Source organism: Saccopteryx bilineata, chromosome 1 (genome assembly GCF_036850765.1).
Source record: "Saccopteryx bilineata isolate mSacBil1 chromosome 1, mSacBil1_pri_phased_curated, whole genome shotgun sequence".
Taxonomy (NCBI): domain Eukaryota; kingdom Metazoa; phylum Chordata; class Mammalia; order Chiroptera; family Emballonuridae; genus Saccopteryx; species Saccopteryx bilineata.
This window is the reverse complement of record NC_089490.1, coordinates 394,422,682-394,566,860: the sequence shown is the minus strand read 5'-3', so window position 1 is coordinate 394,566,860 and position 144,179 is coordinate 394,422,682. Positions and strand designations below refer to the sequence as shown.

At 40.6% G+C, this 144,179-nt stretch overlaps 4 protein-coding genes, 1 non-coding gene and 1 pseudogene across 5 annotated transcripts; 1 reads left to right on the top strand and 5 right to left on the bottom strand.

Moving 5' to 3' along the window:
- Nucleotides 1-40,596: 40,596 nt before the first annotated feature.
- Nucleotides 40,597-72,143, bottom strand: MS4A13 (membrane spanning 4-domains A13). Its single transcript, XM_066252850.1, has 6 exons — nt 72,090-72,143; nt 70,420-70,560; nt 66,908-66,964; nt 65,414-65,533; nt 61,076-61,171; nt 40,597-40,845 (listed from the first exon to the last, which is right to left on the bottom strand). The coding sequence occupies exons 1-6, from the start codon at nt 72,141-72,143 to the stop codon at nt 40,597-40,599; spliced, it is 717 nt and encodes a 238-aa protein (XP_066108947.1).
- Nucleotides 72,144-82,457: 10,314 nt separating this feature from the next.
- On the bottom strand, nt 82,458-96,765 carry MS4A1 (membrane spanning 4-domains A1). The gene is made up of 7 exons (XM_066254010.1): nt 96,632-96,765; nt 90,592-90,766; nt 89,589-89,708; nt 88,440-88,496; nt 86,256-86,492; nt 84,778-84,879; nt 82,458-83,864 (listed from the first exon to the last, which is right to left on the bottom strand). The coding sequence occupies exons 2-7, from the start codon at nt 90,748-90,750 to the stop codon at nt 83,637-83,639; spliced, it is 903 nt and encodes a 300-aa protein (XP_066110107.1). The 5' UTR covers nt 90,751-90,766; nt 96,632-96,765; the 3' UTR covers nt 82,458-83,636.
- A 5,227-nt stretch (nt 96,766-101,992) lies between these two features.
- Nucleotides 101,993-116,643, bottom strand: LOC136319722 (membrane-spanning 4-domains subfamily A member 5-like). The gene is made up of 5 exons (XM_066252849.1): nt 116,503-116,643; nt 107,129-107,257; nt 104,837-104,893; nt 103,670-103,822; nt 101,993-102,103 (listed from the first exon to the last, which is right to left on the bottom strand). Exons 1-5 carry the CDS (start codon nt 116,641-116,643, stop codon nt 101,993-101,995), a joined length of 591 nt encoding a protein of 196 aa, XP_066108946.1.
- A 1,277-nt stretch (nt 116,644-117,920) lies between these two features.
- MS4A14 (membrane spanning 4-domains A14) lies at nt 117,921-131,632 on the bottom strand. Its single transcript, XM_066252848.1, has 6 exons — nt 131,495-131,632; nt 130,637-130,765; nt 126,053-126,103; nt 123,155-123,304; nt 120,182-120,280; nt 117,921-119,648 (listed from the first exon to the last, which is right to left on the bottom strand). Exons 1-6 carry the CDS (start codon nt 131,630-131,632, stop codon nt 117,921-117,923), a joined length of 2,295 nt encoding a protein of 764 aa, XP_066108945.1.
- LOC136327536 (nucleoporin NDC1 pseudogene) lies at nt 127,274-130,566 on the bottom strand (annotated as a pseudogene).
- Nucleotides 131,633-132,772: 1,140 nt separating the features above from the next.
- TRNAA-GGC (transfer RNA alanine (anticodon GGC)) lies at nt 132,773-132,848 on the top strand. The gene has a single exon. It is a non-coding gene; the product is annotated as a tRNA-Ala (tRNA).
- Nucleotides 132,849-144,179: the final 11,331 nt, after the last annotated feature.

Genomic DNA, 144,179 nt, shown 5'->3' with positions numbered 1-144,179 from the left:
CCCTCTCCTTCCTCTCTCTCTCTCTCTTCCCCTCCTGCAGCCAAGGCTCCATTGGAGCAAAAGATGGCCCGGGCGCTGGGGATGGCTCCTTGGCCTCTGCCCCAGGCGCTACAGTGGCTCTGGTCGCGACAGAGCGACGCCCCGGATGGGCAGAGCAGCGCCCCCTGGTGGGCGTGCCGGGTGGATCCCGGTCAGTCGCAGGCGGGAGTCTGTCTGACTGCCTCCCCGTTTCCAGCTTCAGAAAAATACAAAAAAAAAAAAAAAAAAGAAGTTTGGTTGCCTTTTCCATAGCTTTCCCAGTACAACATACATCATTCACCATAGTTTTTGCATTTATATCTACAATTTTGATTCAATTATTATTAAACTTGGTACTTACGTGTGACCAGACATAGTCACTTTGTTTTGACTTATAAGTTAAACATGCAGCGCTTAATACAAGTACACCAACTGCAGATAAGCAGGAAGTTATGACATTCATAACAATAGCAGCAACAGACTGAAATGGACATACAAAAAAGAAAAACAGGTTACGAGCAGCATAAGTAGATTTTAGCAATGCAGTCTGTTGTATTGGCTACATGCAAATTGAAATTGTTTTATTTTCCCCAGGATCTTACTGTGATTGATATCAGGGCGCTGCTTCAGCTTTATCTAAAAGCCAGTAAGGTGAAAAAGATCTTTTTATGTAAGGTATATATTTATTTAACAAATAGTTCCACAGTGTCTACAATATGCTAAACATTGTGTTAGGGATTAAACTCAATTTACTGGTTATTAGATCATTTCTCCATCTAATATGGGAGAAAATAATGACAAATTTAATTCAATAATATTTAATGACTATCACGTGGATAAGCGTCAAGTATAGGCTTTGTCAGTGTCATTTCTACTTCAGTAATGCTACCTTACTACTTAAAATTTTTCCATAGTGTCCAACTTCCAACTTCTACTATGAAATGAAGAGGAGAGAGGTTTTCCCTGTCTTCAATCTCTAAGAGCCAAGGCTAGGGCATGGTCAGGGAAGGAAGTCAATCCTTCTTCTAAGGGTTGTAAACCCTGTCCAAGTAACAAAGATAAACAGAAGAGGGAAATTTATTCCTAGAAGAGGAAGCTGGGATGTTGCACATGGGGGCAGTGGGGACCTTGGGTGTGAGGCGGAAGCTATGATGCTTGGCGATGGTCACCCCTGGCTAGATTCTCCTTGCTAAAAGGCACTTACTGGACCTCTTTGCTTTCTGTTTCTGGCTCTCTGGAATTTCCTCAAATCCTATTTATCTTCTAAGCCTGGGCCTCCCCCTCCTGTAGATGGTACGAGCCTGCCATCTTCCAAAGAGGTCCCAGATAGATCCAGATTCAGTTCATAGTGGTGAGAAAAGCGATAAAGTGCATTATGCCAGAGGGAACAGTGTCTACAAACCTCAGCAGCATGGGAAGGCAGGTCTTCAGAAAAACACCTGGCATTTGGCGGGGCTGAAATGTGAAGCGCTGCAGCGCAGTTGGATAGAATGCGGCCAGAGAAGTGGGCAGGGGGTAGATTAGAAGACTCTAGCATCTGTGCTAAGGATTTCAGTTTTATCTTCATGAACACGTAGTGCTATGCTGTTGGGAGCGTCAGCTAGAAGGGCTCTTAGTACAGAGCCAGGCTGCGGTGTGCTCCATAGAGTACACACTTACAGTGCTTCTGCACACGTCGACCTGGGTGTGCTGAAGGCAGTTCTCTTTTCAAACCTTGTTTTGTCTTACCCCCTTCCCTAACAGAGCACTGATATTCTAAGCTTATCCTACCTCCATTTCCTCTCTTCCCCTGCTTTGACTCCCACATCCGAGTTTTGTTACATAAACCCTGTTACACAGCCTGAAATGATGTATTCCATCAAAACCCTCCCATCTGACACCTAAAAATCTATTCCTCACTCTGTATCCTTAACCCTATTCACAAAAGATGCCGTGTAGTGCATCCTTCCAAGGACATTTAAATGACATTTGGGTAAGTTTTTTTTGCCACAAAGTGAGCTCAGAAGCAATACTTTCTTCTGCTCAGTTCATGGCAGGTAAGTTTTTTGTCTTTGGCCTTGCTCCGAACATTTCGCCGTACCTTAGAGAGTGTGGGTTTCCTCTGTGTTGCTACACTGACGAATCCTGAGGTGATGAACTGTGGACAGAAACACACATTTGTAAACACCCATTCCTGTTGATGAGCCCCCAAATGAGTACTTTTCTTAATGCCAGTGGCATTCTTGAGACTTGAAGGGTCTGTGAATTCTCTCTGAAGAAAATGGTTTCAACGTTTTCAGTGCTGTGGTGTGACCACTGGTAGGCTCCCGAAGACATGGAGTCACCATTTCTCTCTTATGGAGATGAACAGGTCAAGTCTTTAGCCATTAATGAGACCTTTGTGTTGGGTGATAGGGCTTAAGGATCTCACCGTGATTTTTATGAGGAACAAGCTATAGATACTTCACTTGGTCTGATTGTCATTAATTAAGCGCATGACCTACATTATTAGAAAGTAATCCCTAGTGGCTAGTGGACTGGCTCCTACTTGCAATAACTTTTCTCCCGATCTTTTGTAGAAAACTAAATATTTCACCAATAGAAGCCAGTTTCAGAAAGCATGTGAGCTGCACGTTGCGGGTTGACTTCTGCCAACACCACGTCCTAGGTGCCATCGTCACCTGCTGGCACCGGTTGAAAGAATTGTTGTTTCTGGTATGTCAAGAATTTAATTGTTTTCCCCACCAATGGATCTTACATCTTCAATCTGCCTCCAGCACTAATAAGAGGTGACTTGTTGGAAGGGCACTGGGGAATCTTTCGGTCCAGAAAGACGAGATACTGTCACAGAAGCATGTTTAGCCCATGTTTTAGAATTCTCTGACATTTTATTCCTGGGTCAACTCTGTATAAGTTACTTTCATCCTCTAAGTCTTGGTTCCCCTGTTTTTCAAATAGGGCTCAATAATAGCTATCTCACAGGGTGCGGCAATTACAGAAAATGGCCCTGAGGCGCTTCGGGGAGGCACCTGCTACACAATAGATACAGTCGGAATAACTACTGTCTGTGGCTAGTTCCAGCTGTAAGCTTCTCTTCTCCACCTTGCACTGAGGCTCTTTCCTAAAAGCCTTGGAATGGCTGATTCACTGTATTCTTTAAGCTTAAAGCATTTCTCTTCACAACATCTAGCCCTTTCCAGAAAGTTCCTGGTGTAGATAAATGCTCTCTTTGTGCTACATACAGGAAAGCATCTGAGGAATTGTCTCTCATCCAGAGCATTGATTCCCAGGCCTTTCGCGGTGAAGTTACTGTTAAGTGTATGTCTCAGGGGCCTTTTCACAAAGTAGAGGGACAAGGTTACATTCAAAGGTTTTCTTCTTGAAAGCCTTGTTTTTTGGTTGAGAAGTGCAAAAGGGTGGGTAAAGAGTTAATACAAACGCTTTCTCTTCTAAGGGGAAATCTGGCCTTTGCTCCACTTTCTAGCTCTGTTCAGTTGGAAACATGATACACTTGGAATATCCACTGTGTTCATAGGCCATATTGCTTAGGAATAAAATGACCTCGATGGGAAAACTGTTTCTAGACTGGTTGTAACCATGAGCCAAAAATAACCTGTGGGAAGCCACTGCTTCCACAAGTGTAGTGGCTTGTCATTGGGGATGTCCCTCAGAAGGCCCTTGGCAACTATGCTTACGGAATTATTATGACATCCTTGCTTGATACCTTCACTTCAGAAACCTGTGTAACTTCCCTAAATTCCTCTAGGCCCCACCATGCTGCTTCTTTTCTCCTGCCTTATGTGACCTCCCTGAAAACCACCGTGACAACCTCAGACATCAGGCCGAGGCCCCTGGAGCCCCACTCTGCCAAAGGAAAGCCTTGTAGTTACCCAAATAGCCACTCCTTTTATTATTCTTCAAGCATCCCCCTTCGATGAAGTCTTTCCTACATGCGCACCCCATCTTCGTAAGGAGCTTATCAAAACACTCAATTTTCCTAAGTACACATCCCCCCACCCCGTTTTGTGAAAGCTATTTCCACTGTAACATGAGCTACCTAAGGGGCAGAGATTGGGTCTTCAGCCTTTGTTTGAGCCTTTCGGTAATTCACTTGACACATTAGGAAAAGAAGATTAAATGAATTGAAATCAAGAATAACACAATTTACTCACAAATGGTGGTGTACAAAACGCGTAAATGTATATCACAGCTACAGGCATAACACCGGTATCTTGTGTTTTCAACTCTTGGAAAAACAAACAAAAACAGAGATAGCCCAGTGCGAAGTGAATCAGGGCAAGAATTACTTGCACGGCCTGCGAGAAGAGAAGACCATTGTTACCACTCAGAGTCAAGTCTATCACAGACAACTGAAAGGTCATGGGGACGTCCAGCTCCCGCTGGTGTTTCCGAAGCAGGGATGAAAGAATACCCTGTTGGGGAAGACCCCACGTGGATAAAGGGCCCACAATAGGATGGCAGGGTCTCCACGTTGACAGGAAGCATTTGTTTCTGTTTCAGAGCAATCTTCAGAGATCATTAATGTTTAATTTTCTAGCTGGGTCTAGTTAAGGAAAAGGGAGGCCTCCTTGTGTGTTCGGCTCAGGGAGCGCACACAGCTGAAAAACAGAGCTGCTGGCTCTGGGGCTTTGGACGCACATCTCCTTCCTGTGCTTGTTTCTGAGGCTAACTCCTGCTGGCACACTCAGTTCTTGTTTTCTCCTCCAACCCAACGAGGTACTTCTGCGCCGTGCCTCCTTAGCTTGCCCTCTCTTGTCTGCGACATGGACTTTGCTCTGCCCATTCCCATGCCCTATGCTGACTTGCGTAAACAGCCTGACCACAGCCCTAGGCTTTGTTAAAAATGCATGAGGGACCCTGGCCTGTTGGCTCAGTGGTAGAGCGTCAGCCTGGCGTGCAGGAGTCCCGGGTTCGATTCCCGGCCAGGGCACACAGGAGAAGCACCCATCTGCTTCTCCACCCTTCCCCCTCTCCTTCCTCTCTGTCTCTCTCTTCCCCTCCCACAGCCGAGGCTCCATTGGAGCAAAGTTGGCCCAAGCGCTGAGGATGGCTCTGTGGCCTCTGCCTCAGGCGCTAGAATGGCTCTGGTTGCAACAGAGCGATGCCCCAGATGGGCAGAGCATCGCCCCCTGGTGGGCATGCCGGGTGGATCCCTGTTGGGCATATGCGGGAGTCTGTCTGACTGCCTCCCCATTTCCAACTTCAGAAAAATACGAAAAAAAAAAATGCATGAGGGAAGGCTCTCTAATAACTCCTGACTTTCTTTAGTTTTCATGTAAAGTGTTCTCAGGGGCCATGCATGGAGCTGGGACTTCTCCAGATGGAGAGAAGCCACATAAACGCACACAATGACAAGGGTGACAGAAACCACTGAAGCAGGCAGAGAAGGTCAGTCTTTTGGTCTAACCAGGCCTTCAAGTGATTGGATGAGGCCCACCCACATTATGAAGGGTGAGCCTTATTCATGGTCCAATCCTTTAAATGTAAATCTCATCAGAAAACACCCAGAATAATGTGACCAAATATCTGGGCACCCCCTTGCACAGGTAAGTTGACACATAACAATTAACCATCACAGAAAGTCAAGAAGAGCTTACTGGGTGGTGATGCGCCTCTCCCTTGAAGATTACCTGGACCTTGATGCAACACAAAACTGTGCATTTGTTGGTGACTTCTGCCTCAGTCTGACACATGGCGGGGAGGGGAGATGGCAATTTGGGATGGAATCAAATGGACTTGTCTCCTGCTGTCACACTATTCAGTTTCACCTTCTTTCTACATCATGAATCCACTGCCTTACTCTGAACTCAGTGAAAGACCCAGGTGAGTTTAGTAGGAGAAACTAACAGAAGATCCTCAACCCTTCATCTTCTTTGAGGTGGTGGATCTTACCGGGTAGGTCAGTGGGTGGCCAGGGACAGGCCTATACCTTCTCATACCAAATGACATCACTGCTCTGCAGGCCAGATAAGAAAATAAGAAGCAAACAATCCAGACCAGCAGATGGGGTAGAGAAACCACCAGCCTCCTGGCTCAGCTATTATGAGGCTTTGCTGCAGGAAGCAGTGCCCTGCATTCTGGCAGGGGGCCAGGTAGCTACCAACCGGCTGAGAAAATCGCAGACTTGATATGTTGGAAATTTTCTTAATACAGCTTTAATCTTTCTGGCTTAGATGAAAACGTGAGTCAAGGCTCCACAAATATTGGTGGCTAATACAAAAGAGGGTAACATTTTAAGATAAGCAAGCCTTGGCTGGTTGGCCTGGTGTGTGGATGTCCTGGGTTTGATTCCCACACAGGAGAAGTGCACATATGCTTCTGCACCCTTTCCCCTCTCACTTCTTTCTCTCTCTTCCTCTCCTGCAGCCATGGTTTAATTGGAGCAAGTTGGTCCCAGGCACTGAGGATGGCTCCATTGCCTCCACCTCAGGCTCTAAAAGTTTGGTTGCTGAGCAACAAAGCAAGGGCTCCAGATAGGCAGAGCACTGCCCCTTACTGAGCTTTCCAGGTAGATCCTGGTCGTGACACATGTGGCAGTCTGTCTCTGCTTCCCCCCCCCCCCTCACTGAATTAAAAAAAAGAAAGATTAAGGAGAAGTAAGAGGTAGAACATTGATGCAGAATATGACATCCTTGAGCTAAATATAGAGGAGCATGTTGAGAACAATGTTATCAAATGGCCACTGGCCACAGAACCCCAGTAACTACGGCTCCTTCTGGTCCTGAGCCTATTGCCTGACCACCTCATTTATGATCTACAAGCTTGTTTCAAACTGTCTACAAACAAAGGCAGAAAATGGACCTTCCATGCGTAAGCTATCTCAGACAGTATTTGTTAGAACCCTAGGCAGGCTGTAAAGATGTTGAACTATTCAGTTATGACTTATGGATTTATAATTTGTGTCCAACTTGCTGTAGTTTGACAGCATCCCCTCAGAACAGTTTCATCCACGTTCTTCTCTTTGGGGAGTTCACTGTATGTGATCTCTTCCCTTTTATATTAGGAAGATGTAATACCCATCATTTATTGACCCAGGTAGTACTTAGTCCTTACCCCCAGTGCTCTGGCCTCATCTCTTAGGGTGTATCTTCCTCTTGGCATTTTAATTAAGATATTATACACATACTTTGGAGAATGAAAAGATTCCTTTTCTGTAAAGAAATGTAGAGAAAAGCAATACTAATTATGTCTGAGATAAGGCACTTAATATTACAGCCTCTTGTTTTCCCTTATTTTCCTTGAGAAGCTTTTGCATTCACCTGTTGATGTTACTCTCTGCTATATAGCTAATAACTCCTTGTCAAAACCCAAGCGCTACTCCTCAGAGTTTAGGCTTCCATCATGGTCTTTAAATGAGACTGATTAGATAAATTTTGGTATAGGAGCTGCACCCCCACTATTTTCCCCTTTTCTAGGAATTAACCTGCTCCTCTAGATCTCCAGGGTCACCCAGGCCTGGGTTCTTGGTTGCCATGTTTGGTCTTTACAAGAATGTCTCTCAATCTAACCATAGTTCACTGGAGGAGGCATGGGCATCTGGACTAACTGAACCAATCACAGCTTCCTTCCCAGGAGGTTGTATTTAGCCCTAAGACAACATAGTCCCAATCTGGGCTCTTTTCTTTAAAAAGAAGTAAGAGCACTGTCACATTCTACCTTTTGGAAAGAAGAGTGGAGGAACACCCAGAGTAAAGAGATGTAAGAATAGTACCCTCTAAAATGCCTGATGGTTCTCAATTTCTTGATTCTACTTGTGTTTTAAGCCTTGTCTGTGAGACACACTGGCATCTTTAAAACAAATTCCCATTTATTTGGTTAAAACTCATGAAAGAAGAAGTACATGAAGTGAGGATTTTCATACTGCTCCAGAATAATGATTGAGTCTCAAAGCCTGGGACAAAAGACAATGTTTTGTATCTTAAGTTCATAATATTACTAGAGGTTGTGGCTAGTAGCCTTCTCCAAGGGCTTATTAGTAGGTGATGGTTCAGGGAAGTAGGTATGATCAATATGTTCCCAATTACTCTTTCCCCTTTGCCTGTTAGAGAGTTATACACCTTCACATGTTGCCTTGTGATTTGCAGGGCCCCTCCTCCGCTCCATGGAAGAATTACTTCTCTGCTCTGCTGGTATTGAGTTGGGCCTGTGACCTGCTTTGGCTGATACAGTGTGAGGACATGATATATGCCATGTCTGAGCCCAAACCTCATCAGGTATTATAAGTTTCTATCAGCTTTCTTGCTCATTTCCCTCTGTGGCGAGAATATCACTTCCCAGGATATTGTTTTACTCTACGTCAGTATGAATCCCAGAATAAAGACACATGGAGCAGACCACAGCCTACTTGAAGCATTAAACAAAGACTACCATAAAAAAAAGAAAATCTTGCCATTTGTGATATGTATGAAACTGGAGGGCATTAAGCTAAGTGAAATAAGCCAGGAGAGAAAGACAAATACTATCTGGTATCACTTATATGTGAAACATTAAAATAAAAAGTCAAACTCATAGAAACGTGTAAAAATAGTGGTTGCCAGAGGCTTTGTGGGTAGGAGAAATGGAGAAACGGTGCTCAAAAGGTAAATACTATTAGTTATAAGATGAATATGTTTTTAGATCTAATGTACAGCATGGTGATGTAGTTAATAAGACTGTAATATATACTTGAAATCTACTAAGATCTTAAGTGTTCTTAGAATATATAACTATATGTGGTAATAGATGTATTAACTAAGTTGAGTGTGTTAATTATTCACAAATTACATGAATATAAAATCATCATATTGTACATTGTAAACATATTATAATTTTATTTATCAGTTATATCTCAATAATGCTGGGAAAAGTTTTTTACCTTTATGAAGGCCAATTTATCTATTTTTTTGTTGTCAATGTCATTGCTTATGCTTTTGGCATCATATTTAAGAAACTTATGCCTAATTCAAGGTCATGAAGATTTCTTTTTTCCTTATTTTATTTTAGGTATTTTATATTTTTAGCTTTTGTGTTTTTAGGTTTTTGATCCATATGGTGTGGATCAATAAGTTGAAATTAACTCTTTTGCATATGAATATTCAGTTTCCCCAGCACTATTTGCTGAAAAGACTGCTCCATTAAATGATCTTCCCACACATCTAAACTAACTATAGATGCCTTGACATTATTCATAAATGCTCAATTTTATTCTGTTGATTTATATATCTTTCTTTATGTCAGTACTACACTTTTTTTTTCATTCACTGAGAGGAGGAGAGACAGAGAGACAGACTCTTGCATGTGCCCTGACCAGTATCTACCCATCAAGCCCACTAGGGAGCAATGCTCTGCCCATCTGGGGCATTGCTATATTGCTTAGCAACTGAGCTCTTCTTAGTGCCTGAGGCAAAGGCCAAGGAGCCATCCTCAGTGCCTGGGTTCAACTCACTCCAATCAAGCCATGGCTGCAGGAGAGGAAGAGAGAGAGAGAGAGAGAGAAGCGAGAGGTGGAAGGCTAGAGAAGCAGATGGGTGCTTCTCCTGTATGCCCTGAATGGAAATCAAAGGCAGGACATTCACATGCCAGGCCTACACTCTACCACTCAACCAACTGGTCAGGGCCAGTACTATACTATTTTGATAGCTTTATAATAGACTTTAAAATTTGGAACTATGAGTCTCTCACTTTGTAGTGTTTTGGTTAAATAGGGTTCCTTGACATCCATATGAATTTTAGGAGAAGCTTGTCAATTTCTGTAAGAAACACAAGTTGGGATTTTGCTAGAGTTTACATCGAATCTGTAGACCAGTCTGGGAGTATTGCATCTTAACCATAATAAATCTTCCAAGTCATTCAACACAAGAAATCTTTCAAATTTATTTAAGTCTTTTTAAATTTCTTTAAACAATGTTTTGTTATTTTAAGTGTACAAATCTTGAACCTCATTTTTAATTTATTTCTAAGTATTTTATTCTTTGGATTGTTATGTAAATGGAATTGTTTTCTTAATGTTGTTTTTGGATTGTTCATTACCAGTGTATACAAATACAACTGATTTTTGTGCATTTATCTTATAGCTAGAGAATTTTTAAACTTCTTATCTTTTTGTATGTGAATTCTTTAGGATTTGCTCTTCAAATCCTAAAGAGCACTGAGGATGGCTCCTTGGCCTTCACCTCAGGCACTAAGAAGAGCTCAGTTGCTGAGCAACATAGCAATACCCCAGATGAGCTCCCTAGTGGGCTTGACAGGTAAATCCTGGTCAGGTAGATATAAGATCATGCCATATACTAATAGAGATAGTTTTACTTCTTACTTTCTATGTTGGATACATTTTATTTATTTTTATTGCCTACTTTTTCTGTGTAGCATTCCAGTACAATGTTAAATTGAAGTGAAGAGAAGAAAGTGAACATCTTGTCATGTTTCTGATCTTAGAAGAAAAGTTTTCAGTCTTTCACCATTAAATATAATGTCAGCTGTGGTTTGCCATAAATATCATTTATCAGGTTGAAGAAGTCCTTTTATTTTCTTTCTTCTATTTTTTTAAAGTAACTTAATTTTAAATGTTTATTTTTTATTGCTTTTAGAGAGCAGGAGATTAAGAGAGAGAGAGAGAGAGAGAGAGAGAGAGAGAGAGAGAGAGAGAAATATCAATCTGTTGCTGTATGTGTCCTGATGGGGGGATTGAACCAGCAACTTCTGTGCTTCAGGAGGATTCGCTAACCAGCCAAGCTATCTGGCCAGGGTGAGGAAGTCTTCTCCTAGTTCTGGTTTGTTGAGTATTTTTATCATGTAAGGAGTAAAGGATTTTTCCAAATTCATTTTCTGTATCATTGAAATGATTGTGTGTTTTCCCCCTTTGTTCTCTTACTATGGTATATTACATAGACTCTTTTCGTATAGGCCGCCACTGGCATTTCTGGGATTGGTCATGGTAATATAATCCTTTTAGGGCATTCCTAGATTTGCTTTACTACCTCAGCACTGGGATGGTTCTGAGTTAAGTGAGACAAAGGTGAGTCTTTTGAGCAGGTCCTCCAGGAAACCACCAGAGAGGTCTCAGAAATTCTTTGAGAAAAGATTTGTTCAGCTCCCTATGGCACTTGGTACCTGCACTGGGAGTGCAGACTATATTCTTCAAGGCCCTTGATGAGCTGGGGAGTGGGCAATGATACAATTCCACACAATGTTCTTACCAAGTTGTGTTTTGATTAAGCATTCCCTTCTTGCAAGTTCCATTTAATTTCTAGTGTTGGGAGACAGTTGATTCTGACAGTTTTTGCCAGTGTTCCCTCCTCTGCCATTTTCACTAATGTTACATCTATGTCTTTTAAATTAGTCTCACTGCCCTTAGTCTCATATCCAGAAATGAACCTAGGGGGTTCCCACATGCTCACTCTGTATCAGCTTTCCTCTAATCTCTGTGACCTCTCCATCTGCTGGACTGGGCTTCTGCCCTGTTTCCAGAGAAAGTAGGCAATTCCACTGCTGTTTGGCAGTGGAATTAAAATGGTGCTCGATGGGTAAACTTAGATATGCTCACTGCTTCCTTCCAGCCTCCTTCCCTTTAACCTTCTTTCCTCAAAGTCAACCCAACCTGACCAACTCAACTCAACCAATCAACCAGCCAACACATGCAGATGCCAGAAACGAAACCTATGCTATCCTGAAGGGCAGGTACAAAGCTGGAATGGGAAACAGAGCTAAGAAATCAGCAGCTGAGTTGACATGGGATTCATTTTTTGCTTGGATTATTGCAAAGGTCTCTAGTTTGGTCTTCTTTCCTTCAAAATTTCATTGCTCCTTTTCTTGCCCCTTTAGCCCATGCCATACACATCAGTCACAGCAATCTGTCAAGTCTGATCACATGACTTAGGAGACTTCCCACTCACTGTCTTCAGATAGTGCCCAAACATACGATAGCTTTTCATGATGTGCCCTCTTGTTTCTTCTCCAGCCCAACTTCTCAGAGGACCCTCTGGCCATTTCTGATTAGTTCAGTTCCACTAATGGGCCAGATATAAATATTTTTGTATGTTTGTGTCATACTTATCTTTTTATTATAGACTTTAAACACTGCATATGGCACAGTTTTGGAGCCCAATAATTGTTGAATAACTGTAAAAATGCAAACGAATTTCTGTGTGTTCCTGTGGCCTACAAACACCAGAACTGGCTTTCATTTCATGGTATTTTAGGTGATAAGTCTGAATATATGGGCTCATGCCATTCATGACATTAATATTAAAGAGAAAAAAATTAGAATAGTGTTTGGTATGTACAAGGTGAGCAACACATGTCGCCAGGGTTGTGTTATCATTACTGCCATCTTCAAGATCAAGCTGAAACTCCAGGCAACACCATCAAATTTGAATGGTACCTCTGGAGTGGACTGGCTGAATCTAAGTTACGTGAATTTACGAAATCCCCTTTAGGAACCCTGGAGACGCACCACGAGGTGATAAACGGTGATCATATGAAACAGCTGAAACCCAGACTCGAGAGGATCTCAAACAGAGATCTGAAACATCAGGATGACAAGAGAAAAGGAACAGTGTTCTCAAATGGGAACCCTAATAGAGCAGATGCTTGAGGACGGCAGGCCTTGGTTTGCCATAGTGTTGCGACTCACAAGGTCACCTGCCAGGCAGGTGGGTGTTGACTTACTGAAAACGATGGAAGGTGCCCCCAGGTGAGGCTTGTTGGCCACTTAGTCTTCTGAATGGTGCTGAAATGCGTAGGACAAGCATGGATCTTCTTAACTATTGATACCAGTGAAACATTTCTAGAGATGAAAGAATCCAGGATGACCGAGTCCCAAGACACCAGGGCCTGGCAACTTAGGACCTCAGGGTAACCAAATCTGTGTCTCGGTGGCAACCCAGCCTAGGCTCCCTACCCTAGAGTCATGCCCAGAGCACAGGGCCAGAGGGGCGTGATCCTGCAGGGGGCACGGTCAGTTCAGGGCCTCCCAACCAGAGGAGTCTGGCGGGATCTGCTTCCTCGGTCGTGCTCTTCATCCCGCCTCGCGAGGTGAACAACGAAGCGGTTGCGGACCAGAGCGCAGCTGCGTGGGACGCTGCGCGTGCAGACCCGCGCGGGCCGGTGCGGCACGGTGGAACCTTCGCAGCTCCACTGAGCCTGCAAGCTCCCAGGATAAGAGTGGGGTAGTGGGCTGACAGTGGGCGGCATTTCTATACCACCCTTCCCCGGACTGTGTCAGCATCCTACTCTGTCCTTGGACCTGGTACTCCCCGGGGCAAGAGGCCGTGCTTGACGTTGCCTGCTGGCTGATAATTCTGCAGACACCTTTTTGAAGAAGCGCCATCACGGAGGCTCCCTGCCACCGAGAATGTTCTACATGCTGTAGTGGGCGCAACACCGGGGAAGAATAATTAGCTTCTTTGGTCTTCAGTTACTCAACAGAGTGGAGATAACACCTGCTCAGGTACCTCATAGGCTCATGCTACAGAACTTTGAATACCGAAGTTATTGTGTAATCAATCTACCAGTGTAATTATTATTTCATTTTATTCTGCTTAAGTAAAAACCACGAGTCAGATACTGAATTCTCCCAAACAGTGATTTTCATTTAGGCAGAGATTTTGTCCGATTCCTTGACCTCTGTGTCTACCTGCCTCCCTCATTCATCCCTTACACTCTAACCCTTGGCAATGACCTGTGTGACCAGTGTATACCGCTGTGCCTGGCACATGGTAAGAGGGAATGAATGAATGAGTGAATGCACGAATGAACTTCAGAGCCTTTCTTTGGTCTTGCCTGGGATGCCAATACTGAAAGATGTTCACTTTCTCTTTCTTCATTTGGACAGCATTTGGTGGTGTCTTCTAAATGCATCTTATGCACAGGTCTTTTTGCTTTGGGACCTCTTTTGTAGGAAGAAAGTGTTGGGTGCTCTGTGGGTCATAGCTGTGGTTCCAGCCCCTGGAGTTTTCCTGAGTGAAATAATTCTGTAACTTAAGACAACCAGATCTAAACTGAGAAAACTTTCCACTCAACATCCTCATATAGAAAGCATAAACCAGAGCCATCCATTTTAATGTTTATTTACAGAATGAGAAGAAACAAACATTGAGATGAAGTTTTCTAAAATATGTTTCTAGAAAGCCACTTGAAAAAAAATGGTGATATTCTTCCTTCATTTATCCTTAAACTTTTTCATTCTGGACTGAGAGCCCGATGGTTCTGTTCTTTGGTATGTAAGAAAAGGACGCTCTGGTATCATGGACCTGAGATAAGTGGGGTGTTGGTAAACTGATTATTAATACACTTTAAAAAGTGCCCTTATTCTAAGTCATTGAATTTTTTTACTAAATGACTTTCCAAGTTCTTCCCAATTAAGTATCTATTCTGACATGGTAGGTGACTTGGTGACAGAGCATGCAGGGACTCAGAGAAAGGACACAGTCATGTTAAAAGAAACACTACTCATCCCAGCATTTTCATTTTCAGTTTATTCTTGAATGAGGATATTAATTCTTACTCGGACTCTGAGTCTCTAAACCAGTTCTTGAGTTATCTCATCTCTGGGCAGATAAATCTTCTCTAAAAAGCTGATAAGAGGGGACTGTGTATGTGAGACCCCACGGTTTTTGGTGGTGATTTTGGAAGAGAAGTTAATGGGAATTCCCTCCTCCCTTCTCCTTAACCCACACATCTCCGGAATCAACACATATTTTTTTAGTGTTTTTCTTTTTCTTTTTTCCACTTAGGTTAGAAACTAACAACCATCCTTAGTAAACACTAAAAGCCTTGACTAAATATACATAAATGTTTAGTTTCTTAGACAAACTAACCAAATTTAAACTGTTAAGAATTAATGCTAGGCCCTGGCCGGTCGGCTCAGCAGTGCTGGCATGTGGGTGTCCCGGGTTTGATTCCCGGCCAGGGCACACAGGAGAAGCACCCATCTCCTTCTCCACCCTTCCCCCTCTCCTTCCTCTCTATCTCTCTCTTTCCCTCCCGCAGCCAAGGCTTCATTGGACCAAAGTTGGCCTGGGCACTGAGGATAGCTTCATGGCCTCTACCTCAGGCACTAGAATCTGGTTGCAACAGAGCAACGCCACAGATGGGCAGAGCATCGCCCCCTAGTGGGCATACCAGGTGGATCCCGGTGGGGCGCATGCACAAATCTGTTTCTCTGCCTCCCACTTCTCACTTCAGAAAATAAAAAATATATATATATATATGTACACAGAGACACACACATATATTATGTATATCTGAAACTGAATCCATCATCTCACACACAAAATAATTCTCTTGTTGTATTTTTCTACTTAAGAACACCATCATCACCCAAATGCCTTGGCCGGGGAGCTGAGAAGCACTTTCAAATGAAAAAAAAATCTGGCAATCCTTTTGATATTAACTAAATACATTTAAGTTAGGTTCTCGTTTTCTCCATCTCTTTCTCCACTTCTTACAATTAAAGTTTAGACAGGCAACATTTATAGCATGAGAGCCTCATATTATAACATGGCATTCATTGGCATTCATTTCTATAGTAATTTAATCCCAATCTAGTTTCTTTATGTGTGTGTGAGACAAACACACACACATAAAGAGAGAGAGAGAGAGAGAGAGAGAGAGAGACAGATAAGGACAGACAGACAGGAAGGGAGAGAGATGAGAAGCATCAATTCTTCGTTGCAGCACCTTAGTTGTTCATTGATTGCTTTCTCATATGTGGCTCGACCCGGGGGGGGGGGAGCTATAACAGTCTAAGTAACCCCTTGCTCAAGCAAGCAACCTTGGGTTCAAGCTGGTGCACTGTGCTCAAACCAGATGAGCCCGTGCTCAAGCTGGCGACCTTGGGGTTTCAAACCTGGGTCCTCTTCATCTCAGTCTGACACTCTATCCACTGCGCCACCACGTGGTCAGGGCCAATCTAGTTTCTTGACCCCCATTTTTCACCACTCACTTTCAGAAAAACTGGTCCAGCATCATTAATTTACTTACCATTCTGTATTTAGTTTACCATATTAATCTGCAGATTGCTTTGCTTAAATAATCTTTATTTTGAATAAATCTGATAAAATTAAGACTACAGAGGGAATTACCAGAAAAATGTTTTCTTTTAGGTTTTCTACTTTCTTTTGATACTCAGAGACTGCATCTTCTTTTGTACTGCAAAAGACCTTTTCTTTTAAAAATGTGCATGCTAGCCCTGGCCAGTTGGCTCAGCGGTAGAGCATTGGCCTGGCGTGTGGGGGACCTGGGTTTGATTCCCGGCCAGGGCACACAGGAGAAGTGCCCATTTGCTTCTCCACCCCCCACCCCCCCTTCCTCTCTGTCTCTCTCTTCCCCTCCCGCAGCCAAGGCTCCATTGGAGCAAAGATGGCCCGGGCGCTGGGGATGGCTCCTTGGCCTTTGCCCCAGGCACTAGAGTGGCTCTGGTCATGGCAGAGCGACGCCTCGGAGGGGCAGAGCATCACCCCCTGGTGAGCAGAGCATCGCCTCTGGTGGGCGTGCCCGGTGGATCCCGGTCGGGCGCATGCAGGAGTCTGTCTGTCTCTCCCCGTTTCCAGCTTCAGAAAAAAAAAAATGTGCATGCTAGAATTCATTCCAGAGAAACTAAGGTATTGGAAGCCTGATATCTGGATCACTGATTGCCTTTCAGTAAACTTGCTGTTAGTTTTTTCTCTCCATTGCTAGTTTTTGAGATCCTAAAAAACACAATTTTTGGAAGTTTTCCCATCTTTTGGTGTTGTATAATTTCTATCATCTTATATTCCACACAATGACACGTTTGCTAGGAGTAGAACCCAATTGTCTTTGGGTTTTAAATGCTTGGATTTATCCATATCCTTTCTGCCTCACCTCATAGCTTGGACCTAAACTTTCCTTGGACTTCCTCTATTCTTCATGTAAGAAGAGCAAAATGTATTTGGACATTTTGCTCTTATTTCCATTCTCTTATCGAAGGAACCGTGTGACTTCATTGTAGTCATTTGTACTTTATTATGAATGAGTTTCAATGGTTATTTCTAACAGATGCTTGAGGTGGAGAAACATATTAACAGGGTATCAATGGCTTCATTCAGGTATGCATGAAGTCCTAGAACCAGGAATATCTGAGAACAGAATCTGTCAGCATCTCCTTCCTCCTTTTCTCTCAATTCTCCTTTCTCTTTTTCTACTCTAAGATTCCCAGGCCCTAGACTTTCTTATCCTTTCTTGTTATTTCCTAAGTCTCCCTATGTATCTGCTCTGGGATGTATGGTTAAATCACTCTCTCTGGGATGTATGGTTAAATTCTAATAGTTAGAATTTCATGCTAACTCTGTGCTCCTTCTAAGCTGTTCTCGTGGTTTGCATTGATTCTTAAGGCTGGGTCTGTTGTAAGGGTATAGGTTGGAGAGGGCAGATGTACTTTTCACCAAAATTCTGTGCTTCAGTGATGTTGAGGTCAACTGAAGATAAAGTTCCTTTAGTCATGAAGTAGTAAGTGTAGAGGAAGGGAAAATAGCTTTGTTGAAAATGACTTTTACCATCTTTCCCAATTTTTCACTTACACCAAAATCATGGTTTCTAAAAACACTAAATGTCCTATGCTTTGATATTCAACTTGATCTCTTAAATTTTGAGAATTAAAGGTATGAGACTTCAGCATTCCCATATTCTTGTGCCTTTAACAATCTCCCCAGTTTATTGTTTTTAGGGGACTATCTGTTGAATTAAAAGACCTGATTCAGGAAATCATATGCAGAGGCGGGTTGAACTGTAGGCGCACTGGGCACGTGCCCTGGGCCCTGACATCTGAAGGGCCCCACAAAACCCCAACCTTATACTATACATATACTACGCTGTATAGGCCCGCACAGCTGCGGCCAGGGCCTCAACTGACCTTCATCTGCCTCTGATCATATGCCTTCCATCTATTCTCTTATGGAGTATAAACATAAAAATATCCTGTAATAAAAAACATCTTTGTCTAGGGCAAATTACTTACCTTTAATTGTATAGAAACCCATATAGCGCACAATAGTTAGTGCAGAGGGTTTTCAGCTACCTAGGATCACAGCTTAGAGAAGACATGATTTACACTTAATTCTTATCAAAGTCTTAGTTCTCCACAGGGTTCACTATAGAACCCAGTGTCTTCTGGTTCACCAGGGGAGAAACAAGATACTCACCACATCTTCATTATCTTTCATGTCTTGCTTTTTGTCCCCAGTGGATCACTAAACATGAGACAATCAACTCCAAGGTGATGAATAGGAAGAAATACAGTGAAAGAAGTTTACTACTTCTCTGTTTCCAAAAAGAAAAAACACATTCCTTAGAAATCTTTATATGTTAACACTAAAAATAAAGGTATAGAAAAATTGCAGGAAAAGAAAATGAAAAATAGAAAAGAAAAACTACTTAGTATATTCCCCACCCCCAACAACTATGGTTATTTATATTATTTTGTTGATCATAATGCTAACTGATAATTATTGAGGATCTTTATAAACGGATAAATTTCTGACTAATGGATAATGAATGTCATTGATGTGTTTGTTTTTGTGGATAAGTCCAGCAAATTTTCTTTGAGGCCAATGAACCTCTGGAAAAGATGGAATTGGAACACTCTTGAGGTTCAGTTTTATAGAACTCACTTAATAGAGAGATGTCCACCTGTTGTTGGGAAAGGGCCCAGAAAGGAACTCACTGTGAAAGAAGAGGAAATTTGGGTTTGTGACGTAGGCTCAGCACAAGGGCTTATGTGTCTTGGGGGGTAAGCAGTTTCCTCCTGGGATTGCCCCATTAGACTCATATCCTTGCAGGATACTTGGGTTGGGAACAAGACTGCAGAATCTGTAATATTGAAAACCCTAGCCTGAAGGACCCAAAGCACTTTTGTGACAAGGACACCATGAGTTATCTGGATCAGTTGTCATATTGATATCATTTTAGTAACTGAAATCATGACAGTGGAAATGATGGGCATGTTGGCGAGCTGCTGAGATGTTCCAGGGTTCTATCAACTAGAGAGATTTGGAGTCAGTATTGAACCTTTGATTCCCAAATTTTCTGAATAATTTTACAGGGCCAACAAGGAAGGGACCTCAAGAGAAAGCTTGAATTTCTTGGTAATATAAACACTGGTGGTTCAGGAGATGAATTGGATAAATGAAAGAGTTAAGATTATAATTATACACCAATCCAGTAAAAGAAGGCATTCTTATTATGCAAATATACTTTTAAGTAATATCTGGGGGTTTATATTTAAGATTTCACTTAAAGGTACCTTTCAGGGTATGTGTCATAAAATAGTAGCATCCACTATAGTAAAATATGGTTCTTTGATGTGCCATTTACTTGCTTCATTAGGTTTCAATTTTGTGTAGCAAAATAATTTGAATTTTGGACCACCCTCAATTAGAATAAACATTCTGCAAGTGAAGAGCCCTGTGACTATTTCTTTCCTTGAAGATCATCAAAACTTGCTATAATAAACTTGGTCTTTTAAGTCCTAAGAGAACTGGCCTCAGACAAGCAGGTACCTGGAAACAACAGAGCTATCATAAAATATCTTGGTTACCGGGGGGGGGGGGTCAGAATTGAATCTAATGCTAACTCATTCAATATACACCTATTAATATTGATGATACACTTCATTTGGTTACTTGAGGTTTTTGGTGATCTTAGCTTTAGGAATGTAACTTGCAGTTTGAACTACATTTGTAGGAGGTACAGATGCCAAACACTAAACTAATAATGAAGGTCACTACCATATCTTGCATGATACTTAAATACTTTGATCATTCACCAAAGAATTTAAAATGTAATTCTAAATTTGTGATGATATTCTCCTAGAAATCTGGTACTTACGTGTGGCCAAAGAGTACTAGTTGAAATCAAATCGAATAGGAGAAACTCAACAAATAGAAAAAACAGGCCAATCACTGAAACGCAGGCACTCAGGATGTTCACTGCTATAGTACAGAACAACTGGAAGAGACAAAAGGAGTCACCTGGTCACTGAAAGTTATCCATATGCATCACTGGCAAGAATATTCAAATAGAAGATTTATATAAAATTCATTCATTTTTTCTTTTTCTTTTTTTTGTATTTTTCTGAAGTTAGAAGCGGGGAGGTAGTCAGACAGACTCCTGCTTGCGCCTGACCAGAATCCACCCAGCATGCCCACCAGGGGGCAATGCTCTGCCCATCTGGGGCATTGCTCCTTTGCAGCAGGAGCCATTCTAGTGCCTGAGGCAGAGGCCATGCAGCCGTCTTCAGTGCCCGGGCCAACTTTGCTCCAGTGGAGCCTTGGCTGTGGGAGGGGAAGAGAAAGATAGAGAGAAAGGAGAAGGGGAAGAGTGGAGAAGCAGATGGGTGCTTCTCCTGTGTGCTCTGACTGGGAATTGAACCTGGGACTTCCACACGCCGGACTGATGCTCTACCGCTGAGCCAACCAGCCAGCAGCCAAATTCTGTTCTTTTCAGAATTGTAAGGTCATGACTGTCAGAACTGCAGGTTTGTTGAGATCCCAGCAGGACTGAACAATTTTGGAGAAAATAAAACGTGTAGCACACGTTAGCTGTCTTTAGTCCTTCACTGGAAGATTATTGCATGTTTATTCTGTACCATGCAAGCTATGCTCCATGCTAATAGATAAAAAAGCAGAAAGGAAATGGTTTTTAGCACTCAAGGGGCTTTTAGACTATTGAACAAACAAATGTAAATAGAGTGTTAAAAATGTTAAAGAATATGTAGGCAAATTCATAGTGCCATACAAGGTCAGATAGCCAGAGAGCTAATATTCCAGATGTTTGCTATGGTTCATTTTAGAATGCAAGGAGAGGGCTCTAGGAATTTTGCTGGGAAGGTGCTATCTAGATAGATATTTAGGATTTTACCTTGAAGATAGCAGAGATTTACTTTGCTGGAGGTGCCTACTCTATTTTCAGGTCACACCCTTGTCAGGCTATGTACTCCAGACCATGCATATACTCCAGACCATGTGTGTGTATATATATATATATATATATATATATATATATATATATATATATATATATATATATATAATATCGCTGCATAATTACACTTTGTCCATATGTGAGATCAGGGAGGTAATAAACCATATGATGTTGCTATTGGAAAATCCTTCTCTTATACCTCCTTGTCTTCATTTGCATAGGTAAAATTCTTTCTATCTTATAGGAATTAGATAGTAAATGTGAAAAATTCAACTACTGGATTTCAACTATCTCACTGGGTACATTGTATGTTCATATAAATTGCTATTCATTGTTGTACAGTAACCTTTATTCTTTGGGGACAAATCTCCCTTAAAGAAAGATAATCACATTAAAATAAAATGTTACATAAGCACGCAACATTATTATTTAATAATGCAATGCAGTCTTTAAAATGATGGATTTTCAGTTATATGAACAAATGATTAATCCATAATACATTTTTACTTGGAAGAAGAACCACCTTTGTTGAGGAAAGACATTGATAAGGCCACTTGCAGTAGGAGTTTTTTTACTGGCAAAGGCTTGTCTGGTAAGACAAACAGAGTACTTGTTCCGGTGCCTCGTCTAGGTTGGGGTGTGTTGGAGTGCAGCGCAAGCGAGTAAAGGTGTGGAGGGAACGCAACACTCATCAGCAGGTGAGCAGGAATGTGATATGGCTCAACCACTTTGCAAAACAAGTTGGTGGGTTCCCCCCCAAATTAAACATACACATACCACGTGATTCAGGTATATACCCAAGAAAAATGAAAGCACATGTCCATATAAAAACTTATAGAATCTCAGAGTAGCTTTTTTTGGTAAGAGTTCAAAACTGAAAACAGTGCTAATTCCATCAACAACTGACTTGAAAAACAAAATGTGGCAATCCGAAATAAAGAGGAATTAATTATTGCTATACATGGATGAATCTCAAAATAATCCTGCTGCAACAGGATTAAGAACCCTGAAGCCAGACAAGAAAGAGTACATACTGTGTGATTCCATTTCTATAAAACTCTAGAAAATGTTTGATTACATTTATATGAAATTCTAAAAAATGCAAACTAATCAACAGTGACCAAAAGTAGATGAGTGGTTGCCTGGACACAAGGAACTGCAGGAAGGGACCCGTGGGAGGGCACAAGGTTATTGAGAGTGACGATTATTTCGCTACTGGTGATAGTTATGTTTACTTGAAATCTGTGGAGTTTATTGTTTAATGCATATCAATTATACCTTAATAAGGCCATTAAAAAAATGAAAGAGGCCCTGGCCAGTTGGCTCAGCAGTAGAGCGTCGGCCTGGCGTGCGGGGGACCTGGGCTCGATTCCCGGCCAGGGCACACAGGAGAGGCGCCCATTTGCTTCTCCACCCCCACCCCCTTCTTCCTCTCTGTCTCTCTCTTCCCCTCCCGCAGCCAAGGCTCCATTGGAGCAAAGATGGCCCGGGCACTGGGGATGGCTCCTTGGCCTCTGCCCCGGGCGCTGGAGTGGCTCTGGTCGCAGCAGAGCGATGCCCCGGAGGGGCAGAGCATCACCCCCTGGTGGGCAGAGCGTCGCCCCCTGGTGGGCATGCCGGGTGGATCCCGGTCGGGCGCATGCGGGAGTCTGTCTGCCTGTCTCTCCCCGTTTCCAGCTTCAGAAAGAGAGAAAAAAAAAAAAAAAAAAAAAAAAAAGAAAGAAAGAAAGAAAGAAAGAAAGAAAGAAAGAAAGAAAGAAAGAAAGAAAGAAAGAAAGAAAGAAAGAAAGAAAGAAAGAAAGAAAGAAAGAAAGAAAGAAAGAAAGAAAGAAAGAAAACCGTGAAGGGCACTATGTGGAAGCCAGAGATGGTGGTAAGAAAAAGCGTTAGGCATGAAATAAGCTACTCCCTGTGATCCTGCCATCTACAAAAAAGTGTTGTTTTTTTAGTAATGTTTAAAAATAGAGAATGTATAAATATTTTTTAAAAACACTTGTACTTTTATTGCATTCACAGAAAAGTATTAACCATTGATCTTTATTAAAAGTTCTAGGCTTTCCCTTTTTTCTAAAAAAACTAAAACATTTTAGATAAATGTTTCCTAACGTTTAGTCCAATTTCAGAATAAATATATTAATTCACACACTAATATTGTCAGCTTTCTGTCTCCTCTTCCCCCTCAAACTCTAGTAATTCTGATATTGTTCTTTTGTGGTTTCCCATTGATCATGTTGGTTTAGTTTGCTTTTTTTAATTCTTTTTTTTTCTTTGTGCTCCTTTGATTTGGGTATTTCAAAATGCCTGGCCTCTAGCTCACTAACTCACTAGTTCTACCTTCTGTTTCAATCTCCTTCTGTTTGTCACAGTTTTCATTTCATTCAGTGAATTCTTCAGCTCCAGATTTTCTTTTTGGTTCTCTTTCTATTTCTTTGCTAAACTTTTAATTTTGCTCAGGTATTATTTTCCTGATTTTATTGAGTTGTCTTTCTGTGTTTTCTTCTAGCTCATTGAATTTCCTCAAAGCTTTCAACTATCTTGAATTCTTCATCAGGTGAAAATCACAGAATCCCATGCCTTTTGGTTAGATTACTGAATAGCTTTTGTGATCTTTTAATGATATCTTATTTCCTTGATTCTTCATGTTCCTTGAAGTTTTGTGTTGCTGTTTCCATATTTAAAAAAAGCAGTCACTCCCTCTGATCTTTGCTAGTTGTTTTCAGGTAGGAGACCCATTTTTGGGGCATAAATTTTATTTATTTTTAATTTTATTTAGAAAATTAACTTTAACAGTGAGATATTGATCAATAAGAGTACATAGGTTTCAGGTGAACATTTCTATAGCATTTGAACTGTTATGTTTTGTACCCATCACTCAAGTCAAATCATTTTTTGTCACTTTACATTTGTCCATCTTTACACCCTTCCTTCCACCCCCTCCCCCATGGGAGACCTTCTTCATTTGTCTTGCTGGGCTTTCTCCTACCTTGTATGGATGCACCTGTTCCATGCTTCCTGCTCCTTCTTGTGGCAGAATTCTTTAACTTGTATGTCTCCTCTTGATCTTGCAACTCACCAGGTTGACTGCTGGAAACTTCTTTTTTGTTTTCCCAAAGGTGAGGCTGTATCTCAAATTCATGGTTTCTCCCTTGCCATAGACCTTGACCTGTTTTCTGTTGCCATTCCCTGTCTACTGGAGCTCAATCTCTCATCACCATTGGGCACATAAAGAGTGTACCTCAGAGTGGGGGAGGCGTGGATTTGCATTTCAGGTGTTGGGATATCTATGGGCCAGATTAGGGAATCTTTCGGTGAAGTTTGGTTAATATCCAGTGTTCTGAAATCATAAATTTTAGTGGGTTTTTTTTGGCATTTTCCTTTTTTGTGGAGGATGAGCCCATGGAGTTGCTCACTCTGCCGTTCCAGAAGTCAATCTCTTAGCATTAACATTCAAAATTACTCTAACTACTTATCCTTCCATTTCACTACCTGTCAACATAAAACTCAACACTCTCTGAAAGAAGTCGACATGACCCAGACTCTACAATATCTCATATCCACTGTCCACTATATAATCAAAAGTTTCTAGACATGTGAAGAGGGAAGAAATGAAGGTAATAACAGATCCTAGGTCATTTCAAAATATTCAAATTTACATGTATAACCAACATTTAATTTGCATTAAATTATTTATTATATGGGAATTTAATTTCATGATTAACTTCATACTTCCTGAATGATTTTTATGACTAATGAAACATAACAAAGACTTTGTGGATTGAAGTGGCTCCCTTTCTTTTTTTTTATAAAAATGCAGTAGAAACTTAAATTTACCCTCTGGCCTGACTAGGCAGTGGCATAGTGGATAGAGTGTTAAACTGAGACGCAGAGGACCCAGGTTCAAAACCCTGAGGTCACCGTGTGAGCATGGGCTCACCAGCTTGAGCACAGGGTCACTGGCTTGAGCGTGGGATCATAGACATGACCCCATGGTTGCTCGATTGAATGCAAAGGTCACTGGCTTGAAGCCCAAAGTCACTGGCTTGAAGCCCAAAGTCACTGGCTTGAGCAAGGGATCACTCTCTCTGCTGTAGTCCCCTAGTCAGGGCACATATGAGAAAGCAATCAATGAATAACTAAGGTGCCTCAACAAAGAATTAATGCTTCTCATCTCTTTCCCTTCCTGCCTGTCTGTTTCTATTTGTCCCTCTCTCTGTCTCTGTCACACACACACAAAAAATTACCCTCTGAAAATCTGGGTGTCTAGTGACTCATAGACAAAGCTACCTCTTTACTTCTTTTGGCAAATGAAATTGTTATCTCTAGAGTTACTGCCAAATTCTGACTTACCAATGACCTTGTACGTATCTTCTCTAACAATACTGTAAAGATTCCTGAGAGGACAAACTAGAAATAAAAATTATATTCATTAATACCCATTCATTATGTTTACAGAAATACTTAACGAATAAGAGAATTCTGCAATGCTGTAACATATAAAGAATATCATCTTAATGCTTTAAGGGGATCATTGAGAAAATCATGTAGAAAATAATTCAATGGTTCTCTATTACAGAGATGGGAAAATGCATGAAATCTCTGGTCACTAATGTAACACATATATTGGACATGAAATCTGTGGGCACCTTGGGGTGACTTTGTGGAACAAAACTGGTGTCAAATTTTAATTAGTTTTTGTCAATCGTAATTTATTTATTCCATATGTGAATTATAAGAAAATAGAGCCAGTTAATAAATTTACCAACTAGACAATGTTATATTTTGGTGATTTTACATGTGAATACTTTTAATACAATGTTAAAATGTTTTATTAGTAAAAACCATCATTCTGAAAATATTTAAGCTGCATTTTTCATATTTAAATATGAGAATCACATAATGACTTTCATGAATAGCTTGTTCTGAGACCTTCCATCATTTTTTAAAACTTGAAAGATGGCAGTTATAGTGTATCACTAACTTATTTTTTCACTGATGAAACTTTTATGCATTCATGGACTTCCCACAACATTAAAAAAATTAACTGTTCAGTTAGTAGTAGAGAGAAGGAATGTTCTTTCTTTAAAGAAATGAAGCCACTAACATGTCAACATTAATACTTAAGTCAGATTACTTAATTACCATATTTTGTCATGTATAAGGTGCTTCCATGTATAAGATGCACCTTAATTTTGGAGCCCAAAATTTGAAAAAAAAGTATTACATAATGTTATTGAACTCAAGTTTTATTCATCATAAAATTCATACAACTCTTCATCACTGTCAAAACTCCCATCCATTAGCTTGTCCTTATCTGTGTCTGATAATGAATCACTGTCTTCAACAGCGAGCGCAAAAACAAGCGCGAAAAAGCAGGAAGTGCAAGTAAAAATATCTACAACCACTGTATAAGACGCACCCAGGTTTTAGACCCCAAATTCTTTGAAAAATGGTGCGTCATATACATGGGGAAATACGGTATGTTCACAAAACACTGTAATAGCTCCAATTTCACTTAAAAGCCAAAGTTCCTAGAATGACTAATAAAAGCCTGTGTTATCTGCCCCTCTCCTTTTATTTTCTGACCTCTTTTCTGCTGCTCCTGCTCTTTTCCCTCTGCTTCAGCAATCCTGGCCATGCTCTTCTAGGATCTCTGCAGGCCTACCGCACAGTGAGGACTTCTTTCTCGCTGCTTCCTCACCTATCCGGTCTTTCTCCACAGTGGGCCCAAACTCCACCTTTGTCAAGTCCTTGCTCAAATGTTACTATGGTAGTTTGAATTACTGGTCACAGTTCTTTACTTCCAGATAATATTATACCTCCATACTCTTGCCACAGTCCCATGGTGGCTGGACTATGTTTCTCTGCCCCTAAACTTAGAGCCAGATAACTTTCTTTGCTTTGGCTGGGATGGTAGCAGACATGAGCCAAACCAAAGCTTGAAATGTTCTTCAGTGGCCTCTTGTGTTGCTGCTTTTTATTGTGAGAAGACCATGCCTGCAGTAGCCTCTAGTCAAAGGAGGATATGGAACAGACCTAGACCTGACCCGTAGCTTAAAGCCAAGCCTGGCTAGTCTCAGCCTAGATCAGCTGACTCTCTACTAACTTACAGACATGTAAGTAAGAAATAAATGTAGTGGCCTACCTTCACCATCAAATTTAAAATAATAACCCATATTACTTTCCCAGAAAGTCCACACCCCCTTACCCTACTACATTTTTTCTTTTTTACTTCTATAGCCTTATCATCTTCTAACATACTGCCCTCTGATATAATAAACTTCCCCAGAACTGAGGGCTTTGTTTCATTTGCTGATATATCTCAGATTCCTAGAACAAGCACCTGACACATAGAAAGTACCCAGTAAGTATTGGTTGAATAATCAAATTTCAAACTTATTATTATCATCATTATCATGAAAAGAGTCTCAGATTTTGTGGGGACAATGGCACGTCACCCATCATACTTTCAAACACAGTAAAATTTAATTTAGGAACCTCTGTTAAATGCTACCAAATTATTTTGGGGACGATGGAACTGAAATATTTCATTTTTCTTCTCCTACACAAGTTCCATATACCCACTACTTCCTTCGCCTTGGTGTTGCTTCATCTCGTGGGCCCCGCTTACACAAGAAATGCCCAAGGGGAAGACGAACAGTCACCAACCATTTGCTGTTTTTCCAAAATGCTCCTTGGGCCTCTTGCATTTTCGGTCACCCAGAGACATGTATTATGAAAGAATATTACTGATGAGAACCTAGGTGTAGTTATCAACTTAAGAATGAGTTCCTTGAGAACAGGGAGTGTGCATGTTTAGTGTTCTATCCCTGGCACACTGCCTGGCTCACACATAGGCATTAAATGTAGTGAGTGAATTAATGAGACACAAGCAAGGAGTCGATTATTTACTCACAAATGGAGCTGACCATAATGTGTATCCTACTTGTGGTAGCATAGGAAGATAAGATTTTCCAAATGCAGGATTTTGTGTGAGGAACAAATACGTCCAGATCAGTCCCAGACAGCTACAGATCAGACCAGTCATCGTTTGGATGACCTGGGAGGAAAGAACACTATTAATTATTTACTACTATTCCAGCACAACCATCGAAAAGAACACACATCAAGAAAAAGCCAACATAGAGAAGGACGGTAATAGCCTAACATTACTCAAGGATTCTCAACCTTTGACTCAGATGAGAAGAGCTTATCATTTCACAACAGTTTGCAGAAACACTGACTATTTATACATCCAATTAAATTGCACTAGGAGCCTGTTTGTCTACTTGACTCAGGAGGTCATATGCCATTAACTTTGGAGCCCTGAAAGAATTGACATCCCTCAGTACTATGTGGTTAACAACCACTCACCGGCGGAGGATTGCAGATGATTTCTGATCACAGAAGCTAGGTCAGCCAGGAGAGTTTCTGAGCCAAAGGAAGAGAAAAATTCTGAGTTTGCTATGTAGACCCCTCTAGCATCTCACTGCAGGGTCTTTTCGTTGGTTTTCAGATAGGTGTTTTAAGGCATGTATCCTTCTGCTATAGCTGAGTGAGCCACCCTCCCTGGTCCCCACAACCCCCAAGTACAGGTTAAGTCTGAAAAAAACCGAAGGAGTTTTATCGAAGTTTGCAACCTAGCATCTCTTGCCTTACCTCAACTCATATTTCCATGATGCCTGGGACAATGTCAATCCTTTTTCTCATAGAGCCTCTTAAACAGGGTAACTTTGACTTGAAGTTTGCAATAAGCTTGGTATGGGATTATGAGGAGAGCCAAGGATAACTGGTGTACCTCTCTCACTCGGAGAGTCCTTTGACCTCTAGGCAATACAAAACTCTTCACTTAGTGGCACTTCTGACAGGCTGTGGCAGAGGGAGGAGGCAAGGGGACACTGCAGTGGTGTCGATTTCTGTTCCTTGCTGGTCCTAGGATACACTGACTTTCTCAGAGGTCTGAGTTTAGTGAAGACTCTGCACCCTGAACCTGGATTCTCCCAATGGTTACATCTTCCGCAACCATAGTACAATATCAGAATGAGGAAGGTGACCTTGGTATGATGTGTGCTTAGAGTTCTGTGCCATTTTTTCATGTGTGTGTATTTGTGAACCCATCACTGTAACCAGGACACAGAACTATTCCATCACCACAAAGATATTCTCTGTGCTATACTTTTATAGTCACTCTCCCCTCAATGTCCTTGTCCCCTAACAGTCACTAATGTGTTTTTCATTGCTATATTTTCATCATCTTTAGGCTTTTCTATAAACTGAAGAATTCAGCATAGAGCTCTGGAGATTGGTTTTTTATTTAGCTAATGACCTTGAGATCCATCTACGTTGTTGCATGTATCGATGCAGTTCATTCTCTTTTATTTACGGAAAGTATTCCATGTTATAGATGACCATAGTTTACCTATTCATCTATTGCGGGACATTTTGATAGTTTTCAGGTAGTTTTAGATAGTTCTGGGGGATATTATAAATAAAGTTGCTATGAACATTCATGTATAAGTCATGCAGATACCAGCTTTCAGTGCTCCGGGGTAGATCCTAGGAGTACACTTGCTGGGTTCAATAGTAAGCATATGTTTAGTATTTAAATAAACTGTTAAACTAGTGACTGTTACCACTTTTTATATTTATACTAGTAATGTAAGAGAGATCCAGTTTCTTTGCATCATTGCCAGCACTTAGTGTTGTCACTTTTTCTTATTTTAGTTGTTCCAACACATGTGTAGTGATGATCTCCTTGTGATCTTAGCTTGATTTCTCTAATAGCTAATCATGTTGAACATCTTTACATATACTGGCATATTTGTCATCTGTGTATCTTCTTCAGGAAAATGGCTCTTCATGTCTTTTGTCCATGTTAAATTGGATTACTTGGCTTTTTTATTTTGAGAATTTAAAAAATATATTGTAGATATAAATCCTTGGTCAGATATGTGGTTTGTATTTTCTCCCACTCGGTAGTTTGTCACTCCATCTTCTTACCAGGGTCTTCCACAGAAAAAAGTTTTAAATTTTGATGAAGGCTAATATATTGATTTCTTTTTCCTATATGGATCATGGTTTTGGTCTAAGAGTCCTTCAGTGAGTCCTAAGTACCAAAGATTTTCTCTTATGCTTCTTTCTAAAAGTTGTTATATATACTTTTACGTTATATTGAAATCTATAATGCACTTTAAATTAATTTTTGTATAAGGTGGCACAGTTCATTTGAAGTTCTCCTATTTTTGTTTTGTCTACAGCTACCCAATTGTTCCAGCAATATTTATTGAGAAGACTTCCTTCTTCCACAGAATTACTTTTAACAAAAAACCAGTCAGCTTTACTTGTGTGGATGTATTTCTGGATTGCACGTTCTGTTCTATTGATCCATGTATCTGTTACATGCCAATATGACAGTCTTGATTACTGTAGCTATGTATAGTCAGGTAGCATGATTCCTCCTACTTAATTTTTTTCAAAAATTTATTCTAGTTCTTTTGCTTTTTCATACAAAGTTTAGAATAGGCTTGTGAGAGTAAGAGCAATAGCTGTGTCCCTTGATTCCCTATCTTTTTTTTTTTTGATTCCCTATCTTTATGCCGCTGAGTATCTCAGCAGGGCTTCCCGGTCTGGCATATCAAGCAACAGGCCCTCCTGGTTGAGCATTTAAATGTATTAAAGCCTGGGGCAGTACTTGAGTCTACCTAGACAAGGGGTTTTACTTATTAGTAAAATAATTTGTTGCTTTCATGTTCCATTTCTCCTTTTTATTAACCCGGTTTCTTGTGGGTGATAGAGGAGATGGCACTTCCATTAAATGTCATGTTCTTTTGCCCAGTCTTGTATACCATGACCTTTGAAATGTGACCTCAATCATTATCTGTTTGATGAGGGTATCTGTATATAGTACACACTTTCATTAAACCCGAATGGCAGTGACCTGGTTTGTGCGGTGCCAAAGGAAAGCTTGAGTTAGGCCCGATGCTGTGTCCAAAACACCAGGCCATATTTAGAGCCTTCATTTGCAGGGAGGGGGGTCAGCATAATCAATGTGCTAATCCCTTATCAGTTGGGGACTCCAGTGGATAACCTTAGATTCCTTTGAAATTTGTCTTGGATGTTGTTTAGAATATACATGACATGTTGTTATTGCATTAACCAAGTCATTGCAGTTCAAGTCCAGTAACATTGGTAATATGTCATTTCTTCTGGGTACTGTAGTGGCAATTTTTTCTGTCTGGGTTGATGTCAAGAAGATAGCACCATTATGATCATTGCCCACAAACTCTAAGGTCTATACCTTCTCCTAAATACAGTTTCTACACTCTGACCATCTCTTAGGGACTGTGTCATTATCAGTGTAGCTTTAAATAATGTATAGATGTCAAAAAAGGATTTTGTACCTATTTACAGTCTCAGAGTATATTTTCTAGGAGTATTACTAGGTTGTAGTGGTTTGGGGTTATTTAAATATAGCCAATAGACTCATAATTTCTGCTTTGGCTAACTTTAGCCTGATACGCAGTTAGTATGTTCTGACTGCTAGTAAAAAGTGCAGATATCCATAACCATTTCATGATACTTTCATTAACCTTCTTTCATTTGGAGAATTCATAATAGAGGTGGTTAAAGTCTCCTCCTTTTTATATTTAAAAATCGCAACACTACAGTCATTGATTCATGCAAGTAGCATTTAGTTCTTACCCCCAAAATTCTTGTTTCCTTTTTTATCCTTAGAAGCGCTGCTGGCATTTTCCCACTAGAATGCAATAAGAAAATGAGAAGATAAATGTGTTTCTTTCCTGCAGAGAATATGGAGACAGATTAATATTAATTATTTTCCAGGGTAAGATACTTACAATTGAGAGGGAAATTTAATCCTAGAGCTGCAGTATTTCACTGGTTTTAGTCCCCTAAGAGATGTTTTTCATCAAACTATCAATATCACTATCTTGAAAAAATCCTATAACTATTTTTCAAATAGTTATGTTCATTTGCCAAACTTAAATTGGGCGGTATTAAATAGTATACAGTATGTGCCCCATCCATCAATCCCACTAGAAATTACCCTGTCCCACTTTCGCAAAGTCAGGAAAATTGGACTTTGGCTTGCTATACTCATTCTCTTACTCTGTGTTATTTTCTTCCAAGTTAAAGTCTGGTACAGGCGAGCCTGACTGTCAGGGCCCAAACCACATGCCCACATCAGCTGCACAGGAAGCTGAAAAATAAAGTGCTATATATTCTCCTTAAAGAAGTTGATGATAGATAGATAAGACAAATGAAACTCACAGATAGCTATTATTAAAATTGAGGATAAGCCTGACCAGGCGGTGGCACAGTGGATAGAGCATCGAACTAGGATGTGGAAGGACCCAGGTTCAAGACCCTGAGGTTGCCAGCTTGAGCATGGGCTCATCTGGTTTGAGCAAAAACTCACTAGCTTGAACCCAAGGTCGCTGGCTCGAGAAGAGGTCACTCAGTCTGCTGAAGGCCCACGGTTAAGGCACATATGAGAAAGCAATCAATGAATTAAGGTGTTGCAACGAAAAACTAATGATTTATGCTTCCCATCTCTCTCCATTCCTGTCTGTCTGTCCCTATCTATCCCTCTCTCTGACTCTCTCTCTCTGTCCCTGTAAAAAAAATTGTGGATAACCTTTGGGATTTTGGTATAATTCATATCAGTCCTCCTAGATGCTATGTTTAACATCCATGAGAATTTTTCCTTTAACTTAGCTAATGGGACAAAGGTAAGCATCTAACTTAAGCTGGGTCCATAATACACTCTGAGGTTGTTTGGGCTCGTCTCTTGAAAAGATCTAAAACCCTGAGAGTGGCGGGATTACCATGATTGCCACAGTTTACCCTAATGGACAGAATTGTAAGGAACTGAGTTTGAGAGTGAAGGGGGTAGATAGTAACACCTAAGAAAAGCAGAGATGAGGCTCACCCCTGCCCATGGTGTCGAGGCTTGCAGCCCCACCTGCAGTGGCAGGGCAAAAGCTGAGGATTATAGACCCGGCATGTGAACACAGCCCCTCCTGTGGTGGAGAGGCAGAAACCACAGTGACAGCCACAGCCGGCGGGCCCAGGCAATGCCCATACCCGAATGCGTGAGGCAGCGGCGGAGGGGGTGGCGGGCCTGCAGACAGACCCCACATAAGAGAACACAGAGTCCAGTGGCCACAACCTTCTTATACACAGACAAAATGGGAAGGCAGAGAAATACAACCCAATTGAATCAAGAGAAATCCCCAGAAAAGGACTTGAATGAGTCAATATAACCAAATTGCCAGATGCAGAGTTTAAAATAATGATTGTTAGGATGCTCAAAGATCTTAGAACAATAGATGATCATAACAACAATTAAATAAAGAAATAGCAAGTATAAAAAAGGACATTGAAATAATAAAAAAGAATTAGTCAGAAATGACAAATACAATGTCAGAAATGAAGACCACAATGGAAGGAATTAAAAGCAGGATGAATGAAGCTGAGGATCAAATCAGCGAGTTAGAGGACAATATAAACAAATGCACAGAAGCAAGGCAGCAAAAAGAGACTTAAAAAATCTGAGGAAACTCTAAGAGAGCTCTGTGACAATATTAAGAGAAATAATATCTGCATCACAGGGGTTTCTGAAGAAGAAGAGAAAGAACAAGGGATAGAGACTTTGTTCAATCAAATCATAGCTGAAAACTTCCCTAAATTGATGCAGGAAAAAGTCACACAAGTTCAAGAAACACAGAGAATTCCATTAAAGAGAAAACCAAAGAAATCTACACCAAGGCACATCATAATTAAAATACCAAAGCTAAGTAAGTGATAAAGAGAAAATATTAAAAGCTGCTAGAAAAAAAAAGCTATCACCTACAAAGGAGCCCCCATAAGAATGACATCTGACTTCTCAACAGAAACACTTGAGGCCAAAAGGGAATGGCAAGAAATATTCAAAGTAATGCAGAACAAGAGCCTACAACCAAGATTACTTTATCCAGAAAAGCTATCATTTAAAATTGAAGGAGAAATAAAAAGCTTCCCAGACAAAAAAAAACACAACAACCCCCCCCCCAAAAAAACAAAAAACAACAAAACAAACCTCAAGGAATTCATTACAACCAAACAATGCTACAAGAAATGTTGGGCCTATAGTAAACAGATCAAAGTGGAAAAAGAATATAGCAAAAGAGGCATACAGTTTTAAAGAATAAAATGGCAATAAACAATTACATATCAATAATAACCTTAAATGTAAATAAATTAAATGATCTAATCAAAAGACATAGGGTAGCTGTGTGGATAAGAAAACAGGACCCATACATATTCTGTCTACAAGAGACACACCTTAAAACAAAAGATGCACATAAACTGAAGGTAAAAGGATGGAAAAAAATATTTCATACAAATGGAAATGAAAAAAAAAACTGGGGTAGTAATACTTATATCAGACAAAATGGACTTTAAAACAAAGGCTATAGTTAGAGATAAAGAAGGTCACTACATAATGTTAAAGGGAGCAATCCAAAAGGAAGATATAACCACTATAAACATCTACACACCTAACATAGGAGCACCAAAATATATAAAGCAGACTTTGATGGATATAAAGGGCAAGATCAACAGCAATACTATAATAGTAGGGAATTTCAATACCCCACTAACATCACTAGATAGATCCTCAAGAAAGAAAATTAACAAAGAAACAGCAGACTTAAAGGACACACTAGATTAACTCGATTTAGTAGATATCTTCAGAACCTTTCACCCTAAAGCAGCAGATTATACATTCTTTTCAAATGCTCATGGTACATTCTCTAGGATAGACCACATGTTAGGGCACAAAAGCGGTCTCAACAAATTTAAGAAGATTGAAATCATATCGAGTACTTTCTCTGATCACAATGGCATGAAACTAGAAATCAACCACAACAGAAAAACTCAAAAATACTCAAACACTTGGAAACTAAATAGCATGTTATTAAATAACGAATGAGTTAACAATGAGATCAAAGAAGAAATAAAAAAATTCCTAGAAATGAATGATAATGAGCATACAACAACTCAAAATTTATGGGACACAGCAAAAGCAATACTGAGAAGGAAGTTCATAGCATTACAGGCATACCTTAAGAAGTTAGAAAAAGCTCAAATAAACAACTTAACCCTGAATCTAAAAGAACTAGAGAAAGAACAGCAAGTAAAGCCCAGAGGTAGTAGAAGGAAGAAAATAATAAAGATCAGAGCAGAAATAAATGACATAGAGGCTAAAGAAACAATACAGAGGATCAATGAAACAAGAAGCTGGTTCTTTGAAAAGATAAACAAGATCGATGAACCTTTAACCAGACTCACCAAGAAAAAAAGAGAGAGGACTCAAATAAATAAAATTAGAAATGAGAGTGGGAAATAACAACTGATACAACAGAAATACAAAGGATTATAAGAAAATAAATACTATGAAGAACTGTATGCCAAAAAATTAGATAACCTAGATGAAATGGAAAAATTCCTTGAAACATATAATCTTTTAAAAATCAATCTGGAAGAATCAGAAAACCTAAACAGACCAATTACAACAAATGAGATCTAAACAGTTATCAAAAAACTCCCAACAAACAAAAGCCCTGGGCCAGATGGATTCACAAGTGAATTCTACCAAATATTCTACCAAGAAGAACTAACTCCTACCTTTCTTAAGTTATTTCAAAAAATTCAAGAGGAAGGAAGACTTCCAAGCTCCTTTTATGAGGCGAGCATAATTCTGATTCCAAAACCAGGCAAAGACAACACACACACACAAAATTATAGGCCAACATCCTTGATGAATCTAGATGCTAAAATTCTCAACAAAATATTAGCCAACCAGATGTAGTAATATATCAAAAAAATCATACACCATGATCAAGTGGGATTTATTCTGGGAAGGCAAGGCTGGTACAATATTTGCAAATCAATCAATGTGATTCATCACATAAACAAAAGGAAGGAGAAAAACCACATGATAATTTCAATAGATACAGAAAAAGCATTTGATAAAATCCAGCACCCATTCATGATCAAGACTCTCAGAAAAGTGGGAATACAGGGAACATACCTCAACATGATAAAGGCCATCTATGACAAACCCACAGTCAACATCATACTCAATGGGCAAAAATTAAAAGCAATCCCCTTAAGATCAGGAACAAGGCAGGAGTGCCCCCTTTCACCACTTTAATTCAACACAGCCCTGAATGTCCTAGACACAGCAATCAGACAAGAAGAAGAAATAAAAGGCATCCAAATTGGAAAAGAAGTAAGACTATCATTATTTGCAGGTGATATGATATTGTATATAGAAAACCCTAAAGTCTCAGTCAAAAAACTACTGGACCTTCCTGACCAGGCAGTGGCACAGTGGATAGAGCGTTGGACTGGGATGCAGAGGACCCAGGTTTGAGACCCGAGGTTGCCAGTTTAAGTGCAGGCTCATCTGGTTTGAGCAAAGCTCACCAGCTTGGACCCAAGGTTGCTGGCTCAAGCAAGGGGTTATTTGGTCTGCTGTAGCCCCCCTGTCAAGGCACATATGAGAAAGCAATCAATGAACAACTAAGGTGTTGTAACGAAAAACTAATGATTGATGCTTCTCATCTCTCTTTGTTCCTGTCTGTCTGTCCCTATCTCTCTCTCTCTCTGACTCTGTCTCTTTAAAAAACAAACAAAAAACTACTGGACCTGATATATGAGTTCAGCAAGGTGGCAGGATATAAAATACTCATAAATCAGAGGCATTTTTATACACCAACAATGAACTGTCAGAAAGAGAAATTAAGGAAACTATCCCCTTCATTATTGCAACCAAAATATAAAGTACCTAGGAGTAAATTTAACCTAGAAGATTAAAGACTTGTACTCGGAAAATTATAAAACATTGATAAAAGAAATCAAGGAAGATACAAACAAATGGAAGCATATACCATGCTCATAGTTAGGAAGAATAAACATCATTAAAATGTCTATATTACCCAAAGCAATTTATAAATTCAATGCAATACTAGTTAAAATACCAATGACATACTTCAAAGATATAGAACACATATTCCAGAAATTTAAATGGAACCAAAAAAGAACAAGAATAGCCTCAGCAATCTTACAAAGGAAAAATAAAGTGGGAGGTATCACACTTCCAGATATCAAGTTATATTAAAAGCCCATTGTACTCAAAACAGCCTGGTACTGGCATAAGAACAGGCATATAGATCAATGGAACAGAACTGAGAACCCAGAAATAAACTCATACCTTTATGGACAACTGATATGTGACAAAGGAGGTAAGAACATACAATGGAGTAAAGACAGCCTCTTCAACAAATGGTGTTGGGAAAATTGGACAGCTACCTGCAAAAAAATGAAACTAGACCACCAACTTACACCATTCACAAAAATAAACTCAAAATGGATAAAAGATTTAAATGTAAGCTGTGAAACCATAAGCATCTTAGAAGAAAACATAGGCAGTAAGCTCTCCAACATCTCTCACAGCAATATATTTTCTGATTTATCTCCACAGGCAAGTGAAATAAAAGACAGGATAAACAAATGGGACTATATCAAACTAAAAAGCTTCTGCACAGCTAAAGACAATAAGAACAGAATAAAAAGACAAACTACACAATGGGAGAACATATTCAACAATATGGCTGATAAGGGGTTAATAACCCAAATTTATAAAGAACTTGTAAAACTCAACACCAGGAAGATAAACAATCCAATCAAAAATTAGGCGAAAGAAATGAATAGGCACTTCTCTAAAGAGGACATAAAGATAGCCAATAGGCATATGAAAAAATGCTCTACATCACTAATCATTAGAGAAATGCAAATTAAAACCACAATGAGATATCAACTCACACCAGACAGAATGGCGCTCATCAACAAAAAAACACAGAATAAGTGCTGGCGAGGATGTGGAGAAAAGGGGACTCTCCTGCTGCTGGTGGGAATGCAGACTGGTGCAGCCACTGTGGAAAACAGTATGGAGATTCCTCAAAAAATTAAAAATCGAACTGCCTTTTGAACCAGCTATCCCACTTTTAAAAATATACCCCAATAACACCATAGCACTGTTTCAAAAGGAGAAATGTAACCCCATGTTTATGGCAGCATTGTTCACAATAGTGAAGATCTGGAAACAGCCCAGTGTCTGTCAGTGGACGAGTGGATTAAAAAGCTGTGGTATGTCACAGGGAGCAGGAGTCCAGGAAAGTTCCCCACAGGAAAAGTCCGCATGGCACTGGAATTGTTGTCACCATTCTATACTTTGCAGCTCATGTCCAAGTCCCAATGACCTCTGCTTCTAGCTGGCAATGATTCAGGTAGACTGGAAAAAGCCATCTGCAGCATGCGTGGATATGGAGCTTCTGTTCTCCTCTGCCTGGAGAGTTGAGACCAGGTTGCTTTTCCCTGGAGCTCTGTGACTGTGGCATAGTAAAGAGAACCTTGGGCTACACTAAGCTGGGGGGCAAAGGTAAATTCATAATACAAGTTGGCAAAAGGAGGAAAGAGAGCTCTAAATTAGGAGTAGGTCCCAGCCTGAAATATGAGTGGGGCATTGAGGCAGGAGGGATAAAGGAAACACCATATATTAAGCAAAGCAGCAGAAAATAGGACTATCAACACCCACAACAGAGATCTTTGAGGGAAGAATAAAAAACCTGACTATTCAGGCAAAACATAGTTAAGTGGCCCTTGTGCAAACGAAATCAGTTTACCTGCTTCTCGGAAGAAACACCCCAGGCTCGTCCACAGTGTCGTAGATGGGGCTGACGGCCCTGGGCACCTTCAGCCCCCAGTGGCAAACCCCAGCTTTCTGGGCAAGGTTAGGTCATAGGTGGCTGGAGCAGGGCTGGAAGAGACTGAACCCTCCCTTAGAGGAGCAAGGGGGAAGCCCACCTTCCAGTGTCCCTGTTTCCTCACAGCAGAGGCGTGTAAGCCTGGCTGTGACAGCTCCTAACAGACTGAACTGTGGTTGGGTTTCATTTTTCAGGGATTGGGCATGGTGATGGGGCCAACTTGGACTTGGTGAACATGTTAAGGACACTACTCTTTTATGGATTCTTGTTGTATTGGCCAAGAGTTTGCTTAAAGGCTTTTAATCACTGTAAAAAAAAAATAGAGGACTGGATGAAGAAGATGGGGCACATATACACCATGGTATACTATTCAGCTAGGAGAAATGATGACATCGGATCACTTACAGTGGAATGGTGGAGTCTTGGGAGCATTGTGTGGGGTGAAATAAGCGCATCAGAAAAAAACAGGAACTGCAGGATTCCATACATTGGTGGGACATAAAAGCGAGACTAAGAGGCATGGACAGGAGTGTGGTGGTTACGGGGGGTGGGGGGAGGGAAGGAGGGAGAGGGGGAGGGGGAGGGGTACAGAGAGAACTGGATGGAGGGTGGCGGAGGACGATCTCTCTTCGGGTGATGGGTATGCAACAGAACTAAATGACAAGATAACCTGGAAATGTTTTTCTTTGAATGTATGTACCCTGATTTATTGATGTCACCCCATTAAAATAAAAATTTATTAAAAAAAAAAAAGCTGTGGTACCTATATACGATGGAATACTATTGGGCCATGAAAAAGGAAATCTTAACTTTTGTGACAACATGGTGGATATGGAAACTATTATGTTAAGTGTAATAAGCCAGGCAGAAAAAGAAAAATATTATATGACCTCATTCATTTGGAGAATCCAATGAACAATGTGAACCGAGGGACAGAATTTAGACAGAGGAGAGATTAAAGGGACCAGAGGAAAAGAGGACAGAGGGAAAGGGGATGATAGGATGGATAAAGCTGAAGGGAAGGGGGGAGGGTGCTATGGGAAGGGGGACAAGGGACATGTTGAGGGGAATATGGGGGAGGGGGGATGCATTTGGGGCAACACTAGAATCTATGTAAACACAATACATTAAAATCAATTAAAAAAAAAAAAGAAAAACAGGGATGAGAAGGAACAGAACTTTCTGAGTTCTTAGTGGTTTTCAATTTTTTAGTTCCCGGTTTTGGAAACCTGGCTGATTTCTTGCCTTTCCATTATGTAAATGTATCTGTTCATATGTGATAATAATGTATTTTTCTTTTGGTGAAACTCCCTCCCTCCCTCTTTCCCCTCCTCCCTTCCTCCCTCTCTCGCCCTCTCTCTCTCTCCCTCCCTCCCCTCTCCTTCTCACAGGGAATCTCCAATGTCTGGTGGGTCTTCTTATTTATAGCTGTATCTGAAGTCTGAGATCTTATCTTCAGACTCTCCACTTATAAACTTTCCTTCTTTTTACATAAACCAAGAACTCTTACGCCTGGGTTGCCCCTGGGACGGCCTACTGATGCTTGACATTCAGAAACTGTAGCGAGATCCAGTGGAAAGAGTCAAACTTGAGTTTATGTCCTTACCGGTTACCATGTGAGCTGGCTCATATCCTTTGTTCTTTCGAAAGCTGTGTCCTCAGCAATAAAAAAACAAACAAAAACCCGTAGGAGGGTATTGGGGGACGTGTAAAAGAAACTGGTTCAAAATTGAAACTCAAAACAAGAGCTCTACGTTCTACGTTGGGAACGCCCAGCCCACAATGCGACCCCTACCGACCATGGATCTATCTCTACGTTCACGTGATCACAGGACTACAGGGATCTAATCCAGCAGGTGACGCCCCTACTTCCGGACCCTTCTGCTGCAGGGGGTCCTGGCAGCAGCACTTGGACCTCATCCCTGCTCTCACCGCCCCTACGCCTCCGGACGACGCTGCAGCTGTAGCCGATAGTGCGACTGGGTGGGGGGAGGGTTCGGACGCTGCGTGAAGGGCCCCACGTGAAGGGCCCCGCGTGGACACCTCTGCAGTTGGGACCTCGAAGCTCTACTGGGTCTCCAGGCTCCCAGGACAAAGACAGGGAGTAAGAGAGCTGACACAGACGAGGGTAGAAAAATATATATATAATCTTTATTGAATAACTCTGCACCCGGTTTTCTTGGGCTAATACCTGATGTTTCCACCCCCTAACACTAAAACGTCAGATTTTTGAAGACATTAAAATATCTCGCAAAATTTTTTAATTTTTAAATTTAATTTAATTTAATTTTTTTTTTTTTTGTATACAGCAAAGTATAAAATATAATGCCCACAGATTTTGATATCCTTACTCCTGTGCTTGGAGATGACATCCCAAATGTCTTTGGTCTCAGGGAATATATATTGAGTAAAACAGATCTGAGACAGAAAATCATACCTCTTACCTCTATTTTCTTAGGCTATAGAAAACAAACTTTCTAATTTATACACAGTTTTGTGTACGAGTTTTTTTTTAAACACTCAGTTATTAGCCAAACAAGCAAACAAACAAACATAAAAAGAATACACTTACCCCAGAATTTTTCAGCTTCCCAGGAAAACTGTTTAGGGGGAACATTTTCAACTTTCTAACTCTGTCAATATACTAGCGTTTCATAGTAGATTTATGTCCTGATTTACCAGAGCGAAATAAAATGCTGACTCTAACAGTACCAGATGATTAAAATGTTGCCTTTAATGACCAGTGAGATTCTGTGCTCCAAGATGCTGAATAGGAATAAATTATTTTTCCACAGCCTGAAAATTTATAATACTGCACATATATTTTAAGTATATACAATAATGTGAAGTTACAGGAAGTTTATAAAAGAAAGCACCCATAATAACATGACAAAATTATGAATTATTAATAGGTACTATATATTATGTGATTTAAACTTAAAAATAGGTGTTTAATGTATCAGAACTGAAACTATTTTCAGCACAGTGGAACTGTGTACCATTTCTTGGTGTAAGTGGATGTAAAACGTAATTTTGGTGTGTAATAATCTTTTTTGGATTCTTCTCTGCCCACATATGTGGCTACCCAAATTTAAGGAGATTGGTGTCTAATGTACAAAGGGAAAAATGTGAAAGAACTTTTTTTGGTGGGGAGCATGGTGGGGGCTTGACAAAAGATGCTTTACATAGTACTGTTGGAATATAGAGGTGGTTGTTGAAATAAGGGGAGAGAATTTGTATAGAAGGAAAGAGGCCGAAATGGTCCCACATTCCCTTTGAGTTATGGTTACTAGAACCTTCCTGACACACTGACATGATCCCAAATTAGGTGTGCTGTCAAGAAATGTTTCAACTTTCTTTCTGAGATTTTTCATTGCTGGTGTATAGACACATAACTTATTTTTGTATGTGTTGGTCATGAACCTCACAAATTTGCTGAGTTCACTTAATAGCTTTAGTAGCTTTCCGTTGGCTTCCTTCATATTTTCTGTTTAGAAGATCATGTTATCTGTGAACAAAGACAGTTTTTCCATTTTATATGCAATTTGAATGGCTTTTTTTTATTTCTCTTGTTTAATAGCTCAGCTAAAACTTCCAGCACAATGTGGAATAACAGAGGTAGAAGAGGGCATCCTTGCTTTAATCTTAGGGGAAAAGTTTTTAGTCTTTCACCATTGAGTATGATGTTGCCTGGTTTTTCATAACTACCCATTATCATGTTAAATATTTTTTTCTATTCTTAGTTTTCTGAAAGTCTTTCTCCTTCCATTTCATTGAGGAATAATTGATGAATATAACTGAATATATTTAAAGTGTACAACGTGAAGATTTAACACACATACAATTTGTGGTATAAGTACCAAGATCGAGACAATTAACACATCCATCACTGCATAATTAACTTTGTGTGTGTGGTGAGAATGCTTAAGATTTACTCTCGGCAACTTTAAAGTATGCAACACCATTTTACTAACTCAGCCACCAAGCTATACGTTAGAGCCTCAGATCTTATTCTTATAACTGAAATAATATACTTTGACCTACATCTTCCCATTTCCTCTTCCCCTCAGTTCTTGGCTATCATCATTCTATCCTCTGTTTCTATGAAATCAACTTGAAAAACAATTCCACTTATAAGTGAGAACAGATAATATTTGTATTTATCTGTTTGGCTTATTTCATTTATCATAATGTCCTCCAGGTTTATGTAGGTTGTCACAAATAGAAGGATTTCTTTTTTTAAAAAAAATAGATGAATAATATTCCACTATATATATTTACATATCACATTTTCTTTATTTGTGAAATGACATTTAGGTTGTTTCCATATCTTGGCTATTGTGAATAATGTTGCAATAAGCACGGGTGTGCAAATATCTCTTCGAGGTCCTGATTACACTTCTTTTGGGTAAGTACCCCAGAGTGGGATTACTGGATCATATAGTACAGTGGTTCTCAACCTGTTTGGTCGTTCGACCCCCACTGGGGTCGCGACCCGCAGGTTGAGAACGGCTGATATAGTAGTTCATTTTATTTTAAGTTTTTTAAAAACCACATTATTTTTCATAATGGCTATATCAATTTACATTTTCACTAACCATGTATGAGTCCTTTTTCTCAACCTCCTCACCAACTTTGTCATCACTTGTCTTTTTAAAAAACATATTATTCATTCTAAGAGGTGTGAGGTGATAGCTATTATAATTATAATTTTGATTTTCCCTGATAATTAGTTATGTTGAGCATCATTTCATACACCTGTTGGACAGTTGAATGTCTTCTTTGGAAAAATGTCTATTCAGGTCCTTTGACCATTTTAAAATCAGCTTGTTTGTCTTTCTTCTATTGAGTTAAATGAGTTCTTTACATACTCGGGATACTAACCCCTATCAGATTCAGAGGGTCCTTGGGTTATGATATAGTTTCATTCCTATGACAGTGAAATAACCCGAATTTTGGTGTAAGTTGAAACACACTCTAGCCTAAGTCACTTACCTATCCTAACACAGTTGTAAAATCATAGTCTAGAACATAAAAACACAAACACACCACATTACTGCGTATTCTCCCACTGCGCAGAAGCAAACTAGTTCACCCACATAGTCCATAAGTATGACGCTAACAGGGTAAGCCGAGACACTTATGTCTCCCAACCCCACATATGTAGATATTTTTAACAGCCTAACACACCTCTACTTTAATGTCACTGTTATCTCAAGCTCAACTTATTCATAACAGAATTATTTTATTCAATCCTGCTTGTCTTCTACATTTTCTATCTATGCAGGTGTCACCCAAACCAGAAACAGGGGAGTTATTTTAGATATTTTTTATCTCCATACCTTATGTTTAATCAGCCAACAAGTTTTATTCCCTCCCTTTTCCCAACAGAAGGGTCATTCTCTTTTCTGTGCTATTTCAGTTTTTATACTTCGGCTGATATATGTATCACACTGCAGAGTCTTCATTTCTTACCTGTTTTCTCCCCTAAAATAAAAAGTTTTTGCAGTAAGGTACCTTATTAAGCTTTGCTACTCCACAGTTTAATAGATTCATTGGCACACCGTAGACCTTGTGTAGAACTGATAGACATGAGCTAAGAACTGAAATTATGAGGTGCGTGAAATTTTATTATATTAAGATAACAATTGATGAAGTGTCTTGAGAAACAAGGCAGAAAACAAATGAAAAATAGAAGCATATTTTAAAGAGAGCTACATGTACCCACTGGCTTGATTGATGTTGCTAAGCAAGGCTTTGTAAAGTTCTCCACATTAGAAGAGAGGGTGAGTCTGCATTCAGAACTTACCCTTGGAAAATTATCATTGTGGAAAAACAGCCTGTCTGCTTTGAAAAGCAATTGAACAGATGACCCAAGCAATGATTAAAAACAAAACAAAACAAAACAAAAAAACCCAAAAAACAAGAAGCAAGGGGAATGAAAGGGAAGAAAGACAGTAGAGACTTTCAGGTCAGAAAGAAACTTTAATGAGAGAAATCAAAGGACAATGAATGGACTGTAAGTTGGATGTCTTTTTATTCTTTCTTTGTTCAGGTAGAAGCTAGTTCAGGTAGAAGAACTGAGCCTATAATGTACTCTTCACTTGTGGGGGCATAAATTATTGAAATTTTTCCTGAGACTTATGCAATCTCCTGCTCTCAAGTATTGAGGGCCTGCACTTTGGGGACAGTCATGGATCTTCTATGGTGTCTTACACAGGCTTGCCTAGCGAGAACTGACAGCTCTTCAGAGTACTGAGAAAGGAAGTTCTTCCTTGTAATCATATCATATTTAAGTAACAAAAAGCTTCCCATTGGGGCCTACACAAATATGTGCAGAGAAATTTCTTGAATACTGCAAAGAAAAAAACCCCCAGTTTGTTTTGTATTTTCATTTGCACAAAATCTGTGGGCTTTGTAGTAACTTTGTTAAACAGATATCATCAGGTCTGGGCAGCAGGAAAAAGCTCACATTTCCAAAGTTTTTATAATTTGCTCTGAATTTCCTCTGAAACAGTTGAAATGTCTTCACTACTACCACGACTCTGAAAAAAAATTAATCTCTTATAAATCATGTTTCTTAAAATTATACCTGCAATAAATACTAAATTTTTAAAAAATACAGTACAAGCAATCTGATATTTATAGAAGAAAATGTCAAAACTGCCCTCTTTCTGTCTGACCTCTAACACAACCCATTCTCATAATTCCTGTTGGGCTACTTGGAACTTTTGGTTTACTTCCATACTTTAATAATAAAAAGTATTCATGGTCTTCCTGAACATGAACAGTTGCCAATATTCCAAAAGTCACCTTGTCATGACATTTCCCAATTATTAGCTATTCCTTCTCTCCAAAACTAACTGTCATTTTGACTCTTAAATGATTATTCCTTTCTTTTCTTTCTAGTTTTTACCAACTCCCTTGGATTCTTCCCTGAAAATTATAGTGTAGTTTTGCCTGGTTTCAAACTTCATATGCATGGAATCATAAAGTATGCATTCTTTTGAGTTTGCCTTCTTATACTCAACATTATATATATGAGATTCATTTATGTTGTTAAATGTTGAATGTTGGTGTAGTTCATTTTAATTATTATGTAGAATTTTAGTAACGTAATAAACCTCAATATATTCACCATTATTCCATTTGCATTTTTCCACTTTGGGGCCATTTTGTGTAATGCTGATATTATATATATATTTACTGGAAGAATATCTTGGTGATATGTACACACATTTCTGTTGGGTGTATACTAAGGACTGAAATTATTGATAAGGTATGCATGTCTTAACTTTTAGTAAATAATGCAAAAATGTTTTCAAAATGGTTGCAAAAATTAGTATTCCAACTAGGAGTGTATGAGAGATTTCTTTTATCCAGTCATTACCATCACTTAGAATTTTATTTTGAAATTTAGTCATTCCGTTAGGTGCTTAGTATTTCATTGTAATTTTATTTTCATATTATTATTTAAATGATTATTTATTTTAATAACTTATATTTGTTTTCTTGATATCTCATATTATTTTATGTTCTTCCTTTAACTGTTTTTTAAAAATTACTTTCTGGGTACCATCTTAATTTTTTGTTGATTTTTATTATAATTTTTTAAAAGTTTTCTTAGTTATTGGTCTAGGGATTCAATATACATCTTAGTTTACTAGAATTTGCTTCAGATGAATGCTAATTTAATTTCAGTAAAATATGGAAACTTTGTTCTCATATAGCTCTATTCCTTTTCCCTTCCTTTGTGCTATTATTTTCCTTTGTGCTATATATTATTGTCCTGTGTATTATACCTACATATATTATATACACAACACATTGTTATGGTTATTGCTTTTGTAATATTATCTCTTAAAATTTCATAGAAGGAGAAAAAATTATGTCTATAGAATAGGATGGCAAACTATGGCATCTGGATGGACCAATTTGGGCCACCACTTGTTTGATGAGAGTTTTATTGGAACAACGACATATCCATCCATTCGTTTATGTATCATCTATGGCTGCTTTCATGCTACAAGGGAGAGTTGAGTATTTGTGATAGATAGAATTAAGGTTGATAATAACATGACTTTAAAATAAAGAGATTAAGATTATCTGGGTGAGCCCAGTATAATTTATGCAACTGTCATTGAAATGAATTAAGGAAAGAAAGCACAAAAGATACACTTACACTATTTTTATAGCCATCTACATAATTACCTTTACTGATGCTCTTTATTTCTTCATGTGTATTGTGTTCCATCTGATATCACTTCCTTTCATATTAAAGAACTTGCTTTAGTGATTCTTATAAATCATTTCTACTAGCAACAGTATCTGTCTTTTTCATCCATATTTATCTTTAACCTTCATTTTTGTATTCACAGTTACCAGAGAAAGCCGCCCTGTTTAGGTTAGTGAGGAAGGCGGAGCATTTCTTACTCCCTATTTCCTTCGGGGTTTGGTTATATATTTAGCCAATTTTTCACTCGACCATACCTTTGAGTGTATTGCGAAGCATCTGGAGGCTCCAAGGATAGGTTTTTCTGTTTCTGGTTGAAGATCTTGTTGAGCTTTGGGGGAGATTTATCGGTATCGCTTCCTACCCTGCCATTACTCTGACGTCATCTCCTAACCTTCATTTTTGAAAGGTAGTTTTAAAGCATATAAAATTCATGCTTGACTGTTTGTTCCTCCAGCACTACCTTTAGGGCTTCATTCTTTCTGACGAAAAATCAGCTGTTAAACTTATTGTGGTTACATTGTACATGAAGAGTCATTTTTTTCTTGTTTTCAAGATTTTTTCTCTCATTTTTTTTTTATCAGTTTGGCTTTGAGCTGTTGAAGAGTGAATCTCTTTGTGCTTATTGTAACTGGAGATTACTGAGTTTCTTAGAGAGTACTACTTTTAATTAAATTTGGGAAATTTTGGGGAGAGACAAGATGGTGCTGGAGTAGGCGGACGTACCAACACCCACCTCCCAGAACCAAAATGGATTTTAAACTAATTTTAAGAACTATCATCTGGAAAAACCAACTTTGGACTAAACTAAGAGGACTGTTCAACCAAGGAACACTGAAGAAGCCACACCAAGACTGGTAGGAAAAGCGGAAACACAGAGAGGGCTGCCCAGCTCCCCGAAGTGAATGGCAGCCAGGAGACACTTGCGTGGCGGGGAGTTTAGCAGAGAGGGGAGGGTCCTGAGCCCCAGGCACAAAGCCCCAGCCTGAAGCCACAGAGCCCAGAAGAGGCGTATGGACAGTATTTAGCTGGAAACAAGTCAGGATACTGTTTGTGAGAAAGAGACTGATTTCTCAGACCCAGGATTCTTCTTAAAGGGACCGCGCAGAACACCTCTCTCACAACCACACACCTGGGGCTCCAGGGGACTGGGAGAGAGGAGAGGACCGGAGTGGCAGGAAGAGAGTGTAATCTAGGAGGCACAGGGAGAAACATTTTGGGAGACAGCCACCCTAACCCCTGGGTCGAGTCACTCCCCAAATCTGAAGTGAACATTTTCCCTGGAAACAGCAATACCAGCAAAGGGAAGCAGGAGAGCAGCCAAACAAGCTCCCCACGTGGCACTGAGAGCAGAGTTGCTTAGAAGGAGGGAGCTTTCGGGGCGACAGTAGTGAGTGTTAGGGTCTGAGCTGCAGCGCCCGCACCCTACACAGCCGAGGGCTTGCTGGAGGGCGGGCGGCAGTGGGATGCAGAGGGGCGGTTCTGTTGGCAGGGGCGGAAGCCTGCTGGCCACCACTCGGCTCATGTGTGAGCTCAGTCTTGCCCGGCTCAGGAGGAGTAGGCATGCAAAAGCAGTCAAGCCCAGTTGCCAGCAGCCTTTAATCCAGCCCGCGGGAGAAGGGAGGGAATCCCTGAAGGGGTGGAGACCAGCCCTTGAGCAAGGGCGCAGGAGCACAGCCCTGCCCCGCCCGTGGAACCGAAGCTTGTGGCTTGACTTGGGAGCTGGCTCCTCCCGTGAGGGTGGAGCCAAAAGCCCAGAACAGGCGGAGTTCTGCTACTGAGCTGAGCATGGGCACACCAGTCCTGCTGGCCAGTAGAGCCAAGGCTAGCAGCCATTCCACGAGCAGGCTCCTCCTGCAAGGGCAGGGCGAAAGTCTGGAAACAGGCAGAGACCCGCAGCTGAGCAAAGGTGCTCGCCAGTGCCCTTAGGACCGAGCATAACGCCACGCACGGGGGTGGGGCGACAGCCAAGGCCACCAAGGCTTGTACACCTGAGCATGTGAGCACAGCCGCTCCCATGAAAAAGAGGTGGAAACCACAGCAACAGCCCCAGTGGGCAGGCACCAGCAACGCCCAAACCCAAAAGCCCTAGGCAGCAACAGAAGAGGGGGTGGTGGGCCTGCAGACAGACCATACCTAGGGAACAGAGGCCATACCCAGTGGACTCCAGGGGCTAAAACCTTCCTTTACACAGAGAAAATGCAGAGGCAGAGAAATGCAACACAAATGAACCAAGAGAAATCCCCAGAAAAGGACCTAAATGAATCAGATATAACCAAATGCAGAGTTTAAAATAATGATTGTTAGGATGCTCAAAGATATTAGAACAACAATAGATGGTCATTACAAAAACCTAAATAAAGAGATAACAAATATAAAAAAGGACATTGAAATAATAAAAAAGAATCAGTCAGAAATGACAAATACAATATCTGAAATAAAGAACACAATGGAAGGAATTAAAAGCAGGATGGATGAAGCGGATAATCGAATCAGCAAGTTAGAGGACACGATAAATAAAGGCACGGAAGCAGAACAGAAAAAAGAAAAGAGACTCAAAAAGTCTGAGGAAACTCTTAGAGAGCTCTGTGACAACATGAAGAGAAATAACATCCGCATCATAGGGGTTCTTGAAGAAGAAGAGAAAGAACAAGGGATAGAGACTTTGTTCAAGCATATCATAGCTGAAAACTTCCCTCAATTAAGGCAGGAAAACATCTCACATGTTCAGGAAGCACAGAAAACTCCATTAAGGAGAAACCCAAAGAAATCAACACCAAGACACATCATAATTAAAATACCAAAGCTAAGTAAGTGATAAAGAGAAAATATTAAAAGCTGCTAGAGAAAAAAAGACTATCACCTACAAAGGAGCCCCCATAAGGATGACATCCGACTTCTCAACAGAAACACTTGAGGCCAGAAGGGAATGGCAAGAAATATTCAAAGTAATGCAGAACAAGAGCCTACAACCAAGACTGCTTTATCCAGCAAGGCTATAGTTTAAAATTGAAGGGGAAATAAAAAGCTTTACAGACAAAAAAAAACCCCTCAAGAAATTCACTAAAACCAAACCAAGGCTGCAAGAAATGCTAAGGGACCTGTTGTAAACAGATCAAAGGAGAAAAAGAATATAGCAAAAGAAGAATACAGTTTTAAAGAATAAAATGGCAATAAACAATTACATATCAATAATAACCTTAAATGTAAATGGATTAAATGATCCGATCAAAAGACATAGGATAGCTGTGTGGATAAGAAAACAGGACCCATACATATGCTGTCTACAAGAGACACACCTTAAATCAAAAGATGCACATAGACTAAAGATAAAAGGGTGGAAAAAATATTTCATACAAATGGAAATGAAAAAAAAGCTGGGGTAACAATACTTACATCAGACAAAATGGACTTTAAAACAAAGACTATAGTTAGAGATAAAGAAGGTCACTACATAATGATAAAGGGAGCAATCCAACAGGAAGATATAACCGTTATAAATATCTACACACCTAATATAGGAGCACCTAAATATATAAAGCAGACTTTGATGGATTTAAAGGGCAAGATCAACAGCAATACTATAATAGTAGGGGATTTTTAATACTCCATTAACATCATTAGATAGATCCTCAAGAAAGAAAATTAACAAAGAAACAGCAGACTTAAAGGACATATTAGATCAACTTGATTTAATAGATATCTTCAGAACCTTTCACCCTAAAACAGCAGAATATACATTCTTTTCAAGCGCTCATGGTACATTCTCTAGGATAGACCACATGTTAGGGCACAAAAGCGGTCTCAACAAATTTAAGAAGATTGAAATCATATCGAGCACTTTCTCTGATCACAATGGCATTAAACTAGAAATCAACCACAACAGAAAAACTGAAAAATACTCAAATACTTGGAAACTAAATAGCATGTTATTAAATAATGAATGGGCAAACAATGAGATCAAAGAAGAAATTAAAAAATTCTTAGAAACAAGCGATAATGAGCATACATCAACTCAAAATTTATGGGACACAAGCAAAAGCACTCCTGAGAGGGAAGTTTATAGCATTACAGGCATACCTCAAGAAGCTAGAAAAAGCTCAAATAAACACTTGACCCTACATCGAAAAAGAACTAGAAAAAGAACAGCAAGTAAAGCCCAGAGGTAGTAGAAGGAAGGAAATAATAAAGATCAGAGCAGAAATAAATGACATAGAGGCTAAAGAAACAATACAGAGGATCAATGAAACCAGGAGCTGGTTCTTTGAAAAGGTAAACAAGATTGATGAACCTTTAACCAGACTCACCAAGAAAAAAAGAGAGAGGACTCAAATAAATAAAATTAGAAATGAGAGTGAAGAAATAACACCTGAGACAACAGAAATACAACATATTGTAAGAAAATACTATGAAGAACTGTATGCCAAAAAACTAGACAACCTAGATGAAATGGACAAATTCCTTGAAATATACAATCTTCCAAAAATTAATCTGGAAGAATCAGAAAACCTAAACAGACCAATTACAACAAATGAGAGCTAAACAGTTATCAAAAAACTCCCAACAAACAAAAGCCCTGGGCCGGATGGATGCACAAGTGAATTCTACCAAATATTCAAAGAAGAACTAACTCCTATCCTTCTCAAACTATTTCAAAAAATTCAAGAGGAAGGAAGACTTCCAAGCTCCTTTTATGAGGCGAGCATAATTCTGATTCCCAAACCAGGCAAAGACAACACTAAGAAAGACAATTATAGGCCAATATCTCTGATGAATATAGATGCTAAAATCCTCAACAAAATATTAGCAAACCGGATCCAACAATATATGGAAAAAATCATACACCATGATCAAGTGGGATTTATTCTGAGGAGGCAAGGATGGTACAATATTCGTAAATCAATCAATGTGATTCATCACATAAACAAAAAGAAGGAGGAAAACCATATGATAATTTCAATAGATGCAGAAAAAGCATTTGATAAAATCCAGCACCCATTCATGATCAAAACTCTCAGAAAAGTGGGAATACAGAAAACATACCTCAACATGATAAAGGCCATCTATGACAAACCCACAGCCAACATCATACTCAATGGGCAAAAAGTAAAAGCAATCCCTTTAAGATCAAGAACAAGGCAGGGGTGCCCCCTTTCACCACTCTTATTCAACATAGTCCTGGAAGTCCTAGCCACAGCAATCAGACAAGAAAAAGAAATAAAAGGCATCCAAATTGGAAAAGAAGAAGTAAAACTATCATTATTTGCAGATAATATGATATTGTATATAGAAAACCCTAAAGTCGCAGTCAACAAACTACTAGACCTGATAAATGAATTCAGCAAGGTGGCAGGATATAAAATCAATACTCAGAAATCAGAGGCATTTTTATACACTAACAATGAACTATCAGAAGGAGAAATTAAGGAATCAATCCCCTTTACCATTGCAACCAAAAAAATAAAGTACCTAGGAATAAATTTAACCAGGGAGATTAAAGACTTGTCCTCGGAAAATTATAAAACATTGATAAAAGAAATCAGGGAAGATACAAACAAGTGGAGGCATATTCTGTGCTCATGGTTAGGAAGAATAAACATCATTAAAATGTCTATATTACTGAAAGCAATTTATAAATTCAATGCAATACCGATTAAAATACCAATGACTTCAAAGATATAGAACACATATTCTAAAAATTTATATGGAACCAAAAGAGAACACGAATAGCCTCAGCAATCTTGAAAAGGAAAAATAAAGTGGGAGGTATCACACTTCCAGATATCAAGTTATATTATAAGGCTATTGTACTCAAAACAGCCTGGTACTGGCATAAGAACAGGCATATAGATCAATGGAACAGAACTGAGAACCCAGAAATAAACCCACACTTTTATGGACAACTGATATTTGACAAAGGAGGGAAGAGCATACATTGGAGTAAAGACAGCCTCTTCAACAAATGGTGTTGGGAAAATTGGACAGCTACCTGCAAAAAAATGAAACTAGACCACCAACTTACACCATTTACAGAAATAAACTCAAAATGGATAAAAGATTTAAATGTAAGCCGTGAAACCATAAGCATCTTGGAAGAAAACATAAGCAGTAAGCTCTCTGACATCTCTCGCAGCAATATATTTGCTGATTTGTCTCCACAGGCAAGTGAAATAAAAGACATGATAAACAAATAGGACTTGATCAAACTAAAAACTTCTGCACAGCTAAAGACAATAAGAACAGAATAAAAAGACAAACTACACAATGGGAGAATATATTTGATAATGCGTCTGATAAGGGGTTAATAACCAAAATTTATAAAGAACTTGTACAACTTAATACCAGGAAGACAAACAATCCAATCCAAAAATGGGCAAAAGAAATGAATAGACACTTCTCCAAAGAGGACATACAGATGGCCAATAGGCATATGAAAAAATGCTCTACATCACTAATTATTAGAGAAATGCAAATTAAAACCACAATGAGATATCACCTCACACCAGTCAGAATGGCACTCATCAATAAAACAACACAAAATAAGTGCTGGAGAGGATGTGGAGAAAAGGGAACCCTCCTGCACTGCTGGTGGGAATGCAGAGTGGTGCAACCTCTGTGGAAAACAGTATGGAGATTCCTCAAGAAATTAAAAATCAAACTGCCCTTTGACCCAGCTATACCACTGTTAGGAATATACCCCAAGAACACCATAGCACTGTTTGAAAAGAAGAAATGCACCCCCATATTTATAGCAGCATTGTTCACAATAGCAAAGATCTGGAAACGCCCAAGTGTCCATCAGAGGATGAGTGTATTAAAAAGCTTTGGTACATATATACTATGGAATACTATTCAGCCATACGAAATGATGACATCGGATCTTTTACAACAACATGGATGGACCTTGATAACATTATACTGAGTGAAATAAGTAAATCAGAAAAAAACAAGAACTGCAGGATTCCATACATTGGTGAGACATAAAAATGAGACTAATGGACATGGACAAGAGTGTGGTGGTTACGGGGGGTGGGGGGAGGGAAGGAGGGAGAGGGGGAGGGGTGGTGGAGGGGCACAAAGAAAACTAGATAGAAGGTGACGGAGGACAATCTGACTTTGGGTGATGGGTATGCAACAGAATTGAATGACATGATAAGCTGGACATGTTTTCTTTGAATATATGTACCCTGATTTATTGATGTCACTCTATTAAAATAAAAATTTATTTATAAAAAAAAATTTGGGAAATTTTTGGAAATTATTATTTCAAGGTTTTTTTCCCTTGTCCCATTGTTTTCTGGGATTCTTATTATGCATATGTAGGTGTAATACATGGTGTACCAAAAATTTCTTGTTCTCTTCTTTCTCATTTTTCAGATTAGAGAGTTTATATTGTCCTATTATGTTTGCTGATTTTGTCTTTTGTCAGCTCAAATCTGTTGAGCTCCTCTAATGAATTTTTCATTTCAGTAACTCTATTTTTAAACTTCAGGATTTCCATTTGTTTTTTTTTCTTTATTAATTTCTATCTCTTTTATTTATATTCTTATTTTAAAAATTAAACAGCTTTATTAAGGTGTAAACTGATATGCAAAGAACTGCACATATTTAATGTGTACAATTTGATAAATTCAGACATATGCAAACACTGTGATACTATCATCACAATCAAGGTAATGACATTGATATTATTTGATGTATTAATTCTTTAAGGATATTTTCCTTTAGTTCTTTGAAGTTTTTCTTTGTAAAGTTCAACATTTGTCTTCCCTTCCTTCTAAGACTGCTTTTTACAAGTGTGTAGGTCACTATTTCCTGTTCTTTGCCTGTCATATTTTGTTATTGTTGCTGAAAAATGGATATTTTAGATAGTTCATTGTAGCAACTTTGCATTCTAATTGCTTCTACTTACTTCAGGAGTAGTTGTTATTGTCTTTTGTGACTTGCTTATACTAATTTTTTGGAGTTTATGTCCCTTGCAGTGGGTGAGAGCTGACTTCTACCCTTTGTCAATGAATCAGTTTAGTTTAAGGAATATATTCAAAGTATGGGCCATTTGTAAATCTGCCCACTTGTGTTTGCAAGACCTCTTATTCAGCCAGGTGTGAAAAGCTTACTAGGACACTCTCCAGTCTCCTTAATCTTTTGGACCACAGGGATAAGTAGGGTATTATCAAGGCCTATGTTGCCCCTTTTGTTCTCAAAATCTCTCTTTAATCTTCTGGCTGGTTGCCAGTTAATTTCTTGACTCAACAAGTGATTGTGATCTCAATTAAGCTATGTGTTATATTGGCTTTTCCAGTTTGTCACTGAGATCACTATTGTTATAATAACACTGCTAGTCATGGAACTTTCTGTGCTCTGCTGCAAAAAAAATCAGCCCTTTCCAGTAGTGAGATTGCTAGTCTTCACAGTTGACTCATCCAGGTAAATTTCTATAAAATAGAACCTGGGTGGGAATGGGTGCAGAATGGGAAAAATTAGAGCAGCACCAAGCTGAAATGTCAGACACCCCTTGTTTTTATTGAGGTTCAGTAATTTTTCTTCAACACTTCTCAACTGGTGCATTTACTGGTAAATGTCTGGGATATTTAAAGGATTGTTTATTCACATTTCTAACCAGTTTTTTCACTTCTTTTGGGGGACATCTGCCATATCCTCACTCCAGAATTCTGTAGTAACAGAGTTACTTTCGCATTTTAGTTAGTCCCACTCATAGAGCTTTCCCCTACCATCCTGTGTAAAATAATCTTTGCCTTATCTCTTTACTCTGCTTTATTTTACTTCATAACACTTTTCCATTTCCTAAAATTACTTTTTTTTTTAATTTATTTTTCTGAAGTTGGAAACGGGGAGGCAGTCAGACAGACTCTCGCATGCGCCCGACCAGGATCCACCCGGCATGCCCACCAGGGGGTGATGCTCTGCCCATCTGGGGTGTTGCTCTGTTGTAACCAGGGCCATTCTAGTGCCTGAGGCAGAGGCCACAGAGCCATCCTCAGCGCCCAGGCCAACTTTGCTCCAATGGAGCCTTGGCTGCAGGAGGGAAAGAGAGAGACAGAGAGGAAGGAGAGGGGGAGGGGTGGAGAAGCAGATGGGCGCTTCTCCTGTGTGCCCTGGCCGGAAATCGAACCCAGCACTCCTGCACGCCAGGCTGACACTCTACCACTGAGCCAACCGGCCAGGGCCTAAAATTACTCTTTGTATGTATTTATTGTCTTTCTCTTCTAGTGCAATGCAGGATCCCTGAGAATAGGGATGCTGTCTTGTTAATCACTGCATCCTTAGTGTCTATTATAATGTCTAGTATATGGTAGGCCTACCATAAATATTTGTGAAAGAACAAATGGTAGATATCTAGTCTTTTTTTTCCCTAGATTTTATTATTCATTTTGGAGAGGAGGTAGAGAGAAGGGGGGAGGAGCAGGAAGCATCAACTCCCATATGTGCCTTGACCAGGCAAGCCCAGGGTCTCAAACCAGCCACCTCAGCATTCCAGGTTGATGCTTTATCCACTGCACCACCACAGGTCAGGCTGACATCTAATCTTTTTAAGTTGTGAGGAAATCATCATTTTGTGGTACTGTGAAGTATTACAGCTATTTGGGATGTTATTAAACTTACAATTACAGTTGACACTTGAACAACACAGGTTTAAATTACAATTTTTTTTTCAATAAATATATTGGAGGCTCTGGTTGGTTAGCTCAGTGGTAGAGCATTGGCTCGACATGTAAATGTCCCAGGTTTGTTTCCTGGTCAGGGCACATGGGAGAAGTGCCCATCTGCTTCTCCACCCCCTCCCTCTTGCATTTCTCTCTCATCTCTTTCTCTGTCTCTCTCTTCTCTGCCCCTCCTGCAGCCATGGCTGGATTAGAGCCAGATGGCCCTGGGCACTGAAAATGGCTTCACGGCCTCCGCCTCAGGTGCTAAAAAATGGCTCCAGTTACAATGGAGCAAAGGCCCCAGATGGGCAGAGCATTGCACCCTAGTGGGCTTGCTAGGTGGATCTCGGTCAGGGTGCATATGGGAGTCTGTCTCTGCCTCCCCTACTCTAAATAAAAATAAACAAACAAACAAATAAATATTGAAACATTTTTGGACATTTGTGAAGATTTGAAAAAACTTGCAGATAAACTGCAGAGTAGAAATATTGAAAAAGTTAAGAAAAAGTTTGGTATGTCATAAATGCATAAAATATATGTAGCTTCCAGTCTATTTTATCATTTACTACCATAAAATATGCACAAGTCTATTATAATAAATTTAAATATATCATAACTTATGCCACAGACTGTACATGGTGCCATTCACAGTTGAGAGAAGTAAAAAAACATAAAGATGTTGTATTAGATCTTAATTGCATGCAATTAACTGTAGTACAAACTATACTACTGTAATAATTTTGTAGTCACATCCCGGTGTCATTGTGATGAGTTCAAATGTTGCGAGTATCCTCTGAAAATGTCATGTGATGTTAATCAACTCCTTGTAAGTTTGTCTCTCCAAGAAATTGCGCATTGCAGTAAAAAGTGATCTTCTGAAGTTTTCACATATTTTTCTTCGTGTTTGGTGTACTCCTGTAAACTATGAATAGCACCATTGGACCCTGCAAAGTGCCACTACTGATGCCGGAAGTGCTCCCAAGAAGCAAGAAAACTCAAGACATTCCAGGAAAAAGCTGAATTGCTTTATATCCATCATAGATTGAGGTGTGAAGCTGTGGCTGCCCACCATTTCAAGATAAACGATTCCAGTGTAGGGAGCATTGCAAAACAGAAAAGGAAGCTTGTGAATCTGTCGCTGCAGCTATGCTAGCAGGCACGAAACCTTGTACTTCTTGCAAAATACTTTATCATTTATTGAAAATGCAGCTTTATTGTGGGTGCAAGATTTCTATAAGAATTGCATACCTATAGACTCTACTATGATTCAAGTGAAAGCAAAGTCATCATAGGACAAATTAAAGCAAAAGGCAGGCAGTGGATCTAAAGCTGGAGAATTAAATGTCCGCAAAGGATGGTTTGATCATTTGAGAAAGAGGTTTGGCTTAACAAATATCAAGAAAACAAGAGAAGAAGCTTCTACTGATCAAAAGGAAGATGAATTCCCAGATGTCATTAAGAAAATAATTAGCCTGACTAGGCAGTGGCGCAGTGGATAGAGCATCGGACTGGAATGTGGAGGACCCAGATTCAAGACCTCAAGGTCGCCAGCTTGAGCGCAGGCTCATCTGGTTTGAGCAAGGCTCACCAGCTTGAGCCCAAGGTCGCTGGCTTGAGCAAGGGGTCACTCAGTCTGCTGTAGACCCCGGGTCAAGGCACATATGAGAAATCAATCAATGAACAACTAAGGAGCCGCAAGAAAGAATTGATGTTTCTCAGCTCTCTCCCTTCCTGTCTGTCTGTACCTATCTGTCCCTCTCTCTAACTCTGTCTCTGCCGCAAAAAAAGAAAAAACAAAGAAAAAAAGAAAATAATTAAGGAGAAAGGATACCTGCCTGAACAGGAATTAATGTTGAAAAAAGTCCCCTATTCTTGGGGGGAAATGCCACAGAGGACCAGGAAGAAAAGCGAGCGCCAGGATTTAGGGCAGGAAGGAATAGGCTAACTCTACTACTGTATTGTGCAAATGCAGCCAGGTTTATGATCAGGACCCCTTATCTATAAAACAGTTCACACCGAGCTTTGAAGGGAAAAGAGAAACACCAGCTGTCAGTCTTTTAGATGTGCGACAAGAAGGCCTGGACACTGACAACCCTTTTCCTGAATGGCTTCATGTGCTTTTCCTTGAAGTCAGAAGTACCTAGCCAGCAAGCGACTGCCCTTTAAAGTGCTTTTGATATTGACAATGCCATTGGTCACCCAGAACCCCATGAGTTCAACACTGAAGGTGTTGAAGTGATCTACTTGCCCCCAAACATGTTGTCTCTGATTCAGCCTCTAGATCAGGAGGTCACAAGGACCTTTAAAGATCATCATTACACCTGGCAACATGGTACTCTATGGAAAGGCCTGTCAGTGTTGTAGAAGAGAACCCTCATAGAGAGGACATCATCAACGTCTGGAATGGTTACAACAGTGTCATTACAGAATTACATTACCGTACAGTATGCCTCTCTCTCTCTCATAATTGGAGAAACTGCATATCAGCCTATCATCATAGGTAAATACTTTTTTAAAAAGGTAAAAATGTGGCTCTGGCTGGTTGGCTCAGTGGTAGAGCATTGGCCTGGCGTGCAGAAGTCCCGGGTTCAATTCCCGGCCAGGGCACACAGGAGAGGTGCCCATCTGCTTCTCCATCCCTCCCCTTCTCCTTTCACTCTGTCTCTCTCTTCCTCTCCCGCAGCCGGGGCTCCACTGGAGCAAAGTTGGGCCAGGCGCTGAGGATGGCTCTGTGGCCTCTGCCTCAGGCACTAGAATGGCTCTGGTTGCAACAGAGTGATGCCCCAGATGGGCAGAGCATTGCCCCCTGGTGGGCATTCTGGGTGGATCCCGGTTGGGCACATGCAGGAGTCTGTGTGACTGCCTCCCCATTTCCAACTTCAGAGAAATACAGGAAAAAGAAAAAGGAAAAAAAAAAAGAAAAAAAATGTAACAATGTGGCTCTGGCCAGTTGGCTCAGCAGTAGAGCATCAGCCCGGCGTGTGGAAGTCCTGGGCTTGATTCCCAGTCAGGGCACACAGGAGAACAGCCCATCTGCTTCTCCACCCTTCCCCCTCTCTTTCCTCTCTGCCTCTCTCTTCCCCTCCCGCAGCCAAGGCTTCAATGGAGCAAAGTTGGCCCAGGTACTGAAGATGGCTCTATGGTCTCCACCTCAGGTGCTAGAATGGCTCCAGCAGCAATGGAACAACACCCCAGATGGGCAGAGCATCGCCCCCTGGTGGGCATGCTGGGTGGATTCTGTCTGACTGCCTCCCTGCTTCTAACTTCGGAAAAATACAAAAAAAAAAGTAACAATGTTTCCAATACTGTATTATGAATATGACTGTAATACTGTAATGAATAATAACTTATTCATTAGTGTATAGGCTAGGCTACTCTGTAGCAATCACATCAATTACACAAGACCACCATAAAGCTATCGTATTGTTGCTTTTTATTACCAACACATGAATCCTTAAACCTATACATAAATAGGGATTTTTCACATGACGTTTTCATTTTTAATGTCGTGACAGTAATATGCAGAACCTGTAAGACTATACTGATGCAAGTGCTCACAGACAGACTATTCATCTTGTAAGAGATGACATAAACTTACGGTATTGATAAATACAGTACTATAAATGTATTTTATCTTCCTTATGACTGTCTTAATAGCATTCTTTTTCTCTAGCTTTATTATCAGATTATATAATATATAAAATATCTGTTAATCAACTAAGTTATCAGTAAGGCTTCTGGTCAATAGGAGGCTATTAGTAGTTAAGTTTTGGGGGTGTAAAATCTATGTGCAGGTTTTGACTGTATGGGGGTGATTAGTATCCCTAATCCCTGTGTTGTTCAAGGGTCAACTGTACACTTCTAGAAATCAACTACCTACAGAAATACAGGTCTTATTTGCAAAGATATATGTATTGGGATGTTCACTGCATAATTGCTTATAATTCAGAAAATTGGAAAAAAACTAAGTATGCAGCAATAAAGGAATGTTAAATTCTAAGTAAAGGTATGATGCTATTAAAAAGGCATTAAGTTTGTTTTATAATGAAAAGGTTTCTATGACGGTTGAGAAACATGCATGTGACCAAACAATATGAGTATGATCACACAATTAGTAACAAAAAAACTGTGTGTGTGTGTGTATGCCTTTTTGTGCAGATTTGCATGTGTGGGTATGATGGTCACATTGAGGACAATAGTTTTTTATTCTATAATTTTTTTCACTTTTTATTAGTTTCACATATTCCTTTTGTAATTTTATAAACAAAAAATAAAGAGAAAATTAAAAAGGGAATATTATCACATAGCCCATTTTATTAATTCTAAACAAATTGTACCAGTGCATTTCATCTCCTCATAAAATTCGCTTACTAAAATGAACAGTTGTTGATATGCCAGAGTAGATAATCACTTACCAAATCAACACAGCCGAAGATAGTGTATGTTAATGCAATAACTATTTCCAAGGGGTAGGAGAGCAGTAAAGTACGTGCAACTTCCCTCCCAAGTTTCTGAAAATAGGGAGAAATCTGCATTATTATTTTAGTAAGGGCAGCTGTGTTCAGGAGGGGGCTCCCAGATGAGAGGAAAACGGGAAGATAAAACGAGCTTCTTCACCCTTTGATCTCCCTGGGCTTCTCCACTCCTCTGCCTTCTGCTCCCGTTTCCTAGCTTCATTCCCCGAATTCAGTGTTTACACTCTCAATCTTGATCTTCACCGCTCCCTCTTTTTATTTTTTATTTTTATTTTTTTTTACAGAGACAGAGAGAGAGTCAGAGAGAGGGATAGATAGGGACAGACAGACAGGAACTGAGAGAGATGAGAAGCATCACCTTACTTGTTGATTGCTCTCTCATATGTGCCTTGACCGTGGGGCTACAGCAGACCGAGTAACCCCTTGCTCAAGCCAGCGACCTGGGTACAAGTTATTGAGCTTTGCTCAAACCGGATGAGCCCACGCTCAAGCTGGCAACCTTGGGGTCTCGAACCTGGGTCCTCCGCATCCCAGTCCGACGCTCTACTCACTGCACCACCACCTGGTCTCTCCACCACTCCCTATTCTTGCCTCACTTTCTACAACTCTTCATTTTCTTTATTCTCTTCACTACAGATTCCCTGGCACCACTCACTATCCAAATTCTTCTGTCAGTATTTGACTTTCCTGTCTCCAAAGATAAGATGGCAACCGAAAGATTTTACCAAGCAATCCTCAGGTATTTTAAGTGATTTAAAAAAAATTTTTTTTATTTATTCATTTTTTTAGAGAGGAGAGGGAGAGATAGAGAGAGAAAGAGGAGAGACAGAGAGAGAGAGAGAGAAGAGGGGGAGGAGCTGGAAGCATCAACTCCCATATGTGCCTTGACCAGGCAAGCCCAAGGTTTCGAACCGGCAACCTCAGCATTTCCAGGTCGACGCTTTATCCACTGTACCACCACAGGTCAGGCCCAATCCTCAGGTATTAAAACCACTATTCTTAATTATAAACCTACTTAAATTTACATGTGTGATAATAAAAATCACAGAGAAATTGCTTTAATAGCATATGGAAGGGAGAGTAAATTAAGAGTTTAAAGAACAGTATTTCACTGGGAAGTTTTAGGTGTCTCTGATTGCTGGTATATATAAAGCAGACCCTTTCTGTTGCTAGGTGAAAGGTTATTTTCAATTCCATATCAGGATGAATGATATTGGTACTACTCCTGAAAATAAATGGAGTTTTTGTATTGGCTCTGGAAATACAAGAATGATAGACCTAGAAACAATAACATCATAATTCCCTCTTCTTCAATTCCTTCTCTTCTTTTGTTATTAATACCTTTAAATGAAATAAACTATGAGTTCGTAGGAATTAGATGACAAGAATGAAATGACAAAATATTTCTGTTTTCTCAAGGTTTATATTAAAGACAGAAAGATAATATAAGGTAGCATATGTTAAATATGTCAAAGTGGATAACAATGACAGGGGCCAGGAGGTTCACCACGAGCCATCGTCCATATCCAAGAGGGCTTCATACAAAGGCGGGGCCTCTGAAATAAAAGCAGGACTGAGAAAAGTGAAGTGTGGAAGAAGCATTCTAGGCAGCTTTAATTTATTTGTTTCTTTATAAACTTTCTTGTTCCTGAAAGAATTTAGTAGCAAAAATTAAAAGGGTGACAAAATAATTAAGAAATGAAGACATAAAATATTGTAGAACCAACCAATAAAGCTAAAATATGTATCACATAATCTATGGTTTGATAATGTGAGCAAAAGACTGAATGCAAAAATGAACATGGCCTATTGAGAAAATGATAAAATAAGTTTAACTCAGGCATAGTGTTCATTCGCGTATGCTACGAAAACAAGATAAAGACTGTTGAGCATCAGCCTGGTGTGTGGAAGTCCCAGGTTCTATTCCCAGTCAGGGCACACAGGAGAAGTGACCCTATGCTTCTCCATCCTTTTCCTTCATCTCTCTTTCTCTCTCTTCCCCTCCTGCAGCCCAGGCTCAACTGGCTCAAGTGCATCAGCCCTGGGCACTGAGGATGGCTCTGTGGAATTTTCTCCTCAGGCACTAAAAATAGCTTAGTTTTGAGCATGGCCCCAGATGGGAGTTGCCAGGTGGATTCCGGTTGGGGTTCATGTGGGAGTCTATCTCTCGACTTACCCTGCTCTCACTTGGAAAAGAAGAAAAAAAGAAAAGGAAAGGAAAGACTGTAGGGGGTTTGAAATGGCAAGGTGAAGAATTCTGATTTAATTTTGTTGGCAGAAACACCATTGTACATTTAAGCTGGAAAATACTAGAGACCTCTTAGCAGGTAAGACTGTAAAAAGTTATTTTGCCCGAATTTCTTTATTTATGTTCATATTATTCTCAAGCTCTCTTCCTGGAAGTGGCAAGATGTCTGACCAAGAAGTTCAAGTAGGAAAACAACAGGGTGACTGAGTCCTAAACACAGGATTTAAGCTTCTGAATCCTGCTAAAGTCATTAAGTGCCCTTTTTGGCTTAAGTCACTTTGGGTTGCATTTCCTGTCACTCACAACCATAGGAGTCCTAATCAACAAAAAGTTAAGTAAGTAATAAACAATATTTGGCAATTGGGAAGGTAGCGGAAAGAGAAGGAGGAAGGGTTACAGAAAAGTTTTGAGTTTAGGAGATTGACAGAAGGGAGTTTTAAAGTACAGTATTTTTGAGGAGCTAAATATCTTTCATTTGCTATCTGTTGAGTTTGTGAAACAGACAAAGCAGTTAACAAATAGGTTGTGTTAACATTTTCTCCGTTTACACAGAAAGAAACTAAGGAACAAGGAAGTTACACAGAGGATGGTGTCTGGATAAAGGCGGTATGGTTCGGGATTTATGCTATTCAGCATTTTGCTACATGAGGACTCTATTTTGCGGCATGCATTTTTGGGGCTGGCTGAACCTATCTGCAAACACTGAGAACTTGATTAGTTTGCAGATTTAGCCAAGCCACTTGCTTATGTTGGCATATGGAAAGTCTTGTAAAATGCTGGCTGCTTTAGTAAATGTAGGTCTATAATACTGTAACATTTCTAAGGAAAGACCGCAGGTTGAGATGCAGGTCTAAAATACAAGTTTGTTTTGTGTGACTGATCATACACAGCAAATAAAGCTGAAATGTATGTTTGGGAGATTGTGAAACTGATCGTTAATACTGAATTCAGGTCAGATGGATCCAGTCTGCAATGGTTTGAAATAGTGTTTGCTAAAGGTAGGTCCTGGCAATGATGCTTTATCTTAAACTGATGATTACAAGCTTATGAATAGGTGTGGTAAGCTAAAATAACTTAAAATAACTCTATACTTATACCTCCTTCCTTATCTTTGGCTCCAAAATTAGAATTAAAGATTTCTAGATTGAATTTCCAGGGCAAGTAGGGAATTTTCTTACAATTTAGAGGGAAAAGTCATCACTCATTACACAATCTATTTTGAAGTATTATTGCATCTTCTCTCAACATCTTGTCCTCTAAGCTTCTGTTCTCTGTGCCTGGAGTCCTCCCACCGATGGTCCTATGGAGTGGGGGTATATGGCGGAAGTAGGAAGTTTATCCCTCACCTACAATAACTCTTCTTCTCATTAGAAATATATTTTGAATTAAAACTTTCAAATTCTTTGTTTTGCTGTGTTGCCCAGGGAACACAGAGGAGCCCCACTCCAATTTGCTATAATCTTAAGTGGAAGATCTTTTAAAGTATTGCAGCACTAACAATTGTGATTCTGAATTTAAAGCCAACACAACTGAAAAAAATCTACTGTGATATCAGTAAGGATATTTACATTTATCTAGTATTTCAGGACTTAAAGAAAAATGCATGTGAGATACAAAAATGTGCATTAAGTGCTACATGTTAAACCAGGAATTACTAGGTGTCTACAATCCCAACTATATACATCAATAGCAGAATTCTTTTGTGGATTATGGGAATCTAGTTTTATATTTTTCTTTAAGAACATCATCAGTGATCCCATGCATAATGCAGATACACTTACCACTGAGGCCTTCGTTTTATTTACTTGTTTTATTTTAATTGGGCATGTCAAGAACTCAAACACTCTTGTGAGATTTACAAAAAATCATGCTAGAATTATTTTTGAGTCAGAACTTTCAATCAAGAGTTTACTATTAAATCAGAGAGCTTTGTGAGGACCAATAAAAGCCTTATTTTACCTCTTAAAGCCTCAAAACGTCTGAAAAGAATCATTTTGAAATAGAGATGTTCCTATAGAACTGTCACTTACCGCTTGTCCATAATTCCTATACGACACAGAGTGAAACTGAGACAGTTCAAATACTGTTAAAAATGTTGCAACAACTGAAATAACTATACAGATGATGTTCAAGGTCAAAGCACATATGACCTGTAACAAAGATATAGGGCAAATTTATTATAATCAGAGTAAACACTTTGGTTAGGCAGTATGCTAAAAAAAAAATCATCTAGTTAAAACTTTGATCTAGTTTCTGAAGCTTTATAAACATTGGCATGCGTGAGTAAAATACTTTGGCCCAGGCTGGTTGTCTCAGTGGTAGAGCATCGGCCCAGTGTGTGGAAGTCTGGGGTTCGATTCCTGGTCAGGGCACACAAGAGAAGTGCCCATCTGCTTTTCCCCTCCGTTCTCACTTCTCTCTCTCTCTCTCTCTCTCTCCTTCCCCTCTCCTGCAGCCATGGCTCAATTGGAGTAAGTTGGCTGCAGGCACTGAGGATGGCTCCATGGCCTCCAACTCAGGTGGTAAAAAGTGGCTCCAGTTGCAACGGAGCAAGGGCCCCAGATGGGCAGAGCATCGCCCCCTAGTGGGCTTGCCAGGTGGATCCCAGTTGGAGCACATGCAGGAGTCTGTCTCTGCCTTCCCTCCTCTCATTAAAATATGAATAAATAAATAAATACTGTAAATCAGAGTAAAATATTTTTTTCTGGTTTACATGAAGCCTAGTTATTCTGGAGAAGACACTAATATATCATCACATCAATAAACATACATCTTTCATTTTTGCTAAAAAATATTGCATTTTACAATCTTCTGAGTCAGTTGGAAGAAAACCTTATGTGATCGGAACAAAAGGAGTTCCATTGCAAAAAGGATAATAGAAAAGAAATGATGGGGAACATTGCTTGTAGAAATTAACCAAATAGGATCAATGATTTTTAGTGCTGGATTTTAATTCTCTAGGAAACATCCATCAATAGTTTTGGATATCTTTACAATAATGTACAGTTTTTTAATCTATATAATTATGAGATTAAGTAAATTAATTTCTAAGGTATCATTTAACTCTAAAATTTTCCTAGTATTTTTCCATCTATACTGTAAATGGGATTTATTTTGGACATACCTTCTATTTTGTTACAAGATACAATCCTGCTCCCAAACTAGATAGCTAGGAAAATGGAGTTTTATAGCAGTATTATGTTTGTATATAAAGGTATTAGGGCCTATTACATTTTTTCTAATGGTACAGTTTATATACACTTAAAAGAAGGTAGAATACCCCCCCCAAAAAACTCCCTCAAAACAAAAACCCTATAAATTTAGAAACCTCTACATAATCATGATTCTCATTAGTAGTGCATGTTTGTCTACATTAAATTATATGCTTTTGGACTTTCACTTAATTCCTTCATTGACTTTACAAATAGGGTAGATTCCATCATTGTTTACATACTATCTTTTTAAAAAGTTTATTTAGCTTTGGGATAAGTGATTTCTAGGAGACTCTAAACATTTTAACTTACCATGCTTTGAGTTGAAAACCTTGCTATTTTTATTATGGAGATTCCTGAAATGATAAACTGGATATAAAAACATATTTATAAATATTCATTAATAGTGCTCATCAACTTAAAATGTATTTTTAACAACTCTGTCTTCTAAGTCAGTTATTTTTATAATACCAAGAGTAACAAAATATAAAAAGTTTTAGTTGAAAAAGTCAGGACATAGAGTAATGAACTGAGAATCAATAGACAGATCACTAATAACTGAAATATATAGGAGACAGTGGGCAGACTTCTGTTTGTGGTATATGCCAAAGATGACTGAAGCAGTTCGGAATCAGGGACTAGATCTGCTTAGATCTGTGCAGGCTTTCTGAACTCATTCAATTATTATGTCTATTGCTGTTCTTCCTCATAAAATGCCACTAAGTATGATTACTGTATACATATCCAGAAGTGAAAGAAGTGGCCCATGAGTCCATTCCACATTGTGTTCATACAAAATATATCTCTTAACTGAGACTATGGCAGTATTAGGGTAACAGCTGCTATTCTTATTTTTGTCTTTGTTTTCAAAAAGAGGTTTCTTTATTTCATACTAGGCTGCGTTGTCTGTTTCCCAGAAGTATAAAGCAATGCCATACTTTTTGAAGGCATGCTGAACAATTCCCTTGAGATATTCCTTTTGTCTTGTCTGTATTGTTTTAGTGACTCTGATGAAGATCCCAGTCAAGGCTAATTTGTGGAAAAACAATATTTATACTGCACCGTATATCAAAAGGCCAAATCTCAAGCTTACTAATTCCTCAAAAATAACTTAAATTGGCCCTGGCCGGTTGGCTCAGTGGTAGAGCGTCGGCCTGGTGTGCGGAAGTCCCAGGTTTGATTCCCGGCCAGGGCACACAAGAGAGGCACCCATCTGCTTCTCCACCCCTCCCCCTCTCCTTCCACTCTGTCTCTCTCTTCCCCTCCTGCAGCCGAGGCTCCATTGGAGCAAAAGATGACCCAGGCGCTGGGGATGGCTCCTTGGCCTCTGCCCCAGGTGCTGGAGTGGCTCTGGTCGCAACAGACCTACGCCCCAGAGGGGCAGAGCATTGCCCCCTGGTGGGCGTGCCGGGTGGATCCCTGTCAGGTGCATGCGGGAGTCTGTCTGACTGCTTCCCGGTTTCCAGCTTCAGAAAAATACAAAAACAAAACAAAACAAACAAACAAAAAACCCAATTTAAATCTACACACTCAGCACTTCATTTTGCAATAAAAGTTGAGATTTCCAAAGACATACACAGTAAAGGTAAGAGCTAATTCAGAATATAAAGTGAAAATATCTTGTGAATTCTAAATGGGAGTGCTCTCTAATGTGAATGACCAAACCATGTGCTTTACAAAATACCTTTCCAAGTTTATGACCTAAATATGAAGTTTTGCATTGTATTAAATTTAACAAAATTTTTAGATAATTTGTTCTAGGATTTGAATATGCTATTTTTATAACATGAAAGATTAAACACTGAGGGGCAGGAAACATTCATCTGGATTGTGTCTGCAAATTCACTATTTCCTATTGCTTTGCAATTCAGTGCCTTGACACTTGCGAGCCAAGGTATAAAGGCAGAGTGGCTCTTAGAGGCCACTGCTTCATTTCTAGCCTCTCAAGTAATGGCCATCTTATCTCCAATAGCCCTGATACCTTTGGTTGTGTCCTTGCTCCTTCTTTCTACTTCCAACCATTCTCTCTACTCCAGCTTTGAATCAAATCTCATAGATTCTTTCACCCACTATCCCTCCTGGTTAAAGTCCTATGTTTACCCCTTGCGCACTCTTCTCTTTCTAGAGGTAATTTTAATTCTTGTCTTTAACTCTCTCTCTAACATCTCTTAATCTTTAGTATTTCAATATATACATATAAAATCCTTCTACTACCCTGGGCTTATGGTTCTTTGAATTTATCTCCTTCAATCCTTTGACTCCATGCTCAGTTGCTCCCTCCCATATGCATTCTTTGTCCTTGTTTCTGCCAATAAGTGTAACATTTTTCAAAACTCAATTTTAAGTATCCCACTCTGACCACTAACTTCTATTTTTCTAGCTCATCAGCATTCGTGGTCTCTGCCCACTAGATGCACACACCTGAGCTGTGAAAACCAAAATTGTCTTCACACATCAAATGTTCTCTGAACAGCAAAATCACCTCTAGTTGAGAACCATGTTAAAGATGAACTGTCCATGCTCTTAACTATTTGTGTATTAAAATTCATCATCATACAAGTACATGATTCTGATGGTCCCTCTCTCGCACCATTTATCTCACATCATCAATTTTCTCCTGATTCAGTTCCCTCAATAAAAGACATGATATTTCCAACTTCTTGAAACAAATAACCAAACCCTCTCTTGACCCAAATTTTCCCCAGCTACCACCTCATTTTGCTATGCCACAAAACATCCAAGTCCTTAAAGGAGTTGTCTGTGATTATGTTAATTTTTCTTTTCTTCTGTCTCCCTCCTCTTCCTCCTCAGGAGTGTGCATTTAGTGGGCAGAGACCTCAGATGCTGATAAACATTCTACAGTACATAGGACAGCCCCCACAACAAAGAATTATCCATTTTTAATGTAAATAGTGTCAAGGTAGGTAACAGGAAGAAAAGGTAGAAGAAGAGAGAAAGGAGAAATATTTTGATAAGTAGGTAGATGGAATGTTGGGAGGTTGTGGCTCCTCCTCCTCCTCTTCTCCTTCATCTTCTTTCTTCTCCTTCTCCTCTTTCTTCCCCTTCTTCTTCTTCCTCTTCCTCCTCCTCCTCCCCCCTCCTCCTCCTCTTCTTTATCCTCCTCGTCTTCTTCTTCCTCCTCTTCCCCCTCTTCCTCCTTCTCCTCTTCTTCTTCTTCTTCCTTCTCCTTCTTTCTTCTTCTTCTTCTTCCACAAACTCTAGTCATGCCTCTGCCCCACAATTCAATTGAAACTACTTATCAGTTGATTACAGGTCTCCATATTGCTAAACCCAATGGTCAGCCCTTGTCTTATTTGACAAAATAAAATGTAATATAGGTTATCTTTCCCTATTTCTTTGTTTGCTTGCTATCCAGGATGCCACACGCTACAGATTTTCCTATTACATTATGGCTGTGTAGAACCACAGAAGAGTGCAGGTGATGACAATTTTAGAAGATGTGTGAGTATAAACTCACTGTGTGAGGAAGCTAAGGTAACAACAACACACATAAAAATTAACCATGCTGATGAATACTATAGTTAAGATTCTTTCTCTTTCACATATTTAAGGACAATCCAACTTACGGTTTTCATTGTATATCCACTCCTATATCTACATCCCTTCCAACAGCACTGGTAAGTTAATAGTGCTCAAAATATATTTGTCAAAAAAACAGAGTTTGATTTTGAATAAATTACCAACCTGACATTTCGTTACATAATTCTCCTGAAAAGTTTGTTTAGAAACTGTTCCCTATCTTCCATTAGTCACATGCATATTATTTACTGAATGATTAAATCATATAAATGCAGTCTACTCACAACGATTCCCCATAAAGCACATCCTGTTTTGTAAGTTATAGGCTCATACTTCCCAAAGACTCCTTTAATCTGTCCCATATACAAAGTCAATATTAAAAACCACATGAAAAGATGATAGATGCCAATCAATATCTGGATAGCCTGTGAGAAGAGAATGCCGTTAGTACTGAAATCATGTAATTTATAACAAAATTACAGTAAATAAGAAAACATTCAACACTTTTACAAAAGATAAAAGTAAAACATCAGTACACTTAACCATGTATTTCTTGGATTGGTTTACCCAAAAAGAAGATTATTTAACTGTTTTAACTTTAATAGTTCCAGCTGTTTGTAAAGCAAGTAGTCTATGTAAAACATATGCAATTGGCTAATATTAAAAATACATTTTAGAGAAGTAGGGGTTTTTTGCATAGAAAAGTCACTTTTGGGGTTAGCAATCTCATGCATTTTTTATAGATTTAGAGTGTAAACCTGACCAGGCTGTGGCACAGTGGATAGAGCATAGAACTAGGATGCTGAGGACCTTGTTTGAAACCCCAAGGTCGCCAGCTTGAGATGGTTCACCAGCTTGAGTGCAGGCTCGCTGGCTTGAGCTTGGGATCATAGATATCACCCCATGATTGCTGGCTTGAAGCCCAAGGTTGCTGGCTTGAGCAAGGGGTCACTGGCTGAGATGGAGTCCCCTAGTCAAGGCACATATGAGAAAGCAATCAATGAACAACTAAAGTGCTGCAATAAGTTGATGCTTCTCATCTCTCTTCCTTCCTGTTTGTCCCTGTCTCTCTCTCACTCTAACTAAAAAACAAAAATAAAAACAAACAAAAAACAGAGTTTAAGTTACATTATTGGCAACCATGACATATCAATTTAGCCAAAGCTTATTAAGAACTCTACAAGAAAGCAAGGCTGCTGGTGTGTGGAGAAAGACAAGATGGCTTTTCTTATTTAATGATGGTTCCTAACTTAAATCCAATGAGCGAGTTTCAGGAGAACATAGTCCTCCCCCAGAAAAAAAAAAAGGGTGCAAAGGGTTATGATATGTATGTGAGTCTGAGAAGAAGATTCAGAGCTTTCTTCTGATGTTTAAGGGGTCTGTGACTCCAAGTTGAACAGTCAGATAGGAGACTCAGACATTTGGTCTACACAGTAGTCAATTTCAAATTTCAAAAGAGAAGTTCACATCCAGTGGAAAAGTTTTTCTCCTCCAGATGTGAAAGCATGATCTTCATAATTCCTTGCTGTTTTTATCAAGAGAGCTACATAAACTGTTTATAGCTTAAGAAACATATTAATAATCATATTACTAAATAGACATCAATGCAGTATTTAAATGAGATCAGCAATAGATTTCTTTCACAGTTTAAAAAAAAAAGCCACTTTTTATTCCTACTTTGGATTTTATCTATTACCCTGTATATGTTAGTTTAGTCAGTGCGCTTATACCTAACAGACATCTAACAAACACACACACAACCTTGTGTGTGTGTTTATGAGGTAGCATGGGATCAGTCAAAATTTATATTAGACAATCAACATTTAAAATAAAACAAGAGCAATTTTTACCCTTTTGACTAACCAAATCTGACCCTTTCCAGATCCACCAATATTCCTTATTAAATTGAAGTAGTGCATGACCTCAAATTTAGTCAAAGTGAAGTTGTACATACCCCAAATACAAGTGCATTTGCTGTAGAGATTCTTGAACACACACATCCAGCCATACTGCCAGCATTTCCTCTATATGATTGTCTCTAATCTTTAGTGATATCTTCAGTTAGTAAACTTCTACAAAAGAATACAGAACAGGTATACATGCTTTGCTCAAAAGAAAATACGTAAGTTTGATTCTTTCCTTGTTATTTCGCCACCTCCTCCCCAAACTCAAAGGCAATTGTTTCCTTCTTTCCATGCCTTTCCTGCTGCCCCTCCCCCTCCCCCAGCTCCCACCCGGCAGGGCCAGCCTGCTTTCTCTGAGTCTCTCTCTATTGCGCTTGACAGCAGTGTCCAGAGGCGTGCTGTAGAATGGAGCGCCGGACACCTGTATAATTTTCTTAACCAGTGTCACCCCAATAAATTCAACTTAAAATGAAAAGAACAGAAAAGAAATCCCATAAGCAAAGTGACATCATTACCTCTCATTTTACTTGTTGGAGGTCCCAAGGATGGAGCGTGGCCCTTGCAGGTCCAGGCTGGGCTAAGGGTGTCTCCACGCGTGGGCCTGGCTGAACAGCTGTGCTCTCAGCCGGCAGCACCGTCAGGATCAGGTCCCCAGACCCTGCCCAGAGGTCATCTCTTAGGTAGCAAGGAGCCAAGGACCCAGGGGGCCGTCAGGGTCCTTCCTGGCCGCTCTGACCTCCAACGGCCAGGCAGTGGTGTGGTCCTTGTGCGCCTGCGCGCCCACTCCTGGTGGGGCAGGGCGGGACAGCTTCTGCGCAGACGCACTGAGGTCTGGTGGCCCACGTGGTCTGACCCACACCGGCTACCACTTTGGGGAATCTCTAAAAGTAACTTCGCCAAACCGCTATTTCTGATGTTGGTCCTTCTGGTGCATTTCTTGTATGCGTATCTGCTGCAAAGCGACCAACATCACAGATGAAATGTCAACCCCTCACCTTTTCTATCCTCAAATTTTGGCTGCAAATGCACTTTAGAAGGTGTAAATAATGAGAAGGCAAGTAGCTGACTCAGTGGTTCACTTAAGAAAAAAAAAAAAAGGCCAAATAAGGAAGTTAATGAAGGAAATATTTAGCAAGACACTGGAATAACTTTTTCATCTACCTACTGAGGTGAGTTTACCTTTCAGGTTATACCTGGCATCATGCCCTATTTGATGTGGACAGTGGTTAAAACGATGTTTATAAAGAGATGTGTAAACAAGTAGCGGTACCAGCTGGAAGATGTACAAGAATTGGATCTGAGGAGGATGAGGAAGTGGAAAAAACAGAAAAAACAAAACAAAACAAACTCAAGGAAACACTATCTTTAGTTCCCTTGTTGTCCAGTTTAGATCCCGCAGCCCATCACTTTAGTTAATATTCTGACAATATCTTAAGTTTTTTACCTTTCTGTTATTTTATCATCCCCTCTAGCTTCTTTCCATGCCTTTCCTGCTGCCCCTCCTGGGTGAAATCATATAGGTGTTTATGTGGACTCACGTCTGAAGCAGTTTGTCTATAAATTTGTGATCACCCCCCAAATGTGCTCTTGGTGCAGCCTGCCAGTCCTTCTCTGTTTCTTTGATCAGTTTATTCTCTGTTTCCATTATTTTTCCAGCATCACCCTTTCTGTTCAGTATTCTGACTGTACCCATGGCCCCTCACCTCCACTCTGACCGGGATGCCACTGGTCATCTAGGGGCCTCCTACGATGCTCGTTACCATTACTACAAACCTGATGGTATCTGCCACATGACGTCTTCCTTTCCGTGACGTAGATAAACCACTCTTTCTCATAACTTTGGTCATGTCCTTCATACACTTATTTGACTTCTTGAAACTTACACTGCCATTTATTTCGTATCGTATCTCTAGTCTACTGCTCACAAATAGGGAATATTTTTAAATGAGTATAAGGGATAAAATATCCCTTAATTTTTGTGAGCAGTGTATATTCACTATCTCTATTACCTGGGTTGTTCCCATGGCCTTTTAAACATGCCCACATTTCTCCCATTTCAAAAACAAGAAAAGCCAAAAACCCTAATAAAAATCCTTTGATGAACCATCTTTGTCCTGTTATTACCCCCATTGCAAATGAGTTTAATGTGTATACTGTACATGGAAATACTCTGTAAAGAGAAAAGCTTCCTAGATATCTAAAAGACAAGATGTTTAATGATATTAATGTACAAAATAATATGGCCTCCAACAAGAGCCATTAGGCATTTGTTTTCCAAACAGAAAGGGATGAATAAGGGAACTCTAGTGACTTGAGCACCCTGTAAGTTATCATCAAAGTAATTTTATCGGTCTGCTTTGTCTGAGCAACTGCTCTATAACCAGTATCAAATCCAAAATAAAATTTAAAAATATACCATAAAAGGCTTATTTCCTAGTAATATTTTATTGAGGAAAGGGTAATATTAACAGGACATTTTTTAAAATAGTTTTATTTAGACAGTCAACTTTAACAGGGTGACATTGGTCAACTATAGCACATAGATTTAGAGAAAACATCTCCAGATCATTTTGACATTTGATTATGTTGTATACCCATCACCCAAAGTCAAATCGTCCTCCTTCACCCTTTACTTGGTTTTCTTTATGCTCCTCCCCTCCCTCCACCCCCCTCCCACTCTTCCTTTCCCCTCCCCCTGGTAAGCACTGCACTCTTATCTGTGTTAACAGGACATTTTTAACTTTAAGATTGTTGCAGACTTCTTTTTGGTCCTCTCGTCCTTCACCCATGCTAATGTGGGTGGTGGTGTGTAGGAAGAAGCAGTGGCAGGGAGATGTACACAGTTATCATTAGTGACAAACTAAGAACAAACCAGTCCATTTAAACTATATGTTCTTTCTAAATTTCTGTTGTTTTTAATTTAAATCACACATCTAATTACTTGGTTTTGCGCTCATTTATTTTTGTTTCATTGCAAATATGCAAGCATTTTTGTTATTGGCCAAGACATGTGTTCTCAAAAACAGGGAGTTCATTTTATAAAGAAAGGTACCTCCTAGTGCACCTTCCTTCAACCTTAACACACCACATGTTGTAATGTGGGCCTAAAGGGCTTGACCAGTATGGTCTTTATACCGCATGCAATTTGCTACACGAGTATGAATAGCCAGAGTTGTCTCTATCAGTGAAATGGTTCGAGGTGAGAGTCACTAAATGCTTTACTCTTGTCTTCTGTGTTTATCTTTTTATGGGTTAGGTTTTTAAAAATGCATATAAAAGGGAACATTCCAGCATTGTTCTGTGGTCCACAGTTTGAGGAGCACCAACTTGTGTCAAGCATCATGGCTCCATGTTTTGCCAAACAGGCTCCAACTTGAAACTAGAGGCATAGAGAGTCAGATCCAGTTTTCTGGGGAGGGAAATGGTGATGGAGCGGTGACTTAGCTGGAGAGCCCAGTACAGAAACCAAGACCCAGTCGTATAAATTAGGTCAGAGTAAAGGCGGGGGGTGAGGTGGAGAGCCAAAAGGGTTAGAGTTCCTAATGAAATAAAGCAAATTCTAAACCTCAATCACTGGTGATCAAAGGATGGCAGTATATTCATTTGATGTCCGTTTAGGATTGGTTTAGAAATAATATCATGTGCCATTTATTGGGCACTATTTGGCTTACATTAATCTCCTTTATTTAATTCTTACGATAATCCTGTAATAGATTTAATTGTCATCTTATGTGTGGAGAAACTGAATCCTAGCACGGTGAGCAATCTGATTGAGGTCACACAGTTGGGAAGTGACAGAGGGTCTGTGTGTCTGAATTCAAACCGTGGACTGAAGCAGGACCCCTGCAGGGAACTGAGTCAGACTGAGTGTGGAGGTGAAGAGAAGCCACCCAGGCAGTGGAGTCAGACAAAGGCGTGGAAACTGGGTGATGTCTGAGCTTGAGTAGCAGCCTCTGGTGGCAAGTGTGGTCCAGAGAAGCACTTGTGACATGACGTTGACAGATTTTGCCACCAGATGGCCTTCATGGTTAATCTTTGACTTAAAAATATTTTTTTATGTATGTTTGAGGCAATTACACTTTTATCTCTTTCTGAAATATCAAGAAATGATTTTGAAACCTGAAGAGGCAAGAAAATGTGTCCATCTGCTTCTTCCCTGACACTGTGCCACCTTTGAAAGTGACAGATGGGCCCTGGCCGGTTGGCTCAGCGGTAGAGCATCGGCCTAGCGTGCGGAGGACCCGGGTTCGATTCCAGGCCAGGGCACACAGGAGAAGCGCCCATTTGCTTCTCCACCCCTCCGCTGCGCTTTCCTCTCTGTCTCTCTCTTCCCCTCCCTCAGCCAAGGCTCCATTGGAGCAGAGATGGCCCGGGCGCTGGGGATGGCTCTGTGGCCTCTGCCTCAGGCACTAGAGTGGCTCTGGTCGCAATATGGCGACGCCCAGGATGGGCAGAGCATCGCCCCCTGGTGGGCAGAGCGTCGCCCCTGGTGGGCGTGCCGGGTGGATCCCGGTCGGGCGCATGCAGGAGTCTGTCTGACTGTCTCTCCCCGTTTCCAGCTTCAGAAAAATGAAAAAATGGAAAAAAAAAAAAAAAAAAAAGAAAGTGACAGATGGTTTGGAAACTTACAACAGTGTTTGTACAAGATGTCTATTTGAGTCAAATATCTTGAATTATAGAATTAATAGAAAATAGTGTATCTTTTGATGAAGACAGAGATATTTTCTTTAATTCTTAGGAGAGACAGTAGGAAAAAGGATGAGGAATTTGTTGTTAGGCTGATGCTTGAATGCCAGCTTCCCCTTCACTAGCTGTGTGACCTTAGGTAGTGACATTTATTTAAACTCCATTTCTTCATCTGTGAGATGGAATTGCACTGACTTCCTTTTGGTTGAGATGAGGAATAACTAATTCTCTGGATAGAATAATTCTACCCTAATCCCTGTCATATGGTGTATATTTAACAAAAAGTAGTTTCTCTTCTTCTTATTCATACCAGTATATCTATTGTATTAATTTGTAAAACCATTAGCCACAGCCACCATCACAGCCACCTGGCCCATGCAAGTTCACATTTGATTCAGACAGACAGTAATGAAACAACGGAGCCAAGAACTGGTGAGCCATCACCTTTAATCCTAGCTTGCACCTGGCGGGCAAGAAATCCACATAGTGGGAAAACACTTCCCTTTCCATTCAGGGCTCCCAAAGCCACTGACTTATCCAAGTTTCCTAGAATCAAAGGTTTGTACCTCACCAGCCTTATTCACCTCTGTTTTCTATCTCCTTCTCTCTGCACAAACTCTGCACAAATTGGCTTCTCCTTCAGCACTCTGCCATCTTGGCTGCTTCTCCTCTCCTCCACGTGGCCTTTCTCTGCTCTCCTCTCTAATGCTAATCTCAGGAACCGAGAGAGAGCAAGCTCCCGGTTTGCCCCCATTTTATAGTGTAGAAATCAAAACCTTTAATCTAATATACAAACAAGAAAGTCTCTGATACAAAGTCACTTATCTGAGGCATAATGGGAGTCTTCATGAGAGTGCACCACCCCACATCATGCAAGCAGTCAAGGTGTGGGGAAAAGCTTAGTCTTAAAACTAAACCTGGGCCTGACCTGTGGTGGCGCAGTGGGATAAAGCGTCGACCTGGAACACTGAGGTCGCCGGTTCGAAACCTTGAGCTTGCCTGGTCAAAGCACATATGGGAGTTGATACTTCCTGCTCCTCCCCCTTCTCTCTCTCTCTGTCTCTCTCTCTCTCACTCCGCTCTCTCTAAAAAAAATCAATAAATAAAATATTAAAAAAAAACAAAACTAAACCTTAGGCTGTAATAACCCTGCCTGCTTACAGCCTGTCCCCCACACCCAATACAAACTATAAGCGAGCAAACATACATATTTACAAACTTATTTGACCAACATAATTTAAATCAGTTTCATCTTATTTTGGTCCTCTAATGTGTGGATGAAAAAGGGGCCACGTGCTGAACCTGACAAGCTCAGAGAAAGCCTGCAGGGTGGCCTGGCAGACTCAGAGACATAAAGTAGCCACACAGCATGGTCTGAAATGATAACTTTCTAACTAAAAGCAGTTCATGGTAGGTAGTCCTGTCCTAGGGCGGTATTTTTCTCTAACAAATGTCCAAGTTTACCTTAATCTAGCCTGTCTGCTATCTTTTGCATTTACAATAATGTACCTGATAACATGTAGATAATCTTTTTCTTCTGCCCCACTCAGGGCAGGCATTCCACCAGAGCAGGAACCAACAAACCTCATTGTTATTATCATGTTAATTTACTATCTTACTCCTGCCTATGTAAAAGAAGTTTTAATAGATACACTTTTACTTTTTTGTCCAATCCCAGTAATTTCCCCGTTTTGCTTTCTCCCACTGCCTAATCTAGCACCAATCAAGTTCATGTAACTCCCTTTTGTCTTCCCCTTTGATTCCGATGTATAAAGTAAGTGGTGAAACCACCATTTTCCGAAGCATTTTCTCAATCTGTTGAGACTTTGCTTCCCAACAATTGTTGACAGTTTGGCTAAAATGGACTAATAACCAACCATTAAAATGAGAATATGGAAACATAAAAATACATATGTAAAACTCCATAAATGTTGTGTAGAGAAAAGAATATGCCTATCAATGAATAGAAATACAACAAACAGAACTGATTTTCAACACCATCATTCAGTGAATGTTGGCTGAGGACTATAGGCCCAGTAGCCATGGCCATCACAACCACCAGGCAGGTGCAGGTTCTCATTAGATTCGGATAGATGGTAGAGAAACTATGGAGCTGAAACCTGGTGGGCCACACCTTTTATTCTAGCCTCGCAACAGGCTGGCGAGTACACACAAACACACAGGGCACCAAATCTCACTCACATGTTCTCCGGTTCTACAACCAGGAGAATCTTCTCTGGTTTTTCCTAGAATCAAAGGCCCCACCAGCCTCTGTCACCTCTGGTTCCCCATCTGCATGCCTTCTCCCTTCTCATCTCTGCACAAACTGGCTTCTCCTTCAGCACCCTGCCATCTTGGCTGCTTCTCTGCAAAAACATGGCCTCCTTCTTCTTAAAACTTTTTGGTGTGAAACCCCTCCTCCAGCACACATTGGCATAACAAAGCCCCTTCCCAAGCAGGAAGGTAATTGGCAGTAGCACTTGGCAGCGCCATTTTTAACAAAATGAGCATAAAAATCAAATCACATTTTACAAACTTATTTGCCCAACAAGGACTTACTATGTGCCACATACTCTTTCAAGTGAAGGAGTTTCAGTAATAAACAATGCAGAGTAGACAAGTCCCATCACTCAGGGACTTCTATTCTAGAGAAGAGAAACAAAGATATAAATGATGGAACCATCAGATCGTGACGAGTGAGTGGTAGGCTGAGAATTAACATGAAGTGGGAGGGAGTGTCTAGAGAACACAGTGAAACTGGGCGGTCAGTAAAGGCCTGTGTTATGTTGTTGATTATTCCTGTCATTTTTTCCAAATTCTTGAAATATTGCTTTATAATTGAAACGTATATTTCAGAAGCTATTTAAAGTGATAACTATAGAGTTACCTAAATTACTTTAAGGATTTAGGTTTCATAGTTGAAATTTAGAATAGTGGTCTTCAGACTGATGCACATTAGAATTGTTGTAAGACTTTCTAAAAAATAATCCTTATGCCCAAGCTGAGCCCAGGACAATTGGTAGACTTGTTAGGCTGGCACTCAGGCATCAGGAGTCTTAAAAATTGCCCAGGTGATTGATTCTAGTCTATAGCTTTGGCTGAAAATCAGTGGCTTAAAAAATGTTGCATATTCCAGCTTCTAACACTAACACACCTGCATAAATCTCACTTCAGTTGGAATCGACCCCATTTGTTTCCCCATTCAATGATACCCTTTTCCAAATTTGTCTGTCTCAGAGATTTCCTAGTGATAAAATTTTCAAGAGGTCTTAGGAAAGGGAAAGTGTTTAAAAGACACTGTTGCCATTCCACAGTCGCAAACAAAAGGCCTGCAAACGATACATCCTGGACGCAGCTCAGCTTGTTATTTTGATATGAACCTAATTCGCATTTACTTAAAAGAAAAAAAAATGTATGTGGGTTTTATATAATAAGTTTTGATAAAGTTTTCTACCATCTTGTGACTTGGATTGCTCCTGTCAGAAACTTCAATATTCACTGCAGCTGTTTCCTGCAAAATGCAAAAGCATAACTTTTACAAGTTTCATTTCCTATAAAGATAAAAGCACAGAGACTTGTGAATAGATCTCTGGGCGCTCTTTCACTACAGAAACTGATGGAGAATGTGTCAGTTATAGACAGAGTGAGAGGGTCTTGTCACGTAGGTCCAGCCCGTTCTCTCTTGCTTGTTCTCATCTGGTTCGTAGAGTGATATTGCTCTTGTGTTTGACACTGCAGCCCACAGATTTGTTCCTGTCATATCAGCTGAAGTGGTTGTTCCTGTCAAAGCTGAGAAAATCTTGGTTTGATGATTGAGAACATTGGAAGTCACACTCAGTTGTCAGAATGTCAATAAATTAGAAGTGGGACAACAGACCCCAGCTCTTAAGTGAACAAAGGCAGCCAAACTTTGCAACATCCTCTTGACCAGTAACAGCAGATGGATATATCTGAATGATATAAACTTCACAAAAGCAGGGATTTTTGTTTGTGTTGTCCTCTCTTATACTGTGTACTCATCACCTAGGGCAGTACCAAGACATGGAAGGTGCTAAATAAATATTTGGATTTCCTAAATGAATGTAGCCTTGTATCTATCTGTACCTGCAGGTCTCAGACCACCCGCCTGTTGGGTAATCCTTTCCCTGCTTCTCACTCAGAATGCTGAACCATCTCTCTTCTTTCCTTTAGGACCAAACATTCCAAAACAGTCTGCTCTCACAGTTCTACAGTTTTCATGTCACATTCATTTTTTAATTGATTTTAATTTATTGTGTTTACATAGATTCTAGTGACATTCATTTTTTATCGAATTGCAGTCTGTCCTCTCTCATTCATACTTTTCTAAAATTGTTTCCCCTCATGCTGCCAGTGACTCCCAACTGCCTAATCCAATGACCTCTACTCAACTCTCATTCTCTGGGATTCCTTAGCAACACTCTCAGCTGCCTCCGTGCCCTTTGAGACTCTCATCCTCAGTTTCCGAGACAGATCGCTCTGGAAGTCCCTCTCCTGCTTTATTAGACACCCTCAATTCCCTCTTCAGGAACTTCACTTTCTCCAACAGCTAAACGAGGTCATTCCTTACGAAGTGTCGCCCTCCCCTGGGAGCTCTTATTCGTTCCCATAACCAGCAGTTCTAGGTGAATACTTCATGCAAGTACATTTTCAATCCTGTTCTCTCATCTGATAGTCAAACTATCATTTCCAGATATTGCAAGACAAATCATGGTGAATCTTCAATCTACAGTGTAGAACTATAGATCTGGCATTCTGAGATCATGATCCAATTCCCATGCTTCGCCTTTCTTAGCTCCCTTTCTCCTGCTCCCCCCACCCCATTATCTAAGCTCAAAGCTGAAAGATGCCTTGAAGACCCTGCATAGTGTGGTTCCAGCCTTTCTCCACTGTCTTAAGTCTGATTACACTCTGATTCAACCACGATTTATCCGGCTTATTCTATTAGTGCCCCCAAACATAACTAGAATGCCTTTCTTTTCATCCTATGTAGATATTGCTTTTACATTTACTGTATAATTTCTGCCTACTCTCTAAGGTTCAGCTCAATGCTCCCTCCTCCATGAGATATTCTTGTACTGCTCTCGTGTTCACCTAGCTCACTCTTATTCTGTAGTATTACTGAGCAATTATTTTGTGGTAGGCACTATGGCATTTAACTGTTATTTAGTCCTTCCTCGTTGTCTAATATCAATAGTTCTGTTTTTAAATTGTTTTTATTGGAGTGTAATTCACACACCATAAAACCCACCCTTTTAAAATGTTTTTAATATATTTACAGAATCATGCAACCATCAGAATATTTTAATCACCCCTGAAGGAAACCTGAATTAATTAGTAGTCACTCTTCACTCTCCTTCCCACCCCCACCAGCCTCTGGCAACCACAAGTCTACTTTCTGTTTCTATGAATTTGCCTATGATGGTCACTTTATATAAATAGGACCATATACTTTATGGCATCTTTATCTGGCTTCATGTACTTAACATGGTGTTTTCAAGGGTCATCCATGTTATGACATGTGCTAGTTCATCATTCTTTTTGGTGGCTGAATAATCTTTCATTACATGGGCATACCACACTGTCTTTTTCTGTTCATCAGTTGATATATTTGGGGTTTTTTTCCACTTTTTGGTTATTATGGATAATGCTACTATGAACATTTATATATAATAAAAGATTCTGTGTGATCATGTTCTCAAGTCTCTTGATATATGTATATACCAATGAGTGGGCTACTGGGTCTTGTAGTAACTTACATTTAGCTTTTTGAGGAACTGCCAAACAATTTTTCAGAGCAGCTACACCATCTTACATTACCACTAGCAGAGTATGAGGGTATCTAACACATTGCAGTTTTGATTTGCATTTCCCTAGTGACTAATGGCATTGAGCATCTTTTCATGTGCTTATTGACCATTTGTATATTAGGAGATACAGTATATATAGCCAGTTTTTGCCACTTTTTAAAATTGGCTTGTTTAACTTATTATTGATTTGTAATCTTTCTTTATACATTCTGGATACAAACCCTTATCAGATACATAATTTGCACATATTTTCTCTAGTTCCATGGGATGCATTTTTACTTTCTTTGTATTGCCTTTTGAAGCAAAAAAATTTTAATTTTGATGGTATTCTATTTATTTATTTTGCTTATGTGTTTGGTGTCATACCTAAAACAGTGTTGTCTAAATAATGCAATCCAGAGCCTAGAGTGTGAGTTAGGGAAAACTAAGACAGATAGAGACATGCCTATGGATAAACTGTACTGTTTGTACAAAGGAAAGTTTGGGTGTTGGCCACTTAAAGCCTCTCTGATAGGGAGTTGGGGCCCTAAGAATGTACCACAGTGTCAGCCCCATAGAAAGACAGATGGAATAAGCTCCTTATTACACCTCATTGTTATGTTTACTTTCCTTAAAACAGTGATGCAAAGGGGACTCCATCAGAAATGTAGATGTGGAAGGAATTAGAAATAGCTCAGGGATGGCATGGAGCAATCATTTATCTTTCTCATTAGGCATAGTCTCCCTATTGATAAGAAAAAGAAAGGAAAAAAACAAAAAGTAAAGAAAAACCTATTGTTGCTACTACTATGGCGTAACCAAGGAAAGGCTAGTGAGAAATCACATTCTGCGTTTTTTCTTTCTTTCTTTTTTAATGTAAGAAATCTGGTCCAAAACAATCTGCTACAATAGCTACAATAGCTACCTACATTCTCTGAGTGAGAGAGAGAGAGGGAGCTGTGGTTACTACATACAAAGACCAGAGAGAGACATGGAGGATACGTGCAGAGTGCTTCAAGAAATGAGGGGAAATGTGCCTCTTGAGAGCTATGAACGAACACTAATGCTTAGAAAAGAAAAAGAAAAAAAAACAAAAAAAATAGTTTAGAGGACATTATCATTCTCTATTGGTGAGGATTCCTGGTCTTGGGGAGGTTCTGGAAAGTTTATTTCTGCTTCTGCTTTTTCTTCTTCTTCTTCCTCTAGGACTGGAATAATTTCAATGTCTTCTTCATTCTTTGGTTGACTAGATACTTCAGTCAACTCTATCACTTCTTCCTTTATTTCAACTGCCTGTTCTTTTTTCTCTTCAGCTGACAGGAGAACTACAGTCTAGAATACAAAATTAAACAAACTTTTCTTGACTTTTATCATTGGCACAGTTCCCAACAATCTGAATAGTTCCCAACAATATGGAGAGTTCCCAACAATACAGATAGTTATCAAATACCTCCTCATTTTTACGCTATTTGTTTTCTATCCTGTGTGCTTCCAAGTGCCAGGGTTGATTTCCTAGGGGCTCAGAGTTTTATCAAATCACTTATCAAGACTCATCCTTAGGACCAGCAGTTTCTGCCACTTTTCCTTGAATGATTACACAATATTGGGAAAGAACACTGCCATAATAGAGGAATTTAGATTTTCTCCCTCTGACTTGCCTTTATTGGAAATAATTTTGGCAAAATCATTTCCTGTCTCCAATCCTACTTTTCTCATCTGCAAAATGAAGGAATTAACGATGATTCCTAAATTCTGTTCTAAATCTGACATTCTATGACTCTGAAGCAGTTGATAATAGATATTGCTATCTCCCAGATGTGGAGCTTCTTTGAACCTATTGTTTTGGAAGACTGATTAGATGAAAAGGTGGTGTGTGGGGCGTGTGCAGGGACAGTGGTCGTGGAGAAAGGGAAGTGTGATAAATAAAGTGAAAGAACTAATGGCTTTATCAGCCTTCAACTTTCATTTTTTTACACATTATGTGCTAAGTCAGGCTGGATGCCTGACGTCGAGCAGAAGTCAAGGTTAGTGAGAGGGTACACACATTACAGAACTGCATCCTCTGTCTAACCTTTAGACTTACTTGAAAGTTCAAGACATTTCCTCTCACAGTTGGCATTTTTTGCTTTCTAGAAATATGCCAAAGCCATTTTTCATGAAGCTCCTGGGCTCAAAGTTTCATTGGATTACATTCTCCATAGAGGATCCCTGTTTGGTAAGATGTGACTCTCCTAGGACTACTTACAGCTTTGGGTCTGGAGCACAGTTTTTTCCAGTCATTCTCAACCGTGCCAGCTGTCACAAGTTTCTGGAAGATGGTAAATATCAGCATCACAGCGAAAAGGCTCTAAAGAACAGCAGAAAAATGAAGGTGAAAATATAATAATAAAATATATAAGAAGATGGTGGGTGCTTGGTAAATGACTGCTAATGAAAATTCAATGATTAGAAGATCAATTCTTTAGGCGAGTAATGACTCAGTGCAAGAACTAGTCGTACCTTTATAACCTTAACCCTCAACACAGCTCCTGGCACACAAGCAATAGCTACCACACATTGCTGATAGAAAATAGGAGAGCAATAATTAGTTAAAGAATCAATTCTGGGTAGGAAAAAATAATTACTGAATCCTAAATTAAATTGTATCCAGCTTTATTTAGTTGGTACCACACCAAGGAAACCTCTTGACACTTGGGAAAAGCATTTTTCCCCTTCAAACTCTAATCAAAAACTCCTTGGGGTGAAAGATATTCATAACAATAATATTATTGTTAATGTTAAAGCAAAGACATATAGTTCTTTATATATACTAGTGTTGGGCAGAAAAAATATATTATGCTCACTTTGTTAAAGATGGCGCTGCCCACATGGAAGCCCTCGCCCAGGTGATATTATTGCGTGTTGGGGGTGGGCTGTGGGCAGGCAGGATCCTTATAGCCTGGGGCTTGGTTTTAGGACTAAGCCTTTCTCACCCTTTTTGATGTGGGGTAGACTTTGTATCAGAGACTTGCCTATTTTATATATTGGATTAAAGGTTTTGATTTCTGCACTATAAAGTGCAGCAGATCAGGAGCTTGCTCTCTCAGTTCCTGAGATTAGCATTAGAGCAGAGAGCAGGTTGGAGAGCACAGTAAGGCCACGTGGAGGAGAAGAGAGGCAGCCAAGATGGTGGAGTACTGAAAGAGAAGCCAGTTAGTACAGAGTTTGTGTAGAGAGAAGGAGATGGGGAACAAAAGAGAATGAGGCTAGTGAGCTAGAAACCTTTGATTCTAGGAAACTCGGATAAGTCAGTAGCTTTGGGAGTGCTGAATAGTGGGTTTTGGAGCCCAGTGTGTGTTTTTACTTGTCTGCCGGGTGCAAGCTAGGATTAAAGATAATGGTCCACCAGCTCATGGCTCTGTTGTTTCATTACCATCTGTCTGAATCCAATGTGAACCTGCACGGGCCAGGCGGCTGTGATGGTGGCCGTGGCTACTGGCTTCACAACTAGACACTGATCTAAATGCTTTGCATATATTAACTCATTCCTCACAACTGCCCTATGAGAGAAATACTGTTACCTTCCCCATTTTATAATTAAAATTGAGACAGAATGTGGTTAATATTTTTGCCCAAAGCCATGACGCAATAAGTATCCAATGCAGACATTCTGGATCTAGAATTAATGCTCATAATAAAAATGCCACACTTCCTCTCTGATAAGAAATTACGTCTCACACTTACCAAGAACATAGATCGAATTCTGTAACAATATTGTATATATGAAGCATTCTTCTCAGAGGGGTTAGCTGGTTCACAGTTGTGTATGTTAATGTATGGCACAGAAGCTTTAATAAAGCTCAGACTCTCCATTTTAAAAAAATGAGAAATTGTAATATTAAATATATCCATGATCAAAAGAATGATTCCAGAAATGGCAGCAAAGAGGCTCAAGGAGTTCATTATCATTTTTCCTTTGACCTGAAATGGAGACACAAAGAATAATTAATGGGGTTTGATTTCCATTCGGAGAATTCAAGCTGGGAAGGAATTCCACGTCTTATTTCTCTGGTTCACAGAGGTGCTATACCTAAATCATCCTATACCACACCTCTCTCAGCTGTTTTCACTGTGTCACGGTCAGATCAAAGCTTCCACCCCTCAGCCTTGTTCCTTTCCCAGTCTTCCCCATCTCATTGTATGCCATCACCATCCAATTGGTTTATCAAGAAAAAATTGTAGAAGCAATCCTTAATTCTCGTAGATTGTCCCCTCTACTTCTTGTTACTGCCATTGTCACTATCCTGGTAGACATATCATAAATATCTCTTGGTTAAATGAAGATGAATAGTATTCAGACCATATCTGCCTGTGGGAGAAGATAGCAGGGAGAGAGAGAAGGAGGCCCTTCCATCTCAGGGAAGTGGATGGTACTGAAAGTGTTTATAGAAAAAGAGCACACAGGCCCTGTCTGGTTGGCTCAGTGGTGGAGCGTCGGCCTGGCGTGCGGAAGTCCGGGATTCGATTCCCGACCAGGGCACACAGGAGAGGCGCCCATCTGCTTCTCTACCCCCCCTCCTTCCTCTCTGTCTTTCTCTTCCCCTCTCACAGCCGAGGCTCCACTGGAGCAAAAAGATGGCCCAGGCGCTGGGGATGGCTCCTTGGCCTCTGCCTCAGGTGCTAGAGTGGCTCTGGTCGTGACAGAGCGACAACCCGGATGGGCAGAGCATCGCCCCCTGGTGGGCGTGCCGGGTGAATCCCGGTTGGACGCATGCGGAAGTCTGTCTGACTGCCTCTCCGTTTCCAGCTTCAGAAAAGTCCAAAAAAAAAAAAAAAAAAAAAGAGCACACAGAACCCTCTAGGTCTGGCCCGTGGGTGGAAACCAACAACAGCGAGAATAAGAACACTCCCTATTGACATTGGTTGCAACCAGCCCCAGGCAGCCATCTTTCAAAATGCCATTAGGGCAGTTGCCTCTGGTAGCATAGATTAGGAGGATGTTAGTGGGTGTGTTCTACCTTGCAAGGACATAAAAGGTCAGAACAGAAAAAATAATGACAAGTAACATAATGATCTGAGATTATTGATGATTACTTTAAGAAACACATATTTCACTCCTGACTATACCACTTACAGATCACAAGGCAGTAGGGTGGACTGTATTTGGAGAATAAAACAACATGACCTTCGTAAACAGTTTCCCCCCCAAAACTGAGTTTGTCACACCACCTCTAGAGAGGAACATCTCAACTCACGCAGTCCCTCACTGACTGTGGAAGTGACATAAGTTAGTAATAGCTTAGTAGATGTAAAAAAGTTGGGGGAAGAAACCTACTAGTGACCTCCTGACCTGTACAATGTGAGGAGCTCTTCCTGGCGTAAATGCATCCCCATGAGCAAGACCACTCTGTAGTTCTTTACGGCTCCTGAAGCACTTTCGTGCATACTATTCCATTTCATCCTAATGACAATTTCATGCAGTAGCAAGGACTATTATCTCCATTTTACAGGTGGAAACTCAAAGGTACATGGAGGTAAACTGAGCTCAAAGTTATAGCTCATTGTTAACTAAGACTTGAGTCAATCACAGCACTGATTAGACAATTGCCCTAAATGGTGACCTGAGAAAAACAACACAGCTTTTAAAGAGATCTGTTAATGTCACACAGCATGTTCCAGTCATAAGATCATAAACGTGACCTTCATCCATCCACCTTTAATTCTGTTTTCATAGATGCACTTTTAGGTGGATCTCACTTCCAAATTTTTTGTAAATAAAATCACAGCATGGTAGAGGATCTTTTGTGTTTTAGTGTTGAGAAAACTCAATGCTACTGTGATTCCAATGGCTTTTAAGGGTCTTTGTTTTCAACTGAGAAATTAGATATTTCTCTGACATATAGGAGAGAAGAACATACGATTACTTGCCAAATTCTTCCTGGAGTTTGTGTCTGCTGCTGCCAGGAGTGATCCTGAAATGATGTACTGTAAGGTGGGTGGAAAAGGGTGTGGGAGATGGGAGGATTGGTGGGAGGAGGGAGGCAGAGAAGAAGATTATTTTTTAACATTGAGAATGGTTGTAAAAAAAAGCTACCCACACTTAACCACTTTCACTAAACTACCCAGCCACTTTTATAAAATTCATTTATTCTTTAGTGGTCATATTTCTCCTTTATTCAAGCAGAATTTATATTTCCATGTCAATTAATAGTCACACTGTGAATTTAAGTTTTATTTTAGTTTTTCTGTCTTTCAAGAAAAATTTGTAGACTCACTCTTGGTAGTTCACAATGATTTACATGACTGAGGCCTGTGAGGAATGGATCATGTAGGAAATACTTGGCCTGGATGTCATAGACATCCCATTAACACATTGGCTGCTACAGGAAGTGATGGTAATTATTTCTCATTTTCCTTTTCTACTGTTCAAGTTATAAACTGGAGAAAATTCTTGTTCTTATCAATTTCTTCTTGTTCTGAAAATTTCAATCCTAGACCCATCTTTATCATAGAAACTGCAAAAATATACTGGTGATATAAGCACCACTGCCCCATACCAGACACAGACAGATTTACAAGCTTGGAAAGCACATACACAAAAGAGCTGTAGGAACGGCTCTTCAATTGATAAGCAACGGGAGGTTTATTTGGGATGAGACTAATTTCACCACATGTAATAGTAACTAAACAGAATTGTAGAGAAGAAGGAGCCGTTGGAAGTGGGATGCCCCTACCCCTTTTAGCTTTCTGAAGCATCATGCTATATAGTCCAAATGTCTAGTGCTCTTCTCCCTGCCAAGTGGACTTCGGAGAGGTCATGCTTTGAACAATCTTCCTTCCATGTGTAGATTCATGAAGGGCATCTTTCTCCGGCTTCACATAAAGCATGCCGACTAACTCCCAACCATGGCATTCGTACTCAACTTAGTCAACTCTCTTTCCATTCAATTACTTTAACCAGACAACCTATTTCCTCCGCAACTTTCCTCGACACAGAAATAATCTGGTATATTCCCATGGAACTTTTAAACACTTTTGTCTGCCTCACTCCCTAAATGGTTGTGAAGTTTTACTCACCATAATGCCTCCCCAGAGAGGGTACCACACAGTAACACAGATGGGTGCATAGACCTCCACCTGGATCATCAGGAGGCTGCCCAGGGCAATGTGGAAGAGCCCATTCATAATCTGGACAGCCTGGGGAAAAAATAAGCACACTCGTGGGTGAACTGAAATTATCTTCAAGTTAAAAAGCAGAGATAAGTCTGGAAGCCCTGGCTTTGGGCCTGTGTAACGTGCCCAAAGGAAATGGTGAAGACACCAAGCCATTTGTCTTGTTCAGATACATTTTCTCCACTACTTGGTGTTGGAGACCGAAAAATAAACAGGGTATTTTGCAGTTTGGATATTTTAGGGACAGGGGTGCTGGGAGCTGGCTGTGGGCTGGTAGTCTGCCCAACCCCCCACCTCACCTGCCTAAGTAAGTTAACAAAGGGCTGTGCTTCATTATTCGACCTGCCCGCCCATGTTCCCCGGAAGAAACTGGAAGCTAGTTACTTCTTTGTTTAAAGTGAGATTGACTAGTATGGTGGGAGTTGTCTGTGACTTGCCTTGAAAACTTAATTGAATTGCTAATGGCCCACGTTACCCAGGAATAAAGACGGATGTCTTTCTGGGGGCAGCCATGTTTCTGCGGCAGAACAGTAGTGACTGTTGGCAAGCTGTGGCATTCTCCTGAACCCATCCTATATATGTATATCTTTAAGTCTCTGTTTATCTTTAGTTCAGTTTCGTACCATTTCCCACTCGAGACCCTGGAATAGACTCGTCGCACGGGACGCAGCAACCTGGGGCATTTCCACAGCAGATATGCCTAGGATGCTGGTGATGAACTGAGATGGGAGAACTTCACATGTGGAAGCCTCAAAATCCAACGGGGATATAAGAACGCTGTGATAACTTCCCTGTCCAGCCCTGATTTGACCCACTGTTTCAGACATAAAGAACACCTCAGGTTGGATCAGATACCTTCAAGTTGGATTGCTTCTGTAGGGCATGGAAAGGGGGGCAACTGACTCACCCCCAAAGCCTTAGATTCCCTCATGAAAAAGCTTTGTGTGGGGCCCACCACAGGAGACAGCTTCCTGGGAATGTTTTTTTGCACAGGTTGCATGACCATAGGGCCTTTCATCAGATCTGCTGGGAAAGCTCCACTCATTGAATTTCTGGGTGTCGTCATTTCACCCTCAAAACTCCTAAAAATAAAATAAATAATGAGAAGAGAAAGAACAGGGTTCAATAGTCTTTTATCCTGTGTCATTCGGCCTGAATATATATATGTATTTTTCTGAGATGAGAAGTGGGGAGGCAGAGAGACAGACTCGCACTTGTGCCCAACCGGGATCCACCAGAAAAGCCCACCAGGGGGCGATGTTCTGCCCATCTGGGGCATTGCTTCTTTGCAACTGGAGCCATTCTAGCATCTGAGACAGAGGTCATGGAATCATCCTCAGCACCTGGGCCAACTTTGCTCCAATGAAACCTTGGCTGCAGGAGGGGAAGAGAGAGAGAGAGAGAAAGGAGAGGAGAAAGGCAGAGAAACAGATGGGCGCTTCTCCTGTGTGCCCTGGCTGGGAATCAAACCCAGGACTTCCACATGCCAGGCCTATGTTCTACCACTGAGCCAACCAGCCAGGGCCTGAATTTTTTTTTCTGTATTCTTTCCATGGGTGTCATTCAGGGTAGACACAGCCTCTTCCTTGCAACTTTAGATCTGAGACAAGGCTTACTGCTATGTTCCAAGACAGCATCCAAGGGGTCATCTCAGGCAAGGACAGTATTCCTGACAACTATGTTTGGGGCATATTCGAAGATCTGCATGTCCTATTTGTCTCTCATCCCTGGTTGCTTTTCTTATGCTTTAGTATTGGAAAATGTATTTTGCATTGACTTCACTTTGTCCCTTTACTTAACTGTTTTGGTCCATTAGAATGGACCAGAGACATCATGATAGAGTATGATGATGACTGTCCTTCGAATCAGGAGGGGTTGACTTCAGTCTGCCCTCTACCACTGACTCTGTGACCTTGAGCTATCACTTCAAAGAGGATCTCTAGAGTTGCTCATAAGATCATGGCCTCCTGACTCAGATTGCTTTTGTTTAAATCATGATTCTTCTATTTGCCGCAAAACTTGGCGCAAGATTTTATTTTTAAAGCCTCTGGGCCTCAAGTTCAACTGTAATGTAGGAACAATGATAATTCTTGTTTCATAGGGTTGCTATAAGGCTTACATGGGCTGATGATCTGTGGGAGCCTGGTGTCTTTTCACTCAAGTGTAGCTCAAATGTCAGGTCCTCAGAGAAACCTTCCCTGAGGCTCTATCCACGAGGCATCTTCCTGGTTACTTGCTCCTGCAACAGCCCATTGTATTTGCTGCATAGCACTTATCCCTGTGGGGAATTACCTTGATTGTTTCCTTGCTTGTTTATGATCTGAATCTCATCAAAGCAGAGACTTTGTTCTTCCTTGTCCAGTATCTTAGCAGTTTCTTAGTAAATATGATTGAAAAAATAAATGTATATAAAGTGCCCATGTCTGTAAGAGAACTAGCTGTTCTTGTTTTTAATATTATTACCTTTATGAGCATTAGTTTCTACTGTTTATATATGAAAAATGAGCATAATACTCCTCTCACAGACATTTGTGAGAAATAAGTTAACCTCTCCTTCAAATAGATGGGTAACTATAAATCTATTGAAAACAGAATCTCTGTCTGGGCTGAAGGGAAGAGAGGAGGCTTTGACTGGATGCTTTGCACTTGACTTTGCCTGATCTCTAGATTATCAGATGTCATGTCATGTGGCCTTGGGGATCTGCTTTGTACCACAAACCACCTCACAAGACCCCCACCCAAAAGGAATATATTAATGTAGCCCACTAGGGAGTTTACAGACTGATTCTGGTCACCAGGCAGGATTTTTAGAACTAGTCAGGGGAACGTCAGAAACCATTCTGTTCATTTGAGAAATGAGGAAACTGCGGCCCAGGGGTGAGGTGTGCCTTGTTAAAGACCTTAGTGGCAGAGCCAAGCTGGAAGGCAGTCACCATGATTCTGAGGCTGGTGCTTCTTCTGCTGCACCACAGGCTAGACAACTTAGAGTTGTTCATTGAGCACCTATTATGCACCAAGAATAGTGTATATGCATCTAGTTTCAACTCTCCCAACTCCTTCCTTACTAAGAGGGCATTTGGTCTTTTTTGCAGGCCCGGAAAAGGAGGCTCAGGTTAATTTTCCCAAGGCAAGTGTGGAATGAGCTGGGAGTCATCATACTCCTCCCCAGAGGGCTCATTTTAGTGAGGATGACTTAAAGAACAGAGGTTAGCAATTATTTAAATGATTGAACTATGTTGTTTTTAATTTTTCCATATTTTTCAATTGCATAATGCTGTCTGTATTAGCAGTGAGATAAAACATTTATGTAAGCAAGTTCTACTCGGACTGTGTCTATAGTGGTTAATGGCAGTCATGACCATTGGGGGAATTTTTTTGCTGTTGAATTGATGTCTCATTGTGAAAACTTCTACAAAGCCTTCAAAAAATATTACTACAAAATGGTGGTTTATAAACACAAACATACCTGTTTCTATATGCTACTTCATTTTTTATGCAAATAATCTCTCTAAAATATATTTATTTTTTATGGCAAGTAATGAAAAGTTTCATTCTATGGGATTATATAAAACTAGGCTACAGCCTGACCAGGCAGTGGCGCAGTGGATAGAGTGTTGGACTGGGATGCGGAGGACCCAGGTTTGAGACCCCGAGGTCGCCAGCTTGAGCACGGGCTCATCTGGTTTGAGCGGGGCTCAGTAGCTTGGACCCAAGGTCGCTGGCTTGAGCGGGGGGTTACTCGGTCTGCTGAAGCCCCATTGTCAGGGCACATATGAGAGGGCAATCAATGAACAACTAAGGTGTCGCAACGAGAAACTAATGATTGCTGCTTCTCATCTCTCTCCATTCCTGTCTGTCCCTATCTGTCCCTCTCTCTGACTCTCTCTCTGTCTCTGTAAAATAAAAATAAAAATAAAGAAAATTTAAAACTAGGCTACATACTCCTAAGGATATTGTAGATTCCTGAAGCTTTGCCCTGTTCAAAAAAAAAAATGTTTACAATTACTAGAGCAATGTCCTCACAGTTATGTCCAAAGAATACTTAGTACTCTAGTCAGGGTTACTGAACACATTGATCAAAATGTGGCAAAAGTAGGATCTTATTTTCTTTTTTTTTTTCCTTCATTTTTCTGAAGCTGGAAACGGGGAGAGACAGTCAGACAGACTCCCGCATGCGCCCGACCGGGATCCACCCCGCACGCCCACCAGGGGCGACGCTCTGCCCACCAGGGGGCGATGTTCTGCCCCTCTGGGGCGTCGCCATGTTGCGACCAGAGCCACTCTAGCGCCTGAGGCAGAGGCCACAGAGCCATCCCCAGCGCCCGGGCCATCTCTGCTCCAATGGAGCCTTGGCTGCGGGAGGGGAAGAGAGAGACAGAGAGGAAAGCGCGGCGGAGGGGTGGAGAAGCAAAATGGGCGCTTCTCCTGTGTGCCCTGGCCGGGAATCGAACCCGGGTCCTCCGCACGTGGATCTTATTTTCAATAAGCTATATGAAAACGAGGACTCAGTTGACCAGAAATGGCCCTATTTTATGACAGCAACTTCTGCAAATTTCCTTTGATTTTTAACAAGCACCACTGTTTCTGTCCATCTGCTGAAGAAGAGCTCACAGCCTTCATGGGTTTTGGTTTGAGTTATGACTTTTAGGTCCAATAATTCCATCATTCACTGAGAAGTTTAAAGCTTTTGTTACCTCAACTTCCCCCTTAGTTACCTCAACTTCCTCCTTTGCCACTCAAAATAGTTTTGCATTTTTATCCTTTCTGGCCTCCTGCGTCCTTATCTCTGAGGAACAATGACCTTGCTTCCTTTCCCTCAGCCAGTCATCTCAACCCGTCTCCTTCCACCAAGATGTAGTCCTTCAAAGAAGTCGGACGTTGCAACATCAATCTCACTGTGAGGCAGTGTACCGGGAGCTAGTCCCAGTCCTACTATTGCTTGCTACTTTTGTGATCTCTCTATTCAAAATATTGTTTCGAGAACAATTGAAATACCTTGCAATTTATAAAATAAGTCACATTCGTAGAATAATTGTAATCATCAGGTTGTTTTCTTAATGATTCAAATGTGCTGCGGTGTCCCCCAATCCCAAAGCGCCTCCTTTTAATCTGGTGGTGTCCCCCGCCAGCGCCCGGTCTCCCCTGTCCTTTACACACAGCTTCTCAAAAGCTCATGGTTCCACTCCCACCCTTCACCTGCTCCCCACCCCATTACCCATCACGCTTTGCAGTCAGTTGCACCTCAGCTGAACCTACTCTCTTCAGGGACCGCTGCAGTCACCGGCCTTCCCTTTGGGGTCATCCCTCAGGTTGCTTTATTTCTGTTTCTCCTGTCACCCAGGCTTAAAAAGTTGAAGCCTTCTGTCACTCCAGCTTCTTGGTCTCCCACGTTCAATCCATAGCCAGGTCATGCTGCATCGGCCTCTGTCCTGCAGCTTATCTGGAAGATGGAACTTTTTTCCACCTCCAGTGTCACCTCATGTGTTCAATTCTCATATCCTTTCTTGTTTTAAGCACAAACGTCTTGCTTTTCTGCCTTTGATCTTTCTCTTTTCTAACCCACCTTCCCTCCATCCTTCTGTGATAGAGTTGAGGCAGGATTTAGGGCTCGTTTTGTTAGCCCTTGACCAGACTCCCTAAATTACTACTTAAGGCATGCTCTTTCCTGAACTTGAGGTCTTTCCCCATCCATCACTGCCTACGGGGAAGCCCTTCACAGTTCGCCTCTACCGGACCTCTTCCGCTCTAGCCCGCTGTTCCCTTCCAGAGCCAGAGCCGCAGGCCTGGACACGCCCTTGCTGTCTCTCCCGAATCCTCTCCATCGTGAAATGCCCCTCCTACCCCTTCGCTTTCAGCCACACCCCCAGGAGACATTCACACCACCCAAGGCTGTTCCTGCTCTCCTCACCTCTGGCAAGGACCTCTCTTTCAAAGCCACAGCTCTTTACACTTCTTGTCCCCAGCTGTTTTTTTTACTCATATTGTAACTTCTTGAATAGGGTGTAAATCCCACAAGGAAAATGTCCTACTAAAATTACATAAGAGCCCATTTTGTCCATACTATGAGCTCAGTAGACATTAAAGTGAGCATTAAACTGAACCACTTCCTCAGAGCAGGTTGACAAAATGCTCAGGACATCAGACAGAAAGGTGATCCGATCAGTGAGATCAAACCATTTGATGGGAAACCGGAAGAGAGCCACATTATATCCTGGTTTCAGAGAACAGTTATGACATGGTTGAGATTCATTTCTGTTCCCCATTAGAACGTCCTCTCATCTCCAGTGCCCATTCTTTATCCTAAGCCCCTGTGATAGGTCGGAGGCAGGATTTGGGTCTCCTGCTGGTGTCCACCAGCCCCCTCCAGAACGGTTAGCCTGTGAGGCTTAACATTCACATTTAGCGCCAATAATTATGTTGAGCAGGAGACCTTAGGAGACAAAGGCTTTTAAAGCAAGAAGGATGGAGTTATTTTCATTATAACCACACTAGTTACTTTCTTGTTCAGCAGGAGGCAACTGGTTGTAAGAGTTTCAGGAATTTAGCTCGACTTTAATCTCCCTAATGCAGCGGGTGTTACCGTTGCTGAAATTTTATAGGGTTTAGTAACGTGGCTTGAAGTTATATGACTTGTATGGCTCAAGTGCAGGTTTGAGCCCAGCAGGTTGGTGACTGTGCTCTAATCTACATGCTGCAAGCTGCCATTTGGTAGCATGACTCCCAGTCGACTGGCCAGTGTTGGGAGACAGAAAGAGAAAGAGAGCGATATTAAGAGAGTGGGTGGGCAGCAAGCCTTGATATCACCCTCCTCAAGTCATGACTATCAGAAAATCTGACCCGGAAGCCCTAGAATTAGAGCCGAGAATCTCCAGGCTCCTAGAACCATCCTATACCTTATCTGGTATTCCCTGTTCTGGTCATTTAAACAAAGTAAATTGATTCCTTACCTGAGTCTCTGAGGCCTTAGGGCTCAAGGGCTGAGGTGATGCTTGCTGCTGAGTCCACTTGACTGCTAGTCTCTCGAGTACCCAGGGGTGAGTGCGATAGGCTAGCCTGGGGCCTCTGTGAGCTACCAGGTGACAGGAAATCAGTGGCTTCTGCCACCTTGGGCTTTGCCCTAATTACTTTGGTTTAATACCCATGTACCAGAGCTGAAGGACATACAAAAAAGTTTCTGTCCTACCAGGAGGTTTCACTTCTTGCAAAAGGCCTCAGGGGACCGCATGGCGTACTTCACACGACCTTAATTAGAAGAATTTTTCAGCCACCACCCTGTAAGCAGGTGTGGGTCATGGGTCCCCAAGGGCAAGAAGGGCTCTAGAAATTCTGCAAAGATGGGCTGTGAGGACTTTTACCTTTTTACTTCACTTTTAGGACTGAGTGGGTGGGATGGAGGCATCCATGCAGAGAGAATCAAGAATCACTAAGCCTGTGAGTGTCTGCACGTCCGTCCCCAAATATTGTCTCATTGGCCAACACTTAGGGTTCTAGTGGGACCATGTATGTCCTGTGTCGGATTTAGTCAAAATGGCCTGAAAATAGACTCCTGTGCTATAGAACACATCCCCAGAGGCTTGGGGCAAGAGTTTCATAATTGGGGATATAAATTGAAATAGTACTTTTATCTGCAAACCCACCTTTACCTCCACCTGTTTAGATGCCTTGTGTCCTCTCTCTTTTCATTCTGAGCTGGAGCTGTGGCCATCAAACTCAGTGCTAGACCAAGTGAGGGAAAGGAGGAAGCTGGCAGCCAGGAGAGAGACAGCATTTGGAAGGTAAAGAAAAGAAAGTTTTGCCCAAGGACACTGCGTCCCCTGGCCCGCTATGTACAGTCTTTGCAGTGGTCCCTCCTTATTCATGGTTTCACTTTCTGGGGTGTCAGTTACTCATGGCCAATTGTGGTTTGAAAATATTAAATGGAAAATTTCAGAAGTAAAAAAATACCATAAGTTTTACACTGCACGTCATTCTGAGTAGTGTGATGAAATCCCACGCTGTCCTGCTCTGGCCCCCCCGGGATGGGAAGCACCCCTTTGTCCAGCATGTCCACCCTGTAGCTGCTCCTGCTCACTTGCTGCTCAGTAGCCATCAAGCTTATCAGATCAGCGGTGGTGGTACCTCAGCGCTTGCATTCAACTAACCCTTATTGTACTTCATAATGGCCCCAAACCACAAGAGTGTGATGCTGGCGACCTGGATATGCCGAAAAGAGGTGGTGAAGTGTTATGTATGGTAGGGAAAAACATAATATATACGGGATTCAGTACTATTTGTGGTTCCGGGTCTCTCCTGAGGGGAGGGTCTTAGAATAGATCCCTCATGAATAATGGGGGACTACTGTATGTTCATATGTTGGATTTAAAAATATTTTTTAAATTTCCTTGTTCATTTATTTCATTAGAGAGCCAGGGCTGTACTTAGGTAATTGCCTAGTCTAAAGGGCTGAAATAAGGCAGTTCAGTTGTTGAATGAGACATTAATTCATATCTAATCTCTCCACTATCAGGAAGCACCAGCACCCAGAATTACCTGGTGTCAGAAGGTTTGGTTGCAGGGAATTGGTTAGGGAGATTCAGGGTCCCTTAGAGATAAAACTAATATATAATCTATTACAAATATGTTTTAAAGTTAAATCTATTGGGGTGACATTGGTTAATAAGATTATCTAGGTTTCAGGTGTACAATTCTCTGATACCTCATCTGTATACTGCATTGTGTGCCCACCACCCAAAGTCAGATCTTCTGTCACCATGTATTTGATCCCCTTCCCCTTTACTCCCCTCCCAACCCCCTGCCCTCTGGCTGCAAATAGAACAGGGTTACAAGTAGGAAAGTCCCAATGTTATAAATAATTAAAACTAAGGAAAGTGTAAATTCGAGTACTTACTTAACAGCTTTGTAGTTGAGGGGGTCTTTTTTCTGTCCTGGGGGACTACTTCACATTTTTAGCAGTTAGAAAAGTAACAATAGTTGAATACTTATTTATATTCCAAACGCCGTCTGTAGAGCACTATTGTATTGATGCATTGATTCTGTTTTATAATTGTAAAAACTAAAGTTCAGGAAAAGGGAGAAACTGACCCAAAGTCACAGAGTAAGTGATAAAATGCTATGTTTAGAGAGTAAGAAAAGAGGGGAGGGGCACAAAGAAAACCAGATAGAAGGTGACGGAAGACAATTTGCTTTTGGGTAAGGGGTATGCAACATAATCAAATGTCAGAATAACCTGGAGATGTTTCCTCTGAACATATGTATCCTGATTTATCAATGTCACTGCATTAAAATTAATAAATTAATTTTTTTTAAAAGGTATCATCTGCACTTTAAGATACCAAAATATATGTGACAATGTAAGCCACTGTGACTCTGTGAATGATGTTTCTCATGAAGGGCTTTATATAGTAAGAGTTGTAGCTGCATTGTAAAATGTAGTAAAATTGCATGAAGAGATCAAAATCACTTTCCATCTGTACTCACACACAAAGCCTCCAAAATTTCCCTATGGTTAAGTCATATATAGTAGCCAAAACGAATACAAGATCAGCTCATAAAAGATTCATAAAGAATCCAGGATACAGGTTTGTCTTAAAACTTATATAAATGTTATATATTACATATGTACATGTATACATGTGTGTATATATATGTATATATATGTTATATCATATTAATATTTAAATCTATGAAATAAAACATACTCTGAACTTAATTATTTAAATTACCAAAAAAAAAAAGAAAGAAAACCTCAATTATAAATTTAAAAGAAAACCTACCATTTCCTAAGTGACTTTTAATTTCCGGGCACTGATAAAACCAGTTTACATGGTTCATTTAAGGCTCATGCAAACCCATTAAGAACAATTTATTATTGTTCTTATTTTAGTCTAGGAACTTAAAGCTCACACAGATTAAATAATTTGTTCAAGTCAATCAGCTTTGAATCACAAAACTGACATTTCAAACTATATCTGACTTCGAATGTCCTCACAATGAAACGATGGGTTTCTAACCCTTAAGTATGTGTCTCAACCCCACACATCTGAACGTCACTCAGCCACCACCAAAAAAACCATTTTTTATCAGACCCTCACTCCACTGGAAATAAATACTTAAAAGGAAACATTTTTTATCAGAACTTCCCTCCCCCATTCCCTGCCTTCAACTATGCATCTGTGAGCTGATCTCCTATCTCCTTCCAGCTTCCAGCAGAAACGAAAGCCTGGCAGTTTATTTCTTTGAGTATGCCGAGTTTTTTCTATGCCAAAGGAAGCAGAGAATGATGGGATTTGGAGTTGAGGATCTTGCTTCAAATTCTGATTCCAAATCACATTCCCTTTGGGGGCTCAGAAAAGTTAAATACTTTGAATTTCAGTTTTCATGTCTGTGACATAAGCCAGTCATACCTTTCCAGGGCTGTCGTGACAATTAAATGAAGTGACAGAGGTAAGAGCTCTAATGCTGAGCAGGTATTCTATCTTTGGACACAATATAATATAAGGCAGCCATTCTCAAACTGTGGTCCGGGAACCTTCTGTAGCCCTTGGGACCTTTTGAGCAGCTCTGTGACCTCAAAACAATTTTCAGAATAATACTAAGACCTGTTTACCCCTGTCCATGAGTTTACAGTGATATTCTCCACAGGCTACAGAAGATGAGATGTCACAATAGGTTAAGCACAGAAGAAATTAAGAGAATCCACTTGTCTTGCGTTATTTTAGAGAGAAGCAGTGGTTCCCAAACTTTGAAAAATATTGGTGCCAGTCTCTCACTGCTTTGTGATTCTAATGGTGTGTGGTAGGAGGTGGCGCACTGGGGTTTATAAAAGTTTCTCAGGCGATGTGAATGGGCAGTAAAGTTAAATAAGGATTTTTCAGTGGGTATAAAGGTTTTGTTATGGAGATAAGGAAGTTTTATCGGGTATGTATATAGTAAGTGTACACAATCTTTTACATACAAACTACAACTCAATAAAGCTAAAAAAAATAAAAAATTAGAGATGCTAACTAAAAACAGATTTGCAAAACCATGTATCAGTGCCGCTCTCCACACTAATTTTTTCTATTTTAGATCATATAGTTATTTCAATAAAAGGTTATTTGGGGGCCTGACCAGGCGGTGGCGCAGTGGATAGAGCGTCGGACTGGGATGCGGAAGTACCCAGTCTCGAGACTCCGAGGTCGCGCGCGGGCTCATCTGGCTTGAGCAAAGAGCTCGCCGGCTTGGACCCAAGGTCGCTGGCTCCAGCAAGGGGTTACTCGGTCTGCTGAGGGCCCACGGTCAGGGCACATGTGAGAAAGCTAAGAAGTCGCAACACGCAATGAGAAACTGATGATTGATGCTTCTCATCTCTCTCTGTTCCTGTCTGTCTGTCCCTGTCTATCTCTGCCTCTGTAAAAAAAAAAATAAATAAATAAAATAAAATAAAATAAATCTCTTCTTTAAAAAAAAAAAAATAATAATAATAATAAAAAGGTTATTTGGGGTAATGTGTAATGAGTCCGCAATAGTTTCTGAGAGCATAAAAGGGCTTTCAAGACCAAAGGTTTCAGAGACGCTGGCATGTTGGTATAAGAGTGAAGACGGTGGGCCCTGCAGCCACATTGCCTGCTGATATTATGGCCATGTCTTTGCAAGCTTTGGGACCTCGGCCATGTTACTTACCTTTCTTCTCTGCGCTTCATCTTCCTTGTCCATCCAATGAGTGTCATATGAGGTTCGCCTCCTAGAGTTTTGATGAGGTTAAATGAATTATACACATTAAATATTTTGCACAGTGCCTGGGGCATTATAGTGGCTTTCACCAATATTTTCCCTCATTATTGTTATAATTGTAGTGGTTTTGAGTGGATAATATTGATCTTACACAATCAATGTAAAATTTGTGTGCCAAGCCATGCTTCCAATCAACTCATCCGTTCACACAACAGCGGAGTAGGAGCCACTAGATAGGGTCTCTTGGAGAGATCAGCAGGCACCAGCATGGACGTGTCTGCACACCCTGGGCTCTGCTTTGTTTCTCTATTAGAGTGGTGACACCACATTGCTGTCCTCTAGTTCCATGAGTGCATGACTGACAGAGGAAGTGACACCAAGGTGACCATGTGATTTAGAGAGAGGAGGAGACGGCATCGCAAAGAGGCAGGATGACTTTTATCAGCCAAAATGTTTCCCGACCTCACTCCCCTGAGTCACTCCCCTTTGCTCCAAAGAGCTGCCAGCCTTAATTCTGTGTTCCCTTCAGAGTTTCTGCAACAACATAGTTCGTCTCTCCATGATAGTACAGGGCTTCTTTATTCTCACAGCACTCTTCAACACCATTCCTCGCAATCACAACAGTCAAAGGATTTACTCAGGACCGAGAAAGACATAGCAATGAGTAATTCAATAATGCTGAAGGCCATCAACATAATCAAAATGCCCTGTAACAGAAGAAGAAGAAGAAGAAAAAGAAGAATCATGGTATTAGCACAATAATTGTTTTTCTGATGACGATACAGTAGCAATCAATGCCCAGGTAAGAAAGCTTCCCCATGTCTCCAGTGTATCTAATGCTTAGGAAGCAAATTAGCGAGGCTCATCACAGTACACAGCTATTTTAGCACAGTACAACCCAGCACAGCGCAGCAGAGCCCAAGACCCGCAGGCCCTATTTCCTTCCTCCTTCACTGCACTTAGACTGGAATCAGGTTCCAAATGGGCAGCGTCGGCAGATGGCCTTGAAGTGTGAGTAGCTCTGTGGCTCTTTGGCATCCCATTGATAGGTTCAGGTTAGGCTTCCATCTGAAAATTGACCCAGGCATTCCAGAAGACTTTGCAGCTCTTCAGGACTTTTAAAGTGGTTTCTTTTTTATTTAAAAATTTCCTTTTCTTTTTCTTCTTTTTCCAAGTGAGAGGAGGAGAGATAGAGAGACAGACTCCCGCATGTGCCCTGACCAGGATCCCCCCAGTAATCCCCATCTGGGGCCAGTGTTCTGCCCATCTGGGGCCATGCTGCAACTGAGCTATTTTTAATCTGAGGCAGAGGCTCCACGGAGCCATCCTCCGCACGGGACTGATGCGCTCAAGTCATGGCTGCTGGAGGAGAAGAGAGAGAGGGAGAGAAAAGGGAAGAAGGGGGAGGGGTGGAGGAGCAGATGGTCGGTTCTCCTGTGTACCCTGACCAGGAATCGAACCTGGGACATCCACACACCATGCTGATGCTCTACCACTGAGCCAACCAGCCAAGGCCAAGGTGTTTTTTTAATAAAAATTTTTTAATGTTGCATTTTTCTTTGTTTTTAGGGAAAGGTCGATTTACATATCCCATTTTTCTATTACCAAAACTAATCTGTTTCCTTCTCCCTGTTTTCTGTACATCCAAATGCTCAATATTCCTTAAAATCTGCCATATGAAACATTTACTTCTGTTAGGCGCCCCCCTTCCCTCGAGCAATTGATTTTCAACTTTCTTAGCAATTTCTTGATGGGTCTTATTGGCTGTTTTTTCTTTCCATGTAGATTTATATTTTTTACATGCTTTTACACTAATTTTTGTGAGATGTGAGAAGAGCAGAAAATAAATGCTTGTTTTCAACCTATTATGTTTTATTAGAAGTACAGTCTAAATGTTAAAACCAAGACCATAAAACTACTCTACTCATGATGCTAATGTACATTTAGGACTATAACTACTACTGTACTGCTATACCTGGGTTTTCTTCTGGAATATTACAGTTTTGTTTTCTTTTTAGTGTTACACTCATCAATGTACGTTTTATTTCCTCTACTCATCTCTGAATTCCTAACGTTGGGGGTAAAATATTTATTTTTCTATTCTACAATGCCTGGTATAATGTCTATCAGATATTATGACTTCTGTAAATGTTTGTGATTAGAAAAATAAAAGACGTGGATGTGCAACATTATTTGGATAGTGCTGATTAGGTGCTAATACATATTTATGATTAAACCCACTGCTCTTCACCCTAAAAGTGCAGCATACTTACAAGGAATAGAATGTTAACAGCCTTACACTCACTAACTTCTTTAGAATAGCCACAGAGATAGTTTCGATCTAGAACGAAACCAAATGCAAGGAGAATGATTCCAGCTGTTGCTGCCAGGACACTAAAACAATTCATCGTTCGGTTCACCTTCACCTGAAAGAGAAGAAGCCCATAGCACAATGAGCCAGGCCAGGCCTCCATCTATAGACAAAACAGTGGGTGGGGTGCTCGGAGAGCAGGGTCTAGTCACAGCACCGCAATGCCGCGAGGCAGCCATGTCGTCGTGTGTGTGAGTGTGTGTGTGTGTGTGTGTGTGTGTGTGAGATGTTACCTCTTTGGGCTTCCGGCCCTCATCTACAGAATGAGGGTATCCCGTGGACTTTTAATAACCCTTCCATCCCCATCATCTGTGCCTTAGTTAAATCACATTGAATTGAGGGAGAAGGGTACACACTGGACAGAAAAGCCTCTTAGCACATTGCAGTTTGGTGCTCTGGTCAAAGTCATGTCCTATTTACATTTTTGTTCTATGACTCTGTTTAATTAAACCTATATTTTATTTGCAATTTTTTATTTATTTTTAAATCTGCAAACCTGTAGGTGGCATTCTTTGCTGAAAATAATTCATTAGCTTATTAATATCTTATATCTCTGATTCTTTGATCAAAGTAAAAATACTCTACTTATAATTTATCTGTAAGTTAACATTCTGTATTCACTAACACATTATTTCCAGATTCTGCTTATCAGGTGTAGTTATGTTTTCTGCATCGTGTGTCTATTATATGAGTGTTGAACTACTGTCTATCCAAGTGTCTGGCATTCATTAGGCACCAGAAATGCTCACAGAAATAATTGAGTGAGTTACTGGAAAAATGAGACCCATTCTGCAACTGAGCTAAAGAACTTGGGACAAGACATTTAGTCTATACCTCGGTGTCTTTATATATAAAATCAGAGTTAAACTGGATGACCTAGATCACTCGCTTTGGGCACTAATGTTTTATGATTCTATGAAAGAAAAAAACAACAAATAACATTGATTGGCATCAGTAACTGACTGTGGAATTATAATGGCTTACTAATTTTCCAAATTCATTTTCAAGGCTCAAATGAATTATCTCAAAGTTATGAATAAATTTTTAACAAAGGGAGAGTATAGCTCACCAGTGTTTCTGTGCCTCTTCTTTCCAATGCAACTAGGAGGGCTCCAGAATTAATAAACTGTTAAAAAGAATACATATCTTAATGATGGCTGGAACAGTTCTCACAGAATAGACTTCTGTACGTTTCCTTCGCAGACCTTCTTTCATACATCACACAATCCTCAGGGGGGTAAAAAGGGTGAGATGTTTTGTAGGGATTGTCCATAAATGGATAGTGGACAAAATACTGGACTAGAAATTTTCTCTAGCCTTAACTATTTAATTGAACATGAGAATTTTTTTGAACTTTACTGGGCTTTAGTTTTCTCTTCCATCTCCCTTTTATAGCTTGTGCAGACTCAGTTGTTACATCACAACTGGTGTTAAATCAATTTACAACCAATAAGATCGGGTTCCATTACTCTTATACCAGTGGTCCCCAACCCCCGGGCCACAGACCGGTACCGGTCCGTGGGCCATTTGGTACCGGTCCGCGGAGAAAGAATAAATAACTTACATTATTTCCGTTTTATTTATATTTAAGTCTGAACGATGTTTTATTTTTAAAAAATGACCATATTCCCTCTATTACATCCATCTAAGTCTCACTCTTGATGCTTGTCTCGGTCGCGTGATACATTTATCCGTCCCACCCTAAAGGCCGGTCCGTGAAAATATTTTCTGACATTAAACCGTTCCGTGGCCCAAAAAAGGTTGGGGACCACTGTCTTATACCTTCATACCCATTTGCAATCCAATGTGTTCTCTTGGATGGGAACGTTGGTGGAGTTGCTGCTACTATTCTGGGAATTCTGTAAAAATCCCAAGAATTTTCATGGACCTGAGTCGTATCAGTAACGTCATTGTCGGGTAGAAACTTCACATCTCAATGCAGCACATCCATTTTTAAATTTATTTTGTTTGTTTTTTTAAAAATTATTATTATTATTATTATTTAGAAAATTAAATTTAACATGGTGACATTGATCAACAAGAGTACATAGATTTTGGGTAAACATCTCCACATCATTTGGACAGTTGCTTATGTTGTATACCTATCACCCAAAGTCAACTCATCCTCTGTCACCTTATATTTGCCCCTTTTTATATATTTAAATTAAATTATTTTTGGGTGACATTGATTAATAAAATTATATAGGTTTCAGTTTTATTTATTTATTATTATTTATTTTTTACAGAGACAGAGAGAGAGGGACAGATAGGGACAAACAGACAGGAATGGAGAGAGATGAGAAGCATCAATAATTAGTTTTTTGTTGCAACACCTTAGTTGTTCATTGATTGCTTTCTCATATGTGCCTTGACCGTGGGGCTACAGCAGACCGAGTAACCCCTTGCTCAAGCCAGCGACCTTGGGTCCGAGCTGGTGAGCTTTTTGCTCAAACCAGATGAGTCTGCGCTCAAGCTGGTGACCTCGGGGTCTCGAACCTGGGTCCTCCGCATCCCAGTCCGACACTCTATCCACTGTGCCACCTCCTGGTCAGGCGATTTCAATTTTATGACACATCATCTGTGTATTGCATTGTGTGCCCACCACCCAAAATCAAATCTACTTCTGTCACCATACATTTGACCCCCTTTACCTTTTACTAACCCCCACCTTTCTTTGCTTCCACATATGAGTGAGATTATATAGTATTTGTCTTTCTCTATCTGACTTATTTGACTTAGCATAAAGCTCTCAGGTTTCATCTATGTAGTCACAAGTGAGAGGATATCCTTCTTTTTTATGGCAGAAGATTTCAGTGTGTGTGCGTGTGTGTGTGTGTGTGTGTGTGTGTGTAAACTTCTTTATCCATTTGTTTGTAGATGAACAGTTAGGTTTTTTCATGTCTTAGCTGTTGCAAATAATGTTGCTGTGAACATGAGGGTATAGATATCACTTTGACATAGTGATCTCATTTCCTTCAGTTGTAGTCCCAGAATGAAATTGCTAGACAGTATGACAGTTCTAGTTTTAATTTTTGGAGGAATCTCTATACTGTTTTCCATAATCAGGGCCCATGTATTCCGAACCTTTGGATCCTCATTGCCTTCTTCTATGTATCTAGCTTATGTAGTAACTCATTTTGAATGAGGTAATGGACAAATAACCTCAAAATCCAATGAAATATTCATATAGTAGGACATCAGTAACTCTGATGAATTAATGGGGACATAACTTCAACAAGGTTGATTTTTACTTTGATGTTTCAAAGCCTATCATACTGAATGGAGCTCATTTTTGTAACTAAGAATTCTCTAATATCTCTGTTGGCATTGCTTCATATTGAACTTGATTGATTGTACTCACCAAAATGGAGCCCCAGAATGTATAGCCTGTAAGAAATATAAAGGGAAACCTTGGAAATGGGTCTGCAAAGGTGAAAAGGAAAATAATTCCAAAAGAAAAGGTCATCAGTCCAAGCAGGATCTGGATAGTCTGTAAAAGAGAGGGGAAAACCTGGTGAGGAAAAAGCAAAGAAGTGGGTTCACTTTTCAAAACTTTCATCTCCTTGTGACAAAATAGAACAAAATTAAATTTAAAAATTGGCAATTATCTTCTTTTATACACAAGGGAAGGATAGTAGAAGCTGCTATATGTACCCAGTTTTTTTCAGTTCCCTCTATCTGATATTTGGTAACAAGCAAAATGATCTCAATCAATGCTCCTGAAAGAATACATGTACTCCCAGGTCCATTGCAGTGTTATTTACAGTAGCCAAGATCTGGAAACTGCCCAAGTGCCCGTCAGTAGATGAGTGGATAGAAAAATCTGGGGATAAAAATACATTTGCATAATGGAATACTATGCGGCCATTAAAAGAGAAGGAAATCTTACCTTTTGCAACAGCATGGTTAGACCTGGAGAGCATTATGCTAATTGAAATAAGCCAGTCAGAGAAAGACAAGTACCATGAAATTTTATTTGTATGTGAAATCTAATGAACAATATAAACTAACAAGCAAAATAGAGACGGACTCTATTTTGTGACTCTATCTATAGAGAGCAGGCTGACAGCTGTCGGTGGGGGGAGTTGGGTGAGGGAGGTAGAAGGATGGAACAAAAAAGGATAAAAAAATCTCACGGACACAGACAACAGTATGGTGATTGCCAGTGTGGGGGGAAGGTGGGGGGTACTGGGGAGACAGATGACGATTGACAGAATGGACAAAGACTTGACTTGGGGGCGGAGTGAACGCACAATATGATGTACAGAGATGTAGAATTGGGCACAATATGATGTACAGGTTGTAGAATTGGGCACCTGCAACCTCTATAACCAGTATCACCAGTGCCACGCCGGTAGAATTCAGTTTTTTAAAAATGTGGTCCACGGATTGGTGGCAGCCTTAGGATCGTGTGAGAATTAGAGATGTAAACCATCAGGCCCAATCTTATACTTACTGAATACAAACTCCAAGTTAAGATTCAAAATAGCACTACCTACAGTCCAGCAGTCCCACTTCTGGGCGTATACTCAAAAGTACTGCAATCAATATCTCAAAGAAGAATCCGTGTTACCATGTTTGTTGCACTCTTCACAATAGGTAAGACATGGAAACAATTAGGTGTCTACTGACCGATGAATGGACAAAGAAAATAAAATACTGTTCAGCATAAAAAAATAAGAAGGAAATTCTGCCATTTGCAATGACATAGACGGACCTTGAGGACATTATGCTAAATGAAGTAAGTCAGAGAAAGACAAACATTGCATGATCTCCTTCATATGTGGAATCTAAAAACACCAAACTCATAGCAGCATAGTAGAAGGGTGGTTTTAGGGGCTGAGGGATGGAGAGAATGGGCAGATGTTGGTCAAAGGGTACAAACTTCCATTATAAGTTCTAGGATCTAAGGTACAACATGGTGATATAGTTAACAGGACTGTATTATAGCCTTGAAAGTTGCTGTGAAAGTTGAGTTTTAATGTTCTCACCACAGCAACAACAAAATGGCAATTATGTGATGTGGAAAATGTGATGACTAACCTTACTGTAGTAAACATATATCGCAATATATTATATCAAATTATCACATTGTACCCCTTAAACTTACACCATGTTATATATGTCAATTGCCCCTCAATAAAGCTGAGGGGAGCCCTGGCCGGTTGGCTCAGCAGTAGAGCGTCGGCCTGGTGTGCGGGGGACCCGGGTTCGATTCCCGGCCAGGGCACATAGGAGAAGCGCCCATTTGCTTCTCCACCCCCTCCCCCTCCTTCCTCTCTGTCTCTCTCTTCCCCTCCCGCAGCCAAGGCTCCATTGGAGCAAAGATGGCCTGGGCGCTGGGGATGGCTCCTTGGCCTCTGCCCCAGGCGCTAGAGTGGCTCTGGTCGCGGCAAAGCGACACCCCGGAGGGGCAGAGCCTCGCCCCCTGGTGGGCAGAGCCTCGCCCCTGGTGGGCGTGCCGGGTGGATCCCGGTCGGGCGCATGCGGGAGTCTGACTGTCTCTCCCCGTTTCCAGCTTCAGAAAAATACAAAAAAAATAAAATAAAATAAACAAAAAAATAATAATAAAGCTGGGGGGAAACCTCCAAGTCTATGACACATGAATGCTAAGGTTTGAGAAGCACTGAATTCTAAGTCACCCTGCCAGCCTGGCCTCAAGCAGCAGTGGACTGTCAGAAAACCCTTCTGTTGATGACCAGTCCCCTGAGCCTGTGGAGGTATTGTGCCATCCCAGGGTTCACAGCACGCCCCATCTTTTCTCCCTGAGCCACACTTACAGTGCACTACAACACCAAGCAGCGGTTTGACAGCTGCTAGGGAAGACTGATGAGAACAACATGAAGAAGGAAAAGTATGCAAAGTATGAGTCTGTGTCCTCTGCCTTCTTTTATTCCCGTCTACCTTGGCGGTCTGAGTGAACTCATTTACTCCCATAGCAACAATTACCTTTAAGTAGTTGAGTGGTAAACAATATTATCTTCCTCCACTCTAGACCCACATTTTTCGCTCTTGTCAAACATCCCCACTTGAATGTCCCATGGTTCCCACCACCTTATGAGTTATATGTCCAAAATCAAGTTCACTTTTCTCCCTTCAATCCTTCTCTCTGTGTTGTACATTCCATGGGGTTTTGGCAAATGTATAACATTATGTATCCTCCATTATAGTACCGTACAGACTAAAGATCCTCTTCCTTCACCTATTGTTTCTCCCTCTCCCCTCCTTCTCCTGGAAGCCGCTGATCTTTCTACTGTCCCCATGGTTTGGTTTTTCCAGGGTGTTATATAGCTGGAATCGTACAGTGTGTAACCTTTACTTAGTAATGTGCATTTTAAGTCTCTTTTTGGTTTTAAGTAACACATGTACTTTGAGCAGGGAGTAGTAATATTCCATGGTATGCATGTACCACAATTTATTTATCCATTCTGATGGTTCTTATTTCTTAATTTGTATTTTTAATCTTTTTACATCTTTTAAGTCTGGCTTGGTGTCTCCCAGGTCTCCTTTGCCGTTAGCAAGCAACTCGACCACAAGCATTGGCTACGATGACAGGTTTCTCCATCTAGAACATTCTGACTCCCTCTTCTCTCTCCATTTCCACTTAGTAAAATCCCATCGCTTCCTCAGAGTTCAGATTAAATGCCAAATTTGTCATGCACCCACCAACACAATTTATGGCCCTTCTTAGATGCTACGTTAAAGTGTAGTTTTTAATATTTTCACTTTATTACTTTGAAATCACGTATTTATTCTTCTCAGTCAGAAAAACTAGGTTGCATTTATTTCTGCAACCCCCGTGGTGTATAAATAGTTTTTTGCACATAGTTCAATACACATTTCTTAAAAGAATTTGAGCTCTTTAGCAGAAGACTGCATACTATTATATTTAAAACACACTGAAACAGTTTGGGCTGACGGACTTCTTCTGCCTGTCAGTGGGCCATCTTTTTCTAATTCTCTGTTTTTATTTCTGAAAAATTTTTTTTATAGTTTTTGTTCTTGGAAGCTGGAAATTCAAAGAACAAATATTTTCTAAGCTATGGGCAATATTACGGCCTCAGACTAACTGAATACCCATGTTGTCTGAAAGGAGGATTGGTAAATAAGAGATAATATTCACGAAATAGAGAAATGGGTAGAGGGAGAGATGAGCACTTCTAATATTAGGGGATTTTCAACAAAAGTCCCACATATAAAAATATCACACCATGTTTCAAACCAAAGTCTGATTTTTTTTTGTTGGGGAAACACAACACTGTAGAACTCAATAACCCAGGATATAGAGTCTGGTCTATTGACTTCTACTTGATTTTCTCTTTCCTTTCATTTCTCTGAGTTTGACTGGAAAAAATCTCCTAAATGGTCAGTTTGGACATTTTTACTCTGTGACCTTTAAGAGCCCAGGAACCTTGTTTTATTCATTTTATGTTTTCCTGTCCACAGAGTCTGACACACAATTGGTAGAGAAAGGTGATATGTACTTCCTGATTCAAATGGAAATAAAAGTTGGAATTGGCTCCTACCTTTAAACATTGGGCTCTTAGATAATTTCCCTTCTCCTTCTCCTCCCACCTCCTGTTTTAGTTCAGGCTTCTGTAACAAAGTATCATAGACTGGGCAGCTTGAAACAGCAGAAATGTATTGCTTACAGTTCTGGAGGTTGGAAGTCTGAGATCATGGGGCCAGCAAGAATGGATTCCAGTGAGAACACACTTCTGGTTGCAGACTGACAACTTTTCCATTGTATCCTGACATGGTGGAAAGAGGGCTAGCTAACTCTGTGGCTTCTTCTTGTAAGGGCACCAATCCCATTCCTGATAACTCCACCCTCATGACCTAATTATTTCTCAGAGTACCATCTCCAAATACCATTGTATTGGGATTAGGGTTTTAGCAGATGAACTGGGGGGACCACAAGCATTCCTCCATAACATTCTGTCCCACGTCCTCTCAAATTCATGTTCTCACACAGGAGATATATTCATTCTATTATAATAGCCTGCAAAGTCTTGACTTGTTCCAGTGCCAACTCTAAAATCCAAAGTCTAATCTAAGTACTATCTAAATCAGATATGAGTAAAACTTGAGGTACAACTTGTCCTGAAGAAGAATTCATCTTTGGTTGGAAATCTGTGAACCAAACTTGTTCTGTGCTTCCAAAATGCAATGATAGGACAAGCAAGCATAGACTGCCCGCGGGCCGCAATTTGGCCCCCTAAGGCCATTCATCCAGCTCCCGCCGCACTTCCAGAAGGGGCAACTCTATCATTGGTGGTCAGTGAGAGGAGCACTGTATGTGGGAGCCCTCCAATGGTCTGAGGGACAGTGAACTGGCCCCCTGTGTAAAAAGTTTGGGGACCCCTGGTAGACATTCCCATTCCAAAAGATAAAAATAAGAAAGACCAGGTGGTTGCGCAGTGGATAGAGTGTCGGACAGGGATGCAGACGACCCAGGTTCAAAACACTAAGGTTGCCAGTTTGAATGTGGGCTCATCAGACTTGAGTGTAGGCTCAACAGCTTCAGTGTAGGGTTGCTGGCTTGAGCGTGGGATTATAGACATGACCCCATGGTTGCTGGCTTGAGCAAGGGGTCACTTGCTCTGCTGTAGCCCCCCAGTCAAGGCACATATGAGGAAGCAATCAGTGAACAACTAAGGCGCTGCAATGAAGAGTTGATGCTTCTCATCTCTCTCCCTTCCTATCTGTCTGTCCCTATCTGTCCCTCACTCTGTCTCTCTCTCTCTGTCCTTGTCACACACACACACACACTAATAAATAAGAAAGAAGAACCCTTGGGGTAAGGTTCCAAAGCAAGTCCAAACCTAGCAAGCCAAATTTTATTAGGTCTTAAGGCTTGAGAACGATCCTCTTTAGCTGGATGCTCTACCCTCTGGACCCACTAGGATGATGGTCTTGCCTTCAGAACCCACAAGGATAGTGGTCTTGTCCCTCCAGTGCTACTGGACAGAGGTCAGACCTGCAAGGCTCTGCTTGGTCCTATCCCTGCGGGTTTGGGTGGCTCTCTCCCTCCATGGCTGTTAGCAGAGGTCATCCGGCCTGCTGAAACTCAGGTGAGAGCCTTGATGGTCTCTGCCTCACCTTTGGAATTCCTCTTCCCGTATCTTGAAAAACAATGCACATTTAACAGCCTAATAGCTCTATTGTCTCATCCTGTTAAATCTAAGAAACCTTTCTTTATTTCTTCCTGTCCCCTTTCCCTTCAGTTCAAACTGATAGTTTGCCTGCTTGAGTGACTTTGAGTGACCGATGAAGTCCTTGGTTCACACCCACACCAGTCTCCTTATCAAATGGCCCCTTGGCCACTCCTCATATTCTCTTCCCAACACTCTCAGTTGCTCAGTATGGATAGGCTGAGAAATTTTCAAATCTTTAAGTTCTAGGTACACTTTTCTTAATAATTCTGTACTCAAGTCCTTTCTCTCCTCTTGCATTTCATTTTACTACTGGAAGCAGTCAGGAGGAACCAAGCCACTTCTTTTTCACTTTGTTTAGACACCTCTTTAGCTACATATTCAGTTTCATGGCTCACAATTCTACACTTCACAGAACCCTAGCATGTGCACACGCATGTGCACACACACATACATACACACACATCAACAAAGAAAGGTCTTGGCCACTTTATAAAAAGAATTTCCTTTTATCCATTATTGGGCAGATAAAATATATATATTATGCTCACTTTGTTAAAGATGGTGCTGCCCACATGGAAGCCCGTTGCCCAGGTGATATTAATGTGTGTTGGGGGCGGGCTGTGGGCAGGCAGGATCCTTGTAGCCTGGGGCTTGGTTTTAGGACTAAGCCTTTCCCACCCTTTTTGATATGGGGTGGTACAATCCCATCATGCCCTAGATAAGCGACTTTGTATTAGAGACTCCCCTATTTTGTATATTGGATTAAAGGTTTTGATTTCTACACTATAAAATGGGGGCAGAACGGGAGCTTGCTCTCTTGGTTCCTGAGATTAGCATTAGAGCAGAGAGAGCAGAGCAGAGAGCAGAGAGCAGAGAAGGGCCACATGGAGGAGGCCAGGAGAAGCAGACAAGATGGTGGAGTGCTGAGCGAGAAGCCAGTTTGTGCAGAGTTTGTGCAGGGAGAAGGAAGGAGATGGGGAACAGAGGTGAATAAGTCTGGTGAGCTAGAAACCTTTGATTCTAGGAAACTCGGATAAGGCAGTAGCTTTGTGAGCACTGAATGAGTGGGTTTTGGAGCCCAGTGTGTGTTTTTACTTGCCCGCCAGGTGCAAGCTAGGATTAAAGATGGTAGCCCATCAGTTTTTGGCTCTGTTGTTTCTTTACCGACTGTCTGAATCCAATGCAAACCTGCATGGGCCAGGCAGCTGTGATGGTGGCCTTGTATACTGGATTTACATCCATTTTCCAGTAACATATTCCTCATTTTCATCTGAGATCTCATCGGAATGACCTTTATTATCCATATGTTCTATTCAGGATGACTTGAGTATTCTCTAAGAAGTTGGGGTCTTTCTCTACAGCTCTTCTCTTTGCTTTCTGAGCTCTCACTAAAATGACCTCTACAAGTTTGTTGGGCAAATAAGTTTGTAAAATCTGTATTTTCTGGTTTTGCTCACTTTTATTGTTAAAAATGGAACTGCCCATGTGAGTTGCCGTTGCCCAGGTGATGCTGTTAATTGCCTTTCTGCTTGGGAAGGGGCTTGGTTATGCTAATGTATGCTGGAGGAGGGCTTTCACTCCAAAAAGTTTTAAGAGGAGGAGCTAGGAGGCCATTTTGGCAGGGAAAATGACCACACTGTTGCACAGAGGGAGACCCCGTGGTTTCAGAAGAGGCAGGCAGCAAGATGGCAGGGAGCTGAGGGCAACAGAGGTGAGGGGCTTTGTAAGCTCTGCTGAACTGGTGAGGTGGGAGCCTTTGATGCTAGGAAAACTCAGATGAGTCAGTGGCTTTGGGAGCCCTGAATAAAATGCAAGTGTTTTCCTGCTTGTGTGTGTTTTACTTGCTTGCCAGGTGCAAGCTAGGATTAAAGGTAATGGCCCACCAGTTCTTGGCTCCACAGTTTCATTACCGTCTGTCCAAATCAAATGTGAACCTGCATGGGCCAGGCGGCTGTGATGGTGGCCACAGCTACTGGCCTTACAAAGTTCCTTCAGGACAATCTCAGCTTCTTCTAGCACACATCTCAAAACTCTTCCTGCCTTTATACCCATTCCCAGTGCCAAAGCCGCTTTCATATTTTAAAATATTTGTTAATGCAACACTCCACTCTGTCTTAGCTTGGGCTGCTATAACAAAGTATACTAGGTGGTTTATGAACAACAGAAATTTATTTCTCACAGTTCTGAAGGCTGAAATTCTGAGATCGAGATGCCAGTGTGGATGAAAAAAGGGCCACATGCTGACCCTGACAAGCTCAGGAAAAACCTGCATGGTGTTCTTACAGACTCTGGGACCTAAAGTAACCACACAGGATGGTCGGAAATTGAAACATTTTTACTAAAAGGGGTTTATGGTGGGTAGTCATGTCCTAGGGAGTTATTCTCTATCTGAACAGAAGGTCAGAGTTTGCTTTGAAGCCTATCTGTTGTTTTTTGCATCTGCAATTATGTACCTGATCACATACCTTGGAGGTGCTGGGGTAATCTTTACTGCCCCTTCAGGGCAGGCATCCTGGAGCAAGAACTAGCAAATCCCTTTGTTGTTATTGTTATCATGTTAATTAACTTAAACTGTCTTGTGCCTCCCTATGTAAAACAGGTTTAAGTGTATACATTTTCACTTTTATCCAATCCCAGAGATGTTCCTTCTTTGCTTTCTCCCACCTGCTTCCTTATTCTATCACCAATCAATTTCATCTTTCCTTTCCATTCTAATATATAAAACAAGTAGTGAAACTGCCATGTTTTGGAGCATTTTCTCAATCCGTTGAGACTTTGCTTCCTGGCAATTGTCAACAGTTTGGCTCAAATAAACTTACAATGAATTCTTATAAAAAACTAAAAAAAAAAAAACCTCATAAAAAATTTAGAAGCTTTTTTTTCCTTTCTTTCTTTTTTTTTTTTTTTTTTTTGTATTTTTCTGAAGCTGGAAACGGGGAGAGACAGTCAGACAGACTCCCGCATGCGCCCGACCGGGATCCACCCGGCACGCCCACCAGGGGGCGACGCTCTGCCCCTCTGGGGGCGTCGCTCTGCCGCGACCAGAGCCACTCTAGCGCCTGGGGCAGAGGCCAAGGAGCCATCCCCAGCGCCCGGGCCATCTTTGCTCCAATGGAGCCTTGGCTGCGGGAGGGGAAGAGAGAGACAGAGAGGAAGGGGGGGGGGGTGGAGAAGCAAATGGGCGCTTCTCCTATGTGCCCTGGCCGGGAATCGAACCCAGGTCCTCCACACACCAGGCCGACGCTCTACCGCTGAGCCAACCGGCCAGGGCCTAGAAGCTTTTTTTTGTCGACACCAGAATGATCAGATTCCAGCGAAGACCTTCTGGCTTATATACTGTAGACTTCTCTGTTGTGTCCTCAAAAAGAAACCTAGCTATCTCTCTGATCCTCTCTTGTAAAGGCATTGATGCCAGTCACGAAGCCTCCACATTAATGAGGTAATGATCCCCTAAAGTCCCCACCTCCAAATACCATCACATTGAGGTCACGATTTCAAATATGAATTTCGGAGAACTCAATTATTAAGTTTATGATACTCCTTCAGTAGTGTTTACATTGAAGCAAATCTTACTTACCCCGAAGACTTTCATTTTTGTAGTAAATAATTTTGGAAAGGGCATGGTAGACTCGAGGGCTGTGTCCGTCCTGTCCGCGGGAACAGTGACTTCTGGAGGAAATACCATAAACACAGGACTGTGTGCAGTGTTTGACTCCATGATGATGATGGTGTACTTGATATTTTGAAGTGTAAGATAATTCAGTTGGTACTTCAGTCTAGACCATGCTGTTATCCTGTCCTAAGGCTGTTTGGAGCACTGGCATTGTTGTGCTTTGTCTTGGAATTAGAGAATCATAGAGTCGCAGAGTCATGGAATCTCAGGACTGGTCAGGATCTCAAGACGGTGAGTGAGTAAAAGGCCTAGGACGGGGTGGGGAGGAGGGGGCAGACCAGAGGTCCTGACTGGTAGTCCTGGCTCAGTCAGCCCCTCACTATGACCTTGAGAAAGTCACAAAAGTGTTTATGATGTCAAAAAAGAAGGAAGTTGGTGAGAAGTCCCCCTGGAAATACTTCCTTTAGAAATTTTGAAACAGGGAGCCAGCAAAGGTGATGAAGACTGCAGAAAGAAAGGATGGTTAACAATGCCAAATGTATCAAAGTGATCAAGGACAAAGAGGGTTGGAAAAAACATAATTAGGCTTGGAGGACGGAGGGTAACTGATGGCTTTCGTTCACACAATTTCTTCTGACCACTGAGGATGAAATTACATATCATGAGGGCTGAAAACTTAGAAGCTGTGAGTGTAGCTAGAGCTTCACTCAATGTATCAGTCTTTCCTACTTTCTTTGATAACACCTGTATTCTCTAACCTTCCCTGCCTCCTGCTTACTTTCCCATCTCTTGGTATATTTTATTCTCTCCCTCCACCACGTTCTGTCCTCATGGCCACATTACCCCAGCACTAACTGGACAAACTTAGAGTATATACCTCCAACATAGATTTATGGAGGAAGGATTAAACTGGATGATTGGAAAGAGCGAAACAGAGAAATGGTAGAATTGATTTTTTTTTTAGTTCTTGAGCCCTGAGAGAGCCTGCACAGACTCTTTCTGGTTGACATACTAAAACCCCTATGATATACAGAGGAGGTAGCAAGAAACAGCACCATAGAAAGGAAGGATTGCTAAATATTAAGTTGTAAAATGAATTGCTGATCGTGAATGGAAACACTAACACTGATGACCAAGGGTTTAAATGTGAATTATTCCTTTACCCCCATAAAGTTCTAAAACAGTGTTAACATTTGTTGTCATTTTATTTTATTTAAGGATTTAAGGACAAATCCTTTGAGTGTGCTGGATGCCCTTCATCTTCTGTTGCATAAATAAAGTAGCAACAACATTTGAGAATATAGGTTGGAGGTGATTATATTGTTTTCCCCTCATTTGGTTCCATAATTGGGAACAGTGTGTATTTGGGTAGGTTCTGCAAGTTAGTCAGAGTCTTCAGATGGCTGTTGATCCTTTGGATAACATGTGGTTACAGTTGGATCTTCTCTGTATGAAGTGGAACTAATTGAAGTGTTTTGTTGCACATCTTGTTCTGAACCTACATTAGACAGATAATAGGAGGAAGATGCATCATATACTGAGCTTTGGCAGGAGGAATGATGAAAATCTGGCTTCATGTCTTCTGCTGACTGCAGGTCAGTTCTGTTTTGGCATAGACTTTTCATGTCCGTTAGTTTGATGTCTTTTTTTGGTAAAGTGTCTATTTGCATATCTTCATTTTGGATACCTGTGGATCGAAGGTCTTTTTGCTTCTTGTTTTGATCCCGACTGTCTGGAAGTGGGACGTCTTCTAATTGCTGATCAAGGTGATGTGGAGGTATGGCATGCACAATTTGGGCTTCTTTATTTAGAATTTTTTTCTTTAGGAATTCTTTGTCTAATAGATCTTGGGTTTGCCAGGCTTGGGGTTTCTGGATTTGAGATTGAAGATGTTGGTTTAGCTGCTCTGAGGACGGCTCCTCTTGTACCCAAGGATCTTTAGTTTGTTGGTTTTGGATCTGTTCCTTGGGGGATTCTTCCTCTTTTCCCTGCTGGTCTTCATCTTGCTTATTTTGGAATTGTTGCTTTAGTAATTGCTTTTCTTGAGTCAACTGATTTTCATCTTTCTGATCTGAGAGTTGCTTAACTTTGACTTGTTTATCTATGGAGCGCTTCCTTGGGGATAACCAGCCTTTGATACGCTGGTCTAGGGATCTCTTCCTTGGGGATTTCTGGCCTTGAATTTGCAAGTCTAGTGATTTCCTCCTTGGGGATTGCAAGTCTTTGCTATGCTTTTCAAAGGAACGCCGCTTTAAGGATTTCTTGATTTTTTTCTCATATTTCCATTCTTGGCTCAGTAGATTGACTTCTGATTGAAGGTCTTGATATGATATTTGTGTAAATTGCTGGTCTTGAGGTTGAAGATCCAGGGATTGCTGTTTTAAGTGTTGTACATTAGGGGCCGGCATTGCATGTAATGATTGGGTTTCAAATTGCATGACTTGTGTTGGCAGAACTTGTGCTTGGGGAAACATATCTTGCAATAGTTTATCTTGGGAATGTGTGTCTTGGTATGTCAACTCTTGGTCTATCAGGTCATAAGGCTGTGTTACATTAGATGCTGGAGCTTCAGAAAGCAGAGTTTGTACTGACAGAGTTTGAGACAGTGAGTCAGAGGGTGGTAATTCTTGAAGAAGTTTTACAGAACGGGGCGGAATAATTTGGAATGGCAAGGTTTCAGCCTGCAGTGATTGGGTTTGCATTTTTGGGGATTGTTCAATAGCAAATAGTAGATCTTCACTATTTATTTGGTCAGTGTGTGTGACATCTTCTAAGGGCCTTTTCACTAATATGGAAGACAAAGGTTTCAGCTCATCCTTTTTCTCATGTTTTAAAGGGGGAGGCATATTTTTCTGTTGTTCATCTGACCCAGATAAAGAACATGTGTCGAAAACATTACTGCCTCTTTTCTCTGAACGATGGATGGTTAAAGGACTTTTTGAAGCTTTTAACTTGAAAAAAGTATAGCCTCCAAAGAAAACAGGTTGTATGTTTCTTCTTGAGTAATTACTGGAAGACTCTTCTTGAAGGTCAAATTGTATCACTGCATTGTGTTCTGGCATAGCTAGTTCACTCTTTTGGGTAACATCCAAAGGCAAGAAAAACACAATCTATAAAACAAAAGGGTGGGGAAACATTAATATAACATTCATCTTTGATTTTTTTCTTCTCGTATTCCCAAATTATTTTCATCTCTGCCTTAAAACGGTAGATAGAAAATAACAATTACATGAAGAACAAGAAAACAAATATCAGTACTGCCTTTACCATGAACTCACTGATTTCCTTTTGGACAAGCCATTATCCTCTATTATCCTAAATACGAAAATGGGGAAATTTGATTAAGATAGTCTAGAAGTCTTCTCTTTATAATGTTATAAAGCTTCTAAGATAGTTTAAATTATCCAGTTGTTATTAATTTATTTATGATTGATCACCTACTAGATGAACTAGATGCTGGAGGTCAAAGATAATTAGATGTGATATCTCAAAGAATGTAGCAGGCCTTCAATTTTAAGCTTGTACCTCCTTGAGACCTTTCTAAACTTAAAAGATTTAGTTCAGCATCTGAAAATATTGTTCAGTAGACATCACATCAGAATGGCCCAATGGGAATCTGTTCTCATAACAACATTGGACATACCTCATTTGACTTGGTCCAACACTTGCTTCTAAAGGAGGCTATAGTCACAGAGATGCTGAGTTCTGCTATGCTGATTATCAGTAAGACTGACAAAATTCCCTGCAAAAAAAAAATGAGGATCAGTAAATGGCATTTGGGATGAATGCTAAAGACCACTTACACTGTATGATCAAGTAAAGCAAAACCCGTATTTTAGATCTGAAGCCATCAGTAATCAAACAATTTTCAGCCTATGTCTGCCTACTAAGCAGGGGAAACAAACTACAATGCCCATAGGGACCAGGTGGTCATCTTAAATGAGGATGGGAGATGGTAGAGAGTCAAAGTATTTCTAGGATTCATCCATTATACAGTTCCACACAATAGTTACCATGTGATAATATGAGCCCCGTGATGCCTGGTCTTTTTTGTGTAGTAAGGAAGCCTGATATACATATTTTTAATGTGAAATTTTCCAGTTATTTATTTACTTGTGTAAACAGACTAGAACATATCTTCAGGGTGAATATAGTCCACAGATTGCCATTTTGCACATTCTGCTTTAAGGTAACGTTTAGATCAAGAAGCAGAGTAAAATAACTGGTATCCAAAAAACTTAGACCCTGGAGACAGAAAAACCTGGGTGCAACTGGGTTCAAGGTTACACGTAGCCTCAAACAAGACCCTGGGTCTATCTGAATCTTGATTTTTCTGAAACATATTCATACGCTTGGGTAGATCCCATTTGTCGGTAAACTAATAGGTATGAAGTGCTTACAGTAAATTTGCTGGCTTCAGCTGCTGAACAAGAGACACCTGATTTGGGCTGTTGTGAAACTTCTATTATAGGAAGCAAGGCAGACAGTATGAGATAATTAGGCCATTATTTACTTAACCAAATGGTGTTATGTGCTCTGAAACATTATTGTGAGTTGTGCATGACTATCATGGGGGATCTGACCAGGTCTGCACTGGGGGGGTAGAGGTACAATCAGGAAGGACCACCTTTAAAAAGTGATGTTTAAACTGAAATTAAAGAATAAGGAAGAGTTAATTAAATAGGTGGAATAGGATAGTCACTCAGCTGGGGAACATTTGAAGCAAGAAAAAGTTGGTCTTATGGTTCTGAGTCAGTGAGTACTTGATACATTAAAGAACTTCAGGAAGTGGTAGGATCCTGATGAGGCGGTGGCACAGTGCATAGAGCATCAGCCTGAGATGCTAAGGACCCAGGTTCAAGCCCCCAGGTTACTGACTTGAGCACAGGCTCATCCAACTTAAATGTGGGCTCACCAGCTTGAGTGTGGGATTGCTGGCTTGAGCATGGAATCATAGACATGATGCCATTGTCACTGGCTTGAGCAAGGGGTCACTGGTTCTGCTGGAGCTACCAGTCAAGGTGCATATGAGAAAGCAATCAATGAACAACTAAGGTGCTGTAACTATGGGCTGATGCTTCTCATCTCTCTCCCTTCCTGTCTACTTGTCCCTGTCTGTACCTCTCTCGCGCTTAAAAAAATAAAGTAGTAGGAGAATGGAGGGATAAAGATAAAGACCTGGAATAATGTCAAGAAGGTAGGCAGGATAGGTTCTAGAGGGCCTTACAAGCCTTTTAAAATCAGGATCTTAATTCTGTGTTTAATAATGTCCTCAGATTTACCTTTTGAAGTGATGACTTTGGCTAAATTGTAGACAATGGATGGTCTTTGGAACAGAGGTCAGTCCAAGAAATGTCTAAAGCCCTTTTTCAGTTTATGACGTGTGAGTTATAGCAAGGAATCATGGAGCTATACAAGGAAGGTCTCAGAATAAACTCTCTGTGATTCTGTACACAGGAACTAATCCTGTAGTACACAACTGTGTGGGGCAGGAAGTAGATGGCAAGGTTTCATTTACATGGAAATGTAACCCTTTCAGTATATAATTTCTTCCTGGTTTATATTTATACTAAAGTAACACATAGTAGTAGCTTCCTGGCCACTTGGAAAAGAGTAAAGATTATAATGTCATATAATATTCTTGGTCTCATTAGGACAAGATTTTGTCCCTTATATTGATTTCTGGCTTTCCTTAGTAACCTTTTATGAGTCTATCTCAGAACATATGGGAACATCCTTAACTCACTTTAATGTATGACTGTGAGGATTAAATAAGATGTCATATTGAGTGACTGATAGCTCTTCTTCCTTTTCTTCTTCATTGAAGGGAGACAATTTCCCATTATTCCACTTTACTTCCATTCAAATGGGTCAAATTCATTGACATTCTAGGACCAAAGCCATCAAAATGTGGCTGGTAGACAGAGAGTGAAACCCCAGGGTTTGCTTGGGGAACTGGAGGGAAAGGCCTGCAGGATTTATTAACTTGTGTAAAAATAATCTCATTGAGTATTTTTTAGATAAATACATAGTATGTGTACAATTATATTTTCTGGTAAAGATACATCTCATCAGCTTTAATGAATAAAATTCCTACATTTATATAAAATGATTTATCTTCTAAGATTATTAAAATACTTTATTAAGTGTCTTAAACCCCCCCACTGTATTTTGTTTATAGTATTGAGTAAAATTTTTAGATCATTCTGTTCCTTATTAATGCTGAAAAGTTAAAATTTAATTCAATCCATGACAACCCTGATGGTAATAGCTAAAATCTATTGACTGTTTACACTGTACTGGGCAGTATTCTAATGTAAGGAATCCTCTCAACAACCCAGTGAGGTAGGTATTCTACTTTTCTTCAATTTCCACATGAGGACAACTGAGGCTCGGAGAAGACAAAATGGTAGGCCAAGGTTACAAGCTTACTAAGTGACAAAGTCAGGATTTCAAATCCAGACACTGTGGCTCACGCATCACAACTGGCTTCTCAACAGTCAGTTCAAATGCAAACGCAACATCAAGTATTGAAATCAAAATGAATGAATCGATGTATCACGACTAGAGCTCTGATAAGATGACACAGATGCTTCGTAAGAACAAGAGCACTTACATTGAAAAGGATTCTGCCTATAACACATATTCCCTCGAAGGACGGCAGCTGGCAATACTGGTCCTGATGTTGAAAGCTAGTAAGGGTCAACGTGATCCCAGCCACCGCAACCAAGGAACTGATCACATTCATGGTTGTGACACCTTGCCCCTGGAAAAATGTTTAAGATATAATAAAATAAATTAAAAGCCAAGCCAAAGCAAAAATACCTTCTAAGAGATTCTTGGTGCATTTATCTTTCCAGATGCCCCTCCCAGGATGAACTGCTCCCTCATCCGTATGCTGGAAAGCTTTGATAGATTACATTTTGATTTGTCAGAGTCAGAGGACAAACCGCTTTAAAGTGAGCCAGGAAACCAAGAAAGAGAACGGGTACAGAAGGGGTGCGTGGTGGTTCATGCTTAAGAAAATGTTCATTTTATCTTGGGACACCACCTTTCACAAATCAATAAGCAAAATAGGGTTTTAGAAAGTCTTTTAACTTTATAGTCAGACTTGCTTTTGAGTCCTAGTGAACTAGGCCCTCATACAAGATAGGGAATCTCTGGGAATCTCAATTGCTACTTTTAAAAATGAGAGTGTTGTCACCTAATTTTAGGGCAGTATCCATTTATTCATCTACTTGAATAAATATCTGACTAGGTGTCAGATACAGCATTTGGATCCTGGGACACAAAGATAAAGAGGGCAGACAAAGGTCCCGCCTTCTTGTGGCTTTACCATTCCCCAGGGGGGTTCAACCAGCCCACCAAATCACTGGCACAATTTACAGATGATAGCAAATTTGGACTGGGATTTAAAGATTTCCTTTCTTGATTTTAGTGCTCCATTGTGGAAGGTGGACGTTTGTATTTCCCCATCAAATTGCCTTTACTCATCCCCCTCCCCTTTTTTGGTATATATGAATTCCTTCGCGGAAAGGGGAATATCTTCTGCATGCCTACCCTCAGCAATGCTATTGACCTTTAAAGGAAAAACAAAGAAAAACCTCCCATCTCCATTTGGCAGGCGTTTACTATACTGTGATGTAATGGGAATGCTGTGGGAAAGCAGTGATGCATGGGCACAGCCTGTCCCGTCCAGGCCAGGAGCAGTTTGTGTCTTAGTATGGCAGGACTTGGAAGTAGCCCTATGCCTTAATGTTCACCCCAAACACAGGTCCTTACTACAAGCAGGCATCTCGGTAGAAACCGCTCAGGGGCAGTTGGATGGGCCAGCTCTCTCAGTCCTCAGTCCTTTGCTCTTTCAAGGCTCCGCTTGGGCTCCCGTGGGATGTTGAATGGGCTAGAGTCTTGAAAGCAGCACTCTCTCGTGTGTCTTGTGCTTCACAGTTTACAAATCTCATGCCCAGCCTTAGTCTCATCTAATCCTCAGTACAGTTTTGTGGTGCAGGCCAATCACTTGTTATCCCCACACCGGCCGACAAACTGGGCTCCTGGATCAAGTGATTGCAAACAATCCCGCAGTTTGGCAGAAGAGCTGGGTGGCAAGCCCGAACTTCTGATGCCCAGTTTAATTTTTCTGCCCTCTTGACATCCTGCCTGCCTGTACCTGCCAAGCTCTCAGTGAGTCAAGGGTAGTTCATCTTATCCTTAGGATAGTCCTTAGATTAGAAAGGGCGTCAGTGCAGAAAAGTACAGCATCTGGGGCTTCATCTCCATTGTCTCAATTTATGTTCACAGGTGGAGAGGGACTGGGGCATTCATCCCCTACTGGAGTTTTAGAGTTTTCTATGGCTTGCAGCTACTTATGGAGGGAATTTGGCAGAGGGCCATAGAAACAGATTTAAAATGGGTTTGAGAGAAGGCCCACATCTCCAGGGCCTTAAAAAAAAAAAATTAAACTGGTTAGAAGGGAATACATTTCAGTATCATCATGCCTTTTATATGTAATATCTTTTAAAATGCTCAGAATCACCCATTGAAGTAGGTGTTTTTTCCCTTCGAGTTGATGCAGCAAAGAGCGGTCACGTTGATTCAGTCCTAGAATGATCAGGCATCAGTGCCGTGACTCCTCCCTCCAGGGCGTGGCCAGGCCCCAAGGAAAAGCCTCCGCTGTTACTGGTGGTGCTGGAGGAGGGGCTGCTGGGGTCCTGGGGCTGCTGGTGGCGAGAGCAGGGCTTCTCAGCCTCCGCACTATAGACATTTGGGGCCGGATCATTTTTTGTCATTGGTTTGGGGACTGTCCTTTACATTTTAGGGTGTTTAGAAATATTCCCGGTGTGTCTAACCACTAGATGTCAGTAGTGCTCCCCTCCTCCGTTGTGACGGCTCAGAATGTGCTGGGACCTTGTCAAAGGGGCAGGTGTGTGGAGTTGGGGCAGGTGTGTGGAGTTGGGGCGGGGGCGGCAAGATTGCTCCTGATTAAGAACCACTGAGGTAGAGCAGTGATTTTCAACATTCTCTTAATCTCATAGAGCACATAAACTACTAAAATTCTGCAGCACACCAAAAAATATATTTTTTTTGCCAATTTGGGAAAAAAAAGGTATAATTTTGACTCATTCACACTGGACAGTTATTGTTGTGTTGATTGTTCTCATTTTTTTTTTTAATTTGACAATCTACGGGAAGAAAGCTTAGTGCTCCTGACTAAATAGTCAGGTGTGGCATGTTTAAAAACTTCTTGAGGCACAACGGTTGAACCCTGCCGAGTTAGAGGAATGGAGGAGGGTTTTCGAGAAGCCACTCTTTCAGTTTAGATGACGAGGGAAATGGGAACGGTGGAAGGACACAGGGCTCAGGGGGACACTGACAAACAGGAATGACTTGAACTGTAAATTTGACATGGAAAGATTTTTTTCTGGGAGATTCTAGATTACTCGAGCCTTTATACACAAAGAGGAGATAAAGCAAGTAGAAGATATTAAATGACACAGAAGTCACGAAAGTGACTTACCAGACATTTTTCTTTCTTGTTGAGTCCTGTGAGAGATCCTGTAACCATAAACTTTTAAGAGGAAAAGAAACAAACGTTAACAAGCGAGGGATTTGACCACCGTACAATAGAATTTCCTTCCTAGGCTGCACTGTGATTGATCTACATGCGTGTGGTTCTCCTGAGCCTCCTCCTCGCTCCGCCTGAGCGTCGGCGGAGGAGGGCGGCACTGGGGTAAGAAATACCGTGCTGGCTGCGCTCAGCACAGACCGAGACCTCTCTGCCAGGGTCAGCTGGCAGAGGCAGGTCCCTCTTTAATGTCCAAAGGATGCCACTCAGATGTTTGGCCCAGCTGGGCTCCAAAAAGGAGACCTTCTCAGGGCAGAACTCTGGGAAGGCTGCTGATACGGGGGTTGGGGTCTAGTGTAATGATCTCAGCCACATTGTTTTTTTTTCATTTTTGAAATTGCATATAGATTTTTATTATCCCCCCCACACACACACAATAAGCCATTTCCAGTTATTCTGCTGAGAATTTCTTTCCATGATTTTTCCCATTAAAATTTATTTTTCAAAGCAACCACCATGACAAGGGAAGCATCTAATTAGTTCATTTTCTTCTGATCCAAGACTGCTAAACATTTCCTGTCCCATCTGTACTTGTATCAGCAGTATAATAAATATATAATAAATAGTTTATATTATTTAACTATTTTTTTAATTTTTATTTATTCTTTTTTTTTTTTTTTTTTTAGAGAGGAGAGGGAGAGACAGAAAGAGAGAAGGGGGGGAGGAGCTGGAAGCATCAACTCCCATATGTGCCTTGACTAGGCAAGCCCAGGGTTTCGAACTGGCGACCTCAGCATTTCCAGGTCGACGCTTTATCCACTGTGCCACCACAGGTCAGGCTATTTAATTTTTTTTAATTTATTTTATTTTATTTTTTACAGAGATAGAGTGAGAGTCAGAGAGAGGGATAGACAGGAACGCAGAGAGATGAGAAGAATCACTCATCAGTTTTTTGTTGCTGCACCTTAGTTGTTCATTGATTGCTTTCTCATATGTGCCTTGACCGTGGGGCTATAGCAGACCGAGTAATCCCTTGCTCAAGCCAGCGACCTTGGGTCTAAGCTGGTGAGCTTTGCTCAAACCAGATGAGCTCGCTCAAGCTGGCGACCTGGGTCCTCTGCATCCCAGTCCTACGCTTTATCTGCCGCGCCACCGCCTGGTCAGGCTATTTAACTATTTTTTGAACTCCAAGAACTGTTGAAGTCTTTTCTGATATTCTGAAGATGCATGCACAGCATTCAGATGGTCACCAAATGTAGTGGTCATTCAATAAATGGCAGATTTTAGTGATGCTCTAAATGCAAATCTGAATGTTTTATAATAATAAGTGTCCATAAAAACCTGACCAGGTGGTGATGCAGTGGATAGAGCATCAACCTGGGATGCAGAGGACCCAGGTTCAAAAGGCCGAGGTCGCTGGCTTGAGTGCAGGGTCGCTGGCATGAAGTCCAAGGTCACTGGACTGAGCAAGCGGTCACTCGCTCTGCTGGAGCCCCCAGTCAAGGCACATATGGGAAAGCAATCAATGAACAACTAAGGTGCCGCAACAAATCGATGCTTCTCATCTCTCTCCCTTCCTGTTTGTCTATCCCTATCCGTCCCTCTCTCTGCTTCATTATCTCTCTCTCTCTTGCTAAAAAAATAAATAAGTGTACACAAGGATTCCTGAAATACAAGGTAGTTTACTGGAAACATGAGGTAACTTGAAGTACTTGTCAACTGCCTCTTGCAGTGTCAACAAAGTAGTAAGAATTGCTGGTAGTGTAGTCTGAACAACTCCAAATCTATCTTCTGTAAATGAGGCCGCTACTAAATGAGACGGACCTTCCCAATATGCATTTGCAGATCTGAAAAAAAAAAAAACCCAGCCTGACTGGAGGCCTCTGGGTGCTTACTGGGAAACAAAAAACAAAACAAAAACCATTTTATTGACACCCTTTTAACAAGAAATTCTTATTCTGTTTACATTTACTCTGAATCCATGAAAAAATCACGCAGGGCTGTCTCATTGTCTTGCCCTCAGCACTAATAGTACATGGAAGATTAGAAAATTCATTCATTGGCTGATCAGAAGCAGAAGTCTATAATATTGGCCCCCCTTTTTGTTTATTAGCTGAGATCTTTGAGGTGGCCCATGGCAGGTGTTAACATCAAATATTCCAGCCATTCGATTCATTACACTAGAGCCGAACGGGGACCTAAGGGGACTTGCAATAGCAGGTGCAGGTAATTTTGAGGGAAATCAGTGATGTCTTAACTAATGGTGACAGTGAAGGCCAAGGCATTTGGCAAATTTGGGGGGGGGTCTGAAAAAGTAGTTTCTCTTGGAAAATTTAATTTCTTAGATTCTGCTGGGGATGATGAAGACATTACTCTCCCGTTCATAGCAGCATGGCTTCTTGGTAGAAAGCCAGTTTCTGTGTCATATTTAAAAGATTCAAACACTCCCCTGAAATGGTTGTCTAATGGTGGCATGGCCACCTGGCTGGCTGTGACTGAAGCCTTCCTGCCTTCCCGAAGGAGACTACTGAGAAAGCAACATCAGGTCTCATGATGGGGTGCAGGTTGCTTTTTAAAATTTGGGGAAAGCATTTGTGTGACTCTTCTGCAAATGGTGGTTGACAAAGGGACAGGTGAGCTTCTGGGACCTAAGTGCTGAAGGGTATCCACGAGCTGCACCAAGTCACCAGGAGAAAGGCTGCACAAAACCAGACACGGTAGAGTAATAAGAGGTTAAAGAGGCCACTCGCAGTATCAAGAGGCCTGTGAAATTACTCATCTCTCTAGCAGTGCTAATCCATGCTTTGGAAATATGGCCAAGAAAATAATACACAATGCAGAAATTTCTAATCAGGAAAGGTGATTCCATAACTGTGTTCAACCAGTAAGCACAAAGATCTCCTAAAGCCCAAGAACTTATATTGTTGTCTGATGGGAAATGAATGATCATCCTGTTAATAAAATACAGGAGACTCACTATAGTCCATAAATGCCCCAGCCAGTAGTGGGGGGAAAGGTGATATTCATTTAAGTAGCTCTCATACCAGTGCAGGAAACCACAAGAAAGTGGTATTGATCCTTGGTTATCTCTGCAGCACTCCAAGCACGATCATTCCCATTGAGATGTGAATAAATGAGTGTGTGAACTGCTGAAGGTGATTGGTTTTCCCTATCAGTGCTGGTCTGGAGCAGGGAATGGAAGGCTCAACTGCATAAAACTCCACATTGAGAATACTTATTATTACCACTGACAGCAGCAGGAGGTAAAAAATCACAGCGGAACTATTCAGATCACTGAGAGAATCAGACAGCCACTGTGTAGGATGAAATAAACCAATGCTGCTGAAGACTATAAATACTGGCCCTGGCTGGTTTGCTCAGTGGTAGAACATCGGCCTGGCATGTGGATGTTCCATCTGCTTCTCCATCTCTCCCTCTCTCACTTCTCTCTCTCTCCTTCTCTCTCTCTCTCTGTCTTTTCTTCCTCCACACCCTCCTGCAGCCATGGCTCAAATGGTTTGAACAAGTTGGCCTCAGGTGCTGAAGATAGCTCCAAGGTTTTGCCTCAGGCACTAAAAATAGCTCAGTTGCCAAGCAGTGGAGGAGCAATTCCAGATGGGCAGAGCATTGCTCGGTAGGGAGCTTGGTGGGTGCAAGTGGCAGTCTGTCTCTCTGCCTCCTCACCTCTCACTTAATAAAAAAAAAGAAAAATTATATTTAATATTATATTATTTATATTTAGAGATGAAAACTCTACTAATTATCTTTGAAATTCAGATTACAGAAAAGGCATGGGATATTTGTGTTCCTCTAAAGAGAGCAGGGATTTTAACAGAGACAATAGTCCCATTTATTTTTCATTCCATCCATTTGTTCACTGAATGATTTATTCATTCTTGCCTACTGTGCATTTGCATGAGTCTAGGTCCTGAGAATGTAACAACAACTAAGACAATATTCTTGTCCTCTTGGACTGCATGTTTTAGTGGGGGAAATTGTAATAAATCTACCCTTAAATATTGTGACGTGAGAATAGAAACCAAGGCTGTGGAGATTGGACGGAAGTAGCACTATACTCAGAGTTTTATTTAGGCTCCGTAACTGACTAGATGAGCGACTCTGATAAAATTGTCTTTTGGGATAACAAGGGGATTGAACCATAATAATCATCTTAAGTTTTTCCTAAAGCTATGAGAGCCTGTGATTCTGTGAGTGCTAGCTAGATATGCTTAAATTATTAACTCCTCTCAAACTCAGTTTCCTTGGTAGCAAAAGGAAAAGCAGAATATTTTCCCATCTCATCTCGCAGACTGGTAGAAAGGAGCCAATGCCTCACTCTCCACACATGTCTACAAAACACTGCACATCGAAGAGTAGTTATTACTGTGCTGATGGTAGTGCAGTGACAAAATGGAGTCACCTCTCTCATCGTGGAAGGGACTGGTCTCCCTGAGGACCATATTCATTATCCCAGGACTTGAGGCAGCACAGATTGGTCTCTGTAGTAAGTTCTCTAATTCTCCTGACAGTACTCACAATAAATGCTCCCCAGAATGGATATCCTGTGTAGAAAACAAGTGGAAATCTTTGGGAGAAAATGAAGTAATTAAATGCAAATATACTCCCAACACTCACGATGATCAAGGCAAGCAGGATTTGGAGAGTCTGTGAGGAGAGAAATGGGTACATGAGGTCACAAGGGTGCCAGCGTCTTTGGACTGGGTCACCCAGGTCACTTGGGCTTCTTTCTAAGCTTCAGTCACCCTTCCCTCTGTCTGAATGCCTTTCTCTTTCCACTGACCAACCACTCTCAGATTTTCAGGAGGCCCATTGTCTCTCTCCTCATTGTGCTTGCCTGGGTCCTTCAGGTTCAAATCCTTTACTGTCATCCATCAGTACCTGCTACACTCCTTGGTGTTACTAATTTATCTTGTGTCAGACAAATTTGAGTAGATGTCTGACTCTACCCGTAGACTTGACACTTCCTGAGGACAGAGACTACAAACGATTCACTTGACTATTGGCCCTTCAGTAGCACCGGCACACTGTTGCTACCCACATTTACTGGATGCTTTGGGGACTGTGGCTCAGCCCCGCTCGCTGAAAGTTTATGATGTTGGCTGATGCAGAGCAGAGAAGCTGGAGTGAGGTTGTCTCATCTCTTCAGGCAATGGCCTGACTAGAGCGGAGAGTAACCTAGTGGGCTTATCTGGACAAGCAAATGACTTTAAAATATTTATGATTAACCAAGGAGGATTCACTTTAGTTGAAAGATGGGGACACAATGGGGGGAGGGAGTTCAGTCCCTTCCTGAAAAGCATCTCTACAGACATACATGGAGAAATAACTTCTTTTCCCCAGTCCCAGAGGACCCATGGGTGGGGGAAGACTCACCCCCAGGACTCTTGGCTCTCCCTTGAGGAAATCGAGCAGAGAACTGTGCGGTCCATAGGGAAATGCAGTCAATACAGTTTCACTTGGTGGTACAGTGATGACATGGGTCGATCTTTTGACCTCGGATGATGACACCATGATTCAATGGCAAAACTCTATTAAAAGAATGAGTGAGTGAACATTGCAGCCACAATCATGGTCCTCCCTCCATCTCATAGTGATTACCCTGCTCAGTACTATAGAACCACAGAATCACAGTCATTGAGTCATAGAGTCTTAGAATTCTAGAGCATGTCCTGCTCCCTATCTTCCTGGTGAAGAGTCCAGTTACCCAGAAGACTTACTTCCCTGTCAGTATGTAACGGAACTAAGATGTATAGCATATCCACTATGCTCTGAGCATTGCAGAAGCTTTTTTAACATGTATTAAATTTCTTAAAACAATTCTACAGTGCTGAAACTGAGGTATAAAAAGGGTACATTCCCAAGGTCACAAACAAAGGGACAAGGAGAGGAATAAAACTTAATTTTCTGTCTCCAAAATCTGTACCATTTCTATTAACCATGCTTCTGTCCTCTTCTGGAAGGAGGTTCCCCGCATAGTTAATGAATTGTCTCGTGTATTGTTTAACCGTATTCCTCTGTAGTATAAGAATCAATCATGAAGAAGGTATAGGCCTAGATGTAGTTGCCACTTTAGTAGAGCTCATTTTAGCTCGCAGAAAGACCAGTAAAACGAATTCTACTCCAGGCCTTCCTGGTTTAAATTGTACAGATACAATTAAGACAATACAAGCCTGACCAGGCGGCGGCACAGTGGATAGAGCGTTGGACTGAGATATGGAAGGACCCAGGTTTGAGACCCCGAGGTCGCCAGCTTGAGCACAGGCTCATCTGGCTTGAGCAAAAAATAAAAAAGCTTGGACCCAAGGTCGCTGGCTTGAGCAAGGGGTTACTCGGTCTGCTGAAGGCCCGCGGTCAAGGCACATATGAGAAAGCAATCCATGAACAACTAAGGTGTCACAACAAAAAACTGATGATTGATGCTTCTCATCTCTCTCTGTTCCTGTCTGTCTGTCCTTATCTATCCCTCTCTGACTCTCTATCTTTGTCCCTGTAAAAAACAAAACAAAACAAACAAAAAAACAATACAAAGTGTCTCTTTGGAATTTTTCTTTCTACGTTAATCCTCCATTTGTTATGATTTTTAATTACTAAATCATAAAGGCAAAATGATTTTAGACAATCAAAAAATATATACACAAATATCATCTTGAGGCCCTGGCCGGTTGGCTCAGTGGTAGAGCGTCTGCCTGGCATGCAGAAGTCCCGGGTTCGATTCCCGGCCAGGGCACACAGGAGAAGTGCCCATCTGCTTCTCCACCCCTCCCCCTCTCCTTCCTCTCTGTCTCTCTCTTCCCTTCCCGTAGCCGAGGCTCCATTGGAGCAAAGATGGCCTGGGCGCTGGGGATGGCTCCTTGGCCTCTACCCCAGGTGCTAGAGTGGCTCTGATCGCAACAGAGCAACGCCCCGAAGGGGCAGAGCATCTCCCCCTGGTGGGCAGAGCGTCGCCCCTGGTGGGCATGCCGGGTGGATCCCAGTCGGGCGCATGCAGGAGTCTGTCTGACTGTCTCTCCCCGTTTCCAGCTTCAGAGATATATATATCATCTTGAATATTTTCTAGTTTGTGGCAACCATGCACAGCAGAGTTCCTCACCTCAGCACTGCTGGAGAGGCGGTGCGGAGTGGGGAGGGGGGCGGAGGGGGAGGGCTTGACAATACTTTGCTGTGGGGAACCCTGCGCATTGAAGGATGTTTGGTGGCAGCATCTCTAGCCTCGTTAGATACTAGCAGCACATCGCCAATTGTGACAATCAAAATTGTCTACAGATATGCCAAATTTACTCCCTGGGGGTGGATGGGTGGGGGTTGACAAAATCATTCCAAGTTGAGGTATAGAAATAATCGCAGACTGTTAATTTTTTTTGGTAGAATGCCTCCTTGTCTTTCACATCCAAACATCAGAGAAGGTATGCATTTCTCAACCCAACATTTTTCTGCCAATGTTTATTCAGGTAAATTTTAATTTCTGTGCCTAAAGTGCAATGCAACATTAAGATAAAAAAGTGCAGATGACGTCAGAGTAATGGCGGGGTAGGAAGCAATACCGATAAATCTCCCCCAAAACTCAACAAGATCTTCAACCAGAAACAGAAAAACCTATCCTTGGAGCCTCCAGATGCTTCGCAATACACCCGAAGGTATGGTCGAGTGAAAAATTGGCTAAATATATAACCAAACCCCGAAGAAAAAAGGGAGTAAGAAATGCTCCGCCTTCCTCACTAACCTAAACAGGGCGGCTTTCTCTGGTAACTGTCAATATAGAAACTGAGGCGGGCAAAGGGGGTGAATAGATCCAGGCCGCGGCACAAATGGCCGAACCAGGCTGTGGCACGGAGATCCAAGCCAAGGAAAAATTGATCCTGTGGCAACCCGGGCAATACAAGCTAACACTCGTGCCAAACCCAAACAAAGAAAGACAAGCGGGGCAGCCATTTTACCCGATCTCCTGGTCGGTGCACGTGCAGTTAGTGGGTGAGAGATTTCTTCCTAAGCCCCGGGAGTGGATGCCCGTGTTACCCCACAGAGAGGCAGAGTCAGAGGTCTTTCTGTGGGCCGAAAGCAGAATCTCTGGGCAGCCCTAGCGCCCTGGGAAAGCCACGCACAGGAGGGAGCAAGAACTAATTCCAACGGTGGAAATTTTCCGTGCTGGTGTGGGTTGCACTCAGAGGGAAACGCGCCCAGCCTCATATCCTGGTCTGTGCGCGCAGGTAGTGAACTAGAGATTCCCCCGAGTGCCTCGGCAGTGTACGCCCGTGTTATCGCACAGAGGGGCAGAGTCAGGGGCCTTTGTGTGGGCCAAAGCGGAATCTCGGGCCGTCCCAGCGCCTTGCAAAAGCCGCGCACGGGGAAGGAGTGAGAGCCAATTCCAACGCTGCAACTTTTCCATGCGGTTGGGGGTTTCACTCAGAGCGTGAGACTGCTGGCCTGATATCCTGGTCTGTGCGCGCAGATAGTGAGCGAGAGTTTCCTCCAAGCGCCCCAGAAGTGGGCACCTGCCTGTGTTACCAGACAGAGTGGCAGAGCCAGAGGTCTTTGAGCGGGCAGAAACCCTGCCTGATTATGCTAGCAGCTCTGACTGACTGAGCCTTACCCAGAGCCCTGTGCTGAGTGGAAATAGAGTGGGGAGTTGCCAGCTCTTTGAGCCTCTTACTATCTAGGCAGAGGCAGCAGAAACTCCATAGCTGGATTATCAGGCTACTAATTGAGGAAGGAAAGACTAGGAGAAAGGCTCCAGGAACACGGACTCTCTCACTGTCAGAGCCTATAAATGCTAATGAGCCTCGACTGCCAACGAGACTAAAGCACAATACATGACATTGCCATAGAGACTTATCAACTGCAAACCTCTACCTGAGCGTGCCAAAGGGGCAGAACCTGGGGTACAGAGTCACCGACCAGGAAGAGGGAGAGAAAAGAAAAAGCAAGAAGATAACCTCTCAAAATCAAGAATAATCTGCAGACTTTATAACCTATCCCATTTTATTATATTTGTTCATTTGTTTCTCTTATCTTCATTCTTGATATCTTTTTTCCTCCTCCAATTTGGCCGATTAACTCTCTGCTGGTCTTACTCTCTCCTCTCCTTGAACTACACTACCCATAAGTGTTACATCTCCCATTATCTTTTCTCTCCTCTTCCTTTCTCTCTATGAGGGTTGCACTCCAAAACCCTTAACTCTCTCTCTCTCTCTCTCTCTCTCTCTCCTCTTTTTTCTTTTTTCTTCTTTTAGTGGTTCCCTCTTTTTCTCTCTCTCTCTTTCTTTTCTCCCTCTATATTAGTTTCTTCCTTTCTCCTTTACATCTCCTCTCATTCAAACCTCAATAACAAACAAATTATCTTATCTGGGACTCAAACTTATGTTTGTGGCATTTTGGGTTTTTTTTACTTCACCTTTTTAACTCACTAGCAGTGCTCCCATCCCTGGCTCTCCATTTTATCTAGTTCTTGTTCCACTAAATACAATAGCAATTTTTTAATTTGTTCCCCCATTTTTCTGTTTTCCTCTTATTCCTCTCATCATAACTCTTAGACAACCAACACCTAAAAGCAAATCATTTTATTCTTGACCCAAATTTTTTTCTTATTTGCTTTTAGTGGGTCCATATCCCCTTCTTTTTTCTTTTTTTTTTCTTTTTTTTTGCCCCTTTATTACTTTTCCCCAATTCAGGCCCCTCCATTACAGGCATTGTTCATTATAATTCACAGTTCACCACAAGATTTTCTCAAGAAAGAGGGGAGAGGAGAGAAGAGAAAAAAAGGAGGGGGGGAATAATTTCCTTTTTTTTGTTGTTGTTGTTGTTGTTTTTTTACAGAGACAGAGATAGACAGGGACAGACAGGAACAGAGAGAGATGAGAAGCATCAATCATTAGTTTCTCGTTGCACGTTGTGACTTCTTAGTTGTTCATTGATTGCTTTCTCACATGTGCCTTGACCACGGGCCTTCAGCAGACCGAGTAACCCCCTGCTGGAGCCAGCGACCTTGGGTCTAAGCTGGTGAGCTCTTTGCTCAAGCCAGATGAGCCCGCGCTCAAGCTGGCGACCTTGGGGTCTCGAACTTGGGTCCTTCCACATCTCAGTCCGATGCTCTATCCACTGCGCCACCACCTGGTCAGGCAATAATTTCTTTTTTTTTAATTTTTATTTTATTTTATTTTTCTTTATTTCATTATTAATTTTTTTAAAAAACAACTCTTTTTGATTTTTTATTTTTTAACTTTTTATTCTTTATTAAATCTCATTAATACTATCAACAAAACCACCCTCAGATGCCATTAAGGAAGAGAAAATCGAATATCATGGATACAAAAGAAAGAGAGGTAACACAGCTAGATGAGGAAAAAATCTATGGAGAAAAAATTTAATATATTGGAAAACTTGGAGCTAAATGACAGAGAATTCAAGATAGAAATCCTAAAAATCCTCCGAGATATACAAAAAAACACAGAAAGGCAATTTAGGGAGCTCAGAAAACAACTCAATGAACACAAAGAATATATGTCCAAGGAAATTGAAACTATAAAAACAAATCAAACAGAGATGAAAAACTCAATTCACGAGCTGAAAAATGAAGTAACAAGCTTAGCTAATAGAACAGATCAGATAGAAGAGAGGATTAGTGAAATAGAAGACAAGCAACTTGAGGCACAACAGGGAGAAGAAGAAAGAGACTCAAAAATTTAAAAAAATGACATAGCCCTACAAGAATTATCTGACTCCATCAAAAAGAATAACATAAGAATAATAGGTATATCAGAGGGAGAAGAGAGAGAAAATGGAATGGAGAACATACTCAAACAAATAATAGATGAGAACTTCCCAAGCCTGTGGAAAGAACTAAAGCCTCAAGTTCAAGAAGCAAACAGAACTCCGAGTTTTCTTAAACCCAACAAACCTACTCCAAGGCATATCATAATGAAATTGACACAAACCAACAGCAAAGAAAAAATTCTCAAGGCAGCCAGGGAAAAGAAGAATACAACATATAAAGGAAGGCCCATTAGATTATCATCAGATTTCTCAGCAGAAACTCTACAAGCTAGAAGAGAGTGGACCCCAATATTTAAAGTACTGAAAGAGAGGAACTTTCAGCCATGAATACTATACCCATCAAAGCTATCCTTCAAATATGAAGGAGAAATAAAAACATTCACAGATACAGAAAAGATGAGGGAATTTATCATCAGAAAACCCCCACTCCAGGAATTACTAAAGGGGGTTCTCCAATCAGATACAAAGAACAAAAAAAAAACAGAGCCACAAGTAAAAGCTCCAAGAAGAACACAATAAAACCAAATTTAAACTGTGACAACAACAAAAAGAAAGAGGGGGAGAAGATGGAGATTAACAGTAGCAAAGGACGATGGAGTGCAAAAGTACTCACAAAATAGTTCACTACAATGAACAGGGTAGGGACCCTTTTCATTACTCAAAGGTAACCACCATTGAAAAAACCACCACAGAAGCACATAAGATAAAAGAGATAGCAACAGAGGAAAGATGTATGGAATACAACCAAATAAAAACAAAAGATAGAAAAACGAAAGAGAAGGATCAAACAAGACACAAAACTAACAGAAAGCAAGATATAAAATGGCAATAGGGAACTCACAAGTATCAATAATTACACTAAATGTAAACGGATTAAACTCACCAATAAAAAGGCACAGAGTAGCAGAATGGATTAAAAAAGAAAATCCAACTGTATGCTGCCTACAGGAAACTCATCTAAGTAACAAGGATAAAAACAAATCAAAGTGAAAGGCTGGAAAACAATACTCCAAGCAAATAACATCCAAAAAAAAAGCAGGTGTAGCAATACTCATATCGGATAATGCTGACTACAAGAAGGAAAAGTACTCAGAGACGTAAATGGCCATTTCATAATGGCTAAGGGGACACTGAATCAAGAAGACATAACAATTCTTAATATATATGGACCAAACCAAGGAGCACCAAAATATATAAGACAGCTACTTATTGATCTTAAAACAAAAACTGACAAAAATACAATCATACTTGGAGACCTCAATACACCGCTGACGGCTCTAGATCGGTCATCCAAACAGAGAATCAACAAAGACATAGTGGCCTTAAACAAAACACTAGAGCACCTGGATATGATAGACATCTACAGGACATTTCATCCCAAAGTGACTGAGTATACATTTTTCTCCAGTGTACATGGATCATTCTCAAGAATTGACCATATGTTGGGCCACAAAAACAACATCAGCAAATGCAGAAAAATCGAAGTTGTACCAAGCATATTTCTGATCATAAAGCCTTGAAACTAGAATTCAACTGCAAAAAAGAGGAAAAAAAATCCCACAAAAATGTGGAAACTAAACAACATACTTTTAAAAAATGAATGGGTCAAAGAAGAAATAAGTGCAGAGATCAAAAGATATATACAGACTAATGAAAATGACAATACGAAATATCAGAATCTATGGGATGCAGCAAAAGCAGTGATAAGAGGGAAGTTCATATCACTTCAGGCCTATATGAACAAACAAGAGAGAGCCCAAGTGAACCACTTAACTTCCCACCTTAAGGAACTAGAAAAAGAAGAACAAAGAAAACCCAAAAGCAGCCGAAGAAAGGAGATAATAAAAATCAGAGCAGAAATAAATGAATTAGAGAACAGAAAAACTATAGAAAAAATTAATAGAACAAGGAGCTGGTTCTTTGAAAAGATCAACAAAATTGACAAACCCTTGGCAAGACTTACCAAGGAAAAAAGAGAAAGAACTCATATAAACAAAATCCAAAATGAAAGAGGGGAAATCACCACGGACACCATAGGTATACAAAGAATTATTGTAGAATACTATGAAAAACTTTATGCCACTAAATTCAACAACCTAGAAGAAATGGATAAATTCCTAGAACAATACAACCTTCCTAGACTGAGTCAAGAAGAAGCAGAAAGCCTAAACAGACCTATCAGTAGAGAAGAAATAGAAAAAACCATTAAAAACCTCCCCAAAAATAAAAGTCCAGGGCCTGATGGCTATACTAGCGAATTTTATCAAACATTCAAAGAAGACTTGGTTCCTATTCTACTCAAAGTCTTCCAAAAAATTGAAGAAGAAGCAATACTTCCAAACACATTTTATGAGGCCAACATAACCCTCATACCAAAACCAGGCAAGGATGGCACAAAAAAAGAAAACTACAGACCAATATCTCTAATGAATACAGATGCTAAAATACTAAACAAAATACTAGCAAATCGAATACAACAACATATTAAAAAAATAATACATCATGATCAAGTGGGATTCATCCCAGAATCTCAAGGATGGTTCAACATACGTAAAACGGTTAACATAATACACCATATCAACAAAACAAAGAACAAAAACCACATGATCTTATCAATAGATGCAGAAAAGGCTTTCGATAAAATACAACACAATTTTATGTTTAAGATTCTCAACAAAATGGGTATAGAAGAAAAATATCTCAACATGATAAAGGCCATATATGATAAACCATCAGCTAACATCATATTAAATGGCACTAAACTGAAGGCTTTCCCCCTTAAATCAGGAACAAGACAGGGTTGTCCACTCTCTCCACTCTTATTTAATGTGGTACTAGAGGTTCTAGCCAGAGCAATCAGACAAGACAAAGAAATAAAAGGCATCCATATCGGAAAAGAAGAAGTAAAGGTATCACTTTTTGCAGATGATATGATCCTATACATTGAAAACCCCAAAGAATCCACAAAAAGACTACTAGAAACAATAAGCCAATACAGTAAGGTCGCAGGATACAAAATTAACATACAGAAGTCAATAGCCTTTCTATATGCCAACAATGAAACAATTGAGAATGAACTCAAAAGAATAATCCCCTTCATGATTGCAACAAAAAAAATAAAATACTTAGGAATAAACATAACAAAGAATTTAAAGGACTTACATAATGAAAACTATAAACCATTGTTAAGGGAAATCGAAAAAGATATAATGAGATGGAAGAATATATCTTGTTCTTGGCTAGGAAGAATAAATATAATCAAGATGGCTATATTACCCAAAGCAATATACAAATTTAATGCAATTCCCATCAAACTTCCAATGACATTTTTTAAAGAAATAGAGCAAAAAATCATCAGATTTATATGAAACTATAAAAAACCCCGAATAGCCAAAGCAATCCTAAAGAAAAAGAATGAAGCTGGGGGCATTACAATACCTGACTTCAAACTCTATTATAGGGCCACGACAATCAAAACAGCATGGTATTGGCAGAAAAATAGACACTCAGACCAATGGAACAGAATAGAAAGTCTAGAAATAAAACCACATGTATATAGTCAAATAATTTTTGATAAAGGGGCCAACAACACACAATGGAGAAAAGAAAGCCTCTTCAATAAATGGTGCTGGGAAAACTGGAAAGCCACATGCAAAAGAATGAAACTGGACTACAGTCTCTCCCCCTGTACAAAAATTAACTCAAAATGGATCAAAGATCTAAACATAAGACCTGAAACAATTAAGTACATAGAAGAAGACATAGGCTTCTCAACTCATGGACCTGGGTTTTAAAGAGCATTTTATGAATTTGACTCCACAGGCAAGAGAAGTGAAGGCAAAAATTAATGAATGGGACTACATCAGACTAAGAAGTTTTTGCTCAGCAAGAGAAACTGATAATAAAATAAACAGAAAGCCAACTAAATGGGAAATGATATTTTCAAACAACAGCTCAGATAAGGGCCTAATATCCAAAATATACAAAGAACTCATAAAACTCAACAACAAACAAACAAACAATCCAATAAAAAAATGGGAAGAGGATACGAACAGACACTTCTCCCAGGAAGAAATACAAATGGCCAACAGATATATGAAAAGATGCTCATCTTCTTTAGCTATTAGAGAAATGCAAATCAAAACTGCAATGAGATACCACCTCACACCTGTTCGATTAGCTATTATTATCAAGACAGGTAATAGCAAATGTTGGAGAGCATGTGGAGAAAAAGGAACCCTCATACACTGTTGGTGGGAATGTAAAGTAGTACAACCATTATGGAAGAAAGTATGGTGGTTCCTCAAAAAACTGAAAATAGAACTACCTTATGACCCAGCAATCCCTCTACTGGGTATATACCCCAAAACTCAGAAACATTGATACGTAAAGACACATGCAGCCCCATGTTTATTGCAGCATTGTTCACAGTGGCCAGGACATGGAAACAACCAAAAAGCCCATCAATAGATGACTGGATAAAGAAGATGTGGCACATATACACTATGGAATACTACTCAGCCATAAGAAATGATGACATCGGAACATTTACAGCAAAATGGTGGGATCTTGATAACATGATACGAAGTGAAATAAGTAAATCAGAAAAAACCAGGAACTGCATTATTCCATACGTAGGTGGGACATAAAAGTGAAACTAAGAGACATTGATAAGAGTGTGGTGGTTACGGGGGTGGGGGGAATGGGAGAGGGAAAGGGGGAGGGGGAGGGGCACAAAGAAAACAAGATAGAAGGTGACAGAGGACAATCTGACTTTGGGTGATGGGTATGCAACATAATTGAACGACAAGATAACCTGGACTTGTTATCTTTGAATATATGTATCCTGATTTATTGATATCACCCCATTAAAAAAATAAAATTATTAAAAAAAAAAGATAAAAAAGTGTGGGACAAGTCAATATTTAAATTGTAAGCAGAACTGATAGACCCTCAGAATCACTGGGAATTTTGAAAGGCCTGCTGTACAGTAAAAGGGAAGTGCACCCCCTGGCGGTGCTGACTCCAGCTGCAGTCACAAACTGCAGACAAAGCATCTGTTCACAAGGATTGTGATTATTTGGTGAGCAAGCAATTGCAATATTTTAAGACTTTTAGAACCTGTTGATTTACTACTTGTATGTAGATAGTTTACTACCTTTTAATTACATTTTAGGAAATTGGGTGGGAGTTTGGATTGAATAACAGTATATAATCTTTCCCTTTAAAATGATGAAAAAGAACTGTCTTCATGCCGAATCTCTGATTTTTAAGAAGGAATTGCTGATATATAATTCTATCTGCCTTGTTTATTTCAAAATGTGTCGCACTTTATCATTTTGGTTGTCAGCCTCTGCCTTTTCTTCCTGCTTCTGACTTTCAAGCTTCTTAAAGATTGGCTCTCTACTATTTCAATTTGTGGACTCAGACCAGAGGGCAGGACTTAAGCTATTTCACGGAGAGTTGAAATGATGGAATCCTTGTAGGGCATCCATAAGCAGGGTGATACTCACTGACTAGATATGATGTTCCCTCTTGCTTTCAAGCTATAGAAGACTTCTCTCTTTTGAGTTCGACAAGTAATATTTAGCACTTAGTATGTGCCAACACTGATCTAACTAAAACAAGATATTTACTCTATTATTAAAGTCATCCTTCTGCCCTGGACAGGTAGCTCAGTTGGTTAGAGTGTTGTCCCAATATGCCAAGGTTGTGGGTTTGATCCTCAGGCAGTGCCAATACAAGACCCAACCAATGAATACATATTTAAATGGAACAACAAATGAATACTTCTCCCTCCCTCTCTCTCTCTAGCGGCTGAAATTTGAACTTGACTTTTTCTCTTCCATTTCCCATGCAACAATCCAGGGGTTATTAATTTTCTGTTGCTTTGGATCCACCACAAATCTAGTGACTTAAAACAGCACACCGTTACTAGCTGTCAGCTTTCAAGGATCCGGAGCTGAGGCATGGCTTAGTTGGATGCCTCTGCTCAAGGCTTTACACGGCTGCAATCAAGGTGCCAATCGGGCTATATTTTCATCTGGAGGCTCAACTGGGGAAAACCCACTGTTGAGCACATTCAAGTAGTTGATAGAATTTGTTTTCTTATGGTTGTCTGAGTAAGGACTGTAGGTGTTTCTGGCTGGTGGTTAGAGGCTGCCATCCAATTGATCTTAGAGGGTGCCCTCAATTCTTGCTGCCTCACATGGCTGCTTATATACTTCATCAGACCAACAGGGAAAAACTTTCAGCCAGTTAGGTAAGAGCACAGGAAAAATTGGCAAGTTGGTGATAAAGATCTGAGTAAGTATGACTCAGTCACTAATTTTGGATTACTGTTTTGGGGAAGCTGCATTTAAAAAAAATTTTAAGAGTGAGAACTCAGTGTTCTCATGTGTATGTTAAAGATCTGCAATGTCTGCTTGGACTTGGTTGAAACCATTCACTCTTCTGGCCATGAGTTTAGTAGACCTTCCTGTTAGTGGTCTTGCCTGTTTTCCCAAAGGGAATGTGGTAGCCAGGCAAAGGAAGGGGTCAAGAAGGACTCTTAAACTTCTGACTTTAGTATCTGAGTGGATGGTCACATCATTTGTGAAAGGCAAACAAGTTGGGGGGTGGAGGGAGTGGAGGAGAGTTACAAATGAAAGACACAACCTTACTGAACCTCTGTCAGTTTATATCAGGGGTCCCCAAACTACGGCCCGCGGGCCACATGCGGCCCCCTGAGGCCAATTATCCGCCCCTGCTGCACTTCCGGAAGGGGCACCTCTTTCATTGGTGGTCAATGAAAGGAGCACATTGACCATCTCATTAGCCAAAAGCAGGCCCATAGTTCCCATTGAAATACTGGTCAGTTTCTTGATTTAAATTTACTTGTTTTTTATTTTAAATATTGTATTTGTTCCCATTTTGTTTTTTTACTTTAAAATAAGATATGTGCAGTGTGCATAGGGATTTGTTCATAGTTTTTTTTATAGTCTGGTCCTCCAACGGTCTGAGGGACAGTGAACTGGCCCCCTGTGTAAAAAGTTTGGGGACCCCTGGTTTAGAATATTATTCCAGATTATTCTGAATATAATTCTCCAGACAGAGAAAATTTTTTATTAACAGAAAAAAGCAACAAGAAATGGATCCTGGATAAAATATAATTATATTGCATTGTTTGACTTATGAAATAAAGAGGAATCTCAAAACCTCTACACCACATTTTAAAGTATTCACACACACATGCGTGCACGCACACACTTAAACACATTCAAGTAGGGGCTGAAACGTCAGCAAGTAGTAG

Excerpts from the sequence above, each read along its gene's own strand:
- LOC136319722 (XM_066252849.1), bottom strand. The coding sequence starts at position 116,643 with ATGGAGTCAAACACTGCACACAGTCCTGTGTTTATGGTATTTCCTCCA. Across the intron at positions 104,894-107,128 it reads CATTCTGGGGCTCCATTTTG|TTTATTAATTCTGGAGCCCT; the intron begins GTGAGTACAATC and ends TCTTTTTAACAG. Across the intron at positions 103,823-104,836 it reads GAAGAGGCACAGAAACACTG|GTGAAGGTGAACCGAACGAT; the intron begins GTGAGCTATACT and ends CTTCTCTTTCAG.
- MS4A13 (XM_066252850.1), bottom strand. The coding sequence starts at position 72,143 with ATGGCTGGATGTGTGTGTTCAAGAATCTCTACAGCAAATGCACTTGTA. Across the intron at positions 66,965-70,419 it reads GTGCTTTATGGGGAATCGTT|TTTATCATTTCAGGAATCTC; the intron begins GTGAGTAGACTG and ends TTTTATATCCAG. Across the intron at positions 40,846-61,075 it reads TCTTCGGCTGTGTTGATTTG|CCTGGAGACCCAGTAGAGCT; the intron begins GTAAGTGATTAT and ends TTGTCCTGGGAG.
- MS4A14 (XM_066252848.1), bottom strand. The coding sequence starts at position 131,632 with ATGGTGTCATCATCCGAGGTCAAAAGATCGACCCATGTCATCACTGTA. Across the intron at positions 126,104-130,636 it reads CATTCTGGGGAGCATTTATT|TTTATGGTTACAGGATCTCT; the intron begins GTGAGTACTGTC and ends TCCTCTTAAAAG. Across the intron at positions 120,281-123,154 it reads TAGGCAGAATCCTTTTCAAT|GGAATTTTGTCAGTCTTACT; the intron begins GTAAGTGCTCTT and ends TTTTTTTTGCAG.
- MS4A1 (XM_066254010.1), bottom strand. The coding sequence starts at position 90,750 with ATGACGACACCCAGAAATTCAATGAGTGGAGCTTTCCCAGCAGATCTG. Across the intron at positions 84,880-86,255 it reads GAATTCGATCTATGTTCTTG|AGCCTTTTCGCTGTGATGCT; the intron begins GTAAGTGTGAGA and ends GCTGTTCTTTAG. Across the intron at positions 83,865-84,777 it reads TGTGCTCCAGACCCAAAGCT|ACTGTAGTTCTCCTGTCAGC; the intron begins GTAAGTAGTCCT and ends TTTGTATTCTAG.